This window comes from Petromyzon marinus, chromosome 72 (genome assembly GCF_048934315.1).
Source record: "Petromyzon marinus isolate PM22_M1 ecotype Great Lakes invasive population chromosome 72, UKy_Petmar_22M1.pri1.0, whole genome shotgun sequence".
Taxonomy (NCBI): Eukaryota; Metazoa; Chordata; class Hyperoartia; order Petromyzontiformes; family Petromyzontidae; genus Petromyzon; species Petromyzon marinus.
The window spans coordinates 7,015,324-7,137,219 of record NC_133738.1 but is presented as its reverse complement, the minus strand read 5'-3'; the positions used below and the strand labels follow the sequence as shown (position 1 = coordinate 7,137,219).

The 121,896-nt window shown below is 48.0% G+C and overlaps 3 protein-coding genes across 4 annotated transcripts; 1 reads left to right on the top strand and 2 right to left on the bottom strand.

Annotated features, from left to right (window-relative positions):
• Nucleotides 1–3,058: 3,058 nt before the first annotated feature.
• Nucleotides 3,059–15,544, bottom strand: LOC116957344 (E3 ubiquitin/ISG15 ligase TRIM25-like). Its single transcript, XM_032979449.2, has 6 exons — nt 14,646–15,544; nt 12,364–12,459; nt 11,294–11,527; nt 9,652–9,674; nt 8,566–8,660; nt 3,059–3,714 (listed from the first exon to the last, which is right to left on the bottom strand). The coding sequence occupies exons 1-6, from the start codon at nt 15,204–15,206 to the stop codon at nt 3,164–3,166; spliced, it is 1,560 nt and encodes a 519-aa protein (XP_032835340.2). The 5' UTR covers nt 15,207–15,544; the 3' UTR covers nt 3,059–3,163.
• Nucleotides 15,545–25,452: 9,908 nt separating this feature from the next.
• Nucleotides 25,453–61,894, top strand: LOC116957292 (E3 ubiquitin/ISG15 ligase TRIM25-like). 2 transcript variants are annotated; one of them, XM_032979360.2, is made up of 8 exons: nt 25,455–26,224; nt 44,365–45,002; nt 46,471–46,566; nt 48,032–48,265; nt 49,267–49,500; nt 49,810–49,832; nt 50,127–50,221; nt 51,536–61,894. In XM_032979360.2, the coding sequence occupies exons 2-8, from the start codon at nt 44,442–44,444 to the stop codon at nt 52,084–52,086; spliced, it is 1,794 nt and encodes a 597-aa protein (XP_032835251.2). In that variant the 5' UTR covers nt 25,455–26,224; nt 44,365–44,441; the 3' UTR covers nt 52,087–61,894. The 2 variants fall into 2 exon arrangements, with proteins under 2 accessions (XP_075911844.1, XP_032835251.2); XM_076055729.1 differs by lacking the exon at nt 48,032–48,265 and having other exon boundaries at nt 25,453–26,224.
• Nucleotides 61,895–78,441: 16,547 nt separating this feature from the next.
• On the bottom strand, nt 78,442–91,272 carry LOC116957297 (E3 ubiquitin/ISG15 ligase TRIM25-like). Its single transcript, XM_032979369.2, has 6 exons — nt 90,302–91,272; nt 85,586–85,681; nt 83,001–83,234; nt 81,836–81,858; nt 81,199–81,293; nt 78,442–79,828 (listed from the first exon to the last, which is right to left on the bottom strand). The coding sequence occupies exons 1-6, from the start codon at nt 90,866–90,868 to the stop codon at nt 79,278–79,280; spliced, it is 1,566 nt and encodes a 521-aa protein (XP_032835260.2). The 5' UTR covers nt 90,869–91,272; the 3' UTR covers nt 78,442–79,277.
• Between the last annotated feature and the right edge of the window lie 30,624 nt (nt 91,273–121,896).

Here is a 121,896-nt window from a genome sequence, read left to right as displayed (position 1 = left end):
AACAAATTGCTGCAGTGGGCAAAAGAGCTGCTTGTGACAAGAGGCTATATAAGGCAAGAGAGGGGGGTGGAGCCAGGGAGGAGAGATAGAGAAGGTGGGGGTGTGGCGTAGGGGGAGTGGCGTTCTGCCGCTTGTGCGGCAAAAAAAAATGCTGCTAGTTGCACCGCAAGCAAGACACAATGCCGGGGCTGGGCAGTGAGCGGGCCTGGGGGGTAGAAGGCTGAAGACACTGGAGATGCAGATATGAAGGCAAACTATGAAGCAGAATTTCCTTATCAAAACACTACACCATAAGGCCCACTGCATTTCTGACCAACACCACCTAGCCAGTGAATTGGAACACATACACCAGGCTTTTAAGATGAATGGATATTCGGACCGCATTATCCGCAAAGCTGTTTCTCCAACCTTGGAGAAACAACCCCCTGAGACGCCGAACAAAACCATCACATTACCATACATAGCAGGCGTTACTAAAAAGATTTCCAAAATCTTAAACAAACACAAGATCCAGGTCCAGTACACAAGATCCGTGATCTAATCCCATCCGTGAAGGATGTCATTCCTGACATGCAATACCCTGGAGTCTACAAACTAAGTTGCACTTTTGGTGATTGTTACATTGGGGAAACGAAACGACATATATCGGACCGTATTTGCGAGCACAAGACAGATCTGAAACACGGCCGAACTCCTCCGCCGTGGCTGTGGGCTCTCATGATATTGTTTTTTTCCGAGACCAAGGTGCTCTGCAAACCGTCAGGCCACTATCAAAGGTTTGTTCATGAAGCCATCCAGACGTATAAATATAGACATAACTTCAACCGAGAAGATGGATACAAATTGAGCAATCATTGGAAGGATGTTATTAACCAGGTAAAACCTTAACTGCTTTATAGTTTGCCTTTCATATTCACATCTCCAGTGTCTTCAGTCTTCTACCCCCCAGGCCCGCTCACTGCCCAGTCCGGGCATTGTGTCGTGCTTGCGGTGCAAGTAGCAGCGTTTTTTTTTGCCGCACAAGTGGCAGAACGCCACTCCCCCTACGCCACACCCCCACCATCTCTATCTCTCCTCCCTGGCTCCTCCCCCCTCTCTTGCCTTATATAGCCTCTTGTCACAAGTGGCTCTTTCGCCCACTGCAGTAATTTGTTTCTTGATGTGGCTGTCCCATCTGATGACGGATGCTTGCGTTGCTTCCAAAACGTCGGGATTTATTTTATTTTGTTTTATACCTACATGACTTTACCAAAAGAACCAAAGAGTATGGCTGCAGCTAAACCTGGGCAAGACATAGTTGGTTCAGAGCAGCGTCTGCGAGCGTGGCAAGGCCACATCGATCCTCCACTGATTAGCAGAGCTCGCCCTCTCCGTTTGTCCAAGGTATGCCACCTCGGTGTGCTGTTCGATCAGACATTGACTGTGCGCTTGCAGCTCATAGCTACGTCCATAGTAGATCTCTACCACCTACAAACACTTCGAGGGTTGTGCCCGCTCCTTTCTACCCCAGACCTGTAATCTTTAGTCCATGCCTTTGTCTCAACACGCCTGGATTATGATGCAGAGCTTCCACTTGGACTGGTGCAGACACTCCAGTGAGTGCAGAATGCAGCTGCCCGGATGATCCGGCAGGTTAACCATTTTGAACACATTACGCCTTGCGCAGCTTGCAGCGGCTACCGGTCCGCTTCCGCGACCACAAACACAGGAGCCGTGGGGTGGGGGGCCGGGAGGAGTGGGCTGTCGGAGATGTCTGTGGGAGTCGTCGTTACGTCGCATTGGACGCCGCGACGGGTGGCCCTGGGTAGACATCTGGGCAGCTCGCCAGCATTGCTTCACGCAAGCCTAACTCCAATGCTGATGAGACACTGAATGTTGAAACTGGTCCTTGCGTATAAACATCTGGGCTGTTCGTGAGCCTTGGTTTAGGCAAAGCCTGACTCTGCTGCTGATGAGACATTGAATGTCGAAACCGGCCCAGAGTGTTGCTTGCGTTGAACCAAATGCCGCTTCAATTAGGCACTCCCAGAAGGCCGTGCCTGCGACTGATGGGATGAGTTAAACGATACGCGGTGTGTATTATGTTTTTAGTGTTTCATGTGGAGATAAGGGATTTGGAAGAGGAAGATGATGATGGTAGTGGTGACGATGATAGTAATGGTGATGGTGATGGTTGTGATGATGGTAAGAATGGTGATGGTGATAATGGTGGTAGTGATGTAGGTGGTGACGAGGCTGCTGATGGTGATGATAATGATGGTGGTCATCATGGTGGTAGTGATGATGATAGTGGTGGTAGTAGCGATGATGATGATGGTGATGAGGGAGATGGTGATAATGGTGATGAGGGTGATGGAGGTTTTCACGGTTATTGATAGTGACGATGGTCGTGATGGTGGATGTGATAATGGTGATGATTATGGTGGTTTGTGATATTGATGACGATGGTAATGAGGATTGTGATTATTGTGATGATTGTTGGTGATGGAGATTGTTGGTTTTGGTTGCGTTGACCGTAATCACGATGGTGATGGTGGATGATGATAGTGATGGTGGTGGTGATAATGCTGTTTGTGATGCTGTTGGTTATGAAGAAAGTGATGGTAATGGGGTGATGATGGTGAATCGCAGGGATGAGGAGGTGTGGTGACACGAGCGCGCACAGCAGGTGAAGGAGCGGCCACACGGACTCTGGGTCTGCGCTGATTCCCCACTCAGATTTCATTAAAATCCCTCAAACTTCCGCACCGGCGATTTGTACTACACTGGTGACATCGTTCACACACACCAACCTGAACCTCACCCTCCCCCCTCACCCTCCCCCTCCATGCTCACCTCACCCCTCAATTTTCACCTCACCCTCCCATCACTCCACCCTCCCCTAAAGTTCAACTTACCTCACCCTCCATTCCACGTTCCCCTCCCTCCTAAGCCCTCTCCATAGCCTCCCCTCTCATCCCCCCCTCTACCCCCTCCTTCCCATCCTCTCCTCACCACCACCACGCTCACTCGTCCCCTTCCCTCACCTTCCCCTCCATTCTCCCCTCACCTTGCCTCACCCTCCGTTCCACTCTTCCCCTCACTTCACCCTCTCCTCACCATCCCCCCTTTCCTCCGTTTCTCGGGTTTCTGTCTCGGTTTCTTGGGTTTCTATCTCTCATCCTCACGATGCACGACTCAGATCCACGATCTCTAATCGATCATTAAAATACCCCACACACATTGCAGGGTAGAGAGGCTGTAAGAATATCTGCCGAACCTCGTGGATCACCTCCATGGAGTCGGCACGGCAAAACGCCAGGAGCCCCCCCTCCCAGTGCAGGTGAAGTCCGATTCTGCGGGGGGAGGGGGCCCCCATTACCGACAGTGCAGTCTTCACTCCACCATGACCCACCGAAAAGTTGTCGTCACATTTCTCTAAACACCAGGACACGTCGGTCTCTCCCAGCTGCTGTGCAGCACCACTCCCTTTCCGTGGGATCGTCCCGTACGCAACTCCAACCTGCCACCACCGCGTGTCCCCCACGTCCACCTCCCAGTAGTGGTGGCCCGACGAGAAGCTCTCACAGCACAGGGCTTGTGCACAGCCATCAAACCGGTGTGGGTGATAGGGGCGACCCTGGGAGGCAAGGACTCCTGTCATCGTCCTAAGATCAGAAGAGATCTGGAGTTGGTCATGAGCTGAGTTTGTGTCCAGAGTCAGTGAGCGTCCATCTGTGACAACAGCGATGACAACGTCACTATAGAACACCATTATCACCATCATTCACCACCATCATCAACATCACCAACCATCATGTTTACCATCAACAGGAACATTACAAACATCACCATCACCAACCATTCTTGCCATCAATATCATAGATGACAACATAAACAGTACCATCACCACCATCATCAACACTATGAACATCACCACCATCTCTAACATCTTCATCACCAACACGACCAGCATCATTATAACCATCACAACGACCATCAAAACCATCATCACGACCATCACTACCATTATCACCGTAACCAATATCATCACTACTACCATCAGCTCCATCAGCAAAACCATCACAACCATCACCACCTATATTATCACCAATGTCACCATCATTACCATCATCACAACCATCACTGCCATCACCACGACCAACACCATCACTCACCAATGCCATCACCATTCCCATCAACAACAACAACCGCCATTCGCCACTAAGTGGCGGTGACGTCACCATGACGCTTGTGCCAGGCTATGTGCACTTTGAGGAAGTATCGAACGCCTGCTGGCAGGAGGTCACGGGGCAGAACCAGGTGCCACAGGTCGACTGACTGAGATGACTGTCTGATGCACCACCTGTGCCCCCTACTGTGCCAACTTGCTGTGTTTTAGCCACCCGGCGCTCCGCTCGTTGTTGTGAGCATCGCTCCTTCGCTCTCTGTTGTTGTTGGAGGGCGACTGCCTCCAACTGCCCAGTAGCAGCGTCCTTCACGAGGCTCCTCCACAGAGGCCGATCTTGACACCGCTGGTACCAGTCATCGGCAAGTCCAGTCAGCTCCACATTCTCCTTTACCACATCACTCCATCTCTTCTCTAGCCCGTGCCACGCCAATTTAGCTCCCTCGATCCAGCCGAACAAAATCTGTTTAGGCATGCGGTGGCTGGGCATGCGGGCTACATGGCCCAGCCAAAGCAGCCTTGCCTGCTGCAGGAGCTCACCGATGGAACTTTGTCCAGATCTTTCAAGGATTTGTGAGCTCCTCACACAATCCAGCCTGATTAAACCCAGGATGGATTGTAGGCAGGCCAGCCTAAATGTCTCTAACCGGCGAAGATGTTCCATTAGGGGGGTTCACGTGTCGCAAGCATAGAGAAGGGAGGGAATGACTTTGGCCGAGAAGAGCTGAAGCTTCTTGCGGAGTGACAGACCAGGTAGCTTCCACACAATGTTACGCAACCGATGAAAAGATAATGCCGCTCGACTGATTCGGAGTGAGACCTCTACTGTTAAACCGGAGCCGGCCCAGGTATGGGAAACTCTCCACTCTCTGCACAACTGCCCCATCACCAATTGGGAGTTGTGGGTGTGTAGTGTCCGATGGTGCAAAATACCCAGGCAGGTGCTTAGTTTTGTGGGGCTGATGGTAAGGCCCGACCTCTTAGTGGCAAGCTCCAGGTTCAGCAGCAGCGCCTCCAACTCGTCCTCTGAGTGAGTAGCAATTACCAGATCATGGGCATACTACATAACAAGGTTGAGCAATAGGAGCCATCCCTTGACCGCACCCGGTCATCGATCAGCCTCCCATTGTATCTGTACCTGATGGATAATTCCTCCGGTACAGCTATTGAAGGCTTCACGAACTACGTGGTTGAAATAGATGTTAAATAATGTGGGAGCTAGAGGACATCAATGTCGCACCCCAAGGTGTACAGGGAATGGCTCCGACTAACGGCCACGTAGTTTTACCTGGGCCCGCTCACCATCATGAAGGTCCTTAATGATCGTGAGCAGAGGGTCAGGGACTCCGAAAGCACGAAAAACAATCCAGAGCCCAGGCCTACTGATGGTATCAACGTGCATAGCAAGCCGATGTTGAATGTTCCTTGCCAGGACCTTTCCCGGCACACTGAGGAGTGAGATGCCCCTGTAGTTGTTACAGTCTGTGCTGTACCCCTTCTTAAAGAGGGGGACCACCAGCGCATCCTTCCAATCCTGCGGAAATCATCTAGTGATTCAGATTGTTGTTATGATGTCATTTAGGGCAGTCTGTGCACAAACGCCACCCTCCTTCAGCATTTCGCTAGGAAGATCATCTCTGCCCGGTGCCTTTCCTGGATCGCCCTCATTACCCTCTTAACAGATGGCACCTCAGCCAGCCACTCACAGGGCGTGACTTCTTCCTCCAATATTTAAGGCACCGCAGCCTCAGCAGAATCATCCCCACTTTGTCCCACGTTGATGTCCCCTCCCCCAGGACCTCACAAAAATGCTCAGCAAATCTGCAAACCTGTTCCTGGGGGTCGGAGATTGGATCACTGTTCTTTGCCCCAATGATGGTAATAGCTGTGGCGCTGCAGGTTACTTTTTGGATGGAATTAAGGAGCGATTTGTGATCGCGGGCCATTGAGGCAGACTCCAACTCCTCAGCAACCCGCGACCACCACCCATCCTTGCAGCACCTCACGGCTCTCCAAACCTCCGAGTAAAGGCTGCGGTAAGCCTCCTCATTCTCCGACGTGGGATGCTGTAGCCGATGAGAGTGGGCCTGTCGCTTTTTCTCAGCCAGCCTGAACACCTCCTCTGTCAGCCAGGGTCTCTGGGGAGGTCTGGACCGTGTACCCAAAGCAGCCATTACAGCTTCATGAGCCACAGTCCTAAACCTCGCCCATTTCCCCTCGACATCAGGAGGAGTGGGGGACGATGCCAACCCCAGCTGCAAGCGATGATTAAAATCTCACTTGCAACTTTCATCAGCTAGCTGAGACCATGCCACTAAGGGTTTGAGTGGGGTCCTGGGTGTACACCCACGACTGGAGTGGAAGAATAGCAGGCGCATCTTACAGATGATAAGTTGATGGTCAGTGGGCAGATCAGCTCCACGATAGGTACTGGTGTCAAGGACATGGGCCCACATCCGCTGATCCGTCACTATATAGTTCAGCAGATGTTCTTGCTTGGACCCGGCATGCATCCATGATGTTGTGTGGATGCGCCGATGCTGGAACAGCGTGTTGGTAATTACAAGCCCATGGGCTTTACAAAAATATAGCAGCCTCCTGCCATTGTTATTGAGCTGATCTGGCCCATGCCTTCCAATCACTCCAGATCAAGTGCCAGCATCATGACCAACTCAGGCATTGAAGTCACCCAACAAGATGACTCTATCCGAAGGGGCCACTTTAGCTAGCACCTGTGACAGAAGGTCATAGAAGGCATCTGACTTATCGGCCTTGCCTGCATCCCTCCACGGATGTTCGTCTTCAGTGGGGGCATAAGTAACCATGACCACCACTCATCGCCTCTGGTTGATGGGAAGGCGAGCCAAAAGTAGCCTGGGGCTTGCAGCCTCCCACACCTCACTGCCACGCTCCCACGCCCCCTTAATTATTTTGTTCAGAAAAAGAGCCACTCCCTGTTGTTTGGCAGTCTCCTGCCCCGAGAAGAGGACTGTCCACCCCTCATGGTGGCAGGAACCAGAGCCGGTCCACCGGACCTCCTGAATGCCACAGAGATCCAGGCGGTACCGGTCCAACTCCCGACAAAGGAGTGGCAGCCTCCCCTCTGCAGTGAGCGTTCAAACATTCCACGTGGCCACACGTAGTGGTGTTTTGTTGTAATAAGCTTATGCCCAAGGCACAAGCTTATTAATTACATTTTTCCGTCGTAGTTTAGTGGTAGTTAATTGAAGGTGGAGGGGTTACCAGCCCCTTGCACCCATCCAGAACCCCCATTTGGCCGCTGTGGTGGTTACAAATGCCATGAGAGGAGAGGCCAATCTGAATTGGTCCTCCCCCCATGGCACTGCCCATGACAGCGTTGCCCGTCCGGCACCATGAGGAGGTAGGGGGTTGTTTTACAGGGACTATCATTCCCATCACTCACATTATCACCAACATCAGCATCATTACTACCAACAACAACCGCCATTCGCCACTAAGTGGTGGTGACATCACCACGGCGCTTGTGCCAGGCTATGTGCACGTTGAGGCCACGTAAAGTGTAGAACGCCCACTGGCAGGAGGTCATGGGACAGACCCAGATGCCATGGGTCCACTGAGATGACTGGCCGATGCACCACTATCCTTACCACCTTCCTCATCTCGACCACTATCATCATCATTACGACCATTACCAGCATTAGGAACTTATTTGAGGTTTAAACTGCCTAGTAGAGGTCCAGGACTGGATAAGATATCACCTGCCACTGATGTTAGCTATGGCTGATAATTATCAGAGCTAGGCAATTAGGTTTGTAGTGCAGTGTGCTAACCACTATGCGACCACTCCCCCCACCCACAAATGCACAGACACATTCAAAGGCCACTACCTCTCAATATCACAATTACCCCTGACTCATAATGTTGATTTTTACAAAAGAATGCCACACTGAGTCTCATGGCTCTGTTCAGTAGGGTTCTGGCATGAGATGTGAAAAAGACTAAGATCCCTGTGTAACCTTAACAGACCATTGGGGCAAGTGCTGTTAGCGAGCATCTATGAAGGCCGGCACGAAACACGAAGAGGTGGGTGGCAAGCACCACGCCAGGCCATCATTTTTTCCCTAGTGGCGATTTTGTTTAAACACCGTATTTGTTTCCAAAATGTAAACAAAGACAAATATCCTGAGTGTAGCCTTAACAGACTGTCAGGACAAATCAATACCTTTAAAAGCTGGCACGGCACATGAGGGGTTGGGTTGCCAGCATTACGCCTGGCCACCTTTGTCTGCCTAGTGGTGATGTTTACTCACAACACCAGGTAATTATTTGAGGCTGTATCGTCCTCGTGCACACACACGGGGATAATTTATTGTGAAGATGGCCCCATCACCCATGTTTCACAATGAACAACTCACACAGGCGTTTGGCCACAGTTCCCTCAGTGCCTTTAAGCGAGGCAATGTCCTCTTGGCTGGGAGTTGAGGGTGGAGCTGCTGTAACACTCCCTGTCCTGTGAAAGCAGAACAGACATGGCTACTGTTTCACATAGAGCATCGTCACTCACAGGATCATCACAGCATCTTCACACGTGGGATCATCACAGCTCCATCATATCGAGTGTCATCACGCAAAGCATCATCACTCATAATAATAGGGATTTTCCCCTTTTTTCTGGCAACAAAACTGAAACATTTTTACGAGGAATAATGTCTGCATTAACCACAATACGTGTGGTCAAAATGCAAACCAAAAACACACGTCTTTGAGCATTGTCTTTGAGCTGTACGCCTTTTGGCGTCATCTGGTCTAGCAACAATTGATACGAGGCTCAAAAGAAGCCGTCTCTGGTGTGGACCAATCAGTTTCAAGGACAATGCATATATTATCAGTGTTTTTTGTTTGCATTTTGACCACAAGCATTGTTGCCAGAGAAAAAGGGAAAACCCCTATTCGTATATTTTGGTACTGGCAAAGGAAGTCTAATGATGTGCATCATCACTCATATCACAATTACAGAATTACCACATGGCATTACTATCATCACACAGCTTTACCACACACACCATCATCACACGCAGCATTACTATCACCAAACATAGCATCATCACATACAGCAGCATCACACAGTATCACCACACACTGCCTCATCACATACAAATATCACCACACACTGCCTCATCACATACAAATATCACCACACACAGCATCACCACACACACCATCATCACACACAGCATCATCACACACACCATCATCACACACAGCATCACCACACACCATCATCACACACACCATCATCACACACACCATCAGCACAAACAGCATCATCACACACATCATCACCACACACCATCATCATACATCATCACCACACACACCATCAGCACAAACACCATCACCACACACAGCATCCCCACAAACAGCCAATGTCTCACTGTCCGCGCCCCACACTCAGTCCCATGTTCTCGTGTGTCGAGTCGTGAGTGATTGTTGTCTTTTACCTGCACGTCTCCTCCAGGTGCCCCTATGGGAGAGAGAGAGATGCGTTACTGTGACTCTACCTCGATTCCCTTGTGATTAGTGGAGTTTCCACTGCAACACCGTGGGTAGAATATAAACCCCAAAGTCTTGGCTTATGACCACATGATAACCAACACTGACTTACGGGGCAAATATTTCAGAGTGAGACCGGTTGATAGTCAACTATAAACTATTTTTATTTTTCCAGGTAAGGCCTACGGAGCTGTACAGCTCTTTTTAAGAAGCGACCTGGCCACAAATGATGGAAATTTATAGCAGCCCATTACTCTAAACGCACGTTTTCAAATGTGTAGGGAAATTCTGCAGGACCCCAAGGAAAGAGACATGACAACCCCAAATATATGAGGACGTCAGGGTTGGGATCCAATCCCCGATTTGATACCAGGCGAGGTAGTTAACATCTCGCCACCCCTATGAGGACCAACACTGATTTGCTGGGCAACTATTTCAGAGTGAGACGGGTTGATATGAATCTGTGTTGAGATTTAACTGAGTACTGGTAATTTATGTCGTCAATGCACACATGGCAGCTCTTGCAGAAGTGGTGGACAATACACAAGGGTATCAGCAATAATCAAGACAATCCGATGTGTTGGTCCTACCGTGTTTAAGGTCTGCTTTGTGTTCACGAATGCGGTCCGAGACATGTCGTTTGGTTTCTCCGATGTAACTACTACCACAGAGGCAACTTAGTTTGTAGACACCAGGGTACTGTATGTCCGGAGAAACCAAACGACATGTCTCGGATCGGATTCGTGAACACAAAGCAGACCTTAAACACGGTAGTGGCCATGGCAGATCACTGTTATAATTCAGTAGGCTCACATGACATTGACTTCTCCAAGACAGAGGTTCTTTGCAAGACATCTGGCTACCATGAGAGATTCGTTCATGATGCTATCCACATATACAAACACAGAGACAATTTCAACCGAGAAGATGGATTCTGGCTTAGCAATCATTGGAAGGATTTGATAAACCATTTCGGGTCTTAATTGATTGTTCACGCTTACAGTGGCTTTCAGACAGCATACACTAATTTTTCGTCTCCCCCCTCCTCTTTTCCGAACATAGATGGACTCGTCCATCTAAACAAACTGTCAAATCGCTATCTGTGGTGCTAACGTTAATAAATAAATACAAACCGACACTTCTTTCAAATGTTCTTGCCGTTGGATTTCACACCTGATGATGACTGCTTGTGTTGTAGTCGAAACGTTGTGAGAATTTTATTGTTTTATATATATTTTATTATTTTATTGTTTTCCTTCAACGTGACTTTACCGAAAGAACCAAGAATACGAATCACTGCAGTCACGAAAGCTTTAAATCAAAAAGTACAATTCCAATACATTTAGTTTATATTCACAATAAAACAAACTTAACGGGAATCTGCTAAAGGACAGGAGAGAGAATATTAATTTAACTGAGAAAATATGAGCTGGGCTTCCACATGGCAGCCACTGGAGCTGTGAAGTCCATGAGTGGAGCTGTGTTCTCAAGCCCAGTGGATGCAAGCTCTCATTCAGGAGCCTCCCTAGGCTGCTGCTGCTGGTGAGAGGGCTCCGTGGTCAATAGCGACACTGGAGACTCAGCGCTCACCTGCAGGAACGCGAGCGAGTCCCTCTCCTGCGCTAGGGCCTGCAGGCGAGTGACTGCTGCCTGGAGCTCGGTGATCTCGCGCTGGTCGTGAGCGATTTTCTTCTCGATCTGGGACAGCAGCTCGCGCCCTTTCTGCTCCGCTTGCTCTAAAGCCGCCTTCTCCTCTGCATCCAACGCTGCTCTCGCGCAGGCGAATCTGACCGAGATTGAGGCCTTTTCATCTGTCATGGATCCCTGTAAAGAGAAAGCAATACCACCTCTGTTCATTACATGTCTGGTCTATTGTGAAATGACATTGAGGTGTGACCCGAGTACAACTGTGAAGGTGTCCAGACAGTGATACAAGTCTGCAGCATAGAGGCCTTCTTCTTCCTCTGCCTCTGATAACGCCACTGTGAATTTTCAGTATAACACGATTCGCCATGACTGGTCAAGGCTGTGAGGCAATGGCATTATCAAATACCATCATGAGTACATTTAGCATCTTTGCCATTATCATTGCGCAAGGCTATCAAGACAATGCTTTGTTTACCTTTGCATGAAGCGAAGGAAAATCTGTAATTTATCTTCAACAAGAGGAGCCATAAGGAATTGGGAAGTTTGGCCAATTCCTCTTTCAATTCATGTTTTGAATGTGAGAGAAACCCGCATATGTATGGATGAAGAGATGGGATCATGAAACGACTTGCTATCCTGCCACCTGGCCAACCTAACGCCTGATTGATTTTAGTAAGATGGTGTACAATAGTCTACGTGTGATCCGCTTACTCTGCCACCAGATTATTGGATAATAGGTATGTAGCACCTCATCTGATCAATATAGATAACAGACGTTGAAGTGTTAAGTTCTATGGAGATATGGGAATGTGGAATTTCCATCACTGATTGAGTTTCTCAGTGGAGATGAGAACCACCTCGTTGTTCGTCCTGATTATTGAGGCGTATTAACGGTTGTGTTTTTAGTCCCACAATGTGTTTAGAGCCAATGGAAGTCCACGTGAATGAATGGAGTTGTCCTCCATCACAAAACCTACTCAGAGTGGAGTCACGGGGTAACAGAGTCACGGTACCTGCACATCCCTGCTAGCTGCCTCCATCCGCCTCACAGACTCCTCCGCCTCCCTCCTTTTCTCCTCCACCGCCCGCGTCTCCTCTCCCACTTGTTTCTGTGAGAGACATCATTAGGAGAGACTCCACTCACTCTCTGAGCATCCCCTCTCAACCCCACTCCACGTGAACCCCTCCACACTGATGGGGGCAGTAGCCCCGGTGAAACGATGGAGGCTGGGGGAGCAAAGGCTGCAGGGAACTGATTTCACGAGGAGCTCAAACGTGTTCAGGGCTACCTGAGTAGTGGGTGGCGTTTTCTGAGTAGTGGGCGGTGCTGAGTAGTGGGTGGAGCTACCTAAGCGGCGGGTGGGGCTACCTGAGCAGTGGGCAGGGTTACCTGAGCAGTGGGCGTGGCTACTGGAGTAGTGGGTGGGGCTACCCGAGTAATGAGCGGGGTTACCCAAGTGGTGGGAAGGGCTAACCGAGTGGTGGGTAGGGCTAACTGAGTAGTGGGTTGAGCTACCTATGTGGTGGGTGGGGCTACATGTGCAGTGGGCAGGGCTACTGGAGTAGTGGACGGGGCGACTGGAGTAGTGGGTGGGGCTACCCAAGTAGTGGGCAGGGCTACCCGATTAGTGGGCGGGGCTGAGTAGTGGTTGGACAGGGCACCGGAGTGGCAAAATGTTATCTGCCTTGCCTGCTATACAGGAGGTTGTGGGTTCGAATCCGACCCTGATACCTGTGTAGTGAGTCACTTTCGAGACACTAGTTAGGAGGCAACATTGTTTATTCTACACTATATAACACCGTTACACACGGGACTACAATATGCCTATCTCTTACACACCGTTACACACGGGACTACAATATGCCTATCTCCTACACACCGTTACACACAGGATAACTATAAACGGGTCAGAGCAGCCAACGTGCTGTCTGACCCACGACGTGAGAGATGCAGACGAAGACATAGCACCTTGGGTTCACTTCGCCTGCAGACAGCCCCGATCTTTGATCTGGGCTGTCTGCATTTTGTTTCCCTTTAATCTCTCTCAGTGCGGCCTAGCTCCGTTCTCGGCTGCGCCCTCTCCTGGAACATTCCTGAAGGTTCCAGGCTATCTTGCACGTGCCACCTGCCCGGCTCCGCCCTTAACCACGCTTCCTTCAGGAACTCTCCGGAAGATTCCCGTCTACACTTCCCGTGTCCCATAGGTCACCTTGGCCCCACATACCTCACAACGGCCCATCACGTGTTTCACCCGAGGCTGGGGTGACTCGTCCTCATATGCCCCCTTCTGCCAGTAGCCCGCACCACGTTGTCCTCTGTCGGTATGACTCATCAGCCTCTCTCTGCTAGCACACAGTACCACGCACCCTAGTGACCCACTGTGTGGTACTTCATGGTGTGCTCGCCTCTCCACCCATATTTCCTCATTCTACTGTACTTAGTGCTACGCGCTGTAGTAATCCATTCTATATCACTACACCTGTATATATGCAGTTTGCATGTCACTCTCCATGGTAGCTTGGATTTTTCTCTGGGTCCTCCGGTTTAGGAAGGTGCGTTTAGAGTATTTGGCTGCTATACATTTAGACCTGATAATCTACTTCGTTGAGCTGTCATTTGTGGCCAGGTTGCCAGTTACATAGCTCTGTGAGTTTCACTTGGTAAAAAAAAAATGTTTTAGTTTAGTTTTACATGGTACAAGGAGGGGCTGCCATTGCACTGTTGATTGTCACAGAAATTCGGTAGAGAGGATCTTGATGAAAATATAAATACGGTCACGAAATACTTGGTCTGTCAAAATCACGCGACATTTCTGAAACGCCAAGTCCAGTGACCCGGTAGCTGCTGTAGAGTGCGGCGCTACACTGGGACAGAACGGCACGAGGCTTCCAAGCAGTGAGCACTAGTCCCAGTCGTTTTACATTTTGTTTACATTTTGGGGAATGCTTCTCTCTACCACAAACCACTTTTTTGTATACAAACCACAGTCTATGCACTCTCGTCATTTTGAGAACACGTTGTACACATAAAATTCCATCAGTTTTATAAAATATACTAAGAGCACATTTATAATTTTGCCATAAAACAGGATTGGTAATAACTTGCGGATGTATTATTTATGTACGATGACAACCTCAGCATACTTTGTATTCAATCAAAGTTGTTAAAATGTTAAGGAACAATGGCCAGTTGAGAGACGAATGATATTTAGTTCTAAATTATTGTTCAGTTCATGCTGGGAAATGATGACTTCACGCAGGAGAGGCTCCCGCTCACACACGCAGACCGTCTCACCTCCCGTGTCTTGTGCTCATCCTCCAGCGTAGCCACATCGTGACCCTTGTGTTCTCCTGCGATGATGCAGGTTGTGCAGACCAAGCCTTTGTCCTGTCGGCAGTAAAACTTAATCTCCTCTCTGTGTTTCTTGCATTTGCGGTCCTCAGAATTCGTGGTTGGAGCCACGAGAATGTGGTCCTTGAACTTCGGGTTCTCCTGATGAGGCTTTACATGAGTCACACAGTATGACATATCACACCTGAGGCAGGTCTTCGAGGCAGCTGTCGTGCCATTGTTGCAGAAATCACACAAGACCACGGTGACCATTTTCTCTGTGGCACTGCGCTGCTCCACCAGGCTGGCGAGCGTGAAGTTCTTGTTCAGCTGAGGCCTATGAGGGAAAGTCACTCGGCACTGTGGGCAGGAGAAGGACTTGGCCATATCCCAGGCGCCCTCCACGCACTTGAAGCAGAACGAGTGGCCGCAGCTGAGCGTGCAGGGGCAGCAGAAGGTGTCCAGGCAGATGGTGCAGGTCAACTCCTCTGGAGCCTCGTGACCACGGGGAGCTGTTCTCGCCATGACCCCGTGGCTCCACTCAGAGACGGGCGCTGGATGTAGCTCAGGCAGCCACTGAATGTAGCTCAGGCAGTCGCTGGCTGTAGCTCAGGCAGTCTCTGGATGTAGCTCAGGCAGTCTCTGTAGCTCAGGCAGTCTCTGTTAGTTTCTCAGGCAATCGCTGGCTGCGTCTGAGACGCTAAACGAGGAACAAGCCACGTAAATAGGTGACAAGGAAGTAGGAAGACTTTCAGTTTGATTTGCATATCACAAGGCGTGCCCTGGAATGTGTTGACGTGTGAGCGAGTACAGACGCCTCCACTGCATGGGTAGCTTAAAAAATAAAACTTCGGATCACCTTGTCTAAAATCATCATCCTCACTCACCTCATCTCAACTCACCTCAACTCACCTCAACTCATCTCACCTCAAAACAACTAACCTTACCTCATGTCAATTCACCTCAACTCACCTCATTCATCCTCAACTCACCTCACCCCAGCTCACCTCATCTCATCTCTCCTCAACTCACCTCAACTAACCTCAACTCACCTCAACTCAACTCACCAACTCAACTCACAAGAACTCACCTCATCTCAACTCACCTCACCTCAACTCACCTCACCACAACTCATCTCAGCTGAACTGGCAGGGGAACGCTGCTCGTAAACGCGTTGCTCCCTGCCGCTATACTCCACGAGATTGTTGTTGTTATCTTCGTCTTTCAGCTTCACCTTTTTTTGTTTTAAGTGTAACACTTTAAACTACTTCATGAAAATAATTTGTTCCTGTCTCAAAGTCGCGTACGAGATGGTGGAGCTGTGAGACACCGGTGGAAGTTGCCGTGTTTAACTCGGTCACGTGGCTGGGGCTGAGGGTCCAGCTGGTGGAGCTGTGAGACACTGGTGGGAGTTGCTGTGTTTAACTCGGTCACGTGGCTGTGGCTCAAGGTCCAGCTGGTGGAGCTGTGAGACACCGGTGGGAGTTGCCGTGTTTAACTCGGTCACGTGGCTGGGGCTCAGGGTCCAGCTGGTGGAGCTGTGAGACACCGGTGGGAGTTGCCGTGTTTAACTTGGTCACGTGGCTGGGGCTCAGGGTCCAGCTGGTGGAGCTGTGAGACACAGGTGGGAGTTGCCATGTTTAACTCGGTCACGTGGCTGGGGCTCAGGGTCTAGCTGGTGGAGCTGTGAGACTCCGGTGGGAGTTGCCGTGTTTAACTCGGTCACGTGGCTGTGGCTCAGAGCCCAGTTTGTGGAGCCACAAACCACCGGGCGAGGCCCTTTGCTGAACCGAGCACCGTGACCTGCTCATGTGGGCGGGGGGCAGGCGCCCCAGGGGTAGTGCGGCTGTAACACATCAACATCAGCGCGTAAAAACCTAAATAGGACCTTTTTTGCCAGTATAAAAGTGTGTGAAGATAATAATGATAGGTTTTACCTTCATGGCAATAAAACAGGAGTTGTGTTCTGGTGTTTGAACAGCAAATAAGTTTGTGTGGTTAATGCAGACTTTACTCCTTGCAACAGGCAGCAATTGTATGTTGAACATCTCAACACCTCATTGAACCTCTCTTGCCAGTATCAAAATATAAGAATAAGTTTTACCCTTTCTGGCAATAAAACAGCAGTTGTGTTAAGATGTTAAAACACCAAACAGAAACCTTAACAAGGAATAATGTCTGTATTAGCCACACACAGTGATTGTGGTGAATATACAAACAAAACATCCTCTGATAATATGTAGGCATTGTATTTGAAGCTGATTGGCCTACACCAGAGGCAGCAGTCTTCTTTATGGCCTAGTCTCACCACCAGCGTTTGTAGACCAGAGAACAACGCAAAAAACAAACAGTACAAAGACAGTGCACGGATTAGAGCATTTAGAGTTCGGGGTGAGCAGCTACATCATGGGATACCTTTTTGCTAGGATGAAAGTATGAAAACTAAGAATAGGTGGTATCCTTTCTGGCAATTAAACAGGAGTTGTGTTCAGATGTTCAAACACCAATAGATACATTTTGCAAGGAATCAATTACTGCATTAACAACACATGGCACTTGTAGCGAACATACAAACAAACATGGCTGTGTTAATATATGATGCATTGTCTTTTAAACGGATTGGCCAACTACAGATACAGCTTTCTTTAGGGCCTAGTCTCACCAGTCTCAGACCAGAGAACGCCAAAAGGCGAATAGTGCAAAGGCAATGCACTATCAGGGCATTTATAGCTCTAAGTGAGCAGCTACAAAATGGGACCCGAATCGCTATCGTGGCCACGCTAATTGTGAGGGTCGCTCTTTTGTCTACGTGAGAGAGCGAGAAATGAGTTAGGATCCATTTTCTCTGCCGTGCAATTCCCTTAATAATTTTGTTATAAGGTACCATCGCGGGTTTTTCAACCTTGCTTTAATGGCGACAAAAAGGACAATAACTCGATCAGGAATACCGAGAATCTTAACAAGATTGGGAATTTATTCATTATGCCTCGATTCGTCAAGCACTATTGAAACAATTTGCTCAAGGACGTGAACCAACTGTGGCAGATAAAAATATATTGACAACCAAGTGCAACCAATTCTTCAAAACTCCCGACAACAGTAACAGCTCACGTTTACATAACCCCGTAAGTCCACCGGCTTAACACGGCGACCCCACAGCGCGTCGACGATCGCAGAACTCCGCGGCGACCGTCCGCACCACAACCCTGACGCGCGCTCCGCTTCCAGGTGACGAGGCAACGTGACAGAAGCCCACCAACATTCAATCTCGAAGTCGCGTTCAGCCTCGGGCATCCCCCCCAGGAAGCAACGGTAGTGCAGCACTCTGCGGGGGTTGCTGCCCCCCGCCATCACCGAATTGTCGGGGCCGTTGTTCCCCGACTCCCCCGTTACATTCGTACTACTGCGGGTGCTGCCACCCGCCTCCACCGTCCTAACCCCGCCATCCCCCGTCTCCTCTGTCGCAGTTATACCACTGCCCCCTGGCTGTTCTGTCGGGTTCGGGCTACCGACCCCCAATTCCTCGCCCCCCTGTGCCCCTGACTGTGTTGTCGACCGCGTAAGCATGGCTCAATTAGTGGGGCCGTCTACTCTACGCTTCCGATGTGCTACGCTGCTCGGTGGCGGACGTACTGCTGTGGGTGCGCCCGCCAAGCAAAACCCCGTCCCGCACGGGAACAAACGGGTACGGCGCGCTGATGTGTGACTCCCTCACACACCTGCTCTACGAGCCCTGGCAATAAAAAGCCCGACGCTGCTACCTGCCCAGCCCCGTACACCAATCACACGCGAGGGAGTTTGGGTCGGGGGTGAGGGGGCAGGGGTGTCTGCCGTGCGCGGGCCGCTGATTGGGGGGAGTCGCTCCGCTGCGATTTGAAGGGCCGTTTAAACAGCCGCGCGTGTACGCGCACACTAGGCGCTTGGCTCCCTGTTTTGCTAAAAACAACCGCGCATGCACGCGCCCGCAAGACCCTCCCGTGAACAGTCACACAGGTACGCGAATGCTAAGTACTCCCGTAAACAGCCGCACGGGCACGTGAACGCCAAGCACTCCCGTAAACAGCCGCGTAGGCACGCGCATGCTAAGCACTCCGCCTCGTTGTAAACAATCGTGTGTGCACGCGATCACCAGATGCTACACTCCCTTATTCGCCGCAAACAGCCGCGTATGCGCACGAGCGCAAAACACTCCACCTCCCTCTTCATACTCACAGCGACCATGACACAGTTGTATCCTCTATTAGCGGTTTTATTCCCCGCGAATATCCCGCTAAACTACGTGTCTGTGTGAGTCAGCAGGCCCTCCTAGCCTATCCTTCGGGAATCCCAGGCTCAATCTATCCCGCCTGCCTCTCCGCTTTCTTCCTTCTGATCAATTAGCCCGCACTCACCTGACTCTCAACCTGACGCGCTTGACGCTGTGGGAGGGTGATGCTGTGAGTCATCTCCATGGAGGATTGTGCCTGGCTGCGCTGAAGCTCGTCACATGGACGATTCGAACGGCCGGTTCCGTGGACCTTGATGACTGGAAGAACTCTGTCTCACTGCCCCAACCTCCTCATTTCATCCTCCCTATCACAAAGGCATTCCGCGGCGCCCGCACTCGTGCACCCGTGCCCTTTGATATGCGGATCCGTAATCCCACCTATAACAAAAGGCATTCAGTTGCTCTCGCATCCATGCTGCCCTGTTCATTCAGAGGCCTGGCTATTCCTGTCCCTTTGATATTTCGATCTGATCCCCGATCCCGCCTATAACAAAGACATTCAGTTGCTTCCGCACTCGTGCCGCCCTGTCCATTCAGATGTCGGGGTGTTCCTGTCCCGTTGTTATTTGGATCCTAATCCTACCTATAACAAAGGCGTCCCGCTGTTCCCGTACTCTGTGCCCCCCCTGTCCAATCGGAGGTCTGGGTTTTCCCGCCTTTGGATCACAGCTCTGGTGACGTCACCGCAGTGGTTTCTCAGACGTTCGCTTTCTGTTCATCATCCTACTCGCCAGCACTGTGTGTGTGATCCCATCTGCGGTGGCTTTACAGCCCCCTGCCGTGGCTATGTAATTATAATATCAGGCCACGGCGCCGCGGTGCTGGTCAGCCTCAGGGGTAGGTCGCCCAATTCCCCGGCCGCAGGAAACCATGACGCTTGATCCCATTAGGGGCTTCTGGATGAAAACCTGTCGGCCAGGTGACCCACCCCGCGGGCCCTCTATGGGGCATGCGTGTGTGGGGTGTGCATGTATCCATGTGGGGGGGAGGGGGGTTGGGGGGCGGCGAGGGCGCGTAGCGTCGGCGTCGACACTCCCTGGTGGCGGCGTCACGGCGGTGGGTACGGCCCCGACGGAGCGGCTCTGCTGCGGCGGCACCACAACTCCCAGGATTCAACGCAGCATCAGCCTGAACCTTGGCTCGCACTCACAACGGCGCCCTTTAATGGATCAACGCAGCCACAGTCTCGGGACTTGGTTGGTTGCTCTCAACAGCGCTCTGAGTAACTCCACCCAGCTCCCGTCTCGGTCACTGCCACGCCCGCACGGCAGCACCGCACACAGCTGCTCCACGCACCAGCAGCACCGGGCACCGACTCGCCTGTTACAACGGCAGCAGCAGCAGCAGCAGTGCCAGCAACATCCCATCGCGACAACAGTCCCAGCCACCGACTCGCCCACACAACAGCAGCCGCTCCCCTGCAGGAGCCCCCCCCACCCCCCCGCCACCTGACCCCGGTGAACGACGACCACCCCAGCCCCTCATGCAGCAGAACCCCTCCTCTGTATACTAGTGTGGTGTATAGTGTAGTGTATAGTGTAGTGTATAGTGTAGTGCAGGGGTCGGGAACCTATGGCTCGCGAGCCAGATGTGGCTCTTTTGATGATTGCATATGGCTCGCAGATAAAACAAAATATTCTTTTAATCCATCCATCGATTTTTCACTGTGCATGTCCTGTTCAGGGCTGCAGGAGCAATTGTCCATTATTTTAATTGGATGATACTGGCCTACGTTTGCCGTTGCTGGGTAAAACAGGTAAACGCCCCCTTTTGAATCAGTCTGAGACTGCGTCTGCTCGGTCATTAGCTCAAAGCTAACCCTTCGACGAAGAAGATGGCGAAAAGAAAAAAAGACGACGAGTATCGTACATTTCAGGACGAATGGACCGAAGAATTCGCCTTTGTGGAGAGAGCGGGTTCTGCGGTGTGTCTAATTTGCAATGACAAAATTACATCGTTGAAACGGTCGAATGTAAAGCGGCACTTCGACACGCGCCACGCTACCTTTGCATCAAAATACCCTGCGGGAGACAGCAGAAAGAAAGCGTGCCAAGAGCTGAGCAGGGTGCAAGCTAGCCAGCAGCAACTCCGCGTATGGACCCGGCAAGGTGACTATAATTCGGCTAGCTTTGCTGGTTCTTTAGCAATAGTGAGGAACGGAAAACCATTCACAGATGGCGAGTATGCTAAAACGTTCATGCTGGATGTAGCCAATGAACTTTTTGATGATCTTCCGAACAAAGACAAGATAATCAAACGGATACAAGACATGCCTCTGTCGGCAAGAACTGTTCATGATCGTACCATCGTGATGGCAAACAAAGTGGAGGAAACGCAAGTGAAGGACATAAATGCAGCGCCGTTCTTTTCTCTGGCTTTGGATGAGTCAACAGACGTGAGCCATTTGTCGCAGTTCAGCGTGATTGCAAGATATGCTGTTGGTGACACACTGCGCGAAGAAAGTCTTGCTGTTCTGCCATTAAAAGGGTCCACAAGAGGTGAGGATTTATTCAAGTCTTTCATGGAGTTTGCTCAAGAAAAAAGTCTACCTATGGATAAACTTCTCTCAGTGTGTACTGATGGTGCTCCGTGTATGGTGGGGAAAAACAAAGGATTTGTGGCGCTTCTCCGTGAACATGAAAATAGACCCATCCTAAGTTTCCATTGCATTATACACCAGGAGGCACTTTGTGCTCAGATGTGTGACAGGCAGTTTGGCGAAGTGATGTCGCTGGTCATTCGTGTGATCAACTTTATTGTTGCCCGAGCCTTAAATGATCGCCAGTTTAAAACACTGCTGGATGAAGTTGTAAATAACTATCCTGGTCTGCTTTTGCACAGCAATGTGCGTTGGTTGTCAAGAGGGAAGGTGCTTAGCCGTTTTGCGGCTTGCCTGAACGAAATCCGGACTTTCCTTGAAATGAAAGGCGTCGGGCATCCTGAGCTAGCCGACACCGAGTGGCTCCTCAAGTTTTACTATCTCGTAGATCTGACTGAACATCTGAACCAGCTCAACGTGAAAATGCAAGGCATTGGAAATACAGTGTTATCCCTTCAACAAGCTGTATTTGCTTTTGAAAACAAGCTGGAGCTTTTCATCACGGATCTTGAAACAGGTCGTTTACTACATTTTGAAAAACTGAGCCAATTTAAAGATGCATGCACAGCAAGTGAGCCCATTCAAAACCTTGATCTCCACCAGCTAGCTGGCTGCACATCCAGTCTCCTACAGTCCTTCAAAGCACGCTTTGGAGAATTTCGTGAGCACACTCGTCTTTTTAAGTTCATCACCCATCCAAACGAGTGTTCACTGAACACAGCCGACCTGAATTACATCCCTGGTGTCTCCGTCAGAGATTTTGAAGCAGAAGTGGCTGACCTGAAGGCCTCAGACATGTGGGTGAATAAGTTCAAGTCACTGAATGAAGATTTGGAAAGAATCACACGACAGAAAGCGGAGTTGGCGAGCAAGCACATGTGGACAGAAATGAAAAAACTCCAACCCGAAGACCAGCTGATTCTCAAAACTTGGAACGCGCTTCCTGTCACATACCACACACTGCAGCGTGTGAGTATTGCTGTATTGACCATGTTTGGATCTACGTATGCATGTGAGCAGTCATTCTCACATCTTAAAAACATCAAGTCCAACCTACGATCACGTTTAACGGATGAAAGCCTCAACGCTTGCATGAAGCTTAACCTCACCAAGTACCAACCCGACTACAAAGACATCAGCAAATCCATGCAGCACCAGAAGTCGCATTAATGGTGAGTGTTATAACAACATTATTTAAAAGAATAAATTCAGAGGCTTATTATACTGACATTTAGTTGAATTAACTTTTAAAATATATTATATGGCTCTCACTGAAATAAATTTCCAAATTTTTTGCTTTCATGGCTCTCTTAGTCAAAAAGGTTCCCGACCCCTGGTGTAGTGTGTAGTGTATAATAGTGTAGTGTATAGTAGTGTAGTGTGTAGTAGTGTAGTGTATAGTGTAGTGTATAGTGTAGTGTATAGTAGTGCAGGGTCGTCATAGTAGTACAGGAGAACCCCTCCTCTAACGATGTTAAGTTGCCCTACGAAACCGGTCGTTAAGTGATTTGCTCGTTAAGCGTGTATATGAAATACCCGTTAAAGGCTTAATTGTTCTGATTGCTTGGAAAGTTACCCTTTTTCACCCAAAAGCGTACTTTATAGTATTTAAACAATGGATATGAATAAATGAAGATACTAACAATATTATAAACAAATACCTACAACAGCCCGTCGTCAACAGGGGAATGGTCGATAAGTGAACACATTGTGCTCTATGGAGACACGTCCTTAAGCGATTAGTCGTTAACAGAGATGATCTTTGGGGAGGAGTTCTACACTACGCTACTATACACTACACTACTATACACTACACTATACACTACTATAAACTACACTACTATACACTACACTACTATACACTACTACACACTACACTACTATACACTACACTACTATACACTACACTACTATACACTACTATACACTACACTACTATACACTACACTACTATACACTACACTACTATACACTACACTACTATACACTATACTACTATACACTACACTACTATACACTACACTACTATACACTACACTACTATACACTGCACTACTATACACTACACTACTATACACTATACTACTATGCACTACACTACTATGCACTACACTACTATACACTACTATACACGACACTAGTGTAGTGACATAGAATCGGTCACATAGCGGCATAGCACTGGCTGCTGACAGGGAAGGGGATCTGCAGCTCACAGCAGCTCTGACTGACAGCAGGTCACGTGATAGACCAGAGAGGGATCTAGGGGAAAGGTTATGGAAGGGGCACATTGAGAACCCGCTAGTAGTTTCCAGAAGGGGGCGTGGCCGGGGGCAGAGCCAGGCCTCGCTGGCAGTATAAGAGAGGCCCCGGGAGGGGACCTCGGGGCTGTCGTTTGGAGTGGGATCCCCGTCATGCTGCTGGAGTCTTCACCATCGTCTCCGTCTTCACCATCTCGGCGTCGCCAGTCAGGCAGTCTACCAGCTGTCCTGATTGAGAACCTTAGTTACCAAGTGTTAACTGTTATGGCCGTGTTAATAAGTGCCTCCTACTCTTAGTGTCTCTGAGTCAGTCACTACACATAAATGCACAGATGATGATCCCTCTGTATAGTCCACAACAGACTATGAGTACCTAACTTCGCACACACTCACTTCCACACGTACTCCCCACCACCTCACACAGCACCACCACCACCACACACACAACATAATATAACACACTACTACACTATACACTACACCACTATACACTACAATGTGTTACTTTGGTTCTTGCCTACTTCTCCAAGCTCACCTGTATCGCGGCCACTATATTTTTGGTGAGCCAAGTCACGCCCGTGTATAGTGTGGGTCGAGTCTAGCGAGAGCGCAATCAATACCAAAACTTTGAGGCGATTCTAGAGGGTTGGTTTGTCTTTAATTCGTAGACTAGCCACCCTGCCGCCTTTCACGCCGTAGCGGATCTCTGGGCAAACGCGGTGCGCTCCCGATACACAGGATGACCCCTTCATCCCGACAATCACACCTGAGCCGACGCTCACACTCCCTTAAGGCACTTTGAGGCTCAGATGACGTTTACCGTCTGCTTTGGGCTACTTTCACAAGCAACCCGACGTCAGGGTGAAGCTTCACGCCGTGCGACATGGAACACCGCCGGCCTGACACCGTCGTCGTCAGAGGAAAGGAAGCGAGCCGGCGCCTGTTGGCTCCTTTCCGCCATAGGGAGGTGTCAGAGGCAGCCTCCTTGTGCTCCTCTGCCCCTTCCCTGCTCCCCACCGGGTGTCCAAGCTAGAAGCGTGGCCGGTTTCTGGGTGCTGCTCTCTTTCCCTGCTGGCTGGAGCTCGAGAGCGGAGATGCCTCGTGTTATCCTCCATTCACCCTCTAGTCTCTGGTGGTGATTCACACTTTGTTTGCTGCAGGTGTTTCTAAGTTTAAATCACCCAATTTCCCTATGCAGGTGGACACCACCGTCCATTGTATTTTCCTTTGTCATTTATTTGTACTATGTGACACAATACTCTACACTGCTATACACAACTATACTATATACTACACTATACACTGCTATACACTACACTATATACTATGATACACTACAGTACTACACTATACACTGCTGTACACTACACTATGCACTACGATACACTACACAATACACTACACAATACACTACACTATACTATACACTACACTATACACTGATATGCACTACACTATATACTACGATACACTACACTATAAACTGCTATACAATACACTACACTATGCACTGCTTTCTACTACACTTTGCACTGATGTAGAGGAGTAGTGGGAGGAAGTGAGGTCATCGGCAGGAAAGCAGAGTGGGATGACGTCATAGCTTGACGTCATGGATCCAGAGGGGCAGGGTACTTAGGGGAGACCCCGGGGTGAGGGGCAGGGTCGTTGTGGGGAGCTGAGAGGAACGGAAGACGCGCCGCTCGGCACCGAGACCCTCGTCCGGGGCCGGAGTGAGAAGGCTCGCCGCTGGTGACCGGACGCCGCTGGATTAACCCCCATCCGGGCTCGACCAGTAGGGAGCTTAGGGGAGAATAGGCCGATGAGTTAAGCGGCTACCGGGACGGTCCACGGAAAGAACCTAGACTGTAGCTTGGTTCTTATTCGTAGTGAGTGTACTCGCAGTCTATAATGTAGACTGTAGCTTGGTTCTTAATCGTAGTGAGTGTACTGGCAGTCTATAATGTAGACTGTAGCTTGGTTCTTATTCGTAGTGAGTGTACTGGCTGTCTATAATGTAGACTGTAGCAATGGTTATTAAACTGAGTGAGTGCACTGGCAGTCTATAATGTAGAATTATTCTTGGTCCTTTCGGTAATTAAAATAAAATTTTAATACTATACACTACACTATACACTACAGTGACGCTGTAACTCGCTGACCCCGTCATGGTGGATCGATCCACGAAATAGGAACCACGACCAGTAATCGTGTATGTTGAGTATTCAACTTAACGGAAATTGAATCGTATTTATTAATCGATTAGAGAATTGAAAGCGACCACCCCTCCCAACTCATCGACGTCGCTAGAGGAATCGGAATCTATGTTTAAGTCGCATCACGCGCACTAATCGATTCGGATCGAATTCCACGCTCCCCATTGTTGACTGAGTCGTCTCGAGTCGTGCGACTCCTCATCGCCGTGAGTCCCCCCCCCTCACCCCCCTCACAGCCGTCTTTGTCTCCCCCCCCCGAGAGCGACAGACAAAGAACCCCCCCCCACCATCTCCAAAAGGCCGAGGCGTTTAAAACACCCCCTGAGGCGAGGCCGCGAGAGACACCGCTCCTCGGATAGAATCCGTACCGGCCGAGGCGGGAGGTACTCGGTAGGCCGGCCTAGGCCGATGCCGGTCACGGGCGGTCGGCGGCGGTGGGAGGGAAATTAAAAACAACTTTAATAACGTTTTATTTAATATCTACTCCAATTTATATTTGTGTCTTTAAGTCGCGACGTTGAGTTGGGGTGGGGGAGCGGGGTTTAAGCGGGTGGCGACTGACGGTGTGGTGTGGTGAGAGTGACGCGCTATGTGTGTGAGTGATCTACACGCGTGCGTTGCTGCTGCTCCCCTCTATACACAGCTTGCTGCTGTTTGTAGACAATCTGTTAAGTGATTTGTTTACCTCCTGTACGCTGCCCCCTCCCGTCGTGTCTCGTGCGCGCGTTGTGCGTTTGTTTTTGTAACGTTCTGACCCCCGTGGCCCCCGACTGGACACCTGTGATGAAAGAGCTTTACGGATTTCTCCTGGAGCATAAATGGCGATTCTGGTGCTTCGAGACCCATACATAGACCCATACAGAAACCCACAGAGACCCATACTCAATCCCATAAAGACCCACAGATCCATACATAGAACCATAGAGACCTATACTCAGAGACCTTTACATAGACCCACAGAGACCCATAGAGACCCATACATATATAGTGTGGTGTTTATTCACGCGGACAACTTCGTCTTTTTATCCTGTGTCACTTCATTTGCGGCATCCCATATGGATGCTCCTCACGTTCAATACCACGTGCTCCTGTCGCAAACTCTTCCTCTCTTCCTCCGCTAGCCTGCTACTTCGAGCTTACTTTCTCTCGCTCCGCAAGCCTCTTACTCCCCACTTTTCTAACCTGTCATGGACTCTCGCTCGCGCTGTATCTCCACTAGCTTCTCACCCCGCTAGCCTATCACACTCAGACTAAAGATTACGCTCGCCTCTCCTCCGCTAGCCTGTCTACACCCGCACCTCAAACCTCTCCCGTGCCCCCAGCGGCGCCCTTCCAGCGTGTCTCTCCCCCTTATCGCCTCTATCTCTCGCCTCCGTGGCGCCTCCCCCTTGTTTGCATTTGCAGCCAGTCAATCACTGCCTCTTTCCCTAATTGCTGGCGTCACTGTGTCTGCTGTCTTCCAGGCCACCCGCTTGCACCTGCTTGTCCTGAGCTGACCTCACTGTTTGCAACCGAGTACATGAATGCAACTGCTGTGCAACTGCTGTTTGCAAACCCTGCGCGCGTTACGCCACTGCACTAGACCCCCAGATACCCATACATAGATCCACAGAGTCCCATACTCGGGGACCCATGCAGACCCACAGAGACCCATACTCGGAGACCCTAACACAGAGCCCCATACAGAGACCCATAGAGACCCATACAGACTCAGTTTTCATTTCAGTTTAATTTATTTGGTATATACCCTGTGAGCCATTCGGCTCTTGAATCAGGTGCAAGCGCAACAAATGAAAACATGAACAAGAAACATCTTAAAGTAATTACGCACATCAGAAAAATCCAGGCATAAACAGCAAAGTCTTTCAGAAAAAGCACCACATATCAATGCTGTGTGCAAGAATCCCAGTGGGATGCAAGTCAAACAATAACAACCATGAGACAATTTAGATTAAAGTTATCAATCTAACTCTGTACTACAACAAACAAATATGGCTAAACCAAAACTTTTCGAAATCAACAAAATCAAGCTATAAAAGCAATGTAACAGTGATCATAGGAACTGTGATTGAAATTCAACAATAACGATATACATAACATGTACTACCAGACTTTGCAGCCATAGCTGGCTGCATGAGTCACTCCATAACAGCAGGAGTATCAGGAATATAAAAAGATTTCAATGTAATTTGAAAGATTAGCACACTATAATCAAAACACGATCTTACTTTTCAGCGGTCATCCCGAGCGATACATTTGATTTCAGGCCACTGAATAGCAGTGACGGCTAGGGTTGTACAAGTCCTCTAGAGCAATTCTAGATTTGAAGCTTTCGTGACTGCAAGGATCCATACTCTTTGGTTCTATTCGGTAAAGTCACTTAGGTAAAAAAATAAAACAACAAAAATCACGTTTCATCCACAACACAAGCGGCCTTCATCAGGTGAAGGGACCAGACTGTCTCGAAGACTGCGCTGGAGTGAAACAGAGCCAAGCTCAGACCACAACCTTTAAACTGTATGAGAGGGATTAGGGTGCCTTGACAAAGGAATTAGCATAAAAATTAGCATTTGATTGGCGGACTTAGCATGATGAAAGGTGCAGCTCAGTGATCGGAGACGGCAATGCAACCGCCTGTGCTGCGAAAGTTTGGGGTACCATTGCTTGAAAAAATATACTGTACCAATGAAAATTAGTTTAATGTTTGGTTCGATTTAGAACATCTTTCCAATGGTTGCTTAATTTGAAACCATCTTCTCGGTTGAAATTGTGTCTGTGTTTGTTGATATGAATTGCCTCGTGAACAAATCTCTGATAAAAACCTGTGGGTTTGCAAAGAACCTTGGTATCGGAGAAAATTATATCGTGATCACCCACGGCAGAAGAATTCGTTCTGCCGTGTTTCAAATCTGATTTGTGCTCGCGAATTCGGTCAGAGACATGTCGCTTCGTCTCCCCGATATAGCAATCACCGCAGGTACAACTCAATTTGTAAACCCCGGGGTACTGTAAGTCAGGAATGACATCCTTCACGGATGGGATCAGATCACGAATTTTGTCTACTGTATTGAACCGGACCTGGATCTTGTGTTTGTTTAGAATTTTGGAAATCTTTTTAGTAATGCCTACTATATATGGTAGTGTGATGGTTTTGACCGGAGTATCAAGTGGTTGTTTCTGTGTGGAGGGAGAAACAGCTTGGCGAATGGTACGGTCAGAGTATCCATTCCGTTTGAGGGCCAGGTGTACATGTTTTAATTCACTGGCCAGGTAGTGTTGGTCTGAAATGCAATGAGCACTATGGTATAAAGTTTTGATGAGAGAATTATTTTGGGCTAGGTGGTGGTGGGAATCAGGCTTCAAGTAGGAATCTGTGTGGGTGGGTTTCCTGTAGACAGAATGCCCCAATGAGCCATCAGGTCTCCTCTCAAACAGAACATCCAAGAATGGTAGCTTGCCATTTTTCTCCACTTCCATGGTGAATTTGATGGCGGGATGTCTGGAATTGATGTGGTGTAGGAAAAGGTTCAGAGCTGGGAGGCCATGTGGCCAAATGACGAACGTGTCATCCACATATCTCTTCCACAGGGAAGATCTGAGGGTGGAAGTCTGGATGGCGTCCGATTCAAATTTCTCCATTAAAACATTGGCTGTCACTGGTGACAAGAGGGAACCCATGGGAGTACCCTCATTTTGCTTGTAGAAGGAACCATTCCAAGTAAAGTAGGTGTTGGTGAGGCAGTGCCTGACCAGCGTAGGTACCTCGGGGTTTAGTCCATGTACCAAATTTTCAATTATATCAATGGTATCAGGTACCGGGACCTTGGTGAACAAGGAGACCACATCGAAGCTGACAAGGATATCGTCAGGGGACAGTACAACATCTTTGACCATAGAAACCAATTGGGCTGAGTTAAGTACTGCTGAGGAGGTCTTGCCAGTGAAAGGTAGCAGAGTATCCGACAGAAAACGTACTAGCTTATAGGTAGGGGAGTTGATCGTGGATACGATGGGTCGTAGTGGAGTGCCTTCTTTATGAATCTTTGGAAGACCATATAATCTAGGGGGTCTTGCAGCAGAAGGTTTTAGGGAGGGAGGTTTAGTTGGTTCTATTAGGGTGGTCGAACTTGTGATTATCTTGTTGGTTTTCATAGTTAGGCTATTACTAGGGTCATTTTTAATTTTTGAGTAACTACCATCATTGAGTAGGTACTGAATTTTATTGTTGTATGAGTTTTTAGCCATAATTACAGTGGCATTGCCCTTGTCGGCTGAGAGGATGACTATATCATGTCTCTCTTTTAATTTCGCGAGTTCAGAGCGTTCATCTTTGCTGATGTTGCTAACGGGTTTCTTAGCATTCTTAAGAATAGTAGCTATTTCAGCTCTCGCGACGTCTGCTTGGATGTGTCCTATACCTTTGAGGGCTACATCGACCTGAGAAATGATATCATCTATCGGTATATGTTTTGGGGTGACAGCGAAATTTAGTCCTTTAGCCAATACTGTTTTCAGATTGTCCGAAATCGGGGTGCTACTCTGATTGATAACAATTTTGTTAGCGTTTAGTGTTGTGATCTGTACAACCGGGTTTTTCTTTGATAGGTGGTTGAATTTATCAATTTCCAAAATTCTAAACAAACACAAGATCCAGGTCCGGTTCAATACAGTACATAAAATTCGTGATCTGATCCCATCCGTGAAGGATGTCATTCCTGACTTACAGTACCCCGGGGTTTACAAATTGAGTTGTACCTGCGGTGATTGCTATATCGGGGAGACGAAGCGACATGTCTCTGACCGAATTCGCGAGCACAAATCAGATTTGAAACACGGCAGAACGAATTCTTCTGCCATGGCTGATCACTGTTACAATGCTGTGGGTGATCACGATATAATTTTCTCCGATACCAAGGTTCTTTGCAAACCCACAGGTTTTTATCAGAGATTTGTTCACGAGGCAATTCATATCTACAAACACAGACACAATTTCAACCGAGAAGATGGTTTCAAATTAAGCAACCATTGGAAAGATGTTCTAAATCAAACCAAACATTAAACTAATTTTCATTAGTACAGTATATTTTTTCAAGCAATGGTACCCCAAACTTTCGCAGCACAGGCGGTTGCATTGCCGTCTCCGATCACTGAGCTGCACCTTTCATCATGCTAAGTCTGCCAATCAAATGCTAATTTTTATGCTAATTCCTTTGTCAAGGCACCCTAATCCCTCTCATACAGCTTAAAGGTCGTGGTCTGAGCTTGGCTCTGTTTCACTCCAGCGCAGTCTTCGAGACAGTCTGGTCCCTTCACCTGATGAAGGCCGCTTGTGTTGTGGCCGAAACGTTGTGATTTTTGTTTTATTTTTTTTACCTACGTGACTTTACCGAATAGAACCAAAGAGTGAAGATCTCACAGGTAGTGATCCAAGTTGCAGTTTATTGGCGATAGCATTCCAGACCCTGGGGGCATCTATAGCAAAGGCCCTTCCTCCAGTATTTGTACGGCAATAAGGAATGTGAAGTTGGTAAACGAGCGAAGACCTGAGGTCACATTTGTTCTTTGAAACAGTGAGGAGATCCAGTTGGTAGCCTGTGGAATTTTTTTTTGTAAGTACATCGATAATAAATAAGATCTGATGCACAAGCCGTCGATCATTAAGAGATGTTAAGTTTGACCCAATGTCGAGATCACAGTGGTGGGTCCTATTTGGGCAGTTCAATGCAATTCTTAAGGCCGAGTGATAAATTCAGTGAAGCTTCTTCAGTACAGTACTGGGGGCTGATTTATATAACACTGTTTGACCTCCAACCATCTGTGAAGACAGTTTGGGTGCGAGAAGAGAGGTAATTCTTTAACCATTCTACTGCGTGTTTGGAGAAACGGAGGCAACTTTTTATATTCTTAGTTTTTTCGGTAAAGTCACGTTGAAGAGAAACAACAAAATAACAAAATATATAAAACAATAAAAAATTCTCACGACGTTTAGACCATAACTCAAACGGTCATCATCAGGTGTTATTTTGTTGTTTCTCTTCAACGTGACTTTACCGAAAAAACTAAGAATATGAATTACTGCAGTCACGAAAGCTTTAAATCAAAATTTGGAGGCAACTTTGTTTACTAAGCAGGGTGTTGTGATCCACTGTATCAAAGGCTTTGGACAAGTCAAGAAAAAAACTGGGCAGTACTGCTTATTATCAAGGCTGCTGTAAATGTGATTCAGAGAGTCTAATGCAGTAGATGTGGTGCTGTATTTTTTCGGAACCCAGATTGGTTTCGATGTAATAGATTGTTGTCGGACAGGAAACTGCTAATTTGGTAGTTCAATAATTTTTCAAAAATTTTAATCAACGGGGACAAAATTGAGATAGGTCGGTAGTTATTTGGATCATCTTTAGGGCCCCCTTTGGGAAGTGGACGAACATAGGAATGTTTCCATTCTAGAGGTACTGATGCTTCTTTGATGGACCGGTTTAAAATCATGGGCAATAGGTTTGTATATTAGGTGATGTTGTATATGTAGGTTATGCAAATTTGATGAAAAGAATGAAATTTATTGAGTTTTGAAATTTGCATAATTCTTGCGAAATTATGTTAATTTGTGTAATTATGCGTATAAATTATGCTCATTCGAGAGATAATCGTATTAATTTATGCGAGTTGGGTGTGGTTATGTTTATGACAGCCTTTATGATCATCAGGCCCCGCCTCGTTGACGAGGATCGGTTATCAATCGGTATAATACAATTATTCTTGCTTTAACATTTACCGAGTATGGATTAGTGTGTTTATGTAAGGTCACCAAGTTCATATCTCATCGCAGAATACAGTTCATATGCATAAATCATAGGAAAGAAAACACCACAACTTCAGCATTAATCAATTTTATTTTCTAACTAAACTTTAACTCTAAAAGATGCAACTCTCGGCTTGGAATTTGCAGTATCAACACAGTATCATCACGACTGCGATTTTTCACTTTGATAACAGCACATTGATTAATTCCTCTCCCGCGCAACGTGAGCAGTTGGTGAGAGAGAGTTAATAACATGCATATTCTATTCTAAACAAAAACCTTCACTTTATAATATGCAAATTCGTATATTTGATAATTGCCCACACCGTCCCGCATTCATTTATAGATCCAAAAGCCTTCAAGGCAATTCTTGTCACGTTGTTTCACTTTGGATATCAGAGCAATTACTTTTTATGCAGCGTAACACAAACACGTGCGGCAATTATGAACGAAAGGTACTTAAGATCATACCGCGATATTCATACGAAAAGACAATCAAAAACAGTTATTATTCTTAAAGGCACAAATATCAATAGATCCATCGGCAAGATTATATGATTACAGAAATGGCTTGGAGTGAGGGCGTGCGATGGTGTGTGCACTTTCCCCTTGAGATCCTTATCTTGGGCCAACTTTTAATTAATTATGGACAAGATCGCCTGATAAGGAAACCGGTTGGACACGCTATTCTACCCCATTGAGCGTTGTTCCATGGCGAGGTGTCAAGGATTAATTCGTATTGATGGATCTGTTGGTAATTTATGCGATTAGAAGTACAACCCAAACAAAAGCAATAAGGAGGAAAATTATTACTGTACTTATAAACGACGGATGATTATCACTTGGTCTGTCGCGATGCTTCTACAGTCACTGACGGTTCACGTCCTGAGGAATAGGCTTTATATTCTTAGCTCTTTCGGTAAAGTCACCGAAAGAGCTAAGAATATGAATTACTGCAGTCACGAAAGCTTTAAATCAAAATTGAATAGGCTTTAGTTAATGACTTGTGTGTGTTTTGAGTGATATGGATTGTGGGGAGTAGGTCAATGTTCGGAATTATTTCTTTGCGTCAAGCAGACGCCTGGTTGGCCGTGTGGTGGGGGGAGCAGTGCATCTTACGTATAGTTGATTCTTATTCAACAGTAGTTGATTCGATTCTCGCTAGTTGACGGAGTGGCACGATGCTGTAGTTGCGGCGCTCGGTCGGTAGATGGCGATCACAGCTTGCCGCAGCTGTTGTGGCCGTGCGCCGGCGTCGCGATGGCCGGCTGCCAGCGATCACAGCTCGCCACAGCTGTCGCGGCCGTGCGCCGGCTGACAGCGATCACAGCTCATCGCAGCTGTCGCGGCCGTGCGCCGTGTTGGACAATCGGTAGATGGCACTTGTCTGCTGGTCGCTGGCGATGCACGTTCGCTGCGAGGTTCCCTTGTGATGGTGCTGACTCGCACTGCGTAGCCTGTCGCTAACCAGCGAATCTCGCCGTTCTGGCGATCTGTAGAGATTTCTTCTGCGTCGGTAGGGCTGGTCTTCTGATGGTCGCCGTCTTCTTCTGCTGCTGATGAGTTGAGCTGGCCCGCTGCTGATGCTGATGCGTTCTATCTTTATGCCAAAATCTCTCTCCTTAGCTCCTCCTCCTTGTGTGGGCTGAGCTCCCTTTGATCTAGCTGTGTGTCGTGTGGTGGGTGTGTGCGTGTCTGTATGTGCGTGCATGTGTGTGTCATTTATGACATAGTTCCGTTGTTGGCTTCCTCGAGCCATAAACCATCAAAGGACATAGATGCTTCAAAATCGTCTCGAAGGCGTCCCTTAGTCTGGGCGTCCCTTAGTCTGTGTTACACAATCTGGAGGGAGGGGCGAGATTCCACCCCCTGCGGGACATTTTCTAGCGCACAAAGGAATTTAAGGTTTTTAAAGTTAACATTTATCCCATCATGGTTTGGCATCGTACCACTCGCATCTATGATTCTGTCTGTGATTCAAGGTATTTGGTTTTAGTTCCACGAGGAGATGATGCTCTCTTGAGCGTATGCATATTCTGATCATGTGTTGCAGGAAGACAAAGGTGGCCGGGATACTCTCTTTTTCCCTGGCCCCCGGTTTAACATCGCTCAAGTATCATGTGGTTTATGTTCGACAAGACCGTGATTCCCCGTTATCCTGGCCTTTCCTCTGATTTTTTTTATTAATTTCGTCATTCTGTGTGTGTCTTATCATCTCATTTTATTTCCGATATCGGCATATAGTTTACGGTGGATAGCGTTAACATTAATCTTATATATAAAATTCTCCGCGCGCGTGCTTGCGAGGGAATTGGCTCTCGGACCGCAGGGTTCGCGAAAAAAAATTTTTGCCAGGCGGCACGCCCCGGGCCCCCCGCTTGGCATAGGCTATTCCGTTTTGCCGTCTGTCACCTTTAAAGTGGTTTAATTAACGATGTAGTGCGTTTTCTTTATTTATTTATATACTTCCTTTTACCGACCGGCTCGCTACTGCGCATGCGCGAAACGCCAACGCGAGTTGTTGCCCCTGGCAACGCACAGACGGCGTCGCTGCAGGGTGGACGCCATTTCTCATTCAAAATGCAACAAATTTATACGCGACGCTGAGGTAAATTCATCAAAGTGTCACGTCCTCTTCTCTCCCCCTCCACCCCAATGTTGTGCACTTACTATTCTAGGCTCGGTAGATACTAAAATGATAGCGATTAAATAGTATTATTGAGGATCGATTATTGAGGATCGATCATGTTAGCTTAATCCCGTTGTTGCATTTTGAACTTTTTAACCGTGGTTTAATAGCAAAATAAGAGGCAATTGTCTAAACTCTTGGCGCCACTATGTCGGTGGCTCACGGAAGGGGCCCTGGAATTTCTTGGAGTGTTTCCCACCCCCCTTCTGTCTCCTTTAATTGGGTTTATTACCTTTTATAACCCATGTCTTGGCGCCCCGTTGTGTGTGTGGGGAGGGTGGCCCTTTGTAATGGCCTTTTCACATCCTACATCTGTTGTTTTCAGAGAGTCTGGTTTGTGTTTCATTCATTATTCCAGTTACTACAAAAAAAAATATATCGGTAAATATTCTTAATATTAATTGTGGAAAAAGGGTCGTATATACAACAGTGACCAACAGTTAGCAGAGCAAAGACGGGAATACTCTCTGCTCCGGTAGAGGACCCTTTGAGGTTGGACAGTTGTTTCAGAACATTACTTTCATGGATAGGCTGGAAACTAAATTTGTTTAATGTTTGGACAGGGGTGTAGGAAATTGCATGAGCAGGGGTGACTCCTAATACATTATCAAAAAGGTCACCAGCTTCAGAAAAATGAAGGTTAAAATTGTTGACTATTTTTTGGGGCTCTGAAAAATAGTCACCATTTCGGTTAAGCGCAATGGGCAGATTATCTGTGCTGGATGCCTTTTCGATACATTTGATTGTTTTCCAGAAGATGCTGGCATTGCCATGTGATTCCAGGAGAGTGGAGGAAAAGTAAGCATTTCTTGCATGCCGTATTTTTTTTTACGCATCTATTCCTTAAAATCCTGTATTCTAGCCAGTCATTGACCAAATTACTTTTCTGAGCACATGCCCAAGCCTTGTCCCTAGCTTTCATGAGCTTAGTGATCAAAGGATCAAACCATGGTGAGTGGTTGCCTTTAGTTTTAAATCTAACCAACTGAACATGTTTGTTAAGAATTTGGAGAAACGTGTACCTGAATGTCTCCCAAGCCGTAGTCAGGTTGGGGATATCACATACCTTGTCAATATCCGAGTGAAGCACATAATTAGTAAATGCCTGTATTCTGAAGTATCTCATTGAGTGATTCTCAACCAATTTAGGGGGGGCTTTGGGTCTGGCTGATGATCTCACCCCAAAAATGAAGGAGTAACTACTAAGGTTATTACGCAGAACACCAGTCAGTGTGATATTGTGAAGGGCATTTGTCAATAGGATGTCAAGCAGAGATGACTGTCCCGGATTTTTTTAGGTTGGGTCTTGTGGGGACATTTATTAATTGAAATAGGTTAAATTAATCTGCAAAATTTGTGGCCATGGCCGGCAGGTTTAGCCAATTCCAATTTACATCACCCACTAAAACTATTTCACCTTTCGGGAGGCTCCCAAGAAGCTCTCTCAGTGCAGACGCAGCTTCACCATCCTTACCACTAGGTGGTCTATAGCAGCACACTACCAATATCTGTTGATTATTTGGGAGAGTTATTCTGAAAGCCAGACCTTCAAAGCAACATTTTTTTTAACAAGGAGTGACCTTATTCTAGACTTTAAGTTTTCGTGACTGCAAGGATCCATCTTCTTTGGTTCTTTTGGTAAAGTCACATAGGTGACTTTTCCGAAAGAACCAAATTGAAATTATTAATTTAAATCACGATGTTTCGATTGCAACACATGCAATCATCATCAGGTGTGACAACCACAGCAAGAAATGTTTTACTGGAGTGAAAACTTCAAATCTAGAATGAACCACCTCTAAGGGGAGGGATTCCACTTATCTGTTAGAGCTTTTAACAGACAAGACAAGAAATCACAGCTAATCGAGTTGCTAACCTTCCTCAAGAGATGCCACGATAATAAGGTAATACCCATCGCATTCACACTCACATCTTCTGCTGTCACTTCATCGAATGCTAAACGGATTTTGTTTAAAGTTAGCCTATCACTAATCTCAGAGAGGATAAGAATGCTCCGATTTGAACTCTATAATTTAGACAAGATTCTCTTACAATCACACTTAATATTAACATAAAAAATGTCCCCTTCTGATTGGGACCGTGTTGACAACATGACAGTCTCTTCTGCCAATTAATTGTCAACCAACTGTAAAGCCAACTTGATCGCTAAATTCAACCGCCTGTCAAGAAAGAAGCCAGACCCACACATTAAAAAGTTAGATGTTAACAAGATTGTTATCAATCAGAGTAGCATCCCAATTTCTGACAATCTAAAATTGGTACTAGCTAAAGGACTGAATTTCACAGTTACCCCTAAACATATCCCAGTGGATGATATAATTTCCCAGGTCGATGTGGCCCTCAAAGGCTTGGGACACATCCAAACAGACGTTGCTAGAGCTGAAATTGACACTATCCTCAAAAATGCTAAGAAACCCATTAGCAACATCAGCAAAGATGAGCGGTCTGAACTCGCAAATTTGAAAAGAGGGATGACATTGTCATCCTCTCGGCCGACAAGGGCAATGCCACTGTCATCATGGATAAAACCACATACAACAACAAAATCCTGGACCTGCTCAATGATGGTAACTACTCCAAAATTAATAAAGATCCTACTAACAGCCTAACTACAAAAAACAACAATATCATTATCAGTTCGACTTCTCTAATCGAACCAGTCAAACGGCTCTCCCTAAAACCTTTGGCTGCTAGACCACCCAGATTATATTGTCTTCCCAAGATCCATAAGGAAGGCACCCCACTGCGGTCCATCGTGTCCATGATCAACTCACCTACCTACAAACTGGCCCGCTTTCTGTCTGATACCTTGCTTCCTTTCACTGGCAAGACCACTTCAGCAGTACTTAATTCAGCTCACTTGGTCTCTCTAATCAAGGACGTTTCATTGTCCCCTGATGATTTCCTCGTCAGCTTTGATGTGGTTTCTCTTTTCACCAAGGTTCCAGTACCTGACACCATAGCAATAATTGAAGACTTAGTCCAACATGGACTGAACCCTGATGTTCCTGTGCTGGTTAGGCACTGTCTTACCAACACGTACTTCACCTGGAATGGTACTTTCTACAAACAAAATAAGGGTACACCAATGGGTTCCCCCTTGTCACCAGTGATAGCCAATGTTTTAATGGAGAAATTTGAAACAGACGCCATTCAGACATCCACCCTACGTCCTTCCCTGTGGAAGAGATATGTGGATGACACTTTCATCATTTGGCCACATGGCCTGCCAGCATTGAACCAATTTCTCGACCACATTAACTCATACACCCATCCATCAACTTCACCATGGAAGTGGAGAAGGATGGTAAGCTACCATTCCTGGATGCTTTGTTTGAGAAGAAGCCTGATGGCTCTTTGGGACATTCTGTCTACAGGAAAGCCACCCACACAGATTTCTATCTGAAACCTGATTTCCACCACCATGCGGCACAGAAGAATTCCCTCATCAAAACATTACACCATAAAGCCCACTGCATTTCTGACCAACACCACCTAGCCAGTGAATTGGAACACGTACGCCAAGCCCTAAAGATGAATGGATATTCAGACCGTATTATCCGCAAAGCTGTCTCTCCATCCATGGAGAAACAACCCCCTAAGACTCCGATCAAAACCATGATGTTACCATACATAGCAGGCATTACCAAAAAGATTTCCAAAATTTTAAACAAACACAAGATCCAGGTCCGATTCTGTACAGTACACAAAATCTGTGATCTGATACCATCCATAAAGGATGTCATTCCTGACTTGCAGTACCCTGGAGTCTACAAACTGAGTTGCATTTGTGGTGATTGTTACATTGGGGAAACGAAACGACATGTTTCGGACCGTATTCACGAGCACAAGGCAGATCTGAAACACGGCAGAACTAACTATTGCGCCGTGGCTTATCACTGCTACAACGCTGTGGGCTCCCATGATATTGTTTTATCTGATACCAAAGTACTTTGCAAGCCGTCTGGCTACCACCAAATATTTGTACATGAAGCCATCCAGATATACAAATATAGACATAACTTCAACCCAGAGGGTGGATTCAAATTTAGCAATCATTGGAAATATGTTATTAAGCAAGAAAAATTTAACAGTTCATTGTTGTTCCATCTTTTTTACCGGGTATTAGTCTATTTTACCGAGTTAATTACATCCTCAGCGTTCAGCAGTGTGGCTATTTTGTTGTGAGTGCCACCATCCGTGTTGTTTTTTTAGTGGTAACCGTCGAGGATAAGTAGCCCTATCCCCCCCCCCCCCCCCCCGCGTACTTACAGCCCCAACCCATTTTCCCGCCTCCCTGCCTTGGCGGCAATCGTCGTCGAGTAGTCACTCTTTTATCCCCACTCATACCCCCCCCCTCCGCATACCTATAGCCCCGTCCATTTTCCCCTCACCCTGCCCAGTATAAAACCCCTTGATTCGGGCTTCTCTCTCATTCCAGTAAAAAAAATTATTGCTGTACGATTCGAGCAGAGGCCCCAATCCCACTCATGGCCACCACCAGCACCAGGGACAGCGTCAGTGATTATCTGAACCGGCTCTGGGCCTCCCCTAGGTCGACTCAGCCTCAAATTATAACCTGGTGCGGTGTGTAGTCTACTAGGGAGACAAAAGCGGCCAGGTGGGTGTGGTGCTGGCCTAGAGTCTGTGTGGGCTACACGGGGGAGCTTTGTCTCTGCACGACACAGCTGTGAGCCGCAGCCACATGACTGAGTTGAAGGCGAGCAACTCCACAGGCGTCTCAGCTCGAGAACGAGACACCCGACACATTGTTTAATTTTTCGATAAAGTCACGTAGATAGAACAAAAAAAATACCAATAAAATAATTAATATGAAAATGAAGTGAATAAAAAAATATATTTGTATTATTTTATTATTATTTCTATCTACGTGACTTTACCGAAAGAACCATAGAATATGAATTCCTGCAGTCACGAAAGTTTTAAGTCAAATTTTAATTGTTTAATTAAGTAGTTTAACGATATTCTTAGCGCTTTCGGTAAAGTCACATTGAAGGGAAACAATAAAATAATAAAATATATAAAACAATAAAAATTATCATGATGTTTCGACCATAACACAAACGGTCGTCATCAGTTGTGTCGGTTTGCATTAATTTATTTTTAAACGGTGTATTTATTTATTAATAAAAAAACGTCATCGCCACACGCAGCGATTTGGCAGTTTATTTAGAAGTACTAGTCCATCTATGTTCTGAAAAGAGGAGGGGGGAGACGAAAAATTAATGTATGCTGTCTGAAAGCCACTGTAAGCGTGAACAATCAATTAAGACCTGAAATGGTTTATCAAATCTTTCCAATGATTGCTAAGCCAGAATCCATCTTCTCGGTTGAAATTGTCTCTGTGCTTGTATATGTGGATAGCCTCATGAACGAATCTCTCATGGTAGCCAGATGGCTTACAATGAACCTTTGTCTTGGAAAAGTCAATGTCATGTGAGCCTACTGAATTATAACAATGATCTGCCACGGCCGAGGTGTTGGTCCTACCGTGTTTAAGGTCTGCTTTGTGTTCACGAATGCGGTCCGAGACATGGCGTTTGGTTTCTCCAATGTAACTACTACCACAGAGGCAACTTAGTTTGTAGACACCAGGGTACTGTATGTCCGGAATCACATCTTTTACAGACGGAACCAGATCACGGATTTTATGTAATGTGTTGAAACGGACCTGGATCTTGTGTTTATTCAAGATTTTGGAGATCTTTTTTGTGATCCCCGCAATGTAGGGTAAAGTGATGGTTTTGAAAGGCTCCTCAAGAGGGTCCTTCTTCATGGTTTGAGTGATAGCTTTGCGGATTGTATAGTCGGAGTAACCATTAGCCTTAAGAGCTTGGTGTACGTGCTTGAGTTCACTGCCTATGTGTTCCTGGTCGGATATGTATTGGGCTCTATGATACAGAGTCTTGATGAGAGAATTCTTCTGTGATGGATGGTGGTGGGAATCCGGTTTCAGATAAGCATCCGTATGGGTAGCTTTCCTGTAGACAGAGTGGCTCATTGAACCATCAGGTCTCTTTTTTATTAGGACATCCAAAAAAGGTAGCTTGCCATCTTTTTCGACTTCCATGGTAAATCTGATGGCTGGGTGTATGGAATTGATGTGGTCGAAGAATTGGACTAGAGCAGGCTGGCCATGTGACCAGATGACAAAAGTGTCATCCATGTACCTCTTCCATAAGGTTGGGCGCAGAGTGGCAAGATCTGAAATCGCTGCAACCCTCAAAAACGCTAAGATGCCAGCTAGCAACCTCAGCAAAGATTAGCGTTTTGAATTATATAAATAAAAAAAGAGGGATGACATTGTAGTCCTCTCAGCTGACAAGGGCAATGCTACTGTCATGGATAAAATAGAATACAACAACAAAATTAAAGAATTACTCGACGATGGTAGTTACACAAAAATAAAAAGAGATCCGACCAACAGCCTCGTCACACAAACCAACAAAATATTTTCTGATTCAACCGCATTAATTGATCAATCTAAACAGTTTTCGTTGAAACCTTCTGCTGCCAGGCCACCAAGATTATACGGCTTACCAAAAATACATAAAGTAGATACACCCCTTCGTCCCATCGTCTCTACTATCAACTCCCCCACCTACAAACTGGCTCGTTTTTTGTCTGAAATCCTGCGTCCTTTCACTGGAAAAACCACCTCTGCGGTGCAAAATTCTACTCACCTGGTATCGACAATCAAGGGTATTTCCCTGTCCCCAGACGACCTGCTTGTCAGTTTTGATGTTTCCTTATTCGCCAAGGTTCCTGTACCTGACACCATCGCAATCATTGAAGACTTGGTTCATCAAGGACTAAACACTGAAGTACCCCCCCCCCCCCCTGGTGAGACACTGTTTAACCAATACATACTTCACTTGGAATGGAACTTTCTACAAACAAACTGAGGGCACCCCAATGGGCTCCCCCCTATCTCCGGTTATAGCTAACATTTTCATGGAGAAATTTGAGACTGACGCCATCCAGACTGCCACTCTGCGCCCAACCTTATGGAAGAGGTATGTGGATGACACTTTTGTCATCTGGCCACATGGCCGGCCTGCTCTAGACCAATTCTTCGACCACATCAATTCCATACACCCAGCCATCAGATTTACCATGGAAGTCGAAAAAGATGGCAAGCTACCTTTTTTGGATGTCCTAATAAAAAAGAGACCTGATGGTTCAATGAGCCACTCTGTCTACAGGAAAGCTACACATACGGATGCTTATCTGAAACCGGATTCCCACCACCATCCATCACAGAAGAATTCTCTCATCAAGACTCTGTATCATAGAGCCCAATGCATATCCGACCAGGAACACATAGGCAGTGAACTCAAGCACGTACACCAAGCTCTTAAGGCTAATGGTTACTCCGACTATACAATCCGCAAAGCTATCACTCAAACCATGAAGAAGGACCCTCTTGAGGAGCCTTTCAAAACCATCACTTTACCCTACATTGCGGGGATCACAAAAAAGATCTCCAAAATCTTGAATAAACACAAGATCCAGGTCTGTTTCAACACATTACATAAAATCCGTGATCTGTTTCCGTCTGTAAAAGATGTGATTCCGGACATACAGTTCCCTGGTGTCTACAAACTAAGTTGCCTCTGTGGTAGTAGTTACATTGGAGAAACCAAACGCCATGTCTCGGACCGCATTCGTGAACACAAAGCAGACCTTAAACACGGTAGGACCAACACCTCGGCCGTGGCAGATCATTGTTATAATTCAGTAGGCTCACATGACATTGACTTTTCCAAGACAAAGGTTCATTGTAAGCCATCTGGCTACCATGAGAGATTCGTTCATGAGGCTATCCACATATACAAGCACAGAGACAATTTCAACCGAGAAGATGGATTCTGGCTTAGCAATCATTGGAAAGATTTGATAAACCATTTCAGGTCTTAATTGATTGTTCACGCTTACAGTGGCTTTCAGACAGCATACATTAATTTTTCGTCTCCCCCCTCCTCTTTTCAGAACATAGATGGACTAGTCCTTCTAAATAAACTGCCAAATCGCTGCGGGTGGCGCCGACGTGTTTTTATTATAAATAAATAAATAAATGCACCGTTTACTGATAAATAAATTAATGCAAACCGACACACCTGATGACGTACGTTTGTGTTACGGTCGAAACGTCGTGATAATTTTTATTGTTTTATATATATTTTATTATTTTATTGTTTCCCTTCAACGTGACTTTACCGAAAGAGCTAAGAATATAAATTACTGCAGTCACGAAAGCTTTAAATCAAAATTTAGTTTAACGATTTAAATAAGCAGGAAAAATCTTCTTTGGTTCTTTCGGTAAAGTCACGTAGAATGAGAATAAAATAATAAATTGATAAAATAAAATACGTGACTTTACCGAAAGAACCAAAGAAGATGAATCATTGCAGTCACGAAAGCTTTAAATCGAAAAGCAGGAAAAAGTGAAGATAAAATATTAAATATCGTGGAGCAGAGAGGGAGAGGCAACAGAATGAAAAGAAGTATTCATACTGGTGGAATCCGATTAGCGTTCCCCTCCAAGTTAATTTGAGACAACGAGGTGAGTTGAGATATTGAGGTGAGTTCAGATGAGGTGAGATGAGGTGAGGTGTGTGAGGATGAGGATTTGAGATGAGGCGACATCACCGGAGTCTTTATTCAGCCATCCCTTGAGCAGAGGACTCTTGCCGGTTTGTCTGTCAGCACATTCCAGGGTGTGTCACGGTGTATGGAAATAAAACCGGAAGTGTATTGTACTTCCCTCCCTCACATTCAGAAGGCTTGCTCCTGTGTTTGCGTCTCATACACAGCTATCTACTGCCTGAGATACAGCCAGAGACTGCCTGAGCTCCAACCAGCGTCCATCTCTGAGTGAAGCCACGGGGCCATGACAAGTGTAGCTTCCAGCGGTAGCGAGGCCCCAGGGGAGTTGACCTGCACCATCTGCCTGGACGCCTTCTGCTACCCCTGCACGCTCAGCTGCGGCCACTCGTTCTGCCTCACGTGCGTGGAGGGCGCCTGGTATGCGACCAAGTCCTTCTCCTGCCCACAGTGCCGAGTGACCTTCCCTCAGAGACCCCAGCTGAACAAGAGCGTGACGCTCGCCAACCTGCTGGAGCAGCGCAATGCCACAGATGAATTGACCACCGTGGTCTTGTGTGACTTTTGCAACGATGGCACGACTGCTGCCTCCAACACCTGTCTCAAGTGTGATATGTCGTACTGTGCGACTCATGTAAAGCCTCACCAGGAGAACTCGAAGTTAAGTAGCCACATTCTGGTGGATCCAGCTACGAATCCTGAAGAACGCAAATGCAAGAAACACAGAAAGAAGATCAAGTTTTACTGCCAACAGGACGAGAGCTTGGTCTGCACAACCTGCATCATTGCAGGAGACCACAAGGGTCACGATGTGGCTACGCTGGAGGATGAGCACAAGACACGGGAGGTGAGACGGTCTGAGTGTGTGAGCGGGAGCCCCTCCTGCGTGAAGTCATTTTCAAGTACTAACTGAACAATAATATCCAACTAAATATATTATTCCTCTCAGCTTCCCATTGTTTCTTCAAATTTTAACAACCTTCATTTAATATAAAGTATGCTGAGGTTGTCATAGTGCAGAAATAATACGAAAACAAGTTATTATCAATCCTGTTATCTGACAAATGTATAAATGTGCTCTTAGTATATTTTATAAAACTGAAGGACTTTAATGCATACAATGTTTTCTAAAAATGATGTGAGTGCATATACTGTGGTTTGTATACAAAAAAGTGGTTTGTGGAATAGAGGAGCATTCCCCAAAATGTAAACGAAATGTAAAACGACTGGGACTGCGTGAGCCGCAGTGCTCATCGCTTGGAAGCCTCATGCCGGTCTGTCCCAGTTTAGCGCCGCACTCTACAGCAGGTACCGGGTCACTGGACTTGGTGTTCCAGAAATGTCGCATGATTTTTTCAGACCAAGTATTTCGTGACCGTATTTATATTTTCATCAAGATTCTCTTCACCGAATTTCTCCGACACTCAAGAGAGACATGGAAGCCCCTCCTTGTACCATGTAAAACTAAACAAACTATTTTTTTTATTTTACCAGTTGAAGCTCACAGAGCTATGTAGCGCTTTTTCAGAGGCAAACCTGGCCACAAATGACAACTCCAAGAAGTGGCTTATGACGTCGAAATTCATAGCAGCCAAATACTCTAAACGCACGTTTCTAAATGTAGAGGGAAAACCGGAGGACCCGGACAAAAATCCATGCGACCTTGGGGAGAACAAACTCGAAATATACAGGTGTCAGGGTCGGGATTGAAACCACGACATCCTGTATACCAGGCAAGGCAGATTAACATCTCACGGAGCCTTTTCCACCCACTTCTCAGAGCCCCACCCACTGCTCAGGTAGCCCTGCCCACGACTCAGGTAGCAGTGGAGAATGATTGGTTCCACAGGCTTAGGCTCCTGCGCGTGCTATGTGAGCCCAGCTATATGTATGCTGAACTTCTTTTGCATCAAACGTAGCCAATCTCACTCCAGCGCTGTCCTACCAGACAGTCTCGTCCCTTCACCTGATGAAGGCCGCTTGTGTTGTGGCCGAAACGTCGTGAGAATATTATTGTGTTATTTCATTTTATCAATTTATTATTTTATTCTCATTCTACGTGACTTTACCGAAAGAACCAAAGAAGAGGTAGCCAACCGTGCTTATCGGAGGTGCGGGGGAATGACAACTAAACACATGCTCCAGGAGGCGTGTGAGCTCCTCGCGAAATCGGTTTTCCTGCAGCGCTCGCTCCCCCAGCCTCCATCGCTGCACTGGGGAGATGGGACCGTCACTGTGGAGGGGTCCGTGTGAAGCCGGGGTGAGAGGGGCGCTCAGAGAGTGAGTGGAGTCTGCCCTGGTGACGTCTCTCACAGAAACAAGTGGGAGAGGAGACGCGGGCGGTGGAGGAGAAGAAGAGGGAGGCGGAGGAGTCCATAAAGCGGATGGAGGCCGCTCACAGGGACGTGCAGGTACCGCGTCTGGACCGGACCCTGTGACCTTGTAACTCCACCCTGAGTAGGGTTTGTGATGGAGGACAACTCCATTCATTCACGTGGACTTCCATAGGCTCTGAACACATCGTGGGACTAAAGACTCAACAGTCAATGCGTATTAATACCCAGGACAAGCAAAGAAGTGGTTCTCATCTCCAATGAGGAACTGAATCAGTCGTGGAAATTCCACATTCTTAGGATGGGGGCCTGATATCCCCATGTGAACTGCCACTTCATCTCTGTTATATATCTATTTATTCTGGCCAGATGAGCTGGCACATAACTGTTATCCAGTACATTGGTGGCAGGGTTCATATTAATTATATGTTTACAATATGTATCGCATTGTGCTATGAACCCAAGTCACCTGACATCAACTCCCAGCGATGAAAAACATCAGTAGCGAGAAATATCTGTAAAGCCACAACCACGCAATACACTGAATGCACGCGGTGTGCTTTATACAATGTGTATATTCACGTAACCTATTCACATAGTACCCTCCGATTCAGTATATTGAAATGTGCTATGTGGGCATAAAAGTTCATTTGAATTTAAATAGAGTATCCGACAAAGCATTTAGACAGTTAGAGATAAGGTCACCAAGTTGCATGTCCAGTTCTCATCGGTGCACCAATCTTATCACTGCTCAGTCATGAAACCCAGCTCTCGTGTCTAGTCCCAGCTGGGCTTGTTTTGTGGTAGGAATACAGCTTGGAAGCGTTGCTGATCAGGCAGCTTCAATGATGACCTGTCACTCTGCTCGCATTACACACACCTTGTGCAACTCTCTGAAAAGATGGGGTTCATATTTAATTATTATTTAAATTCGTTATTTTTCTCAGATTTATGATGTAATATTTGCGATTGAGTCCTGTGTAATTTGCAGGGTTATTATAGGGTGACAATTGTATTGTTTATTGGCTATCGAGGCCGTGATGCACAGGAGGGGTTCATCTTCCATCAGGTCACCGGGGTTACAGGTCAAAACGTCTCCCATAGTGTGGGTTGCATGGCCGCAGTGGCAATCCTGTGGATTGATGTTAATGCATCTCTATGGGTCTCGATGGGTCTCTATGGATCTCTGAGTGTCTCCATGGGCTTAGTATACAGTCCATTGTTTGGGTTGTATGACCAGTCACACTGCCCTATATTGACTCAATGGGTCTCTATAGTCTCTATTTGTCTTCATGTGTCTCTGTGTTTCTATATGGGTCTCTATATCTGAGTCTCTATCTATCTCTATGGATCACGAGGTATATCTATGGGTCTCTATAGGTTTACTTTTTTGCCCATAGTTTGCGTTGTGTGGAAGCAGTCCCTTTTCACATTATGGTTCAGGAAAGAGTGGTGTAAACTCCACCTCCCTAAGACATAGATCAACCGTTGCGAGATTAACTCCTTTAATTATTTAATGAAAACAAATCACATGCCCTGGCAGGGATCGATGACCGGGGTGAGGCAGCGAATCAATGGCGAGTTCACCCGCATGAGAGCAGCTCTGGACGAGGACGAGAAGACGACTCTGGCTCGTGCGGCCAAGAAGGAGCGCGAGCTGCTGACCCAGATCGAGAAGAACATCGCTCACTACCAGCACGAGATCGGCGAGCTCCAGGCAGCAGCCGCTCATCTGGAGGGCCTAGCGCAGGAGAGGGACTCGCTCGCATTCCTGCAGGTGAGCGATGAGTCTGCAGTGTCGCTATATGCACAGAGCCCTCGGCAGCGACATAGTACCCTCCGATTCAGTATATTGAAATGTGCTAGGTGAGCATCAAAGTTAATTTGAATTTAAATAGAGTATCCGACAAAGCATTTAGACAGAGGTAAGGTCACCAAGTTGCATGTCCAGTTCTCATTGGTGCACCAATCTTATCACTGCTCAGTCACGAAACCCAGCTCTCGTGTCTAGTCCCAGCTGGGTTTGTTTTGTGGTAGGAATACAGCTTGGAAGCGTTGCTGATCAGGCAGCTTCAATGATGACCTTTTGCTTTGTCACTCTGCTCGCATTACACACACCTTGTGCAACTCTCCGAAAAGATGGGGTTCATATTTAATTATTATTTAAATTTCTTATTTTTCTCAGATTTGTGATGTAATATTTGCGATTGAGTCCTGTGGAATTTGCAGCGTTATGATAGGTGACAATTGTATTGTTTATTGGCTATCGAGGCCGTGATGCACAGGAGGGGTTCATCTTCCATCAGGTCACCGGGGTTACAGGTCAAAACGTCTCCCATAGTGTGGGTTGCGTGGCCACAGTGGCAATCCTTTGGATTGACGTTAATGCATCTCTATGGGTCTCGATGGGTCTCTATGCATCTCTGAGTGTCTCCATGGGTTTAGTATAGAGTCCATTGTTTGGGTTGTATGACCAGTCACACTGCCCTATATTGACTCAATGGGTCTCTATACGTCTCTATTGTCTTCATGTCTCTGTGTTTCTCTATGGGTCTCTATATCTGAGTCTCTATCTATCTCTATGGATCGCGAGGTATATCTATGGGTCTCTTTAGGTTTACTTTTTTGCCCATAGTTTGCGTTGTGTGGCAACAGTCCCTTTTCCATTTATGATTCAGGAAAGAGTGATGTAAACTCCACCTCCCTAAGACATAGATCAACCGTTGCGAGATGAACTCCTTTAATGATATAATTAAAACAAATCACTCGCCCTGGCAGGGATCGATGACCGAGGTGAGGCAGCGAATCAATGGCGAGTTCGCCCGCATGAGAGCAGCTCTGGACGAGGACGAGAAGGCAGCTCTGGCTCGTGCGTCCAAGAAGGAGCAAGAGCTGCTGACCCAGATCGAGGAGAACATCGCTCACTACCAGTGCGAGATCGGCGAGCTCCAGGCAGTAGCCACTCGTCTGGAGGACCTAGTGCAGGAGAGGGACTCGCTCGCGTTCCTGCAGGTGAGCGATGAGTCTCCGGTGTCGCTATTTGCACAGAGCCCTCGGCAGGATCAGAGTTGAGGCTCCTGAATGAAGTTTTCACATTGACTGCGCTTTGTCATGCACGGCCTGAGCTTCCACCCGGTCCTTGCGTGCCGTCGTCCCCAATCACGATGATGTTTGCAATGTAAGTCAGTGTTGGTGCTCATGAGGTCGTAAGCCAAGACTTGGTGGTGTATATTCCACCTGCGGTGTTGCAGTGGGAAATCCACTGATCTCATCGGAATGGAGGCAGAGTCGCAGTAACGCATCTCTCTCTCTCTTCCACAGTGGCACATGGAGGAGATGCACAGGTACAGTCGACGATCACTCAGGACTCGACACACGACAACATGGGACTGAGTGCAAGGCGCAGGCAGTGAGACACTGGCTGTGTGTGGGGATGCTATGTGTGTGATGATGCTGTGAGTGGTGGTGCTGATTGTGATGATGCTGCGAGTGATGATGCTGTTTGTGGTGATGCTGTGAATAATTGTAATGTGAGTGGTGATGCTTTGTGTGATGAGTCTGTATGTGATAGAGCTGTGATGATCTTGAGTGATGATAATCTTTGGAAGAAAGTGACCATGTCTGCTCTGCTTTCACAGGACAGGGAGGGTTAGAACGGCTCAACCCTCAGCTCCCAGCCAAGAGGACATTGCCTCACTTAAAGTCCTGGAGACAACTACTGTCAAGTTCATGTGTGAGTTTTTTAGCGTGAATCATGAGTGATGGGGCCATCTTGACAACAGATGAACCCTGTGTGTGCAAGAGGTCGACTCACCCTCAAATAATTACCTGGTGTAGTGTAAACATCACCACTAGGGAGACAAAGAGGGCCAGGCATAGTGCTGGCCACCCACCCCCTCGTGTGTCGTGCCAGCCTTCATAGATGCTCACGGACAGCACTTGTCCCAATAGTCTGCAAGGCTACACAAGGGATCGATGTCGTTGTTCACATCCCATTCCAGGACCCTACTGAACAACACCATGAGACTCAGTGTAGCGTTCTTGTGTAAATAATCAGCTTGAGTCAGGGGTAATGTTGAGATGCAGTGTGTGCCTGTGAATGTGTATGCGTGGGGGGAGTGGTAACATAGTGGTTACCACACTGCACTACGAACCCAGTTACCTGGGTTTGATTACCCGCCATGGCTAACATCAGTGGCAGGTGATATCTAATCCAGTCCAGGGTCTCTACTGGGTAGTTTCAACCTCAAATGAGTTCCTGATGCTGGTAATGGTCATAATGATGGTGATAGTGGTCGTGATAAGGATGATGGTAATGATTGTGGTGCATCGGCCAGTCATCTCAGTCGACCCATGGCACCTGGGTCTGCCCCATGACCTCCTGCCAGTGGGCGTTCTACACTTCACATGGCCTCAACGTGCACGTAGCCTGGCACAAGCGCCGTGGTGACGTCACCGCCACTTTGGCGAATGGCGGTTGTTGTTGGTAATGATGCTGTTGGTGATAATGTGAGTGATGGGGAATGGTGATGGATTTGGTGAGTGATGGTGTTGGTCGTGGTGATGGTAATGATGGTGACATTGGTGATAATATACGTGGTGATGGTTTTGCTGATGGCACTGATGGCGCTAGTCGTGATGATATTGGTAATGGTCATTATGGTAGTGATGGTCGTGATGATGGTTTTGATGGTCGTTATGATGGTTATGATGCTTTTCGCATTGGTGATGGTGATGAAGATGTTAGAGATGGTGATGGGGATAGTGGTGATAGTCGAGGTGATGGTAGTGATGGTGCTAGTGGTGGTGATGATGGTTGTGATGTTGCTGATGGCGATAGTGTTGATGGTGGTGATGGTGATGTATATGTTGTTGTCATCGATGATATTGATGGCGAGGATGGTTGGTGATGGTGATGTTTGTGATGTTATTGTTTATGGTGAAGATGATGGTTGGTGATGGTAATGTTGATGGTAGTGATGGTGGTGATGGTGGATGATGGTGATGACGGTGTTTTGTAGTGATGTTGTCATCGCTGTTGTCACAGACGGACGCTCACCGACTCTGGACACAAACTCAGCTCATAACCAACTCCAGATCTCCTCGGATCTCAGGACGATGACAGCAGTCCATGCCTCCCAGGGTTGCCCCGATCACCCACACCGGTTTGATGGCCGTGCACAAGCCCTGTGCTGTGAGCGCTTCTCCTCGGGTCACCACTACTGGGAGGTGGACGTGGGGGACGTGCGGTGGTGTCGGGTTGGAGTCGCGTACGGGACGATCCCACGGAAAGGGGATCGTGCTGCACAGCAGCTGGGAGGAAGCGACTCGTCCTGGTGTTTAGAGAAATATTACGACAACTTATCAGTGTTTCATGGTGGAGTGAAGACTGCACTGTCGGTGAGGGGGGCCCTCTCCCCCCGCAGAATCGGGCTTCACCTGCACTGGGAGGGGGGGCTCCTGGCGTTTTACCGCGCCGACTCCATGGAGGTGATCCACGAGGGTCGGCAGAGATTCTTGCAGCCTCTCTACCCTGGGATGTGGGTGGGGTGTTGTAATGAACCATTGAAGATTGTGGATCTGAGTCGTGCATCCTGAGGAAGAGGAGAGATAGAAACTCAAGAAACCGAGACAGAAACCCAAGAAACGGAGCAGAGGGGGATGGTGAGGAGAGGGTGAAGTGAAAGTGAGGGGAAGTTGGAACGGAGGGTGAGGTAAGGTGAGGGTGAGGGGAGAATGGAGGGAAAGGTGAGGGAAGGTGGCGGGTGAGGGATGAGGGTGATGGTGAGGGTGAAGGGTAAGGAGAGGGTTAGGAGAGGAGAGGATGGGAAGGAGTGGGTAGAGAGACGGTGAGCTGAAAATTCAGGGAAGGGTGAGGTGAGCATGGAGGGTTAGCGTGAGGGGGGAGGGTGAGGTTCAGGTTGGTGTGCGTGAGCGATGTCGCCTGTGAAGTACAAATCGCCGGAGCGGAAGTTTGAGGGATTTTAATGAAATCTGAGTGGGGAATCAGCGCAGACCCAGAGTCCGTGTGGCCACTCCTTCACCTGCAGTGCGCACTCGCATCACCACGCCTCCTCATCCCTGCGATTCACCATCACCATCATCACCCCTATCATCACCACCATTGCTACCCTCATCACCACCATCATCATTATCACTGTCAAAACCATCATTGCCATCATCACCACCATCATTACCACCATCATGATCATCATCTTCATCATTACCATTGCTCCATTATCATCACTATCATCACCACCAAGCCATCATCAATATCACCAACATCATCAACATCATCCCCATCATCACCACGACCACGATCACCACAATCACCACCATCAACCACCAAAAAAACACCATAATCACATCCATCACCATAATCATCATCACCATAAACATCATCACCATAACAATCATCACCACCGTCACCATCATCACCACCAACAACACTGCCACGATCATCACCACCATCATAATTACCACCACCATGATCACCATAATCATCTTCACAATAATCACAATCATTGCAATCATTACCATCATCATCAATACCACAAAAACCACCATAATCATCACAATAATGACAATCATCACCACCATTATCATCATGATCATCAATACAACAAAAAACACCATAATCAACACCATTATCACATCACCACCATAATTACTACCATCACTGTCATCACCGTGAAAACCACCATCACCCTGGGCAGGTTTCGACATTCAGTGTCTCATCAGCAGCAGTGTCAGGCTTGGTGTGAAGCAATGTTTGTATGTTGAACTTATTTCGCACCATACGTAGCCAACGTACGTAGCCAACCGTGCTAATCGGAGGTGCAATGCTGGCGAATTGGCCAGATGTTCATAGGCAAGGATCGATTCTGACGTTCAGTGTCTCATCAGCAGCAGAGCCAGGCATTGCTTAAACCAAGGCTCACGAAGATTTGCCGACTGGATTCCTGGCCGCCTGCCTGTATGTACTGTATGTATGTTGAAATTATATTGCAATGTATGTAACCAACTGGGCTAATCGGAGGTGAGGGGGATGGACAACAAACTAAACACAAAAAATAAGTTATAAAGAAATAGGTTGTAAATTTAGACGATTTAAAAGTGAAGAGCTCCAGTGGCTTCATAATAATGTAGTGCCGTGAATTCACTCGGGACGACAACCATCTCTTTTTCCGCCGCCACTTTTATTCCATCGTTCCGTACACACAGTAATTCTCTCCGTGCTCCGCCAACTCGGACACTCCGATTTACTTCAGCATCGTCCGTGCATCCCCTTCTACACACTGTGTTCCTTCCTCTATCTCTACACACACAGTGTCTTCCCTTCCACACACAGTGGTTCGTCTTCTATCTCCTCACACACAGTATCGCCGCTATCTCTTCACACGCAGTGACTTTCCTTCCACACACAGTGGTTCGTCTTCTATCTCCTCACACACAGTATCGCCGCTATCTCTTCACACGCAGTGACTTTCCTTCCACACACAGTGGAGCGTCTTCTATCTCCTCACACACACAGTATCGCCGCTATCTCTTCACACGCAGTGACTTCCCTTCCACACACAGTGGTTCTTCTTCTATCTATTCACACACAGTATCCTGTCTGTCTATTCACACACAGTGACTCCATCTATCTATTCACACACAGTGACTCCATCTATCTCCGCTAACGCTGACTCTCCCTATCGCTATTTACTGTCTTTGGGGTCCGGCTCTCTATTCTTCCCTAACATTCCAGCTGTCTTCGTATCTCTTCACCTCTCGCCAACAACTCCCCAGCAGCAACTCTCCAACAACAACTCCACTCCGTTCAAACCACCTCGCGTTTTATCCCCTTTCGCATTAGCCTTAATTAATTGCCACGTGGTTCGCTGGCCGTTTTCCGCCAGCTCGCACCTGTCCCCTCCACCAGACATCCAGACACCACCATTTAACACTAACAGCCTCTCGACCAATCACAGCCCTCGTGCCACGACTCCCTTAATTACTTCGAGTGGTTTACGCCACCCGCGACTCGATCACCTGTTCGACCTCATGTGACCCGTTCTCCTTGTCTGTCTGTCTGTATGTACTGTATATGGCCAATTCCTATGCGTATTGTTTACTCCACTATATCACCCCCCCCCCCCCCCCCCGTGATGAAAGAACCTAGCCGTCCCCGGCTACGATATACTCGAATTGGAGTAGTGGAGTGAAGCGGACGGAACGATGACAACATATATACATAACGCATTTGCAATATACAACCATTTTGTACAATCATACAACGACATGCACACAACACCTTTATACAGAATTCCCAACCCCCAAAGTCAATGTATTGTATTCCTCCTGGAACGGGTTCCTGCTGCCGGTCCATCTCCCCTGCACGGGATACCCTGCGGTAAGGGAGGGCCTCGCTCGTCTTGCCAATGAACCCTGCGCCCATCCCTGTCCCAGCGACACTTAGCTGGCGGGGCTGTCCATCGTTCACGGTCAGGACGGCCATTGGACCGGATCTGTGGCCGTTCAATCGGCATCTGGTCGGTAACCCTGCCCAAAAAGGGCGATCCTGCAGGCACACAGGGGGCAGATCTCTGGGACACGCGCACTTGTGACCTCCCCACAGGTTCGTCGGACACATACAATACAGGCCGCTCTCGGATGGGGGATGACGCATCATATGGTAACACAAATTTCTTCAGGCGCGACGGGTGAACAAACCATGTCCGACGACCGAATTTTATTCGCACACTCTGATCCCGTAAAACCTCCACAATATCAACGGACCCCTGCCAGGGGCGGTGAAACTTCGGGGACGTTCCCACCGGCACCATGGGGCAGTGCAACCAGGCTTTATCTCCAACACTCCACGGCTCTCGTGGCCACTGCCTGCCGAACAATCTTTCGTTAGCGGCTTGTCGTCGTGCCATATTTTGCAATGCAGCCTCTCGGGCTTCCCTTAGACGGTCCAAAGCCAGCTGCATCGGAGCAGGCACCGTCGTAGATTTCTCCCGTTTTCGAATTCACAATTTCACAATAGCCGGCGCTTCCGGTTCCCGTCCATACATCAGAAAAAATGGCGAGTACCCCGTTGAGGCATGCGGGGCCAATCTATACGCGGCCAGCTTCGCTGCAACATGCAGATCCCAATCATCTTGAGCGGTGTTTACTTGGTGACAAAGCATGGACGTCAGCGTCCTATGCAGCCGCTCGACCATCCCGTCAGTCTGCGGGTGGTACGGGGACGTCCGGATCTTTTTGGTTCCCAGCGAGTCACACACGTCCTTAATCAATTTCGATGAAAAAATTCTGCCTTGGTCAGTAAGCAAATGTTCTGGGGCCCCCTTATCTAATACATATCCATTCAAGAAAGCCTCAGCGATCGACGTCGCTGACTGGTCTACTAGCGGCCATGCCATCGGCCAACGAGTTAAGTATTCCACCCCGACGAGCAAATATCTGTGCCCTCGGGGGGGTGACGGGGAACGGACCCAAAATATCCAGTGCCACAATTTCGTTCACTCTCGAAACTTGAATCGATTGCAAAGGGACATGATATGGCCGTGCCGGCGCTTTCCTCCGTGCACATTCCTGGCACGCTTTTACATGCTGTTTCACATCGTTAAACATTCCCGGTCAGTAAAATTCACTCCCCACCGTCAACGCGGTCTTCTTTTTCAGATGCAGCAATTTCTCATGTACCTCATTAATCAGTTTCCCCCGCAACACCTTCGGGACAACAATGCAAAATTTTTGTGCTTCCACATCCCAGCAAACAAGCAACCCTTCCGTTAACATCAAAAATGGGCGATCCTCCGATCCCCTTGAACGAGAGGCACGCAGCCTCATCCTGGTCAGCGAGGAATCTTCCACCTGCAGTTGCTTCCACTGCCTCAATGACAACCCCAACAGTCCAATTTCTGCTCCAGAGATTATCCCTGGCACCCCCGAACCCGCTGCAGCGACCGTTTGCGGAACCTCCTGCAGCGGCGGGCCACAACGCAGCGAGCCCTCTTTGCACCGACACGTCTCAGCCAGTCGCGGCAACCTCGACAAAGCATCCGCGTTTACATGGTACGTCCCTTTCCTATGCTGGATCATGAAAGAGTACTCCTGGAGGGTCTCAATCCAGCGAGCCATCTGCTCCGACGGCTGATCCACGCGCAGCGAGTACTGTAGCGCCGCGTGATCAGTGCGGATCAAAGATTCCCTGCCGTATAGATACGGTCGGTACTGGCGCACAAAATGGACAATCGCCAATAATTCCCTATGCGTCACACAGTATTTTTGCTCTGCCGGCGATAACACCCAGCTGCCATATGCCACCACTCTCTCGACGCCATCAACCATTTGTGACAAAACCGCGCCTATGCCCGTATCACAGGCATCCGTGTCAAGTATAAATTGCTTTGTAAAATCCGGGTATCCCAACGGCGGTGCGTCCGCCAGTGCGGCCCGCAACGCTTCAATTGATTTTTGTTCAGCAATCCCCCATTGAAACTTTACACCTTTCCCGGTCAGCGTATGCAATGGTTGAGCAATCGTGGCAAAATCCTTAACGAACCGCCGATAATACGACGCAAAGCCCACAAAGCTACGCACTTCCCCTGCTGTTTTCGGCACTGGCCATGTACGCACACAACTTGTCTTTTCCGGATCAGTGGCCACTCCTGACGCACTAACGACGTGCCCCAAATACTTCACCGATGTTCTCAACAATTGGCACTTCTGTGGTTTAAATTTCAATCCAGCGCGCCGCACTCTGCTAAAAACGGCGCGCAGCCGTTGCAAATGTTCATCGAAATTCCTACTGAAAACAATCACATCATCTAAATATATCAAGCATGACTCCCACTGCAGGCCCGACAACACGAGTTCCATTAATCGCTGGAAGGTCGCCGGCGCTGAGTGGAGTCCCATCGGGAGCACGTTAAATTGATACAATCCTTGTGTCCGAAATGCCGTTTTAGGTCTTGACTCTTTATCCAGGGGCAATTGTCAAAAGCCCGTCAACAAATCGAGGGTCGAAAAGATTCTGGCGCCGGACAGGGCGTCCAGCGAATCATCAATTCGTGGAAGCGGGTACGCTTCCGCCACCGAAACTTTATTCAATTTCCGATAGTCAACACAAAATCGCATGGTTCCGTCACGTTTTTTAACGAGGACAATAGGGGCTCCCCACGGGCTGGACGATGGGGCGATAATATCCTGCTTTAGCATTTCATCAACAGATCGCCGAATACATTTTTTCTCAAGAGGACCTACACGATGCGAATTTAACCTGATCAGGGGTGCGTTCCCCGTGTCAATACGATGCTGCAACAACGTCGTTCAACCCACGTCGTATTTCCCTGAACTGAACACATCCTTAAATTCCACTAGCAACGCATGCAAACTCGACCGTTGCACAGGCGATAACTCTGGGTTTTGTTTGTAAATATCCCTTAACCATTCCGGATCATCCTCCTCCCTTGACAACATTTCATCCTGCCCCGTAGCAAAACATGTTTTTGTTTCTGGACCCGGCGCACCCGTTGCGTGCGCCAACGTAGTGCCCCCTTGAATAACAACCTCTTCGTGCCCCGCGTTTACAATTTGAATGAAGGGATCACAAGTTGGTATTATGGTCAAAGCTCCTACCACGGTGGGCATTCTTGACACAGCATTTGAGGGTGTCAACAGCACTCCCTCCTGTAGCTCATCCCAAGGCAATTCCTTCTTTAACCGTAGTGGTACCAATATTTGCGATGCAGGCGGGACGCGCATGGTGCGGCTCACCACGGCCTACACCACAGCGTTCGCCACCGCAAATTTCGAAGGCGTCCCCAAAAATTTCATACATTTCCCCGACGGTAATTCCAAACAACCTTTTTCCACTGAAATCTTAATTGGCATCTTTTGCAAAGAATCCGTGCCCAACAAACACGGTACCGCCAAGGCCGTTGAAACCAAAACACTTCCTGTCACAATAACCTCCCCAATTTGAATTGTCACAACCACGCAGCCCATAATGCCCAAACTACCCCCGTTTGCCGCTACACATGGCCCTTCCACTGGCGCTAACGATCCAGGCGACGTCGGCAGCGACCGAAAAGTTTGCAACGAAATGAGAGTTGCCGACGCCCCGGTATCCACATTAACCCGTACCATAACACCTTGAATACATGCCATCACATCCGACGATCCCGGCGCGGCCCCCAACACACAATGTACCAACGCGCCCCACATATCCCGGCCATGCGTACTATCCGAACCCGATGAATACGGTTGAGGTGACGCAGATGAGTGATGTGGATAGGGCGGCGGTGTATTGAATGCATCTCGACTCACCCGGGATCCTTGGTCTTGGGGGAACCGCCCGCCGTAGTTGTTCGGCGCCCATGGAGGACCACCTCTTCGTCTCCAGCAGTCGCGGGCGAGATGACCCCTCCGCCCGCACTCGTAGCATGTCCGATGCACGCCGTCTCCATATGCCTCGGGACGACGCCGTCGGTCTCCGGTTGACACCCAGGCCGCCGCTGCCATCGGCGGCGCCTCGTCCACCACCACCGCCACCGTGCTCGCAGCCCGGGCAGGGGTCATCAGCGACGGCTGCGCTACCGCCGCCGCTGGTTCGTCTCGTATATCAAGGTTGACTTGTATGTTCCTGGCGACCAGCAATGATGACACGTCATCATCATCCTTGTCCGGAAGCGACAAGACGACTTTCAGTTCCTTCGCCAGCTGTAACATCTTCCCTTGCAGCAGGGAGTCCCAGCCCTCCTCGTCCATCGCCGGGTACGCAACCTGGGCGAGGGCCAGCAAGGCGCTGCGAAATGCCAGGGGGGACTCCGTGGCCTCCCGTTTCCTTTGTTGAAATTGACGTTTGGCGACCGACCGCGGCTCGTAGACCTTCCTCATTGCCGCAATAGCACCATCCAATGTTTTTCTGACAGCGGCAGGGAGTCCGTTAAAAGTCGCCAAGGAGTCATCATCCAATGCCGTCGGCAGTGCTCGTAACGCGGCACTCTCCGTCCAATTCAGGGACTCGTAAGCCGCACGGAATCTTCGTATGAATGCCGTCCAATCTCCCACTTTGGCCTCAAATCGTTGTACGTGTAGCCGTCGTGGCGGTCCCTCCGACTGATCGTCTTCATCATCAGAATCTTCCAACCGCTCCGGCTGAGCGGCAACCTCCGGCGGTGGACCCGGTACGGGTAGTTGAATGCGGTTCTCCATCAAGAAGTTCTGGAATTCCTCCGACAACTTCTCCATTCTGGCCTCCCACTGGGTCATGAGGACTCGCCAATCTTCTGGCGATCCCGGGCCTTCAGCACCACCCGAACCGCTGTCACCGTCCGGAGTACTGCCGGCCATCTGGCCGGGCTGCAAATCGTCGTTGTCGCTGTCGCCGCCCGAGGCCACTGGCACATTTCTTTTCTTTGCCGCTTTCCTTGACATCGTGGCGTGTTCCGTACTTTTTCTGACACCAAATGTAGTGCCGTGAATTCACTCGGATGACAACCGTCTCTTTTTCCGCCGTCACTTTTATTCCATCATTCCGTACACACAGTAATTATCTCCGTGCTCCGCCAACTCGGACACTCCGATTTACTTCAGCATCGTCCGTGCATCCCCTTCCACACACAGTGTTCCTTCCTCTATCTCTACACACACAGTGTCTTCCCTTCCACACACAGTGGTTCGTCTTATATCTCCTCACACACAGTATCACCGCTATCTCTTCACACGCAGTGACTTTCCTTCCACACACAGTGGTTCGTCTTCTATCTCCTCACACACAGTATCGCCGCTATCTCTTCACACGCAGTGACTTCCCTTCCACACACAGTGGTTCTTCTATCTATTCACACACAGTATCCTGTCTGTCTATTCACACACAGTGACTCCATCTATCTATTCACACACAGTGACTCCATCTATCTCCGCTAACGCTGACTCTCCCTATCGCTGTTTACTGTCTTTGGGGTCCGGCTCTCTATCTATTCTTCCCTAACATTCCAGCTGTCTTCTTCGTATCTCTTCACCTCTCGCCAACAACTCCCCAGCAACAACTCTCCAACAACAACTCCCCAGCAGCAACTCTCCCAACAACAACTCCCCAGCAGCAACTCCACTCCGTTCAAACCACCTCGCGTTTAATCCCCTTTCGCATTAGCCACAGTATCGCCGCTATCTCTTCACACGCAGTGACTTCCCTTCCACACACAGTGGTTCTGCTATCTATTCACACACAGTATCCTGTCTGTCTATTCAGACACAGTGACTCCATCTATCTATTCACACACAGTGACTCCATCTATCTCCGCTAACGCTGACTCTCCCTATCGCTGTTTACTGTCTTTGGGGTCCGGCTCTCTATCTATTCTTCCCTAACATTCCAGCTGTCTTCATCGTATCTCTTCACCTCTCGCCAACAACTGCCCAGCAACAACTCTCCAACAACAACTCCCCAGCAGCAACTCTCCAACAACAACTCCCCAGCAGCAACTCCACTCCGTTCAAACCATCTCGCGTTTTATCCCCTTTCGCATTAGCCTTAATTAATTGCCACGTGGCTCGCTGGCCGTTTTCCGCCAGCTCACACCTGTCCCCTCCATCAGACATCCAGACACCACCACTTAACACTAACAGCATCTCGACCAATCACAGCCCTCTTGCCACGACTCCCTTAATTACTTCGGGTTGTTTATGCCACCCACGACTCGACCACCTGTTCGACCTCATGTGACCCGTTCTCCTTGTCTGTCTGTATGTACTGTATATGGCCAATTCCTATGCGTATTGTTTACTCCACTACAATAACATAAGGAAAGGCTTTCCATACGGCTGCAGAAGCAGCACCTCTAACAGCGCCACACAATACCGTGACCGTCTTTGTTCAATTGGGCAATATGATTATATCCATTACTGTACGTATATGTGCATAAGTTTTGTTGACTGGATTCCTGGCTGCCTGCCTGGCTTTGTGACGGGCGGGCGAGCAAGTGTTGACGTCACGGCGCGCATCTGCGGGATGACGTCACCACCGCACCCCCACAGCGTTGAGGCGGCTTCCTGCGTGGTGTTGACGTCACAACCTCCCTCCCTCCCTTACAATCCACCATTCACCCAGGGCGTGCATCCCACGCAAATGAGTGGGATGCGTCGTCACACTATCGTGTCATACTCAAGATCATCATACTAGAAAACTACATTAGGAAATTTCGATTTAAAGCTTTCATGACTGCAGGGATTCATCTTCTTGGTTCTTTCAGTAAAGTCATTAGGAATATGCATTTTTTTGGTTGGATGGCTGGAGGGAGAGAGGGGGGGACGGACAGTCAGGTACAAAGGCCATGCGGGCTGCTCGTGTTTGATTAGAAAATTAAATTGTTCAATTAAAAATCGAAGGTAAAAAAAAAACACAGCACGTGTTATTGTCTTGAGTATTACTGTTTATACAAAGTAACTTTAACCTACAGTCTATAGGAAGCAATACAGGTACAGCAACTCGGACGAATTTGACGTGAGTTTGTGTGTGACCAGACTAGTACTCGCTGTATCTGATTCAATCACACCACACCCACATTGCAGTCCTGCGCTCGCGCTCATGCCGGGCACACCGTCTCTCCACACTGACGCTCCACACACAGACCACAGACGCTACACCAAGGTTCTGCCCACACACACAAAAATCACACTACACCGATATTCTGTACTAGAGTTTATTAATTGCGCCAATACGCATTACCCGGAGGAGGAATATTTCGCGAGGAGAGCCTAGCGTAACTCTGCCCATGAACCCAGCTACTCACACGTCCTACCACGTACCTCGAAACTGGACTCGCGTTGTTCCACGGACGCTGAGAGAGTCGGATGGAGAAGGACGAGAGAAGACTTGCCCAATCACTGTCTCGCAGCTGCACTCGCTGGCATCACACGGATGCTGTGAGCGGCTTGAACAGGCAGGACGGCAGTCAAAGAGTAGGTCGTGATGGCCCGGAGGTTGTAGACAACTAACCCAATCGTCCCAGAGCTCCCACCTTTATACTCTAAACTTCAAAGGCCCGGGGAGGGGGGGGGGGGCGTCGCGTCGCGCAGCCAATCACACGCCTTCCATTCAATTTACAACTGAAGCACTGCCATCACCTGGAGCCTCCTTTACGCCTCCACCCATCGTTTTCTTAGTTTGAGCCTTCGGTTTTGCTCTTCACGCCAAATATTACTAGTAGGAAACGTAGTGGACTGGAAACCCAACCGGGATTAATTCACAGGAGGCAGGCGATTAATTGTGTATGTCTGTCCACGTCGGAGAGGTGGGGCTGGGTGGAGAGGGGATGGTAGGGAGGGGCTGGGTGGGGAGGGGCTGGGTGGGGCTGGGTGGGGGGTGGTAGGGGTGGGGCTGGATGGGTGGGGAGGGGCTGGTCACCCCGTGGTGCCCTTATATGGACTGGAAACCCAACCGGGATTAATTCACAGGAGGCAGGGGATTATACACTGCACTTTCTGGTGCGACCTCTTTTACACTGCACTTTCTGGCGTCGTTTTATAATTCTGCTCACTTTTCATTTTGCTTTCTTCTGCGCACGACACTAACGAGTTTGGCTTAAATATCCGTACGTAACTTCATAATTACTTCAAAATTTCCTACCAGCCCCCTCCGCAGGAATGTGTTCCACCCTCTGTCCTCCCCCCAATGTTGTGAGTAACTCATTGCGGTTGGACCAGGGAACCTCTGCTTTTTGCGCCCATACAATTTTCAGCCAATTTAGGGGCACCGCAATGTAACCTGTCCTGTGGGGGTCGGCCAATCTCCTGGCACCGGGAAACCCTGGGACTCTCCCCCTAGGTGCCCTTTGGATTAAAACCCGATGCACTAGGCAACCCCCGTCAGGACACTACGTGGGTGCGCTGCATGCAGGTGTGTGTTAAGTGCGTGGGGCCGGAGGGAGGCGCAGAGTGGCTCCGCGGCCGTGGCACTACAGTTGTGTCTGTGTGTTTGTGTATCTGTGTGTTTGTGTATCTGTGTGTTTGTGTATCTGTGTGTTTGTGTATCTGTGTGTTTGTGTATCTATGTGTTTGTGTATCTGTGTGTTTGTGTATCTGTGTGTTTGTGTATATGTGTGTGTATCTGTGTGTTTGTGTATCTGTGTGTTTGTGTATCTGTGTGTGTTGTGTATCTGTGTGTTTGTGTGTGTGTTTGTCTATCTGTGTGTGTATCTGTGTGTTTGTGTATCTGTGTGTTTGTGTATCTGTGTGTTTGTGTATCTGGTGCCGATGACTGGTACCAGCGGTGTCAAGATCGGCCTCTGTGGAGGAGGCTCATGAAGGACGCTACTGGGCAGTTGGCGGTAGTCGCCCTCCAACAACAATGGAGGGCGGAGGAGCGACGCTCACAACGAGCGGAGCGCCGGGTGGCTAAGGCACAGCAGGTTGGCACAGTAGGGGCACAGGTGGTGCATCAGCCAGTCATCTCAGTCATCTTAGTCAGTCGACCCGTGGCACCTGGGTCTGCCCCGTAACCTCCTGCCAGCGGGCGTTCGACACTTTACGTGGCCTCAAGGTGCACTTGGCCTGGCACAAGCGTCGTGGTTACGTCACCACCACTTAGTGGCGAATGGCGGTTGTTGTGTATCTGTGTGTTTGTGTATCTGTGTGTTTGTGTGTCCGTGTGTTTGCACGTCTGTGTGTTTGTGTATCTGTGTGTTTGTGTCCGTGTGTTTGTGCATCTGTGTGTTTGTGTATCTGTGTATTTGTGTATCTGTGTGTTTACGTGTGCATGGTTTCCTTTTTAACGTGGTGTACTTTATACATTAGTGTGCGATACACCCTCGTGTGGATTACTGTACAGTGTTCGAGAAGCGTGGCGTACTGTAGTGGTTTACTGTAGTCTGGTCCATTGTAGCTTGTATAGCACAGCATGTAGTGCACTACAGTGTTTACAGTGCGGGTCATGTGTTGTGAGTGTGCTGCAGGCTGTGTGTGTGAGCCGTAGTGGTATGAGTGCGGGATTGTGTATGTAGCTAGATTATTGCGTGCGATGGGCTGGTAATCCCTCCTCCTGACACTTTTTCTATCCACGACACAAACACTGAAAAACTTGTGCTAGAGACCAGGGGGACACTCCCATCTGGTAGAGCCAGACTGAACCCCTACCCCCCTCCCATCAGGGTTTCTCCAGTTGCAGGAGAACACTGCGATTGGCCACGTGGAATGTTCGGACTCTCGTTGTGGGAGAGAGGCTGCCACTGCACTGCTGGGAGATGGACTGATAATGCCTGGACCTCTGTGGAATACAGGAGGTCCGGTGGACCGTTTCTGGCTCCAGTCCTCATGAGGGGTTTACAGTTCTCCACTCGGGGCAGGACGCAACAGGGAGTGGCACTTCTTTTTCGCAAAATAATGAAGGTGGTTTGGGAGTGTGGCAGGAGGTGTGGGAAGCTGTAAGTCCCAGGCTACTCTGGGCTTGCCTCCCCATCAACAAGAGGCAAGGAATGATGGTGGTGGTTGCTTATGCCCCCACCAAAGATGAACATCAGTGGAGGGATGCAGATAAGGCCGATGAGTCAGACGCCTTTTATAACCTGCTGTCCCAGGTGAGAGCTAAAGTGCCCCCCCAGGATAGAGTCATCTTGTAACTTTAATACCCGAGCCGGTCATGAAGCAGACACATGGGTTGGAGTGACCGGAAGGCATGGGCCAGACTAACTCAATAATACGGTATGAGCCTCCTAGACTTCTGTGCAACTCATGGTCTTGTAATTATGAACATGGTGTTCTGGTATCGGTGCATCCTCACATCATAGATACACGCCGGGTCCAAGTGTTGTGGCATAGCGCTGGCTGCTGGTGAAAAAGGGGCACTGAGGTATACAGCAGTACTCAATTCAGCAGGCCATTATATATATAAGAGGGGGACATCTCAGGGAAAGGTCACAGAAGGGGCCCATCGGGAAGCCACGGGAACCCGATAGTAGGTTCCAGAAAGGGGGCGTGGCCAGGGCGGAGCGAGGCGGCGCTGAGAGTTTGAGAGGGGCCTCTGTGCAGGACCTCGTGGCTGTTTCTGGAAGTGGGATCCCCGTCGTGCTGCTCAAGTCCATAGTCGTCACCATCTCCTCATCATCATTTCCGTCTTCACCATCCCGGGGCACTGCTAGTCAGTCAACTGGTCTAACTGAGTAGTACCAACAATAGATGGTCTAAATAGTGCGCACCCATGTACGGTGTGTGTTATCCCGATGGTGCTTGTTAAATAGAGAAGTGCCTCCAGGTCTTATTGCCTCCGAGTTAAGTCACTACACATGGATCCTTAAAAAATAAACCATCTATTTACAAATGTAACATACAGGACACCTTTCCCTACACACATTAGGCACTACACGAGCTTCTCACACGCACACTAACATGTCGTATATGTGGCACATGGTGTCAGAGCTGGGAAAAGCCCCCCCCCCCTCCTCCTATTAAAATACTCATCAGGATGCTATTGTAATGACCGCGAATTGAGTGGTGGTAGGGAAAGAGACGTGGCAGAGTAGGAATGGAGACCGTTCCGGCGGAGGGGCACAGGCCGCGTGTGTGGAGTCAGGCAGGCAAGCGGGGAGTGGCAGAGGGCATCGTTAGAAACAGAGACACGAGAGAGAGTGGCGGCCGTGTTGCTGTTGCTTTACTGAGTGAAGTGAGTTGTGGTGCCGTCCATAAATGACGTCATGCACCTGGGGGGGGGGGGGGGGGGTCAGACGTTTGTGACGATGTGTGACGAGGGGGGGGGGGTTGAGAAATGTGACGTCACGTAAAAATGCACAACTTTAAAATAAACATAGAATTGTTATAACAACGCTCATTGTTACACCAACACTCCTACAACATCAGAGTGCAGCGCCACATTAAATACGCACTACAATGACAATAGTTTAAAGCGATTTGAAGCATGTTTTATTTTCAAAATGGAAATATGGTTTTGGGGGGGAGGGGGCAGAGCTTTGTGACGTCATAGTTGAGGGGGGGGGGTCTGACTTTTTGTGACGCCGCGTGACGAGGGGGTGGGGGGTAAAAAATCGTCCAAAATCGCGTGACGTCATTTATGGTCGGCCCCTGTTGACACAAACGCGCACGAGAGAGAAAGAGAAAATAATCCGTGGCTGTGTTTGGTTGTTCCATTGAGAGAAGTTTGACGACCGTCCGCGATCTGTGATCGTAACGAACGTTCACGTTGCGTTCCCGAGGAGCGAGGCGGTCCATGACACTGCGACCTGCATCCACACCCAAAGGTGGCGTCATCAGAGCTCAACGCTGACGCACGCAGGATACGCCCCGCCCCCCCTACTTCCTCAGGCCCCGCCCACCTGCCCTCTGACCCCTGATTTTGGCGGGAAACCAACATGAGATTGGCGGCAGTGATGTTGCTAAGCAGCGAGGCGGTGAGACGCGGGCTGAGGTAAACGTTTTACTTCTTGCGTACAGGCACGTGAAGTAAAGTCACTGTGCTGAATACATTTACTGTGCTATGAGGTAGAGGGAACAGTGGTGTGAGGTTACAACTTGTCCAGGTAGAGTTACGTGGTTAAGAATGTAACACAACTAACTCTGTAGCATTCTGAGGTAAATATTTTAATAACGTATTTTTTATTTAAGCTGCGAATGTTAACATTTATAGCAACATATAGCTTAGGTTATTCTCAAAACTCGTTTGTAAATGTGACCTTGAATCAAAAGTAGTTATGATAGGTAAAATTGCTGTTTTAACATTATTTACGTAAATAACTCCAGTATTTAAAGCTATAAAAGCATCTTAAAGATTTAATATGTATATTTAAGCATTCAGAATAACGTAGTTACGTAGCTTACACGATTCTAAAAACTCGTGTGTAAGTTTGTGTGTGATTACAAGCCAACACGAGGTGTAAATGTGCTGTAATTGACGCTACGCAGCGCCCCACCCCCTGTAGTGACAACAGCAGAGCACCGTGATAATAAAACTTACAGAGAGCACGGCGATCGTTCGTACAAACCCTCACGCACGCTCCTCCACTCTTGTGTGAAGGGAGGAGGCAGCACAAGGCCCTAATTATAATTTATATTGGGGGTGGGGGACACATACAATATTCAAATATGCTCAAAATGCCCCCCCCCAATATATTGCTATACAATAGATTTATGTTGATATGATTGTGGTTATGGTTGTACTTTATTAATCCCTAATCTCTGCCATTACATACAATGAAACAATTTAAGGTTTAAAAAAAAGAAAAAAACAGAGCAATGTAATACAATACACTATTAGACATTATTGTAAAAAATGAATAAAAAGCCCATCCTTTGTGTTAGTGAATTTTTTAAAATTTATTTTAGGCAGAAAATTAGTTTTCAAATATAGATTTTTTTTCTGGGGGGAGACCCCCAGACCCCCCTGGAAGATTTGGTCCCCCCCCAATGTTGACTCCACGGCTACGGCCTTGAGGCAGCATGAACCCGGGATACACAAATCTGCAGTGAAGTCGTTTGCAGCCTCAAGGATTCCCAGCACCCAGCAGGGGGTGTCTTGTTCTGCACTGACAACTGCGCTCTGGAAGTGTGCACTCAAAAAGACGGTGTTTGTACTTGGCCGGCACCTCCGACCGCACGTTGAACGGCTTGGCGCAGCTGCAGTCTGAGGTCTCGGAGCCGCCATGACCGGCAGTCGTCGGTGGTCTCCTCCCAGATTCCCGTGGTCACGTGGTCACGGTGTAATGCGTGCACTTGTCGTGTTTGTGATCATAAAGTACTGCACTGTTCTTTGGTTATCACGGTATGAAAAGTGCTGATGTGTGAGCGCCAGGAGTGGCTGGTCAAAGTCCATCTTAACTAACATGTCAACTCATCTCATATACCTCATCTCACCTCAATTCACCTCATCTCAATTTACGTCATCTTATCTCAACATACCTCATGCTAACTCACCTCACTTACCTCGCCCTAAACTCACCACAGCATATCTCACTCATTCACCGACTCATTCCTTCACTCATACATCATCTCACTCATTCACTCACCCACCATCCTACTCACCCACCATCTCACACACCCATCGATTCACTCACCGACCATATCACTCATTCACTCACTCACCATCTCACTCACTCATGCACCATATCACATTGTGTCACTTTTACACTCATCCACTCACTGAATCAATTACCCACCATCTCCCGCACCCACTTATGTGGTGCCGTCGCGGCGGAGCCGCTCCAGCGGAGCCATGCCCACTGCCGCGACGCCGTCACCAATGCCTCGGATTTCCCGCCACTCTCCCGGGGCCGGTGCCTTCTCAGACGTCCGCGTTTTGCCCACTGCACAGTCGTGAGGCCGCCGCAGCAGAGCCGCTCTGCCGAGGCCGTGCCCACCACCGTGAAGCTGCCACCGGAGGATGCCGAGGCCGATGAGGTGCACCCTCGCCACCCCCCCTCCCTCCCCCCCCGCACGAATGCACACGCCCCACGTAGAGCCGGGAGGGGAGGTCACCCGGCCGATAGGTTTTTTTCCAGAAGTCCCTAATGGGATCGAACTTCATGGTTTCCTGCGGCCGGGAAATTGGGCGATCTTCCCCCTGTAGCTGACATGCACTGCGGCACCGTGACCTAATATTAAAGTTGCATGGTCACGGCAAGGGCCATCGAGCCACCGCGAGTGGAATCACACACGCACAAGCACGGGTCAGTGGGCTGGTAGCGGGAGAACAGAGAGCAGACGTCGGAGAGATCACTGCGGCGACATCACCCGAGCTGGGATCCGAGTATCGAAAGGGCGGGAAAATCCGAGCCCCTGATTGGACGGGAGGCCAAGGGAGCGAAACAGCGAAATTCCTTTGTTGTAGGTAGGATAAAGGGAGGGGGATTCAGGTAGCAAGTTGAGTTCTTTTTCAAGATCATCGCGGTTCCGGGAGCAGCAGAGTCAGCCGTCCGAGACGTCCATGGGACGTACTCCAGCACCGTCAGGCTCGCCCCTCTACAGAGACAACTCGCCGCCTCATCCCCTTACAGCGTTCAGCGCAGCAGGGTGGCAGTAAGTGCGAAGGAGAGAGGCGTAAGTCTAAGTGGTTTTTTAAATCCAGGATAGAGAGCGGGGCGATCGGTAGGGGAAATTGAATCGAAGACTTCCGAGGGATAGACTAGCGTTCACTGACCCACACCATCACACGTAGATTAAACTGGGTACTCGCGGCAAATAAAATCGCTAACAGGGGGATAAAACTGCGTCGTGCGGTCTTTGAGAGTGTGGAGCGTGCTTGGTGTCCACGCCTCTGTACGATCACTTACAATAGTGCTTAGCGCTCGCGCGCCGGTGTGACTGTGTTACGATCGCTCGCCTGTACGAGTGTCTATAACGAGGTAGCGAGCGACGCGCCAGGCGTGCGCGTATTCGCGCGGCGGTTTAAACGGCCCCTTTAACTCAGAACGCAGGGATCCCCTTCAACCAGCGTAGCGCGCTGCAAGCGTAGAGCGTACCGCCACACTAATAAGCTATGCAAACGCGGTCGACATCCCAGGCAGAGGTACAGGGGGGCGAGACGTTAGGGGTCTGTAGTTTGGACCTGACAGAGCAGCCGGGGGGTAGTGATACGAATGGAATGGGGGAGTCGGTGGGGAACGGCCCCGACAATTCAGTGATTACGGGGGAGGGTAGCCCCCACATAGTGTAGTGTATAGTGAGTGTATAGTGTAGTAGTGTATAGTGTAGTAGTGTATAGTGTAGTGTATGGTGTAGTGTATAGTGTAGTGTATAGTAGTGTAAGTGTATAGTAGTGTATAGTGTACTGTATAGTAGTGTATAGTAGTGTATATCTTCTTGGCTCTTTCGGTAAAGTCACGTAGAATGGAAATAAAATAATAAAAAATAAAATTCTCACGACGTTTCGGCCACAACACAAGTGGCCTTCTTCAGGTGAAGAAACAGGTCTATCCAGAAGACAAAGCTTGAATGAACGCTGTCAAGCAAGGACCGAGTCTTTTTAAAGCTGTGTGGGGGGGGGGGGGGGTTGAATTATCATGTTACCAGGGAGGGGGCTGGGAACACAGACAAAAAAGGGGAAAAAAGAGAGAAAAAACACGAAAGAAAAACAAGAGAAACAGCCAAGGTGCGCTGCTGTATCCTGAGTTGCATTATGACTATGCTATAAACTGGACTACTATATAATGCAATATTATACCCTCCAATCTAAACTACATGGTATAACAGACAAATTCCACCTATGAATTATACAATGCGTTACTTTACACTACCCTATACTTTAGACTATAAAATATTAGACTTGTAACATTACACTATATCTTATTCTATGAACCCAACTTTAAACCATCCTACTGTATATTCACTGTGCAATTACGATCCTATATATTGCCTTATGAGTTATGTTAAACATTACAATGTTATACTAGTAATTATTATAAACCACATAATTAACCGTGATGTGAGAAGTATTAAGAGTCAGTGCTAGCGAAAGGTCTGCGGTCTGAAGGTCACCGTAAAATAAGATCAATTAAGAACCGAAATGGTTTAAAACATACTTCCAATGGTTACTAAGCCAGAATCCATCTCGGTTGAAATTGTCTCTGTGCTTGTATATGTGGATAGCCTCATGAACGAATCTCTCATGGTAGCCGGATGGCTTGCAAAGAACCTCCGTCTTGGAGAAGTCAATGTCATGTGAGCCCACTGAATTATAACAGTGACCTGCCACGGCTGAGGAGTTCGTCCTACTGTGTTTCAAGTCTGCTTTATGTTCACGGATGCGGTCCGAGATATGTCATTTGGTTTCTCCAATGTAGCTGCTACCACAGAGGCACTTTAGTTTGTAAAGGCCAGGGTACTGTATGTCTGGAACCACATCTTTTACAGATGGAACCAGATCACGGATTTTATGTACTGTGTTGAATCGGACCTGGATCTTGTGTTTATTCAGGATTTTGGAGATCTTTTTTGTGACCCCTGCAATGTAGGGTAAGGTGATGGTTTTGAATGGTTCCTCAAGAGGATCCTTTATAACTGGAGTGATGGCTTTGCGGATTGTGTAGTCGGAGTAACCATTAGCCCTCAGAGCTTGGTGTACGTGTTTGAGTTCACTGGCAATGTGATCCTGGTCGGAAATGCATTGGGCTCTATGGTATAGAGTCTTGATGAGGGAGTTCTTCTGGGATGGATGGTGGTGGGAATCCGGTTTTAAGTAAGCATCAGTATGGGTAGCTTTCCTGTAGACAGAGTGGCTCATTGAACCATCAGGTCTCCTTTTAATTAAGACATCCAAAAAGGGTAGCTTGCCTTCTTTTTCGACCTCCATGGTAAATCTGATGGCTGGGTGCATGGAATTGATGTGGTCGAGGAATTGGTCCAGAGCAGGTCGGCCATGTGGCCAGTTGACAAAGGTGTCATCCACGTACCTCTTCCATAAGGTCGGGCGTAGAGTGGCAGTCTGGATGGCGTCAGTTTCAAATATTTCTATGAACACGTTGGCTACAACTGGAGATAGTGGGGAACCCATTGGGGTGCCCTCAGTCTGTTTGTAGAAAGTTCTATTCCAGGTGAAGTATGTGTTGGTTAAGCAATGTCTCACCAGAGGGGGTACCTCCGTATGCAGTCCTTGATGAACCAAGTCTTCAATGATTGCGATGGTATCAGGTACCGGAACTTTGGTAAATAAGGAAACCACATCAAAGCTGACAAGCACGTCGTCTGGGGACAGGGAAATACTCTTGATTGTCGATACCAGGTGAGTAGAGTTTAGTACCGCAGAGGTGGTTTTTCCAGTGAAAGGTCGTAGGATATCAGACAGAAAACGAGCCAGTTTGTAGGTGGGGGAGTTGATAGTGGAGACGATGGAGCTAAGGGGTGTATCTTCTTTGTGTATCTTTGGAAGGCCATATAATCTTGGTGGTCTGGCCGCAGAAGGTTTCAACGAGAACTGTGTTGTATATGTGGGTTATGGAAATGTGATGAAAATAATGAAATTCAAATGAAATTTGAAAGTTCCATAATTTATCCGAAATTATGTTAATTTGTGTAATTATGCATATACATTATGCTAATTTGAGAGATAATCGTATTAATTTATGCGAGCGGGTGTGGTTATGATAATGCAGGTCGTTATGATAGTTAGGACCCGCCTTGCTGACGAGGGTTGGGTTATCAATCGGGATGAGACAATTAATCGTATGCAGTTATGCAGGTGTTGTGAGCGTGAATGAGAGAGTCAACTCGGCTTCGTTGTTTAACTCCGTATTATCAATAAGGATACGATTATTCTCGCTTTAACATTTATTGATTATGTGTGTTAGTGTGCTTATGATAGGTCCCCCAAGTTCATATCTCAATCGCAGAACAATTCTTACGCGGAATTTCAGAAAGAATCACACACAACCCTTCTGCTTTAATCCATTTTATTTTCTAGCTAAACTTTCATGTTTGGATAATATTAGAACTCTCAATCTCGGAAATTCAACACAACATTAACACGGTAACCATCACGATTGCACTGTTTCACTTCGATAACGGCACCTGTGGTTCATTCCCGACGCGTAACGCAACCTCAGTTGTTGAGAGAGAGATGAAAACATGCATAAACTATTCTACCAAAACATTAACTCTATCATATGCAAATTTGTATACTTGAATTGTTACACAACACGGCACTCGGTCATTGATCATATGCGACTCTTAACGCAAATCCTTGTCACGTTGTTAACACAGTAGGACGATTGATTATTATGCAACGATATTCATATGAAACGGCACTCAAACCATTATTATTTCCAAAGGCACAATTGTCAACAGATCCATCTGCAAGGTTATATGATGAGAGCAATGGCTTATAGTGAGGGGGTGCGAGGGGGTGAGTTTTCCCTTGGGATTCTTACTTGGGCCAATCTTTTAATTAATTGTGGCCAGATCCCTGACAGGGAAACTGGTTGAACACGCTATTCTCCCCCGTGAGCGGCGCTCCGTGGGGAAGGTGCCAAGGATTAATCCGTATTGATGGATCAGTTGGTAACTTATGCGATTAGAAGTACAGCCCCAAAACAAAATAGTGACGAGGAAAATTATGAACACTCTTATAAACGACGGATTGTTCACTCGGTCTGCCGCGATGCTCTCACTGACTTGAGGTTTAGGCTTTTGTTAATGACCCGTGTGTGTGTTTGAGTGGTATGGATGATGAGAGAGTAGGCCAATGTTCGGAATCGATTATTTGCGTCAAGCAGACGTCTGAGTTGTTGTGTGGTGGGGGACATGTATCATACGGATAGGTGATTCCTCCTTCGCAGTGGTCGATTCGGGTCCGGCCGACGTAGTTGTAGTTGCGATAGTCGTCGATAGATTGCTGACTCAAGGCTCGCTCGTAGCTGCGGTGGCCGCTAACAGCGGGCAGCGTGTCGCTAATCGGCGAGCCTCGCCGATCTGGCGAGTTTGTATAGGCTTTCTCCTGCGTCGGTGGTGGCTGGTCTTCTGCTGAGATGAGTTGAGCTGGTCCTCTGGGTTGAGGTGGTTCCGCGGGCTGATGAGTTGAATTCAATGCTGGGGCGGCTCATTTTTATGTCAAAATTTATCCCCTTTGGCTCCTCCTCACGAGGCGGAGCTACCTTTGATCTGGTTGTGTGTCGGTGGTGGGGGTTCGTGTGTCAGTGTGTATGTTTGTGTGTGTGTGTCATTTATGACATGGTTCTGTTCGGGTCTTCCTCAAGCCATAAACCATCAAGGGAAACAGACGCTTTGATTCGTCTCGAAGGCGCCTCTCGGTCTACGCTATCCATCCGGAGGGAGGGGCGGGTTCCCCCCCCCCCCTTGTACAAGTTTCCAACGCACAAAGAAACGGTTAAGTTTTTAAAGTTTAACATCTATCCCATCACAGTTGGTATCGTATCACTCACAGTTATGATTCTGCTTGTGATTCAGGGTATTTGATTTGATTTTCAAGTGAAGATGCTCTCTCTTGAGCGTATGCATATTCTTATCATGTGCTGCGGGGAGAGACAAAGGCGGCTGGGATCTCTCTCTCCGTTGCCCTCGGTTTAATGTTTATCAAATACCATTTGGTCTTATGTTCACCAAGGTTCGTGATTTGTAAGTCTGTCCTCCCGACGCACCTCTCGGGTTACCGAGATTCGCAATATGATGGAGTTATTATAAAGAACAATTATTTTTATCCTGAGTTTAAGAGGTCCGTTTCTTGATTGTCTGTGACATATCCCTCGGTTCTGTAAGGTTCTATAATGGAATATCGTTTAAGGTGAACATGTTATTATTAATGGTATGTATGCCACATATATTTTGTATTTTTCTTTAACTTAAAGCTTGCTCGCTGGCAGCTTTGGCTTTGGGGAGTGATCCCCCCCGCCCCCATCCTCCTTTGTTTCCGAAGGGTATCGTTGGGGGGTGAGTTTGTGTGTGGGGTGGGGTGTGTTTTCTCATTAAACCCGGCTGGCCCACTCCAGATGGCCCCTTGCGATAAGGTGTAATTCCTGCTTCTCCGCGCTGCGGGAAAGACAAAGGCGGTCGGGGTTCTTGGGATATTGTTTAAACTCGTTTCGTAAGTTTGCCCGTTCGCCTAATTTCTCCTCGAAAACCCTTGATGTGACTGTATTCCTGTCCCCAAGCTTGTGATTTAACAGTAGAAGTATTAAAGGTGAAAATCATTTGATATCGAATTAATAATTGGGTAATGATTCATTGATGTATCTGGTGGCCTGGTCTTAATTGGAGTGAGGGTGAGGATCGCTAATTTTAGCTTATTCCGGTTGTTGGGATTTGAACTTTAACGTTACCCCAATAGCAATGAAAGAAAAATTGGTTCAAGCGAGTGGCGCCAATATGTCTACCCTCCTGAGGGGCTCCCCTCTGGGTGACCCTTCCTTAGGGTCACATCCACACTTGTTCATCTCGACATTCCGCTGATAGCTATTAACATCCTTGCCTCGAGAGTTTATTATTCCTTTATTTATTTATGGCTTTGTTTATGATCGACATCTGGTTTTCCTGTATGACTGGCTTACGTGTTTTTATTAATTATTTTTGTCACAAAAAAATCTATATGTATCTATCGGTACATATTCTTATGGATATTAATTGTGGAAAAAGGGCCGTATACAACAACTGTTTGGTCTGATCAATTAATGCTGTTGAATCAGAAATGATTTTGTTGGTTTTGGTAACCAGGCTGTTGGTGGTGTCTCTTCTTATTTTTGTATAGCTGCCATCGTTGAGTAGTTCCTGAATTTTGTTGTTATATTCTATTTTGTCCATGATGAAAGTGGCATTGCCCTTGTCGGCTGAGAGGATGACAATGTCATCTCTCTTTTTAAATTGAGATAATTCAAAGCGCTCATCTTTGCTGATGTTGCTAGGTGGCATCTTAGCATTTTTTAGGGTTGCAGCGACTTCAGATCTTGCTACGTCTGCAGCGATGTGACCCAGGCCCTTGAGTGCAATGTCGACATGGGCAATGATATAATTAGCTGCTATGTTTCGGTGTGACAACAAAGTTTAGCCCTTTAGCTAAAACGGATTTCAGACCATCAGAAATATAACTGTTACTGCGATTAATTACGACTTTGTTAACGTCTAGCTTTTCGGTGTGTGGGTCCGATTTCTTGTTGGAAAGGCGGTTGAATTTGGAAATCAAATTTACAAACTAAAGTGCCTCTGTGGTAGCAGCTACATTGGAGAAACCAAACGACATATCTCGGACCGCATCTGCAAGCCATCCGGCTACCATGAGAGATTCGTTCATGAGGCCATCCACATATACAAGCACAGAGACAATTTCAACCGAGAAGATGGATTTTGGCTTAGCAACCATTGGAAAGATGTTTAAAACCATTTCGGTTCTTAATTGATCTTATTTTACGGTGACCTTCAGACCGCAGCCCTTTCGCTGGCATTGCCTCTTAATACCTCTCACACCATGGTTAATGATGTGGTTTATAACATGTAGTATAATTATTAATAGTATAACATTGTAATCTTTAACATAACTCAGGCAATATATAGCATCGTAATTGCATAGTGAATATACAGTAGTGTGGTATATAGTTGGGTTCATAGAATAAGACATAGTGTAATGTTACAAGTCTAATATTTTATAGTCTAAAGTATAGGGTAGTGTAAAGTAACGCATTGTATAATTCAAAGGTGGAATTTGTTTATGTTATACCATGTAGTTTAGATTGGAGGGTATAATATTGCATTATATAGTAGTCCAGTTTATAGCATAGTCATAATGCAACTCAGGACACAGCAGCGCACCTTGGCTGTTTCTCTTGTTTTTCTTTTGTGTTTTTTCTCTCTTTTTCCCCTTGTTGTCTGTGTTTCCAGCCCCCTCCCTCCTCCGCTCCGGAGGTGGGGCTGGTAACATGATCATTCAACCCCCCCCCCCCCACACACACAGCTTTAAAAAGACTCGGTCCTTGCTTGACAGCGTTCATTCAAGCTCTGTCTTCTGGATAGACCTGTTTCTTTTATTATTTTATTATTTTATTATTTTACTTCCATTCTACGCGACTTTACCGAAAGAACCAAAAAGTTGAATCCCTGCAGTCACGAAATCTTTAAATCGAAATTGCGTGTAGTGTATAGTGTAGTGTATAGTGTAGTGTATAGTGTAGTAGTGTATAGTGTAGTGTATAGTGTAGTGAATAGTGTAGTAGTGTATAGTGTAGTAGTGTATAATATAGTGTATAGTAGTGTATAGTCGTGCATAGTGTAGTGTATAGTGTAGTAGTGTATAGTAGTGTATAGTGTAGTGTATAGTAGTGTATAGTGTAATGCATAGTGTAGTAGTGCATAGTGTAGAAGTGTATAGTGTAGTAGTGTAGTAGTGTATAGTGTAGTGTATAGTGTATAGTGTAGAAGTGTATAGTGTAGTAGTGTATAGTGTAGTGTATATCAGTGTATAGTGTAGTGGTATAGTGTAGTGTATAGTGTAGTAATGTATAGTGTAGTCTACGGTGTAGTGTATAGTGTAGTAGTGTATAGTGTAGTGTATAGTGTAGTGAATAGTGTAGTGTAGTAGTGTATAGTGTAGTAGTGTATAGTGTATAGTCGTGCATAGTGTAGTGTATAGTGTAGTAGTGTATAGTGCAGTCGTGTATAGTAGTGTATAGTAGTGTATAGTGTAGTGTATAGTGTAGTAGTGTAAAGTATAGAAGTGTATAGTGTAGTGTATAGTGTAGTAGTGTATAGTGCAGTTGTGTATAGTAGTGTATAGTGTAGTGTGTAGTGTAGTGTATAGTGTAGTAGTGTATAGTGCAGTAGTGTATAGTAGTGTATAGTGTAGTGTATAGTAGTGTATAGTGTAGTAGTGTATAGTGTAGTGTATAGTGTAGTAGTGTATAGTGTAGTGTATAGTGTTGTGTATAGTGTAGTGTATAGTGTAGTGTATAGTGTAGTGTATAGTGTATTGTATAGTGTAGTGTATAGTAGTGTATAGTGTAGTGTATAGCAGTGTATAGTGTAGTGGTATAGTGTAGTGTATAGTGTAGTAATGTATAGTGTAGTGTACGGTGTAGTGTATAGTGTAGTGTATAGTGTAGTGTCTAGTGTAGTAGTGTATAGTGTAGTGTATAGTAGTGTATAGTAGCGTAGTGTATAGTGTAGTGTATAGTAGTGTAGTGTATAGTAGTGTAGTGTATAGTAGTGTATAGTGTAGTGTATAGTGTAGTGTAGTGTGTAGTCTATAGTGAAGTGTATAGTGTAGTGTATAATGTATAGTGTAGTGTATTGTAGTGTACAGTCTAGTGTAGTGTATAGTAGTGTACAGTGGTGTATAGTGTAGTGTATAGTGTAGTCTATAGTGCAGTGTATAGTGTAGTGTATAGTGAAGTGTATATTCTAGTGTATAGTAGTGTAGTGCATAGTGTAGTAGTGTATAGTGTAGTGTATAGTAGTGTAGTGTATAGTGTAGTGTATAGTAGTGTAGTATTAGATTTGAAGCTTTCGTAACTGCAAGGATTCATACTCTTTGGTTTTATTCGGTAAAGTCACGTAGATTAAATAACACAAAATAAAAGAAAACAATTAAATCACGACGTTTCGGAGGCAACACCAGCTTCCGTCTTCAGGTGGAATAGTCACAGAAGAATATCTGTGTCAAGTACACAGCTCTGAGACGATCGGGTTTATATCTGGGTTGGGGGGGGGAGGAACCAGAAAGGAAAGTGGGTGGGAGGGCTGAGTTCAGCCGTTTTTTGAAAACGATGATGGCGATGATGGTGGAAGTGATGACTATGGTGACTATGATGGTGGTGGTGTTGCTGGTGGTAATGATGACAGTGGTGATGATGATGGGGTGAAGATGGTGGTGATGGTGTTGGTGGTGTTGATGGTAGTGATGATGGTGATGATGATGGGGTGATGATGACAGTTATGATGATGGGGTGATGATGGTGGTGATGGTGTTGATGGTGTTGATGGTAGTGATGATGATGGGGTGATGATGACAGTGGTGATGATGGGGTGATGATGGTGATGATGGTGAATCGCAGGGATGAGGAGGCGTGGTGACGCAAGCGCGCACTGCAGGCGAAGGAGCGGCCACACGAACCTGCGATTTGTACTGCACCAGCGACATCGCTCACGCACGCCAACCTGAACCTCACCCTCCCCCCTCACCCTACTCCTCCATGCTCACCTGTCACCTTCCCCTCCATTCTTCCCTCACCATCACCTTACCTCACACTCTGTTCCACCTTCCCATCACCCTCACCTCACCCTCTCCTCACCATCCCCCTCTGCTCCGTTTATTGGGTTTCTGTCTCGGTTTCTTGGGTTTCTATCTCTCCTCATCCTCAGGATGCACGTCTCAGATCCACGATCTTCAATGGATCATTACAATACCCCACCCACATCGCAGGGTAGAGAGGCTGCGAGAATCTCTGCCAAACCTCGTGGATCACCTCCATGGAGTCGGCGCGGTAAAACGCCAGGAGCCCCCCCTCCCAGTGCAGGTGAAGCCCGATTCTGCGGGGGCAGGGGGCCCCCATCACCGACAGTGCAGTCTTCACTCCACCATGAAGCACTGAGAAGTTGTCGTAACATTTCTCTAAACACCAGGACGCGTCGCTCCCTCCCAGCAGCCGTGCAGCACCACTCCCTTTCCGTGGGATCGTCCCGTACGCGACTCCAACCCGACACAACCGCGCGTCCCCCACGTCCACCTCCCAGTATTGGTGGCCCGACGAAAAGCTCTCACGGCACAGGGCTTGTGGAAAGCACTCAAACTGTTGTGGGTGATGAGGGTGACTATGGGAGGCACCGGTTCGCGTCATTGTCCTGAGATCTGAGGAAATCTGGAGTTCGTTATGAGCTGAGTTTGTGTCCAGAGTTGGTGAGCGTCCGTCTGTGACAACAGCGATGACAACATCACTACAGAACACCGTCATCATCACCATCCACCATCACCACCATCACCACCATCAACATTACCATCACCAACCATCATCTTCACCATCAACAATACAATCACAAACATCACCATCACCAACCATCCTCGCTATCTATATCATTAATGACAACAACATAAACATCACCATCACCACCATCATCAACACTGAATATAAACATCACTACCGCAATAAGCAACATCACAACCATCATAACCACCACTAGCACCATCCACCATCACTACCACCCCCCCCCCCCCGACCATCACCACTATTTCCATCACCACTATCCCCATTACCACCATCTTCATCACTATCACCAACATCACCAACACGATCAGCATCATAACCATCACAACGACCATCAACACCATCATCACCACCATCACTACCATGACCACCTTAACCAATATCATCATCACTACTACCATCAGCGCCATCAGCAAAACCATTACCAGCTATATTATCACCAATGTCACCATTGCTGCCATCACGACGACCATCCCTGCCATCACCACGACCAACACTGTCACCACGACCAACACCATCACCAATCCCATCACCATTCCCATCACTCACATCACTAACATCAACATCATTACCACCATCCTCATCACGACCACTATCACCATCATTATGATCATTACCAGCAACAGGAACTCATTTGAGGTTGAAACTACCTAGCAGAGGCCCAGGACTGGATCAGATATCACTTGCCACTGATGTTAGCAATGGCGGGTAATTATAATACACGGGTAACTGCGTTCGTAGTTCAGTGTGCTATAGACTATGCCACCGCTCCCCCCATGCACAAATGCACAGACATTCGCAGGCACACACTCCAGCTCAACATCACAATTACCTCTGACTCGTAATGATGATTATTTACACAAGAACACCACACTGAGTCTCGTGGCTCTGTTCAGTAGGGTCCTGGAATGGGATGTGAACAAAACAATAGTCTGTGTAGCCTTTACAGACTATTGGGACAAATGCTGTCCGTGAGAGTCTATGTAGGCTGGCATGGCACACGAGGTGGGTGGCCAGTACCACGCCCGACCACCTTTGTCTCCCTAGTGGTGATTTTGTTTACACACCAGGTCTCAGGATGTAAACAAAGACATCCCCCGTGTTGCCTTTACAGACTGTTGGGGCAAATCAGCACCGTTGAAGGCTGGCACGGAAAACGAGGGGGTGGGTGGCCAGCACTACGCCTGGTCGCATTTGTCTCCCTAGTGATGATGTTTATAAAACACCAGGTACACACACGGGGATCATTTATTGTCAAGATAGTCCCATCACCCATGATTCACACTGAATAACTTACACAGGAGTTTGACTCTCCTTGTCTCCAGGACTTTAAGTGAGGCAATGTCCTCTTGGTTGGGAGATGAGGGTGGAGCTGCTGTAACCCTCCCTGCCCTGTGAAAGCAGAACAAACACGGCTACTGTCTCACGCAGAGCATCGTCACTCACAGGATCATCACCGCTCCATCACACAGGCACTCATCAAACAAAGCATCATCACTCATCTCACAATTACAGCATCACCCCGCAGAATTACTATTACCACACACAGCATAACCACACACAGTATCAACATAGCATCATCACACAGCATCATCACCACACAGCATCACCACATAGCATCACAACACACCATAACTACTCAACACACAACATCACCACCACACAGCATCACCACACACACCATCACCACACACAGCATCACAACACATAGCATAACCACTCAACACACAGCATCATCACCACACAGCATTACTATCACCACACATAGCATCATCACGTACAGCACCATCACACATAGCACCCTAACACACAGCATCATCACACACATGTTCACCACACACAGCATCCCCACACAGCCAATGTCTCACTGCCCGCACCCGACACTCAGTCCCATGTTGTCGTGTGTCGAGTCGTGAGTGAAAGTCGTCTTTTACCTGCACGTCTCCTCCAGGTGCCCCTATGGAAGAGAGAGATACGTTACTGTGACTCTACCTCCAATCCCTTGTGATGAGTGGAGTTCCCACTGCAACACCGTGGGTGGAATATAAACCCCAAAGTCTCAGCTTATGACCCCATGATCACCAACACTGATTTACGAGGCAAATATTTCAGAGTGAGACCGGTTGATAGTCAACTATAAACTACTATTTGTGTTTTTCCACGTAAGTCCCACAAAGCGATGTAGCTCTTTTTCAGAAGCGACCTGGCCACAACTGATAGCTGAACGAAGTGGTTCATCACTTGGACATTTGTAGCAGCCCAATGCTCTAGACGCACGTTTCCAAATGTGAAGCCAAATTTTCGAGGACTCGGAGAAAAATCCATGCGACCATGGAAAGAGACACGAAAACTCCAAATGTATATGGACGTCAGGGTTGGGATCAAATCCCCGACCTTCGGTATACCAGGCGAGGTAGTTAACATCTCGCAGCCCCCATGAGGACCAACATGAATTTGCAGGGCAAATATTTCAGAGTAAGACCGGTTGATATTAATCAGTGTTGAGATTAATTTCTGTCAATGCACACGTGGCAGGTCTTACAGAAGTGGCGGTGAATACACAATGATATCATTAATACACGTATGAGAAATCGTATTTATTTAAGTTTCCATAATATGAACAATGAAGGTAGCGCATCCAAGAGGAGGTACACAAAGTAGGAAGCACAGATGAAATCAGCTCGTGAGCAGGCGCTGGTGGATTGTTGCATCGCGGCATCATGAGATGTGGCAATGGCTTGGGGAGGCCTTCATCCATTAGTGGATAGATCATGGCTGATGATAATCATGAATACCGTGTACATTGTTGTTGCTGTTGTTGTAGGGTTTATTAAAAAAGTGCAATTCCAATAACATTTAGATTATAATCACAATGAAACCAACTTAATGGAAATCTGTTAAAGGACGAGAGAGATAATTCATTTCACTGAGAAAATATGAGCTGGCCTTCAAAATGGCAGCCACTGGAGCTGCGATGCGAGTCCATGAGTGGAGCTGTGTTCTTAAGCCCAGTGGAAGTGAGCTCTCATTCAGGAGCCTCCCTCTGCTGCTGGTGAGAGGGCTCTGTGCCAATAGCGACAGTGGAGACTCATCGCTCACCTGCAGGAACGCGAGCGAGTCCCTCTCCTGCGCTAGGGCCTGCAGGCGTGTAGCTGCTGCCTGGAGCTCGCTAATCTCGTGCTGGTAGCGAGCGATCTTCTTCTCGATCTGGGTCAGCAGCTCGCGCCCTTTCTGCTCCGCTTGCTCTAAAGCCGCCTTCTCCTCTGCATCCAACGCTGCTCTCGCGTGGGTGAATCTGACCGAGATTGAGGCCTTTTCATCTGTCATGGATCCCTGCAAAGAGAAAGAAATGCCACCTTTGTTCATTGAATGTCTGGTCTATTGTGAAATGACATTCAGGTCGGTGTGACCCGAGTGCAACTGTGGACTGTGAAGGTTTCCAAACAGTGATACGAGTTTGCAGCACTGAGGCCTCCTTCTTCCTCTCCCTCTGATAACGCCGCTGTGCATTTTCACTACAACACGATTCGCCATAACTGGCGGGGGCTGTGAGGCAATGAAATCATCAAATACCATCATGAGTACATTTAGCATCCATGCCATTCTCATTGATCAAGGCTATTTGGAGGATGCTTAGTTTTCCTTCACATGAAGCGAAGGGAAATCTGTAATTCGCCTTCAACAATGTGAGCCTTAATGAATTGAGAATTGAAGCTTTCGTGACTGCAGGAATATCATACTCTTTGGTTCTTTTGGTAAAGTCACGTAGGTAGAAATAAAATAAAAATGAAACAAATCACGACGTTTCGACTGCAACACAAGCAGCCGTCATCGGGTGATAATCAAACAGAGAGGGACCACACAGAGGGACACCACGCAAAGAGACATACACACATGGAGATACAGGGACACACAGAGGCAAGCCGTGTGTGCGAGAGAGCGAAACACGTACACTGAGGGGGGGAACATCGGCTGTAGAAAAGGGGGGAAGGGGGCAGGGAAAAGTAATAGACATGTACATAGATGAAGAGGACGTTGGTAAAGCACACCGAGAACGACAAACTGCAAGGAGGCAAAGACAGCAAGAAGATTGGAGATGTGAACTTAGCCAAACTTAGAAATATAATGCGATGCAACCCAGAGTCGGCCAACAACACAGTTAAACACTAAAACTGGTTTATCACATATTTCAAAAGATTGCAAAAATTGCATCTATCTTCTAGGTTGAACATGCCAATGCACATAGAGGACAAGGACTCGTGAATCACACAGCGAGGGAACACACAGAGGGACACCACATGAGACATAGGACACACAGAGGCAAGCTGTGTGTCTGAGAGAGCGAACACGTATACTGAGGGGGGGGGGGGGGCGGGTGACTTATATAGGCTGTAGAGATGGAGGAAAGAGAAGGGGGCAGGGAAAAGTAATAGACACAAACATACCAATGTACATAGAGGAGGACATTGGCAAGACCCACCGAGAACGACAAACTGCAAGGAGGACCAATGTACATAGAGGACAAGGACTCGTGAATAGACATTCAAGGAAAACCTCTCCGTAGAAGTGGATTAATCTAGAATTGAAGCTTTCGTGACTGCAGGAATATCGTACTCTTTGGTTATTTCGGTAAAGTCACGTAGATAGAAATAAAATAAAACAAATCACAACACAAGCAGCCGTCATCAGGTGAGAATCACACAGAGGGACACCACACAAAGAGGCACAAAGAGACATACACACAACCTAGAAGATGGATGAAATTTATTTTTAGCAATCTGTTGAAATACGTCATCAACCAGTTTTAGTGTTTGACTGTGGTGTTGACCGACTCTGGGTTGCATCGCATTATATTTCTAAGTTTGGCTAGGTTCGCATCTCCCATCTTCTTGCTGTCTTTACCTCCTTGCAGTTTGTCATTCTCGGTGTCCTTTAGCAACGTCCTCTTCCTCTATGTACATGTCTATGACTTTTCCCTGCCCCCTTCCCCCCTTCTCTACAGCCTATATAAGTTCCCGCCCTCAGTGTACGTGTTTCGCTCTCTCGCACACACGGCTTGTCTCTGTGTGTCCCTGTATCTCCATGTGTGTATGTCTCTGTGTGTGGCGTCCCTCTGTGTGTTCCCTCTCTGTGATTCTCACCAGATCACGGCTGCTTGTGTTGCAGTCGAAACGTCGTGATTTGTTTTATTTCTATTTTATTTCTACCTATGTGATTTTACCGAAAGAACCAAAGAGTATCATTGGGAATTTAGGCTAATTCTTCTTTAAATTAATGTTTTGCATGTTAGTGAAAACCACGTAAGTTTGGATGAAAAGAGAGGATCATGAAACCACTTGCTATACTGCCACCTGGCCACCCTAAAGCCTGATTGGTTTCAGTAAGATGGTGTACAACAGTCTGTGTGGGATCCACCAACTCTGCCACCAGAGTATTGGATAAGAGGTACGTTGTATGGAGATATGGGAATGTGGAATTTCCACCACTGCTTCAGTTTCTCAGTGGAGATGAGAACAACCTCCTTGTGGGTCCTGATTATTGAGGCGTATTGACCGTTGTTTCTTTAGTCCCACAATGTGTTTAGAGTCAATGGAAGTCCATGTGAATGAATGGAGTTGTCCTCCATCACAAACCCTACTCAGAGTGGAGTCATGGGGTCACTGAGTCCGGCCCAGACACGGTACCTGCACGTCCCTGCGAGCGGCCTCCATCTGCCTCACGGACTCCTCCGCCTCCCTCCTCTTCTCCTCCACCGCCCGCGTCTCCTCTCCCACTTGTTTCTGTGAGAGACGTCACCAGGGGAGACTCCACTCACTCTCTGAGCATCCCCTCCCAACTCCGCTCCACGTGAACCCCTCCACATTGACGGCGGCAGTAGCCCCGGTACAGCGATGGGGGCTGGGGGAGCAAGCGCTGCAGGGAACTAATTTCACGAGGAGCTCAGACGTGTGGAGGGCTTTCTAAGTTGTGGGTGGAGCTACCTAAGCAGTGGGCAGAGCTACCTAAGTAGTGGGTGGGATTACCTGAGTCGTGGGTGGGTATACCTGAGCAGTGGGCGGAGCTACCTAAGTAGTAGGTGTGGCTACCTGAGTAGTGAGTGGAGCTACCTAGGCAGTGGGTGGGGCTACCTAAGTAGTGGGTGGAGCTACCTGCGAAGTGGGTGGGGCTACCTGAGCAGTGGGCAGGGCTACCTGAGCAGTGGGCAGGGCTACTGGAGTAGTGGGTAGGGCTACCTGAGTAATGAGCGGGGCTATCCGAGTCGTGGGCGAGGCTATCTGAGGAGTGGGTGGACAAGGCACCAGAACGGTGAAATGTCATCTGCCTTGCCTGCGAAACAGGAGGTCGTGGGTTCGATCCCAGCCCTGATGCCTGTGTAGTGTAGCAGAACGACACTACTGTATTGGCTCGGTATGGGGGCTGTAGGCAGGTGTCACGGGAGTCGTGTCGGGCCGTGACACTCTGCGTGAACCCAACAGGACACGTGACCAGATAAAGGGGGGCCAGGGGCCCCAGGGGAGTCACGTGATTGGGCTTCGGGCCTTCCTGAAGGATCGGGAAGGGGGGCATGGCCTGGGGCGGAGCCGGCCATGCCGGAGTGGTTATAAGCGGGGAGTGGACGGAGAGCTGTGCTGTTCTGCTTTGCTGCTGGGTCATCTCTGGGATGAAGCTCTCCGGTCTCGGCTAGTGGACCAGGCAGCATGTTGGGCTGTCCTGGTCCAGTAATGTAGTATCTCCGTGTGTTAGTTAAGTTAGGAAAGGTGGCTATTTTTGTATATGTTGGTTGTGAAAATTTTGATGAAAATAATAAAAAATAAATGAAATTTGGAATTAGCGTAATTATCCAAAATTATGTTAAATGATGTAATAATGCGCATAAAGCATGCTAATTTATGCGAGTGCATATGGTTATGATAATGGCAGCCGTTATGATAATTAGGCCCCGCCTCGCTGACGAGGGTCGGATTATCAATCATACAATTAATCATATGAAGTTATGCCAGTGTGATGCAAGTATGCCAGCGTAAGCTCGGCTTCGATTTCCTAGGTTCGTTCTAACACTCGGTAATACAATTAGTTGAGCTTTAACATTTACTGAGTATGTGTTAGTGTGTTTATGTCAGGTCTCCAAATTCAAATCTCAACGCAGAATACAGTTCTTATAAATAAGATTCTTATGCTTGAACTCAGGAAAGAAACACCCAGACACTTTTGTGCTAAGCAATTTTAATTTCTAAACCAAACCTTAACTCTATGATATGAATTATTATACTTGAAATTGTCAACACAGTACTACAGGCGATGTTCATTTCATTGATCCATCTCTTAAACCCTTAATAATCACGTTGTTAATTGGGTAACGGAACAATTGATTACTTCCTCTGGGTACCACGAGCATATGGAAAATATGAATAAAAAGTCTTTAAAAATTCATACGACGATATTCATGCGAAAAAGGCAGTCAAAACAATGATTATTCCTCGAAGGCAAAAGTATACGTCAATGGATTCATCGGTAAGATTATGCCATTAAAAAGAAAACAAAAAAACAAACGACTGAGATACTTAATAATGACCTTATCCACGTAACTCAATGGGTAGCAATGTTCTTCACGATCAGTTGATATTTTAATGCCCTTTATAATTAGTCTTAATATTGTGTGGCTGCGGTGGATTGTCTCTTTGGTAAATTCTTGTATGAGCAGACGACATAAGCGTCATGGGTTTGTGAAAGTGGGGGAGGGGTATACGAACAACGGCTGGTTCCCTCTATTGCTCGGCGTTGGACATTGACTGATGGTTCTCTCCACCGCTGGATGATGAGCTGCGCCGCATGCACTCTCTCCGTGGAGATGCGCATGATCACGCTCGCTGCTGGTTCGCTGGCAGCAGCAGTCTCCTCCTTCCACTGCTGTAGTAGCTGCGCCACACGCGCTCTCTCTGTGGAGATGCTCGAACGCGCTCTTCGCTGGTTCGCTGACTCTTTGCTGGATGAGCCAAGTCGGCACAATGCTTGGTGGTGGTTGCGCTGCAGCTGGGAGCTGGCACTCGATGTAGAATAAAAGTCTTTTAGCGATACTTCGTCTTTTAGTTCTGAACTCAGACTTGGTGGCACATCGCTACTCTGCCAGCCTCGCCATTCTCGGTTGATCGCGGGGCCCCTTGGAGCCTGCCGCTCGCCGCCCTCTTCTGGCGCTTGCCGAGCTGTTGTCCTGTTGAACTGTCGACAGCGCTATTGTGCGTGTCGTGCTGCTGTTTTATCCGAAAAATCTCCCCCCTCTGCGCGTCTCTTGCGAGAGGAAAAAAAAACAGATGCTCACTCTGCGTTGTGGGGGCGGGGGGTAGTCTGTGTGTGCATCATTAAGTCCAGCGCCTCCGTGTCTACAGATGGCCCCCGCGATAATAAATTTCCCTCGCTCTGGTGTTAAAATCCTGCTCTCCTGCGCTGCGGGAAGACAAAGGCGGCCGAGAGGCTCTCTCTCTCTGGCTGGCTCTCGGTTTAACCCTGCATCATTATCATTATCTGTTAATTAAAAATAATCGAATCCTGTCTGTCCGGTTTTTCGCCGTCCTGGAACCTGTTCGGCAACAGAAATTCCTTCCCGCCCCCTTCCTCCTTTTGATCTCGAAGGGTGTTACATTCTGGCTCTCCCGCACTACGGGAAGACAAAGACGGCTAGGAGGCTCCTTCCTATGGAACACAGTCTATCTTGGCTGTGTAAGCCCGTCCCGTTCCGCCTCATTCCTTCTCGATAACCTTTGATGTAACACTGCATTTTCTGTCCCCAAGATTGGTGATTTAACAGTTCATCATTAGATGTTACCTCCGATATTCCAAGGGTTTTATGCTTTTGCTCCCTGTCTGCATACATACACGATGTCGACCTATTTACTAAGTTCTAAACCTTAACCGTCGTATTAATAGCAAAGAAGGGTAATATGTTTAAATCTCTCGTGTGTGTGGCGTCACTCTGTCTGCGGGCTGATGGAGGGCGGGGGGGGGGTCCCTGAAGCTTGGAATTCCCCCTTCCCTTTGGTGACCCCGGGCGGCTGTGTTACATCAAATAGGTTTGTTTGTGAATTGTCCTTTGGCAATCTGGACATTTTGCAGATATTCGCTAACCTCCCTTAGCCTCGGAGTTTCCTATTTTTTAAATTTTTAATGGCCTTTTACGATCTCCAGCTGATGTTTGCTGGTCCTTGTCGTAGCGGGTGATATTTATTCATTTATTAAAAAAAAAATACCAGCAAGTATTATTATTAATATCAATTTTGGAAAAGGCCTATAGATACAACACTACCACCTTAAGTCGTTATGTTAAGTATTAATTGTTATGTTACCCAATAAATAGTGTTGCCTCCAAAGTTCCAGTGTACACCTGAATTTAACCCACTACACCAGTATACAGTCGACCCTTCTACCTCGTGGGGGTTAGGGACGCAGCCCCCCCCCCCTGATCTGGAAAAAAACGCGTAAAATGTTTTGGTCCCCTTGGTGAGCAAATCGGTACAAAAAGACACGAGAAACGCGAGATACAAAGATCACTGCGAGATCACTGCGAGATATCAAGTGAGAGGCTGCCGTAAACACGCTTGGCGTCCTCCAAACCAGCGCATAGAACCACAGTTGTTTTCGTAAACTAACTTTAAACAAAATTTAACTTGAAAAGGAATTGTGTATTTATGGTCTGTGTGTCCCACGCGTGACGTCACTCCACATGAGGTCAACTCCCCTCATTAATATTCATGAACAGGTGGGGTCCTCCACATGGACTCCCCCCACCTCATTAATTATCATGAACGGGTGACGTCACTCCACATGCTGCACCCCTCCCCTCATTAATAACCATGAGAGGGTTATGTCACTCCACATGGGGCAACCCCCCCCCCCCCTCATTAATAATCATGAGCTGAACAATTTTTCTATTGAATATTTCAGATTTACTGCAATAATCACCCATCATTGGACGGACAAACAAGCTAGTTAAAATATAAAATACATTAATATTATACAGTACTGTACATATATTTAATGCATTTATGAGTTACTAAACTTTTTGTGTGTCATCTGCTGGCCTTTGCGTGTCGTCTGTGGCTTTCGCAAAGCTCCCCAAAAATGCCCATTTCATTTCTTATGCCGACCCCGGGATCTATCGAAACCGCGATGGGGAAAGTCGCGATGCAGAAGGGTCGACTGTACTATGAATCTACCCTTCAAACACTCGTTTGAAAAATAAATTTACGGGCATATAAAATATTTAATCCAATTTAAAATGAGTCTGAGCCACTCGCTGTGGTTTCGTTATAATTAGATGTTGCTGTTGAGAGCCAATGACAGAGTTCATCAGCTGATGCTGTGGTATCGTGGGTACTACTCAATGACCATGAGAACCTCCTCCTCACCTTTCGTTTGTCGTGCTCCACCTTCAGAGTGACGAGCTCGTGCCCTCGATGATCCACAGTGACGGTGCAGTCCCTGCAGACGAGGCGTCTGTCGTTAACGCAGTAGAAGTGGTACTCGTCACCGTGCTCCACGCACCGTTGATTCTCCAGGTTCACACCGGGCGACACCAGGACGTGGTCACTAAACTTTGCCAAATTCCGGTGGGGTGCGACGTGGGCCATACAGAACGACGTCTCACACTTGAGGCAAATCTTCACTGCGGGCTTCCTGCAATGATCGCAGCAAACAGCAGAAGCAGCAGCATCGGCAGCCATGGGCTCAGCCACTCGCAGCTGCTCGATGAGGTTGGTGAGCGTCACGCTCTTGTTCAGCTTGGGCCTCCGAGGGAAGGTCACTCGGCACTGTGGGCAGGAGAAGTACTCGGCCGCATCCCAGGCGCCCTCCACGCACTCGAGGCAGAACGAGTGGCCGCAGCTGAGCGTGCAGGGGCAGCGGAAGGCGTCCAGGCAGATGGGGCAGGTCAACTCACCTGGAGCCTCCTTACTACTGGAAGTTGCACTCGCCATGGCCCTGTGGCTCCGCTCAGAGACGGGCGCTGGCTGTAGCTCAGGGAGTCGCTGACTGTAGCTCAGGCAGTCGCTGGCTGTAGCTCAGGAAGTCGCTGGCTGCAGCTCAAGCAGTCGCTTGATGTAGCACAGACAGTCTCTGGCTATAGAACAGCCTCTGTCTGTATCTCAAGCAGTCTCTATATCTCCGGCAGTCTCTGTCTGTATCTCAGCCAGTCTCTGTCTGTTTCTCAGACAGTCTCTGTTTGTAGCTCAGACAGTCTCTGTATCTCAAGCAGTCTCTGTTTCTCATGCAGTCGCTGGCTGCGTCTGAGACGCTAAACGAGGAACAAGCCACATAAATAGGTGACAAGGAAGCAGGAAGTCTTTCAGTTTGATTTGCATATCACTAGACGTGCCCTAGAATGTGTTGACGCGTGAGCGAGTACAAATCAAACTAAAAGACTTCCTGCTTCCTTGTCACCTATTTACGTGGCTTGTTCCTCGTTTAGCGTCTCAGACGTAGCCAGCGACTGCCTGAGAAACAGACAGAGATTGCCTGAGATACAGATACTGTCTGAGCTACAGACAGAGACAGTCTGAGAAACAGACAGAGGCTGCCTAAGCTACAGCCAGAGACTGCCTGAGCTACAGAGACTGCCTGAGATACAGACAGAGACTGTCTGAGATACAGACAGAGACTGCCTGAGCTATAGAGACTACCTGAGATACAGACAGAGACTGTTCTATAGCCAGAGACTGTCTGTGCTACATCAAGCGACTGCCTGAGCTGCAGCCAGCGATTTCCTGAGCTACAGCCAGAGACTGCCTGAGCTGCAACCAGCGACTGCTTGAGCTCCAGCCAGAGACTGCCTAAGCTACAGCCAGCGACTGCCTGAGCTACAGCCAGCGCCCGTCTCTGAGTGGAGCCACAGGGCCATGGCGAGTGCAACTTCCAGTATTAGGGAGGCTCCAGGTGAGTTGACCTGCCCCATTTGCCTGGACGCCTTCCGCTGCCCTTGCACGCTCAGCTGCGGCCAAAACAGGAGTTGTGTTAAGATACTCAAACACCAAACAAAAACTATTGCAAGGAATAATGTCTCCATTAACCACACAGTACTTGTATTGAAGATCGCGTAGATATATGAATTTGTTGTTAAAACCCACCACCACCCAACACAGCCAACTAATAAGGGTTGTAACGTAAACAGAACGTGCCAATTCGTCGCTAGTACAGCACACTGGCGTGTTGGAGAGTCAAGCCACAACATTTACAATCTGAGTACGACGTTTTGCCAGTAATTACAACTTGCTTCATCAGGCGACAGCCAGATTTGTAGAGAAGTCTAACTGTTTCGTTCCTTATATAGAGGCGTAGATGTGGTGACCACATTTCTGCGCTCTTGCGCAAAGTGGGGAGGGGGATGAATGAGTCAGCGTAAGCTCACGTGCCACACTGTTGGATGGCTTCAGGAGAATCACCGCATCTGGGTCGGCTGAATGCAACCGCTTCCGGTACCACAAGGGAACCAACATCTGTACGCCTGAAGGGATCTCTACCAACTCCCTCACCAAGGCCTGAATCGCGACATTGCACTCGACTCCCTTCCAAAAAGATCCATGAAAGATAACCGCTGCCCCGATGGCATCCCTTACACTTCTGATCCGTCAATTTCAGAGGGCATTCAAATTCGAAAAGTCGGTGTGTCACAAGCATGGGATAGCCCGCGTTTTTAAAATCACAACGGGCCCTGTCACCGCAATCCCCCAATCCGTCAAGACGCGATGACACAATCGACGCGACCGACGCGACCGACACAACTGACACAACTGATGCAACCGACGAAGGATGCAAGGTGATAATGGAGGCTGCAGGACGCGACTGCATAGATGTGTGAGGTGACGTTTCGGGCCAGGTGTCTGTGGTGTCGCGACTTGCCTGCAGTCATTATGGAGTGGCTACCAGTGGGAAGACAGATGCCGACGACGCCGCTGCCCGAGCGTCGCTCCGACATCCTCACACGATGTGCCCCGGCCGACCGCACCTGAAGCAAGGAATAGCGGGCCCTTGCTGTGGAGTGGTCACCTCCGCCCCCAACCTTGAGGCGATCTCGAAGTCTCCCCCCGGCGTCGAGCCTACCCATGTACCGCCGCTGTCACCTCCCCCAGCTCGGTCCCCCCTCTGTTGGCGTCCCCGCACTCCCCATTGAACGGACCATGCCATCACACGAGGTTGCCGGTTCATCCCCTCATTCACCTGCAGGCATCGGGCCACCCACAGGGAAGTCTTCGCCTCCTCCACAATTGGCAGCACGACTCCCATCTCCTGCACCAGCATTTTCTCCATTGCCAGAGAATCCAGTGCCATCTCGTTCAGCCGTGAGTACGCTTGCCTGGCCCAGTGCGATCATTGCACTGCGATAAGTGAGGGGCCTCTCGGCCTGCCCTAGCTTCCGCTGCAGGAACTTCCTCCGTGTATTTGATCGGGAATCGAGCATGGCCGCCATTTCACCATACGCCTTTTGTAGCGTAGCCCTTCGCTCCTCCTGTATAGATCAGAACACTGCGAGGGCATCGTCGTCAAGAGCAGTAGACAGGGCTCTCAGCGCTTTCTTCTCCGACCATCCAATGGCTTGTTACCCTGCCGCGAACCTTCGGGTGAAGGCGCCCCAGTCGCCTCACGCTGCTACAAATTATTTTACAGGCGTCATCCACCCCAGCCGGTCATTCGCTCTTTTCTTCTCTGCGCAGCTGCGGAAAGCTGCATGGTGAGCTGCAAGACCCCTGCTAACAGCTGGTCCAGCCGTCCCATTACCTCGTCTCATTCCTCGATTATTTGTTCCTGTCGGCCGGCCCCCTCTCTCGTCCTTACCACCGCCACTCTCTCTTCACCGGTGGGGTTATTCCCTGGGTTCCCGCCACCCGGGGCAGCAGGGAGATTTGCTCCCCGTCCAAAGTCGTCATCATCCTTGCTGCTATGCTGTGGCATGATGACACCCGACTTCTGACACGAGTTATAATGACGACTTGACACACGTCTCTTCAGATGGCACTTTTTTGAAGACACAATCACTTGACATTAGGCTGAGATCCCATTGCAACAGCCCCGAGTCTCCCGCGCATCTCCCTTATATATCAACCAAGGCTACGCCCCCCTTCTCGATCATTCTCGATGACTCTGGACGCTCTCTCTACAGGCAGACTCCATCATCTTCTTCCGTGACCTGACCACGATCCCTTCTCGAACATTGCCGTAGCCAGCAGTCGCTTCGCACTCACAACTGATACCCCTGTCATTACTTCCCATGGCCACTAGTGCCTTCGTACTGTAGGCTCACTTCCCTGTCATTACCTCCCGTGGCCACTAGTCTCCTCACACCGCATGCAGGCTCTATTGTCATGCGTGAACACATACACACAGGGATGCAAAATATCACACCTTGATCCATGCTTGATCCATGCTCTCACACATACACCACACGCGACCGCCTTTTTCTCCCTTGAACATCACCAAAACCAAGGTTCTGCACCAACTCAGAGCAAGCTGCAGCAGCAGCCATCTGCTCGATCCCTAATTTCCTTCTTCCATACCTTACCTCGCCTACCTCGCGCTCCTTCTCTCTTCCCCTTCTTCCCGTCCATCACTATAATTTATTTTAGTTTTTTTATTGGCGATGTCTTTTTTGTTGTAGGCGCCGCTTCCTGACCACGTCCCCTGCCTGCTCCCACCCCCATTGGGCGTCCTAACAGCAGCCTGGCTGCCAGCGGTTCCCCGCTGGGCAGCACCATCACCAGAGCTGCGTGGCTTCCTCTCCGCGTCCTCTTGGTGGCCCGGCTGCCGGCGGTCGCCTGCCGAGCCACGCCGGCGCCGTGCAAATTCCTCGCCATCCCACGTGGCCGGATCGGAGGTCGAGCTCCTGCCCCCGGGGGAGTCTTGACCATGTCAGCACACCGGGCACAGAGGGAAGATTCGTGTACATGACAAGCGAACTGGGCTGAGGCTGTGGCTTCTACCTCGTCGTGGGCCTGGCCGGAACTGCGCTGCTGCACTGCACAGACGTTGTGGACGTTGTCGGCGGTGCGGTGAACTCGACTGCGGTGGCCCCCTTCTCCCTCCAGGCTCCAGCCCATCGCCCACCCCCCTTTGTCTTCTCAATAACAATGCCTCATTATTTTTTCAGCCACCCAAGCTTTCATGCACCCCCCAGCTACGACCAGGCCTATCAAAATCCCTCCTTATCCATCCCTATTTTTTTTCTCTCATCAACAGTACAACACTACTTTAAAATAATCCAATTCATCATTTCATTCATTATGCTGTATACAATTTTATAATTGCTGTAAAGCGCATTCGTAAAGGTGCTTTTTGAATGTCATTAAGATAAGAACCGTAATTGCAACAGCCAAACATCCCCCAACTATCTATTTTTATTGAGATGCCCTTGAATATGTGGAGTATTTCCCTCTTGACACCTTATCTTATCCATCCTGCTGTGTGTGAGCGCGTGCCAGCGTTATTGTTAAATGCATTCATGAATCGTGAGTTAAGTTTGTCTCCTTCGAGCAGGGGATGTACTGTAAGGTAGAAGTGACAGATGTCTCGAGGTACACCACAATCCGCTGTCGCTAAAATTAACCACATATAAGCATTTCCTGCTTTTACCGTGGTATTGTATCATCAATGTAACGTGTTACTGATCCTACATGTTTCAGTGGTCAGGACGATGCTGATGATTATGGACACGGATTGAATGATACAATTTGGAAAATGACAAAACTGATTGTCTAACATTTTCTTAATCAAAGTCCACACCTTAGAGATGAGTTGCGCAACCAAATCACTCGAAATTGTGCGATTTAGTAACCTGCAGCTACTTTGTCAAAATCTGTGCGAGTAGTTGCACAACAAAAGACAAGTTTCAGTGACTAAAATGTTTGCCCCCTGCTCTGGTTACCACGACTCCTCACCTGCATCTGGATTGTAACTGTTTATCACAATTCAGTTCTGTGCAGCGCGTGATTATGTGATACGTTGCTATGATTCGCTAAGGAGATCGATGCTTGAAAGTAGTCTCGTTACACTGTGAGCAAGATGTTGCAGAGACGTCCATGTAGAAGCGATTCAGTTGCATACATTCAAGTTGCCAAGTTGCACGCAAATTATTGCTCGGGTGTCGACACAACTTAGCTTATGTCAAGTCGTGTTTTTTTCACATATCACAGTTCATACCGATTTGGATAGTTGGCTATGTACGGTGCGAAACAAGTTCAACACACGTACGCTAATACTTGATCCCGTATCCTAACCACAATGCAATACGCTGTCCGTGTACAGCCCTTTTGTTAATCCACTGCGGGATGTCGGGGTTATTTTACCACGTTTAGGATCTAAAAATATAACGGTTGTGTGTTACGGGTAATGATTTGAGGAATTACCCCTTCGCTTAAAGATTGGAAAGGCAACACAAAGTTGGGACAGAATGAGGATTTTTATTGAAATGTTTATGGTATACCGTCACGTGTCTGACTCTCTAGGGACTGAATCATTGCTAGTTATGTGAAAAAGTCGAATGTTACGTGAACGTTTTTAGAAACAGCCAGTTGCATTTTTTTCTGCAAAAATAGGTTACTCGGCACCAATAAAGTGCAATATTTGAAAAGTGGGGAAATGCTTTATTATACTTCGGAGATAATAGGCTATTTGCTAGACTAAGTATACGGGAATGCATGCAATAAGGTTTACGAACGCCTTTAGAATGTAACCGTTCCACCCTGCACAGCTACTGCTTCACTGGATGTGGGCAGTTTTGTTCGGGCGGACTTTGTAATAATAATTATAGACCAATCTATATTCTTTCAACAGTTACTAAAATATATGAAACATAATTTAATCACGAATAGACGGCGACCTAAAACTCACCATCTCCCGCACAGTAAACAGTCTGGTTTCCATGAGGATTACTGCGCCAACGCAGCTATTATGGATGTATTAAAATATTTTTCAGTAACCTGCATGAAGGCCGCCATAATATTTTACTCACAAGACGCAGTCAACTAGAATTGCCCGACAGTACGAAAAAACGGTTTCAGAGATACATCTCAGACCATTATCAAAAAGGTACATCGTGATAACATCTCGTCCACAAATATTAAAATAACAAAGGGTGTTCTACAAAGTTTGGTGGCTACTGTGACGCTGCGTACAAATCAGCTACTAATCTAACACTTAACAGACAAAACCCCATATATCATTCTGAGCTTCGATTTGTATTCGATCTACCATACAGCATCCACTAATGTGACCTCGACTTCAAATACAATCTCATATCACTTGATACAAAACGAAATCTACATTGGGCCCTGTTCATCCATAGAACCCTTATTGGCAAATCTGTGCTTTAATTAGCTAAAGAATAAACCCCACTGTCAAACCAAAGAAGCATAAGACGTCCATCTAATTGCCTGTGAACTATCCCAACAACGAGAATTGTAATGGTGACAAAAGTCTTTGCCGTTGCAGCACCAACGTTTTGGAACAACCTTGTTTCCTCCCTTAACATCATAAATCTTCCTTCAATAAATGTACTGAAGCAGAAAAATCATGCTGTACAAAGCCTAATTTGCAAATATGATTGGAACGCTGATCCATACCCATGTATCGATAGTTCACTTTTAATGTGCAGTTGTGTCCAGGGACTGCCGTGTTGTCTTGGTGTGATCTGGGACTGTTGTTGTGTTACTGCCTTGCCCACCCTTGCATTTAGTGTTGAAAAATCAGTAGGAAGTAATATACGATTGTAAATTGTAGTTATATACTTTGTTTAATTAGTATTTATCTAGTTTGAGTTATTTGCACACCTTTGTTATATTTTACACGCCTATCGGTTGTTTGCACTGTTTATTATTCTAACTTTTTGATCCACCCCTCCTGGAAATATTTTAAAAAGAGCTTCACAACTCATTGGATTCCTCCAGTTTAAATAAAGATGCTGATTCAGACTTTATGTCTGTATGTTGAACTTCTTTCGCACCGTACATATCCAACCACGCTAATCGGAGGTGCGGGGTGAGGACAACAATCCAAACACAAAAATCAGTTCTAAAGAAATTCGTTTTCAATGTCCGTCAGATCCAGATGCCACTATCTCTGTTATTTCAGAATGCTTGTCTGAAGCAAAACTGGCTGCAGCTAAACCTGGGCAAGACAGAGTACATGATAGTTGGCTCAGTGAAGCGTCTGAGAGCGTGTCAGGGCCACATCGATCCTCCACTGATTAGGAGAGCTCGCCCTCTCCGTGTGTCCAAAGTATGCAACCTCGGCGTGCTGTTCGATCAGAGCTGCACAGCTCATAGCTACGTTCAGAGTAGATCTCTACCACCTACAAACACTCTGAGGGTTGTGCCCGCTCCTCTCTACCCCAGACCTGTAATCATTAGTCCATGCCTTTGTTTCAACACGCCTGGATTATCTATGCAGAGCCTCCACTTGGACTGGTGCAAAGGCTCCAGTTAGTGCAGAATGCTCCAGTTAGTGCAGAATGCAGTTGCCCGGATGATCCGGCAGGTTAGCCGCTTTGAACACATTACGCCCTGCGCAGCTTGCAGCGGCTACTGGTCCGCTTCCGTGACGACAAACCCAGGACCCGTGGGGAGGGGGGGTACCGGGAGGAGTGGGCTGTCGGGGTTGTCTTTGGGAGTCGTCATTACGTCGCGTTGAACGCCGCGACGGGTGGCCCTGGGTAGACGAGATAGCCCCCCAACACGTGGACACGACTCTGAGTTGGGCGGACAGACGCTGTCTCCACCCTTGCAGTATTGGGAGTTTGTACGGGGCGCTTTGTTTTCCGGTTCCGTCTGGAACACGGTGGTGGTTGTTGTTGTTGTTTGTTTTTTTCCGCTAATTTATCTTCACTTAGTTATTGTTCCCTGTGATCACGTTGTCGTTTTTGTTATTTTGGAGATCCCCCCCAGATCCAGGTCACTCTTGCAAATGAGACTCCTGTTCTGGTCTCTCGAGTTCTACACCCCGTTACAGACGCTACACTTGAACTCATTCACTCAATCATTTACCCACTCACCTACCCTCTCGCTCACTAACTTAACCACTGACCCACTCAGCCACTCAATCACCCATCCACCAAATCATTCACCCATGTACTCAATCGTTCACTCACTAATCTACTCACTCACACACTCAATAATTTACCCAATTACTTACCCTCTCACTAACTCAAATACTCCACTGATCCACTCACCTATGCACTTACTCACCCACCAACTATCTCCCCCGTCTACTCACCCACTCACGTACCCACCATCTCACCAAATCCACCATGCACTCACTTAATCATTCAATCACCCACCATCTCTGTCACTGATCTACTTACTTATCTGCTCACTCACCCAAGCACTCACTGTCCATTCCACTCACTCTTACAAATGAGACTCTTATCCTGGTGTCTTGAGTTCTCACGCCGATTAAACACAAAAAACAAAAAAACAGCACCAACTACAAAGACGTTCAATTCAACCTCCTATCAAAGAGGAACCCAGGACCACACATCACAAAACTGGACGCTAACAAAATCGTTATTAATCAGAGTAACATCCCGATTTCGGACAATCTGAAAAAGGTACTGGCTAAAGGACTAAATTTCGCTGTCACCCCTAAACATATACCATTAGAGGATATCATCTCTCAGGTCGATGTAGCCCTCAAAGGCATAGCAAGCAGACTTTGCGAGAGCTGAAATAGCCAGTATTCTTAAGAATGCTGAGACACCCATTAGTAACATCAGCAAAAACGAGCGCTCTGAACTCGCGAATTTTAAAAAAAGGGATGATATAGTCATCCTCTTTGCCGACAAAGGCAATGCCACTGTCATTATGGATAAAAACTCATACAACAACAAAATCCAGGACCTACTCAATGATGGGAGCTACTCAAAAATTAAAATTGATCCTACTAACAGCCTAAAGATAAAAACCAACAAGATCATCACTAGTTCGACTTCCCTTATCGAACCATCCAAACTTCCCTCCCTAAAACCCTCGGCTGCAAGACCTCCCAGATTCTATGGTCTTCCTAAGATCCATAAAGAAGGTACCCCACTACGACCCATCGTGTCCACGATCAACTCTCCTACCTACAAACTATCCCGTTTTTTATCGGACACTCTGCTTCCCTTCACTGGCAAGACCACCTCAGCAGTACTTAAATCAACCAAATTGGTTTCTATGGTCAAGGACATTGTACTCTCTTCTGACGATATCCTCGTCAGCTTTGATGTGGTCTCTCTGTTTACCAAGGTCCCAGTGCCTGACACCATAACAATAATTGAAGACTTGGTCCAACATGGACTGAACCCTGATGTACCTGCGCTGGTTAGGCACTGCCTCACCAACACTTACTTTACCTGGAATGGTACCTTCTACAAACAAAATGAGGGTACCCCTATGGGCTCCCCCTTGTCACCAGTGATAGCCAATGTTTTCATGGAGAAAATTGAATCAGACGCCATCCAGACATCCACCCTTCGCCCTTCCCTATGGAAGAGATATGTGGATGACACTTTCGTCATTTGGCCACATGGCCTCCCAGCATTGAACCATTTCCTAGACCACATTAATTCCAGACACCCATCCAGCAAATTCACCATGGAAGTGGAGAAAAATGGCAAGCTGCCATTCTTGGATGTTCTGTTTGAAAGGAGGACTGATGGCTCTTTGGGACATTCTGTTTACAGAAAGTCCACTCACACAGACTCCTACTTGAAGCCTGATTCCCACCACCACCTGACTCAAAAGAACTCTCTCATCAAAATATTATACCATAGGGCTCATTGCATTTCTGACCAACACCACCTGGCCAGTGAATTAAAACATGTAAATCTGGCCCTCAAGATGAACGGATACTCTGACCGTACCATCCGCCAAGCTGTTTCTCCCACCATACAGAAACAACCACCTGATACTCCGATAAAAATCATTATGTTACCATACATAGCAGGCGTTACTAAAAAGATTTCCAAAATTCTAAACAAACACAAGATCCAGGTCCGATTCAATACAGTACACAAAATCCGTGATCTGATCCCATCCGTAAAGGATGTCATTCCTGATTTACAGTACCCTGGTGTTTACAAATTGAGTTGTACCTGCGGTGACTGCTATATTGGGGAGACGACACGACATATTTCTGACCGAATCCACGAGCACAAATCAGATTTGAAACACGGCAGAACGAATTCTTCGGCCGTGGCTGATCATTGTTTCAACACAGCGGATTCTCATGACATTGTCTTCTTTGATACCAAAGTTCTCTGCACACCTCCCGGTTATTACCAAAGATTTGTCCATGAAGCCATCCAGATATACAAACATAGACACAACTTAAACCGAGAGGATGGTTTCAAATTGAGCAACCATTGGAAAGATGTTATAAATCAATTCAAAGGTTAGCTGCCTTATAATTGTACAGCCATTTCCATCTCTCAGTGGGTTGTATGTCAAACTTTAGCTGCCTTCTAATTGTACAGCCATTTCCATTGCTTTCTAACAAAAAATGGGGCTGTACTCGCTTTCGCGCAGTGCACCACCCCTCCCCCCGAACCCCCTGCAGTTTAATAAAAGGCGGCTTAACTCAGCCCTCCCCCCCACCCACGTCCCTTTCTGGCTCCCCCCCCCCCCCTTAACCTGTATATAATCCCGGTCGTCTCAGAGCTGTCCACTTGACACAGATATTCTGCTGTGACTATTCCACCTGAAGACGGAAGCTTGTGTTGCCTCCGAAACGTCGTGATTTAATTTAGTTGATTTCTTTTATTTTATTTTACCTACGTGACTTTACCGAAAAAAAAACAAAGAGTACAAAGATGTTACAAAGACTTGGCAATAATGGTGAAAATAATGGTGAAATAGTGATGATGGTAGTGGTGTTGATCATGGTAGTAATGATGGTAGTGATGGTGATGATGGTGGTGGTGATGGTTGTGATGATTATAGTAAGAATGGTGATAGTGATAATCGTGGTGGTGATGTGGGTGGTGATGATACTGATGATGATAATGATGGTGGTGATCACGGTGGTGGTGATGACAGTGGTGGTGGTATTGATGGTGATGAGGGAGATGGTGGTAATGGTCGTGATGAGGGTGATGGTGATGGTGGTTTTCACGGTGAGGATGATAGTCATGATAATGGTGATGATGATTGTCGTGGTGGAAATGATAATGGTGTTGATTATGGCCGTTTTTGTGGTGTTGATTATCGTAACCATGGTGATGATTGTGATGATTGTGATGTGGTGGTAAGAATGGTGCTGGTGATATGGGTGCTGATTAGAGGCCGACCGAAATTCGGTTTCGGCGCCGAAAGTTGGCAAATGGCCACTTTCGGTTTACTTTCGGTTTCGGCCGAAAGTAAATTTTTAACTTTCGGTCTGGTATCGGTTTCGGCCGAAACTGATATTGACTTTTGGTTGTCAACCGAAGATCTGTTTTAGAATAAAACGCTAGTGCTACGTCTATCTCTCTGCCTATCGGCCAGTGTGTCGGCGCTAAGCAATCCTATGCGACAGGCTGTAAACCCACACACACGTCAGTAACTTGGAAGCGAGGTTACAGCCGCAACGATGATCTGCTAATGTCAACAGACGGCAGCCTGTATCTGCATCCGTGGGTGGAGTCTCTTTGGCGGGACGACAACAAAGTGCCTCTGTTGCCTGTTCCCAGCCGCCTGCCTGCCTTGGCTTTTGTGCTGCGTTCGCTTGAGTCTACACGCGTGTTTATACCGAGATTTGAAGTCTGACAATATTGAAATTCAGTTAGTTAATAGTTCCGTAGCGAATTAGTGAAAACAAAATTAGGAATCTGAGTGAAGTAGAAAATTAAAGTTAATAAACGGAGCAGTTAATCACCGTGAGAATTTCGAAATATGCGGTGTGGGATTACTTCACTAAAGTCGATTCTGATCAAAGAAAGGCGCAGCAACCTGCTGGGTGAGAATGCGGAAAAACTGTTGTTTCTTAACTACAACATTCGTTTGTTTGGATATAATTACTAAGTAAGTAACGCCTAAAGATTTGATATCTAGCGACTCTTACTGCAGGCTCTGAATGATTAGATCTAGATTTATTTTTAATGTAAGTAGCATTGCATCATGACATATTTCATAAATCTTGTGTTCGATAACTTCGGTAATTTACCTTTCTATTTCGGTCTCGGTCAAAAGTGTAGTTAAACTTTTGGTTTCGGCTTCGGTTTCGGCCGAAAGTCAATGTTTAACTTTCGGTCTAGTTTCGGTTTTGACTGAAACCAGAAATTCAGTTTCGGTCGGCCTCTAGTGCTGATAGGGATGAAGATAATGATGATGGTGATCATTGTGTTGATAATGATGATGGTGGTGATGGTAGTAGTGCTGGAAGTCGTGGTATTGATGCTGATGGTAGTTTTGATGGTGGTGATGATAGTGATGACGGTGGTGATGATGTTGATGGTGGTGATGATGGTTATGGTGATGATGGTCATAATAATGGTGATGATGATAGTGGTGATGTTAAGTAATGATTATGATGATGGTGATGGACGTGATGATGGTGATGATTAATGTGGTGTTGAGAGTGATTATGATGGTGTTTGTGGTTGATGGTTGGTTGATGGTGATGTTTGTGGTAGTGGTGTTGATGGGGATAATGATGTTGATGATGTTGCTAATGATTATGATGATGATGGGTGTGATGGTGATGATGGTGGTGATCATGACGATGATGTTGGTGATGGTGATTATGATGGTTTTGGTGGTGTTGATAGTAATGATGATGGTGGTGGTGATGGCGATAGTGATGGTGGTGATGGTTATAATAATGGTGATGATGATGTTGGTGATGCTGTTGGTAATGATGATGATGATGGCGATGATGGTGGTAGTGATGACTATGGTGATTATTATGATGGTGGTGGTGTTCGTGGTGTTGATGATAGTGGTGATGATGATGGGGTGATGATGACAGTGATGGTGATGGGGTGACGATGTTGGTGATGGTCATGATGGTGATGATGGTGAATCGCAGGGATGAGGAGGCGTGGTGACGCGAGCGCGCACTGCAGGTGAAGGAGCGGCCACACGAACCTGCAACGGCGACATCGCTCACGCACGCCAACCTGAACCTCACCCTCCTCCCTCAGCCTACCCCTCCATGCTCACCTCACCCTTCCCTCAATTTCACCTCACTCTCCCATCACCTTACCCTCTCTCTACCCCCTCCTTCCCATCCTCTCCTAACCTCTCCCTTTCCTCACCCTTCACCCTCAAAATCACCCTCCACGCTCACCTCGTAACCTTCCTCTCCATTCTTCCCTCACCCTCACCTTACCTCACCCGCCGTTCCACCTTTCCCTCACTCTCACTTCACCCTCTCCTCACCAACCTCCCTCTCCTCCGTTCCTTAGGTTTCTGTCTCTCCCCATCCTCAGGATGAACGACTCAGATCAACGATCATCAATCGATCATTACAATACACCACCCACATCCCAGGGTGGAGAGGCTGTGAGAATCTCTGCCGGACCTCGTGGATCACCTCCATGGAGTCGGCACGGTAAAACGCCAGGAGCCCCCCCTCCCAGTGCAGGTGAAGCCCGATTTTGCGGTGGGAGGAGGCCTCCCTCACCGACAGTGCAGTCTTCACTCCACCATGAACCACTGAGAAGTTGTTGCCACATTTCTCTAAACACCAGGACGAGTCGCTCCCTCCCAGCTGCTGTGCAGCACGATCCCCTTTCCGTGGGATCGTCCCGTACGCGACTCCAACCCGACACCACTGCGCGTCCCCCACGTCCACCTCCCAGTAGTGGTGGCCCGACGAGAAGCTCTCACAGCACAGGGCTTGTGACCAATCAAATCGGTGTGGGTGATCAGGGCGACCCTGGGAGGCACCGGTCCACGTCATCGTCCTGAGATTCGAGGAGATTTGGAGTTGGTTATGAGCTGAGTTCGTGTCCAGAGTCGGTGAGCATCTATCTGTAACAACAGCGATGACAACATCAATACAAAACACCATCATCACCATCATCCACCATCACCGCCATCAACATCACCATCACCAACCATCATCTTCACCATCAACAATAACATCACAAACATCACCATCACCAACCATTCTCGCCATGAATATCATCGATAACAACAACATATACATCACCATCACTACCATCATCAACACTATGAACATCATCATCCCTCACCATCAGAAACATCACAACCATCATCATCACCACCACTAGCACCATCACAAATAATCACCACCATCACGACCATCACCTGGACCATCACCACTATCCCCATCACCACCATCTCTAACATCTTCATCACAATCACCAACCCGAAAAACATCATTATAATCACCATAACCGATATCATCACTACTGTGCCGTCAGCAAAACCATCACAACCAACACCACGACCAACACCATCACTCACCAATGTCATCACCATTCCCATCACTCACGTCACCAACATCAGGATAATGACCAACAGCAACAACAACAACCGCCATTTGCTACTAAGTGGTGTTGACGTCACCAAAGCACTTGTGCCAGGCTACGTGCACGTTGAGGCCACGGGAAGTGTGGAACGCCCAATGGTAGGATGTCATGGGGCAGATCCAGGTGCCATGGTTCGACTTAGATGACTGGCCGATGCACCACTATCATTACCACCATGCTCATCACGGCCACAATCACCATCATTATGACCGTTAACAGTGTAATTCGAGAGTACACCGATGGTCGCCGATCGGTGGGATAGGCTTGGCCGCTTCAGCCATTAGCCAATAAGGTAGATGGGATCAATTGGGCCAGAGTTCAGGGGCGGAGCTCAAGGGTGCTCGTGGGTAACCATCTAGAGGGTTCGTGAGGGGGCGTGGCTATAGGCGGGGCTTGGTGACGTGTGAGAGGGGTTATAAGGGGAAGCAGGAAGATGCTCGGGGTCAGTGTGTGGAGTCTGGAAGCGGGACCACGTCTCGCACCTTTGGAACGCCAGCAGCCACATGGCGGTCCGGAGGCTGTCTCCTTGCACCGTCTGCCAGCGGGAGCGGGGAGCGTGAGCGAGCCGTGCGTGAGACAGCAACAACTTACACCGCGGAATGAGGGGCGAGCGGTGTTTATGTGGAAAGAACGCGGAGCTATCCAGCCATCGAGAAATAAATAATAAAGAAGACACGAATCCAAGATCGTCGTCGAAGTGTTTTATTAAAAGTGGTGTCAGATTGACTCTTGAAATCGGACGAAGCAGGTGCTGCGAGAATGTCCAAGCATCTCAAGAAGAAGAATCCGCCTGCGCCATCTTCCAACGACGATGACGACTCGCTCAACCAAGACCTACCGACCCCGGGTGCCGCGGACCCGGTTACTGCAATCGCGGCTGGCTCGACCAAGGTGCTGGGCAAAGAAGTCGGAGCGGAGCCGTCTTCGTCTCCGGGCGCTGACGACGGCTGGCGGCGTGTGGCAGAGCAGATCGATTCTCTCTGCGCGGTCCTGCTCAACCTCTTGACACTGGTCGCATCGTCCGCGGCGCCGGGAAGGCTGCAGGAAACGCTGCCGAGTGGAGATGAGCAGGGCACCCTTCGGGGGGTCTTGGAGAGTCCCCTCGTGCAGAAATCGACCGCCATTACAGCCTCGGATGGGCCGTCCGGCATTACGACTACGGCGGCCACCACGTGGCGCGAAGCCACCATCTTGGGCGCAACTGTGGGTGCGCAGTCGGAGCCCGCTATTTCACCAGAGCCGCGTGGCGCGTGGCCAGCGGTGACAGCATCGCCCAGTGATAGCGGCACGGGGTGCAGCCATCGTCTTCCTCACGTCAAATAATTTATCGGCGACTGGAGTGCTTTTACTTGGCGGTTCGAGTCGGCATTTTGTTCAGTGCGGTGGACGGAGGAGGCGGCGTTGGATGCCTTGCCTACTGTCCTCGACGACGTATCGCTAGCGGTTTTCCGCTCCGTTCCCTCTGAGAAGAAAAAGACGTTGAAGGGCGCGTTTGCCGAGATGGCGGAAGTTTATGAACCACCATCGGACACTCAGAGGAAGTTCATGCATCGTCGGCGGGGGACCAATGAGTCTCCCCTTGCCTACGGGGTGCTTTGTTGGCGCTCGCGATGACCGCTTACCCCAACACCAGACCTGATGTACTTGACCCTCTCATCCTGGGAAAGATGTTGGAGTTGTCCAAAGAGATGGGTATTTCGCTGCCTGTGTGTGGTCATGAGCCGCTGACTTCCCGGTGGGCCGCCAGGTGCTTCGACGCCCAAGACAACTTGCACCATTGGGCGCAGATGGCCGCCTGGATGGGAGACCCTGCCAAGGATGGTGAGCCGATTGGATGGGCGCCATCTCGAGTTGTCAACATCCCGGACGACGCGGGGTCTGGAGACCTGGCCGCCGCTGTGCCTCGCTGGGATCCACGATGGAGACCTGGGGTGCGTCGGGGTGGGTCCTCGACTCTGCACGGGGACGGCAGTGGGGTCACCCGGCGGGCTGGGATGACGTGCTTCAAGTGTGACCGCTTGGGCCACTTCTCACGTGACTGTCGGAGTCGTCCCCGCCTCCCGGGACTCCATCTCCAACGTCGCCTCCATGGACAAATCGTAACCCCGGCCAGGCAAGTTGGCACGCATCAGGCACCCGGCATATATTGACACCTCATGCATCTTCCGACGTGCATAATGAACCACCGATTCGTGACTCACACGGTGCCGTTAAGGGTTCGTCACGTACGATTACGCAATGGAGGAAATTATCACGTCGTATTGTGGCGGCTGCGGCGGGATCCTCTACGGTGCCGGATTCTATACAGGGGGTGGACATTCGGATATTAGTGGACACAGGTGCGTCGGCCACAATTATCTCTGACATCATCTTCCACCTCCTGTCTATTCATGCTTCGCGTGTGCGGCCGGCTTTCGATGCATGTATTGCTGCTAACGGGGGTAGTGTGGCCATTATCGGACAAGTGGAAGTCCATTTCGCCATTGGTAATGTGGCCGCGTCGGGGAAGGTCTTGATTTCCAGGTCCTTGGTGGTGCCCTGCTTGTTAGGCACCGACTTTCTTCATTGAATGCCGGTTAAAATTCTTGTCAATCAGGGCTGTCTGGAGTTGCCAGCAGGGTGTTAGATGTTTTTTTTGCCATCCCCATTGAGTTGTCGCTCGCCATGTGTTTCCGTGCAGGCGCTTGCGGATGTCACGGTGGAGATTCCTCCGGGCTCCCAAATGCTCGTTCCATTACGATACTGGAAACGTTTCGACGAAGTAGACGTGGCAGCAGGGGTTCTGTTGTCCCCGGCAAACACCGCCACCAAGAGTCTTGCTCTTGTGGGTGCTCAGACGATTGTCCGGGCCGGTCATGCCCCGTTTTTGCAAGTTTTAAACAGGGGTCCAGAAAGTATTTTGGTCCCAGCCGGTACGGTTTGGGCTCACGCCACTACCGCTTTTACGGATCACGATGAGGACCGACCACAAAAATTGGCTGGGGCGGTTGATTACAGTACAAAATCCGACGATCGGTGGATCGCCGAATTGTGCCAGGAAATGTCATCATTGTCCATTGAACATTGTAGCGCACTACGGACGCTGCTCTCCGACTACGCTGACGTTTATAGCTAGAACGATTTTGATTTGGGTCGCACATCTCTATTGTCCCACCACATCGAGACCGGTGAGGCGAGCCCGATACGAATGCACCCACACTGGCTGAGTCCCTCGGAGGGGGACCATGTGCGCTGCATGGTGGATGAGATGCTTGCCGCTGACGTAATTTCTCCATCTAATAGCCCTTGGGGCGCTCCTGTTGTGCTCGCTAAGAAATAAATATGGTAGCCTCTGGTTTTGTGTTGATTTCTGTAAGCTAAATAAGGTGTCCGTGGCAGATGCGTACCCTCTGCCACGGATGGATGATTCCCTCGATGCCTTGTCAGGAGCGAAATATTTTTCCACCCTCGATCTTTCTTCTGGATTTTGGCAGCTGCCCCTTGATAATGCTTCGAAGCCGCAGACGGCGTTCCATACGCCTCAAGGACTGTTTCAATGTAACTTTCTTCCCATGGGATTGAACACCGCTCCTGCCACGTTCCAGTGCTTGATGGAACTGGTTTTGGCCTGGTTGCAATGGGACACATGTCTCATATACTTAGATGATGTTATTGTGTTCAATCGTACGTTCGAGGAGGACCTTCAGCGATTGAAGGCTGTTTTCGATAGGATGCGTTCCGCTAATTCCAAATTTAAACCTAAGAAGTGCCATCTTCTGCAATGCTCCATGCGTTACTTAGGTCACATTGTTAGCTCCGATGGTGTCGCCACGGACCCAGACGAAACTTCTTGTGTCCGTGACTGGCCAACCCCCACCTCTGTGGGGGATGTCCATCATTTTGTCGGGTTCGTGTCCTTCTACCGTCGGTTCGTTCCAAATTTTGCTACCATCGCGAGGCCTCTGCAAGTCCTGATGGCGAAAAATCAGAGGTTTCAATGGGGATCGGAGGAGGAGCAGGCATTCAGAACCCTTCGGGATCGGTTGGTGACCGCGCCGACACTCAATTATCCTGACTTTTCTTTGCCCTTTATCCTGGACACTGATGTCAGCGATACGGGCATTGACGCCGTTTTCTCCCAGTGCAAAAAACGGTATGGAAAGGGTGGTAGCGTATGGTTGCCTTGTTCTCTCTCCAGCAGAGACTCGCTACTGTGTTACACGCAGGGAACTATTGGCAATCGTCCATTTCGTTCGCCAATATCGTCCTTACCTGTATGGCATAAAATTTATTGTACGCACTGACCATGCTGCCCTGCAGTATTGCTTAAAGATTGAACAACCGTCTGGCCAGCTGTCTCGATTGGCAAGAGACATTGCAGGAATTCTCCTTTGACATATATTACCGTAAGGGTTCTCGCCATGGTAATGCGGATGCACTCTCCAGGTTGCCGCAGGGGTCCCCTTGCGCATGTGCGTCAGGCACTAATCAGTGCACACGTCTCCCTCAGCCCCCTCGACCTGTCATGTCCGCGGTGGCCGATCCCACGGACCATGCCTGCCTGGGGCCGGCTGACGGTATGTTGAACCTGCCGCGCTCGGTTTGGATACGTGAGCAGCTGTTGGATGACTCGTTGGTTTCGTTGCGATGTTGGGCTGACAGCTCGCGGGTGGCCTCGTCTAAGGACGACTCCCAACAGGCGACCTTCCAGGACGGTCTATTGATGTGGAGGGACGATCTGTTGGGCCGTTGGCGTCTGGTGGTTCCCGCCGCGCTTCGACCCGAGTTGATTTGGGTGCTGCATGCCGAGAAATTGTTGCACCTTGGCGTGCAAAAAACCCTACTCACGCTGCAGAGGGATTACTTTTGGCCCGGGATGACAGCTGATGTTGCCAAGTCTGTTCAGGCCTGCTCCGAATGCGCTCGGCGGAAACCACCACGCCAGAAATATATTCCACCCTTGAAATCGATTCAGATTACGCAAATTAATGAACTGGTGGCTCTCGATATTCTTGGGCCGTTTCCTCCTACCGCCAGAGAGTAGAATATTTTTCACATTGGCCGGTGGCTTGGCCCTTGCCTGATCAGTCGGTATCGTCCATCACAGACGCATATTTAAACGGTTACGTGATGGACAAAGGTGCGCCGGAACGGTTGCTCACAGACCAAGGTCGAAATTTCTCGTCTAAGTTGCTGCGTAATGTGTGTGATGCCTTGGGCACCAAGAAGATACGGACTTTGCCTTACCACCCACAAACGGATGGGATGGTTGAGCGATTGAACCGTACCTTGTCTGCCATGCTCTGCCACACTGTAATCGAGAAGCAGGCCGATTTGGATCTTCATTTTCCTAGCGTGTTCTCCGCCTACCGTATGGCCCCATATGCTTCTACGGGATACTCGCCGTTCTTCCTTATGTATGGTCGGGAGAACGTGCCACCGATTGGCGTACAACTGGGAGCACCCACTAAAGAGCCCGTGCAGACCATTCCCGAACACGTCCGCGACTCTGTTCACCGTGTCACAGAAGCACGGGAGGCGGCACAAATTTTCACGGCCAAAACCCAAGCCCGTAATGAGGGATGTGCTCGTCGGTCGCATCACGAACATGCCATGGGCTGTGGGTGACCGGGCCTGGCTCCATTGCCCCCAGGTGCCAGTGGGTACTTCTCCCAAGCTGCACAGGCCATGGCAAGGGCCTGTGGAATTAATAGAAATACGCAATCCTCAATGTGTACGTATCCTGGCGGGTTCGCGCCCTTGGTACGTCCACACGTCTCATTTAAAACCCTTCTTTGTTCTGCGCGTTGATCCTTCATTCCCAATGAGTACCCTGCTGGGGTCTGATGCGTCCGATGTGCCACCTCAGTTGCCGGTTGAACCCCCAAAGGGGCCTGTTTTGCCTCCAACAGACTCACAGACCCTGAACCTCCGGTTGCTGACGAGTCCCGCACCAGCCGGGCCTTCATCTGTTGCGACGGATGCTGATTCCGCAACTCCTCTGTCTCCTGCTGGGTTACAACTGGCGCGGCCTCGTGCTGCTGCAGGGGATGGGCCGGCGTCGTGTACCCATTCCAAATCCGTTCCTTTTCGTTGATTGTTATCATTACTTACTTTGCGTTAGTGCGTTCGTTATGCATCTGGTTATTGTTGTTAATCTGTTCATCATTCGCGGTGTCTCTCGCATTGTACGCTTTGCCTCGTTCCTAGTCGGAACGGATAGTCTTTTACACGGGGGAGGGGAGGGGGGGGTGATGTAATACGAGAGTACACTGATGGTCGCCGATCGGTGGGATAGGCTCCACCGCTTCAGCCATTAGCCAATTAGGTGGATGGGATCAATTGGGCCAGAGTTCAAGGGCGGAGCTCAAGCGTGCTCGTGGGTAACCATCTAGAGGGTTCGTGAGGGGGCGTGGCTATAGGTGGGGCTTGGTGACGTGTGAGAGGGGTTATAAGGAGAAGCAGGAAGGGGCTCGGGGTCAGTGTGTGGAGTCTGGAAGCGGGACCACCTCTCGCACCTTCGGAACGCCAGCGGCCACGTGGCGGTCCGGAGGCTGTCTCCTTGCGCCGTCTGCCAGCGGGAGCGGCGAGCGTGAGCGAGCCGTGCGTGAGACAGCAACAACTTACACCTTGGAACGAGGGGCGAGCGGTGTTTATGTGGAAAGAACACGGAGCTATCCAGCCATCGAGAAATAAATAATAAAGAAGACACGAATCCAAGATCGTCGTCGAAGTGTTTTATTACACCAGCATCAGGAACTCATTTGAGGTTGAAACTGCCTCGCAGAGGCCCAGGACTGGATCAGATATCACCTGCCACTGATGTTATCCATGGCTGGTAATCAAACCTAGGTAACTGGGTTCGTAGTGCAGTGTGCTAACCACTATGCCACCACTCCCCCAACTCACAAATGCACAAGACATTCACATGCACACACTGCATATCAACATCACAATAACCCCTGACTCGTAATGCTGATTATTTACACAAGAAGGCCGCTTGTGTTGTGGCTGAAACGTCGTGAGAATATTATTGTGTTATTTTATTTTATCAATTTATTATTTTATTCTCATTCTACGTGACTTTACCGAAAGAACCAAAGAAGATTAATCATTGCAGTCACGAAAGCTTTAAATCGAAATTTAACCGCCTCTACAGGGAGGGATTCCACACATCCTTACGATCATTCAACAGACTCCGGGATAAGAAGGCTCAACTAATCGAGTCTCTCACCTTTCTGAAGAGATGCCGCGACTCTAAGGTAATACCAACCGCATTTACACTAACCTCTGCTGTTGCAACTTCTCTCAATGCAAAACGAATTCTAGCTAGAACTAGCTTCGCTCTTATCTCGGAAAAAATCAGACTTACACGCACCGAACTCGATCAGTTAGACAAGACACTCTACAAATCACACTTAAAATAGACAGCAACAGTCTACATCGGATTGGGAACATGTAGACAATATGACTACCTCTTCGGCTGCCACTATGTCGACCAAATGTTGGGACAATTTGATTTCCAATTTCAATCACCTCTCCAGCAAAAAATCGGATCCACACACCGAAAAGATAGACGTCAACAAAGTCGTAATTAATCGCAGTAACAGTTCCATTTCTGATGGTCTTAAATCCGTTTTAGCTAAAGGTCTAAACTTTGCTGTCACACCGAGACACTTACCGGTTAATGATATCATTGCCCATGTCAACGTTGCACTCAAGGGCTTGAGTCACATCTCTGCAGACGTAGCAAGATCTGAAATCGCTGCAACCCCCAAAAACGCTAAGTTGCCACCCAGCAACATCAGCAAAGACGAACGTTTTGAATTATCTCAATTAAAAAAGAGGGATGATATTGTCGTCCTCTCAGCCGACAAGGGCAATGCCACTGTCATCATGGACAAAACAGAATATAACAACAAAATTCAAGAACTACTCAACGATGGCAGCTATACAAAAATAAAAAGAGATCCCACCAACAGCCTGGTCACCAAAACGAACAAAATAATCTCTGATTCAACAGCATTAATTGATGAGATCAAACAGTTCTCGCTGAAACCCTCTGCTGCCAGACCAACAAGATTATATGGCCTTCCAAAGATACACAACGAAGATACACCCCTTCGTCCCATCGTCTCTACTATCAATTCAACCACCTACAAACTGGCACGTTTTCTTGCTGATATACTGCGACCTTTCACTGGAAAAACCACCTCTGCGGTACTAAATTCTACTCACCTGGTATCGACAATCAAAGGCATTTCCCTGTCCCCAGACGACCTGCTTGTCAGTTTTGATGTGGTGTCCTTGTTCACCAAAGTCCCGGTACCTGACACCATCGCTATCATTGAAGACCTGGTTCATCAAGGACTGCATACTGATGTACCCCCCCCTGGTGAGACATTGCTTAACCAACACATACTTCACCTGGAATGGAACTTTCTACAAACAAACTGAGGGCACCACAATGGGCTCCCCCCTATCTCCGGTTGTAGCAAACGTATTCATGGAAAAATTTGAAACTGACGCCATCCAGACTGCCACTCTACGCCCGACCTTATGGAAGAGGTACGTTGATGACACCTTTGTCATCTGGCCACATGGCCAGCCTGCTCTAGACCAATTCCGCGACCACATCAATTCCATACACCCAGCCATCAGATTTACCATGGAGGTCGAAAAAGATGGCAAACTACCCTTTTTGGATGTCTTAATTAAAGGAGACATGATGGTTCAATGAGCCACTCTATCTACAGGAAAGCTACCCATACAGATGCTTACTTGAAACTGGATTCCCACCACCATCCATCTCAGAAGAACTCCCTCATCAAGACTCTACACCATAGAGCCCAATGCATTTCCGACCAGGAACACATTACCAGTGAACTCAAGCACGTACACCAGGCTCTCAGGGCTAATGGTTACTCCGACTACACAATCCGCAACGCCATCACTCCAGTCATGAAGAAGGATCCTCTTGTGGAGCCACTCAAAACCATCACCTTACCCTACATTGCAGGGGTCACTAAAAAGATCTCCAAAATCCTGAATAAACACAAGATCCAGGTCCGATTCAACACAGTACATAAAATCCGTGATTTAGTTCCATCTGTAAAAGATGCTGTTCCAGACATACAGTACCCGGGCGTTTACAAACTAAAGTGCCTCTGTGGTAGTAGCTACATTGGAGAAACCAAACGACATATCTCGGACCGCATCCGCGAACATAAAGCAGACTTGAAACACGGTAGAACGAACTCCTCTGCCGTGGCAGATCACTCTTATAATTCAGTGGGCTCACATGACATTGACTTCCCCAAGACGGAGGTTCTTTGCAAACCAACCGGCTACCATGAGAGATTCGTTCATGAGACCATTCATATATACAAGCACAAAAACAATTTCAACCGAGAAGATGGATTCTGGCTTAGTAACCATTGGAAAGATGTTTTAAACCATTTCTGTTCTTAATTAATTGTATTTTACGATGACCTTCAGACCGCAGCTCTTTCGCCAGCATTGACTCTTAATACCTCTCAAACCACGGTTAATGGTATGGTTTACAACATGGAGTATAATAGCGCCTCGCAGCTGTCTCTCTCCCCCTCCTCTGTTCCGACCATGGATGAACTCGTCCGTCTGAACGGGGCCCATAGCTATCCGTGTTGCTAAAGTTGAGGGTAAGAATCCACCCATTTTTTCGCCATATAGCATTGTGATATACAACGACTTATTGTTGGTAGTTTAGCTGATTGGAGAATATAGAGTTTATTGATAACATTAAGGTAATTTATATTTTAGTTTTTTATTGGTTCACTATATAGTACTGTGAATAGCTCAGATGTGTAGGCCTTGACTTCAACATAGCCATTTCTGTGACCAGTCACTAGCTAATCACTCAGTTATTTAAATGCTAAATTCGCCTAGTTATTTCAATGCTAAATTCTCCTGTTTGATTTGTACTAAGTGCCTCGGTGAATGTGTATGCTCTGACTTTAACATAGCTATCTCTGCGACCAGTTACAAGCTAATCACTCAGCTATTTCAATGCTAAATTCTATGCTAATTCCTTTGTCAAGGGGTGCCTCTGCGGATGTGTATGCTTTAACTTTTAACATAGCCATTTCTGTGACCAGTCACAAGCTAATCACTCAGCCATTTCAATGCTAAATTATATGCTAATTCCTTTGTCAAGGCGCTTTGTTTCCTCTCACACAGCTTAAAGGTCGTGATCTGAACGTGGCTTTTTCACTCCAGCGCTGTCCTACCAGACAGTCTCGTCCCTTCACCTGATGAAGGCCGCTTGTGTTGTGGCCGAAACGTCGTGAGAATATTATTGTGTTATTTTATTTTATCAATTAATTATTTTATTCTCATTCTACGTGACTTTACCGAAAGAACCAAAGAAGATGAATCATTGCAGTCACAAAAGCTTTAAATCGACAGTTCCATGATGTAAACAAAGATACATATTCTCCGTGTTGCCTTAACAGACTGTCGGGGCAAATCAGCACCTTTAAAAGCTGGCACAGCACATGAGGGACTGGGTGGCCAGCACGACGCCTGGCCACCTTTGTCTTCCTAGTGGTGATGTTTACTCACAACACCAGGTAATAATTTGAGGCTGAGTCGCCCTCGTCCACACACACACACACGGTGATAATTTATGGTGATTCAAACTGAAGAACTCACACAGGAGTTTGGCCACAGTTCCATCGGTGCCTTTAAGTGAGGCAATGTCCTCTTGGCTGGGAGCTGAGGGTGGAGCTGCTGTAGCCCGCCCTGTCCTGTGAAAGCAGAGCAGACACGGCCACTTTCTCACATAGATAATCATCACTCACAGGATCATCACAGCTCCATCACATAGAGACGCATCACACAACACATCACGACTCACATCACAATCATTCACAGTATCACCACATACAGCATGATCACTTGCAGGATCATCACAATCAGCACAACCACTCATAGCTTCACCACAGACAGCATCATCTCACAAACAGCATCCCCACACACAGCCAGTGTCTCACTGCCCGTGCCTCACACTCAGTCAGATGTTGTCGTGTATCGAGTCGTGAGTGATAGTCGATTGTACCTGCGCGTTTCCTCCAGGTGCCCCTGTGGGAGAGAGAGAGAGGTGCATTACTGTGACTGCCTCCATTCCCATGGGATCAGTGGATGTCCCACTGCAACACCGTGGGTAAATATAAACCACAAAGTCTTGGCAGGCAACACCAGAGACTCATCGCTCACCTGCAGGAACACGAGCGAGTCCCTCTCCTGCGCTAGGGCCTTCAGACGAGTGGCTGCTGCGTGGAGCTCGCCAATCTCGCGCTGGTAGTGAGCGATATTCTTCTCGATCTGGGTCAGCAGCTCGCGCTCCTTCTTGGCAACACGAGCCAGAGCCGCCTTGTCGTCCTCGTCCAGAGCTGCTCTCATGCGGGCGAACTCGCCATTGATTTGCTGCCTCAGCCCGGTCATCGATCCCTGCCAGGGCATGTGGTTTGTTTGTATTAAATAATTAACGGAGGAGTTAATCTCGCAATGGTTGATCTATGTCTTAATGGAGGTGGAGTTTACACCACTCTTTCCTCAATAATGAATGGAAAAGCGACTGTGGCCATACAACGCAAACTATGGGCAATAAAGTAAACCTATAGGGACCCATATATATACCTCGTGATCCATAGAGATACATAGAGACTCGTATATAGAGACCCATAGAGAAACACAGAGACACATGAAGACAAATAGAGACACATAGAGACCCATTTGAGTCAATATAGGGCAGTGTGACTGTGGTCATACAACCCAAACAATGGACTGTATACTGAACCCATGGAGACACTCAACGATACACAGAGGTCCATCGAGACCCATAGAGATGCATAAACATCAATCCACAGGATTGCCACTGTGGCTATGCAACCCACACTATGGGAGACGTGTTGACCTGCAACCCAGGTGATCTGATGGAGGATGAACCCCTCCTGTGCATCACGGCCTCAGTAGTCAATAAACAATACAATTGTCACCCATCATAACCCTGAAAATTACACAGGACTCAATCGCAAATAGTAAATCACAAATCTGAGAAAAATAAGGAAATTAAATTATAATTAAATATGAACACCTACTTTTCATAGAGTTGCGCAAGGTGTGTGTCATGCGAGTAGAGTGACAAAGCAAACGGTCATCATTGAAGCTGCCTGATCAGCAACGCTTCCAAGCTGTATTCCTACCACAAAACAAGCCCAGCTGGGACTAGACACGAGAGGTGGGTTTCCGGACTTGGCAGTGATAAGATCGGTGCACCGGTGAGAACTGGACATGCCACTTTGGTGACCTTCCCTCGCAGTGTCTCTGTGCTTTGTCGGATACTCTATTTAAATTCAAATGAACTTTAATGCTCACATAGCACATTGCAACATACTGAATCGGAGGGTACTATGTGAATAGGTTACGTGAATATGCACATTGTATAAAATACACTGCGTGCATTCAGTGTATTGCGTGGTTGTGGCTTTACAGATATTTCTCGCTACTGATGTTTGTCATCTCTGGGAGTTGATCTCAGGTGACATGGGTTCATAGCACAATGCGATACATATTGTAAACATATATAATGTGAAGCCTGACACCAATGTACTGGATAACAGGTATTGTACCACCTCATCTGGCCAGAATAGACAGATATATAACAGAAGATGAAGTGGCAGTTCACATGGGGATATTGGTCTCCCATCCTGAGAATGTGGAATTTCCACGACTGATTTAGTTCCTCATTGGAGATGAGAACCACTTCTTTGCTTGTCCTGGTTATTGAGGCGAATTGACTGTTGTGTCTTTAGTCCCACGTGGAAGTCCACGTGAATGAGTGGAGTTGTCCTACATCACAAACCCTACTCAGAGTGGAGTCACGGGGTCACAGGGTCCAGCCCATATGTGGTACCTGCACGTCCCTGTGAACGGTCTCCATCCGCCTCACGGACTCCTCCGCCTCCCTCCTCTTCTCCTCCACCGCCCGCGTCTCCTCTCCCACTTGTTTCTGTGAGAGACGTCACCAGGGGAGACTCCACTCACTCTCTGAGCGCCGCCTCTCACCCCGGCTCCACACGGACCCCTCCACAGTGGCGGTCCCATCTCGAGGCTGCAGCGGCCCCTGTGCAGCGATGGAGGCTGGGGGAGCGAGCGCTGCAGGGAAGCGATTTCACGAGGAGCTCAAACGCCTCCTGGAGCATTTTGTGTTTAGTTGCCATTCCCCCGCACCTCCGATAAGCACGGTTGGCTACATGTGGTGCAAAAGAAATTCAGCATACCTATAGTTGGGCTTACATAGCACGCGCAGGAGCCTAAGCCTGTGGACCAAATCACTCTCCAATGCTACCTGAGTCGTGGGCAGGGCTACCTGAGCAGTGGGTGGGGCTCTGAGTAAAGAGTGGATAAGGTGCCTCGAGATGTTAATCTGCCTTGCCTGGTATACAGCAGTGACGTGGTTTCGATCCCGACACTGACACCTGTATATTTGGAGTTTGTTCTTCCCATGGTCGCATGGATTTTTGTCCAGGTCCTCCGGTTTTCCCTCTACATTTAGAAACGTGTGTTTAGAGTATTTGGCTGCTATGAATTTCGACGTGATAATCCACTTGTTTGAGCTGTCATTTGTGGCCAGGTTTGCCTCTGAAAAAGAGCTGCATAGCTCAATGAGCTTCACTTAGTCAAATAAAAAATAGTTTTAGTTTAGTTTTACATGGTACAAGGAGGGACTGCCATATCTCTGTTGAGTTTCAAAGAAATTCGGTAGCTGCTGTAGTAGAGTGCGGCGCTAAACTGACACAGACCGGCACGGCGTTAGCAAGCTGTGAGCACTGCGGCTCACGCAGTTCCAGTCGTTTTATATTTCGTGTATATTTTAGGGAATGTTCCTCTCTAACAGAAACAACTTTTTGTATACAAACCACAGTCTATGCACTCACATCATTTTGAGAACACGTTGTACGCATAAAAGTCCTTCAGTTTTATAAAATATACTAAGAGAACATTTATAATTTTGCCATTAAACAGGATTGGTAATAACTTGCAGATGTATTATTTATGTACTATGACAACCTCAGCATACTTTGTATTAAATCAATGTTGTTAAAATGTTAAGGAACAATGGGCAGTTGAGAGAGGAATGATATTTAGTTCGAAATTATTGTTCAGTTCATGCTGGGAAATGATGACGCAGGAGAGGCTCCCGCTCACACACGCAGACCGTCTCACCTCCCGTGTCTTGTGCTCATCCTCCAGCGTAGCCATATCGTGACCTTTGTGGTCTCCTGCAATGATGCAGGTTGTGCAGACCAAGCTCTTGTCCTGTCGGCAGTAAAACTCGAGCTCCTTTCTATGCGTCTTGCATTTGCGGTCCTCAGGATTCGTGGCCGGAGCCACCAGAATGTGGCCCCTGAACTTCGGGTTCTCCTGATGAGGCTTTACATGAGTCACACAGTAGGACATATCACATCTGAGGCAGGTCTTCGAGGCAGCGGTCGTGCCATCGTTGCAGAAGTCACACAAGACCACGGTGGCCATTTTCTCTGCGGCACTGCGCTGCTCCACCAGGTTGGCGAGCGACACGCTCTTGCTCAGCTTGGGCCTCCGAGGGAAAGTCACTCGGCACTGTGGGCAGGAGAAGGACTTGGCCGCATCCCAGGCGCCCTCCACGCACTTGAGGCAGAACGAGTGGCCGCAGCTGAGCGTGCAGGGGCAGCGGAAGGCTTCCAGGCAGATGGGGCAGGTCAACTCCCCTGGAGCCTCGCTACCAGTGGGAGCCGCACTCGCCATGGCACTGTGGCTTTGCTCAGAGACGGCGCTGGCTGTAGCTCAGGCAGTCTCTGACTGTAGCTCAGGCAGTAGCTGGCTGTTTTTTAGGCAGTCTCTTGCTGTTGTTCAGGCAGTTTCTGGCTGTTGTTCAGGCAGCCTCTGGCTGTAGCTCAGGCAGACTTTGGCGACGTCTGAGACACTAAACCAGGAACAAGCCACCTACATGTGAGACAGGTTAAAGTACAAAGTCTTTCAGTTTGAGTTGTATATCATGAGGCGCACCCTGTAATGTGTTGACTTGTGACCGGGAAGAGATGTCTCGGCGCCAGAGATGGCTAGATAAAGCGTCAACTCACCTAATCTAAAATCACCTCATCTCAACTAACCTCTTGTCAACTCAGGACATGTCAACACACTTCTGTAAAGGTTGGTCCATCTTGGACCTATGCAAATTCCCTCTTGTTGTCCACACACATACTCCCACAAGCAACAGCTACCCTCCAATTACACAAACTCACGAGCCCCACGGTCATGCAGAGATAACGTAGGTTGTCCCCTAACAAAGTTTAACTCACCTACCAAGCTCCAAATAATCGTGACGCGAAACACTCAAATATCAGAACAGTTGAACACCAACAAATCCCGGTGCGTCTCGTCCAGACAGTCCAGAAAGGATGTCGGAGTTTCAGTTTAAAAAAAAGTCCCTCCAATTCTAGATTTGAAGCTTTCGTGGCTGCAAGGATCCATACTCTTTGGTTCTGTTCGGTAAAGTCACGTAACTTTACCGAATAGAATCAAAGAGTAAGTCCCTCCAACCCCACTTCCGTTCTTCAGTCTGGTCTCAAACAGGTCTACAGGGTTGGCGAAGTTTGTCCAAAACATTGGCCACAATTTATGAGCCTGGCATGGTGCACCGCCAGGCACTCGTCACTCAAAGCAGGTGGCCTCCATGGGCACCGCAGGTGTCCTGAACAGTCTGAAACAAAAAGAGCTGTTCCAGGGTTGTGGTTGGGTTTCTCGCACATTCAAAACACTCATTTGAAGAGGAATTGGCTGAACGTCCCAAAACAATATTTCATTGAAAAGAGACTCATTGAGGCTTTACTTATTGAAGGACAATTTAGACAGATTTCCCATCGCTGCAAGTGATAAATATGTTTTGAAAAGATGGCGACCTCTAGGGCAGTGGCATCGCCATCCACGAGTCAAGCGGTGGCTCAAGTGCTGCCTCGGCGAGCCTCGCTGCGTCTGTCAACAGCGGTGCTCATCTCAACAACTTGTTTTATATTTATAGCACACCTATTCTCAATGTGCTCAACAGAGTTTAAAAAAAGGTTACATAATACAATGATATGGATGCCAGAGGCGTGTTAAAGGCTGAGGAATGGGTGACTGAGATTGCGAAAAGGTAGGGGGAAGGAAGACTACGAGTTTGACAGTGGGTAACCAACTCTAGCGTCACTACATGATACCTCTACTATGGTAAAATATTTTGCAGGCCGGTCGGCTCCACAATGCGGAATAAGCAGCGACACCCATGGACCAGGCTTTTAAGCGATGAAGCAATTTTACTTCTGTGCTTAGACCAGGTTACAGACCGTAGGGTGAGATGTGTGTAGGCCCACCAACACCGCCGCAAACCCCCAGAACACACAATTCAACACAGACACACGGTTCTATCTAAACCCACTCACGCCTATGACTCTGTGTAATCCCGACACA

Coding starts and splice junctions, on each gene's coding strand:
- LOC116957344 (XM_032979449.2), bottom strand. CDS start 15,206: ATGGCGAGAACAGCTCCCCGTGGTCACGAGGCTCCAGAGGAGTTGACC. Junction 11,528..12,363: donor CAGCTAGCAGGGATGTGCAG/GTACCGTGACTC, acceptor TTCTCTTTACAG/GGATCCATGACAGATGAAAA. Junction 3,715..8,565: donor AACTGTGGCCAAACGCCTGT/GTGAGTTGTTCA, acceptor CTGTTGTCACAG/ATGGACGCTCACTGACTCTG.
- LOC116957292 (XM_032979360.2), top strand. CDS start 44,442: ATGACAAGTGTAGCTTCCAGCGGTAGCGAGGCCCCAGGGGAGTTGACC. Junction 46,567..48,031: donor CCGCTCACAGGGACGTGCAG/GTACCGCGTCTG, acceptor ATGCCCTGGCAG/GGATCGATGACCGGGGTGAG. Junction 48,266..49,266: donor ACTCGCTCGCATTCCTGCAG/GTGAGCGATGAG, acceptor TCGCCCTGGCAG/GGATCGATGACCGAGGTGAG.
- LOC116957297 (XM_032979369.2), bottom strand. CDS start 90,868: ATGGCGAGTGCAACTTCCAGTAGTAAGGAGGCTCCAGGTGAGTTGACC. Junction 85,682..90,301: donor TGGAGCACGACAAACGAAAG/GTGAGGAGGAGG, acceptor CGTCTCTCACAG/AAACAAGTGGGAGAGGAGAC. Junction 79,829..81,198: donor AAGGAGAGTCAAACTCCTGT/GTAAGTTATTCA, acceptor CTGTTGTCACAG/ACGGACGCTCACCAACTCTG.